The sequence below is a fragment of the Vidua macroura genome, chromosome 6 (assembly GCF_024509145.1).
Source record: "Vidua macroura isolate BioBank_ID:100142 chromosome 6, ASM2450914v1, whole genome shotgun sequence".
Classification (NCBI taxonomy): Eukaryota; Metazoa; Chordata; class Aves; order Passeriformes; family Viduidae; genus Vidua; species Vidua macroura.
The window spans coordinates 40,220,973-40,365,151 of NC_071576.1; the positions used below are offsets into that span (position 1 = coordinate 40,220,973).

At 44.9% G+C, this 144,179-nt stretch overlaps 2 protein-coding genes across 8 annotated transcripts; one reads left to right on the forward strand and one right to left on the reverse strand.

The window, feature by feature from the left end:
* Positions 1–3,563: 3,563 nt before the first annotated feature.
* Positions 3,564–23,174, forward strand: SYT13 (synaptotagmin 13). 2 transcript variants are annotated; one of them, XM_053981048.1, is made up of 6 exons: positions 3,564–4,052; positions 8,651–8,873; positions 10,773–10,913; positions 12,164–12,477; positions 16,397–16,526; positions 17,239–23,174. In XM_053981048.1, the coding sequence occupies exons 1-6, from the start codon at positions 3,870–3,872 to the stop codon at positions 17,541–17,543; spliced, it is 1,296 nt and encodes a 431-aa protein (XP_053837023.1). In that variant the 5' UTR covers positions 3,564–3,869; the 3' UTR covers positions 17,544–23,174. The 2 variants fall into 2 exon arrangements, with proteins under 2 accessions (XP_053837023.1, XP_053837024.1); XM_053981049.1 differs by having other exon boundaries at positions 10,779–10,913.
* Positions 23,175–27,131: 3,957 nt separating this feature from the next.
* PRDM11 (PR/SET domain 11) lies at positions 27,132–76,153 on the reverse strand. 6 transcript variants are annotated; one of them, XM_053981042.1, is made up of 8 exons: positions 76,005–76,153; positions 58,258–58,376; positions 57,772–57,875; positions 56,635–56,897; positions 55,777–55,844; positions 40,982–41,169; positions 37,211–37,861; positions 27,132–36,371 (listed from the first exon to the last, which is right to left on the reverse strand). In XM_053981042.1, the coding sequence occupies exons 2-8, from the start codon at positions 58,371–58,373 to the stop codon at positions 34,207–34,209; spliced, it is 3,555 nt and encodes a 1,184-aa protein (XP_053837017.1). In that variant the 5' UTR covers positions 58,374–58,376; positions 76,005–76,153; the 3' UTR covers positions 27,132–34,206. The 6 variants fall into 6 exon arrangements, with proteins under 6 accessions (XP_053837017.1, XP_053837016.1, XP_053837018.1 ...); XM_053981041.1 differs by having other exon boundaries at positions 75,498–76,153; XM_053981043.1 differs by lacking the exon at positions 37,211–37,861 and having other exon boundaries at positions 75,498–76,153.
* Positions 76,154–144,179: the final 68,026 nt, after the last annotated feature.

A 144,179-nucleotide genomic window follows, 5' to 3' on the forward strand; every position in this document is an offset into this window, starting at 1 on the left:
CAGCCTTATGTGGTCTTCTGTTACTAACTGACTATTTCAGTGCCTAAAGTGGATGATATAAACACCTTGCTAGGATCTGGAAAGTTATTTCAGACCACCATTCTGTTCAAACGGTTCAATTTCTGTAGCACAGAATCACATAACAAGTCAGTCAATACAAGTGAAAACATGAGCTTACACCTTCAGGCTAAATCTGACTGTCACAAGGATTTCCCTGAGGGAAAAAAAAAGCCCGAACAACTTCCCCATTTCCATCTGTTAACTCACACTTCTGCCGGGTGAATGTCTCAGTGAGAAACAGAGTATCTCTGATACCAGCCCCTGATGGAGTGGAGTAGGCTGAGTCAGAGAAAGTAGTGTGCAAACATCTTTCATTCAGGTGTATATCAGCTTTTCCTTCTGGATCCTGGCACTTTAATTTGGTGTCTTCAATTGTCAAAATAAAGGTTGAAAATCCCACCTGCTTATTCAAGTGGTTGGCAATTATATTAAAGGACTTTTTTTTTTTTTTTTTTTTTTTCTGTTACAGCATGAACTACAGCTAGGCAATGCAAAAGCTCTTGTAATTCTCCATGTGATCTGTACTACTAAGTCTTCATTCAGAGTAAGCTTATTTTATACAGCTCTGTTATAACAGAAAGGCCCAAAATGTCAGCAGAAGAGCTCACAGCAGGAACAAAGAATCTATAGACACCAAAGGTTTACTGGTACCTTATATTTTGTCACCACAGAGTACTCCAGTCTGAAAAACCATGTATATGCTTTTGTCATTCTTATACATACCTTACATCAGAATCTAGAGAAAATATGTGGATAGGATGACTGTGAAATATGTTGTCAGGCCTGAACCTGCCCCTAAAATCTGATTGCAGAAACAGGCTTTCATTTTTCTACCTTGTCAAGTCTCTTTCTTATGGCAGATGTGACAGATAAAAAAGTTATGTGATTCTGGACAGTATCAGTGTGAATGGCCAGTAAGAAAGATCATTACCTGACCCTATTTTATCCTTCTACTGCTTTTAAGAAAAAATAAGTGATTTAATTATTGGGAGTTGAAACAAGCAAGTGTAAAAATGACTTTGAAACACATTTCTGTCCCAATTTTTTTAGAACAGAATGTGCTAAAATTAGCAACCATATAGTGGCAGTACATGCCAAAGCTACAGTTAAATTATGTATCTGTACATGCATCAGTACACACACAAAAATCTGAATTCTTTGGCCTGTCACTTGTAGAAGCTCACATATTGATAATATTCAGTGTCTGGGAAGAGCTTCTTTGTTTTCCTAGCAATAGCAGCAAAAGGCTGTTGCCTGGCTGTTACTATTACAAAATGGTATCTGACAATGATTCTGTACCTATTACATTCCACATCAAATACAATTTCTGGCAAGAAAAACTTAATCTTCCTATATAAGCAGGCAGAAAATATCTCAGAGATTATGCTATTAAATTATTGTCTTGCAGAGAAACTTTGGTGTGACGTTACTTCTACAGCATGTTGTAAGCAGTCTTCATATAATTCTCAGAACAGCTTGTGTGAAACACATCAAGATTGTATCTCATGAATGGACTGAATGCCTTCTCCACTCCAAATCTCTCTCACTGTATTCTACTCTTAACAGAACCTTCTTCCTTTTCATGTGGTTTCCAAATCTCTGGGGTCTCTGACCTACCTGTATTAGATTTCATTAGCACTTCTAGGAAGAACCCATCCTGTCGAGGAAATCAAGGCATCTAAAGTGTGTCCATCTTTTTTGTCATCTTTCAGACTCTTGTCACTTCTGCTTCTCTTGAGTGGTTGTAGAAGTCCCTAACAACGTTTCATTCTTCAAACTCTAGATGTGACCTCATGGCACCATGATTACAATGTAACCTGTTCAACTGTAAACTGAATGAAATAGCTGTTAGATAAGTCAGCAAATAGTTGGAACAGAGAAAATACTTGTGGCAGAGAAAATTCACATCAGAAGAGGTAAGCACAAGGATGCTGCCCAAGGCTTTGCAATCTCCTGAGATACAAAAAGCAAGAAGCAAAGGGATTGTTTATTCCGATTTCTCAACCTCCTCTGTGTGATGTTCTTCCCACTGCTGAGCACAGGGAGAGGTGTGCCAGTGGTCCAGCCTGGTGCGCACAACTTTTGTTCCTGTAGATAGAAGACAAAGCTCAAGGTTTTCCTTATGTGGGCTGAGCTGAAAGACCAGTTTCCACAGGCTCAGCAATTTATAAGGGAACTGCCTCTGCTTAAGGAGTCCATTGGGACTTGATTCTTGATGGGGGGTCAGGAGGCTTGGAAGCAAGGGGTGAGACATGTCTGAGAAGCCAGGTAGGGTGAGGTTAAGGGGAATGTGCACTGCAGCCATTAGGATGCTGCAGTGCTACAGAGGAATCTAACAATTAAAGTGAGACTCAGATGTGTGAGGGAAGTTTTGTACCAGGGAGGTGAACATCTCATCAAGGAACAAAGACTGAGTGAGTTGTCATGAATAAGATGTGAAACATCAAAGAAAAAAAAAAGTTAAGAAAAATCTATGCAAAACCTGAGCTACAGAAGGATCAAAACCCCTGAATTTCTAAACAATTCTCTGTACATAGTTAATTTGTTTTCCTGATCCATGGGCATCAACTATATTCCAAAATAGAATGACAAACTTCCAGTAGAATCAGTAGAACTGGGTATTTTTGGAATATTTTGCATTGTGCTGACTATTTTCACTCTGGCTGAGAGATACAATGACTAGAATTATAATCACCTTCTGGCCACTAGATTCTCCTTGTGAAGTACCCAGAAAAGAGTGGTACACGTCATGAGAAACACATCAAATTATGGCATTTATTGTCCTCTTCCCCAAGCTGGGCATTCTGAGAAATAAAGCAAAAATAAATGAGTCAGAGAAAGATAATCACTCCATCACCTCAAGAGAAAACTGGGATGGACATCTAGCTCTTCAAGTCTATTCATGCAGGTTCTTCTGTGCTCAGCAGCCCACTGCCTGACACCAGTGTGGTAAGCACTATGACTAATATCTAGCATATGTTGTTTGCTTCCTCATTTTCTCCAGAGGAAGCAGCATATGCACTAGTGCATCTTGTTTGGTAGGATTTTCTACTCTCTTTTTAAGTAGAGGTGCTGCTCTGCATTTATCCTGCAGAAAGCAGCTACAAAAGGTTCAGACCCTGTGCTTTGAGGGGCAGGTGGTGAGGCATGGGACAGTGCTTAATTCTTGTCTGTGTTTGTTCTGCAGCCTCTGAAGGATGAGAAAGTTTTGCCTGACTTACACAGAGGCTTTACTGTGACCACAGAATTATCGTGCAGTGCTATCATAACACGGCTTCTCAGGCCAGCAGCTTTTGGCACTCACTATCTTTGCCTTAAGAAAAAAAAAAAAATGCAACCTCTTGAGCATATCAGGAAGCCAACCCCGAGAAATATTGCTAGAGAGATGATCAAACACTTGGATGCACTTTCTGTGAGTTAGCTAGCAAGGCCAGCCCCTTCTGCTGACGTCTTTCCTCTCTATCACACATCAGACTTTTCCCAGTGGAGCTGGAGAACAGGCTTCAATGAAAACTGCCTGTTTGCAGCTATATGGAGATTGCAAGCACCACAATTACTATTTCCTCTCCTTGACCTGGAGCAGCAACTTCATCAGCAGGATAGAAAGGTAGTCTTGTTGCCTAGCAAAGGTGGGATGATTTATCTGTGTGTCTAGATTGGTTCCTTTGCTGCAAACAGAATTGCTTTCAGACTTCCAAGGAGAATGAAGCCAGGCTAGAATTCGGAGTGGATGTGGGAGAGCTGCTCTCCCAGGGAGTAGAAAGAGCCACAGGATCTCTCTGCTTTCTGTTCCTGTGCAGCACAGGACAATGGTTTTGTCTGCTCCAGTTATAGCCCTGGGGGCTACCTTAGGGACTGCAACTAGCATCCTTGCCCTCTGCGGCCTCACCTGCTTCTGCAAATGCAAGCAACCTGGGAAAGGACTCTCAGAAAAGGACCAAGAAGATGAGACGGAAAATACTAAACCCAGTGTGCTTCAGCCAGTCCAGCAAGTAAGACACAGTCTCTAATTTACTCTGTGATATTTCTTTAAAGGCAGAGGGTGGGAGTGCAACTTCCCTGTTAGGCTACTCAGCATATGATTTATGCTGCCTGTTTATCTGCTTACGGTGTTCGGGATATAACAACATGCCAGTGGGAGGAGGAGTGAGGGAAAAACAGAGATGAACTGGGTACCACGATTACCGGAGCAGGAGACAGCTGCCACGGAGCTAGAGAGAAAGCTGCTAATGGCAGAAACAGGGGATGAGGACTGGAAATGCTGCTTAGTGTTTAAGATAGATCAAAAGAGAAATAATTTCCTAAGAAGAGAAGACTAGACTGCACCAGGTGGCACGCAGCATTGTGAAGAGGAGCTGGCTCCTGCTGAGATCTCGTATAGCAGCTATTTAATTCTATTCACAATGCCTCATAGCTCCTGCAGGATAGTTCCCTGTCAACAGCTGGTTTCTTGTGAAAACCTTCCCTCCTCCTCCCTCTGCCCTTCTAACTGAGGGGATTAGTTATCTGTGAAGCTAAAACAAGGCATTGAAATCATAATAAAAAGCAAGTGACAATCTAGATTGCAATGACTAGAAAATCTCATCACACTGTGAATTTTTCACTTATTGTAAAAGCAACGTGGAGTACGGATAGTGTCAGGCATCCCTGTGTGCTCTTTCATTTTTGTTAGAATCCAAACAGCCTGCTTTACTCCTGAGCTCAGTGCAATAGGGAGCTAGGGGAATTATAGAATGCTTATAATGTACTTATTAATGGGAATTTCTTCTTCAAAGGGAAGTGTTTGATGATTTCCTTGGTTGAATGTGGTCTTTAGCATGAGCTATAGCACTGGTCAGTCTCTGAAAGTATTACCTGTTGGCTGTTGCTCCTGATATTTTTTTGTGCCTGTGTCCTTTTCACTTTCACCTAGCCATTCAATCAAGTTATGCCATAGTCGCCCATTCCAAAGGCCTGTATAACAGTCTTTGCTTGCCTTTTAATTATTTGAGCTATTTTTTTTTGTATTCTTAAAGAGTGTAGCAGGAGTCCTAATTGAACTCCTCTGTAATGTTTGGAATTAAATATTCAGTCTTTCTCTGTCTTCCACTCGTACCCTCTTAGCAGAAAACCTTGGCATCCTCATGTTCTTGTTGCAGTTTATGCTGAAGAAAGATGACCAAATCTACAAACAGTGTTGTGAGAACTGGCACAGATACAGAGAATGGCATTAGCAGATCTTGTGGCTGCTGGAGGGGGGAGAGGTGTAGGAGCTGGAACCACTGACCATGGATTAATTTCTGCATGGAGTTTAGGACTTCTCAAGAGATAGCTGCTAATTCTGAGCCTCCCTCCATGAGCATGGTGAATAACTCCTAGAACCTGTTTGCATTTTCCTAGGATGAATTTCACCTGCTATTCTGTTTGATAACTTACTCAAGTCCCTTTCAGGCTCCTTTCTTGTCTTTTCTACCTCATACAGGGGGGTTGCTAACACCTGTATATAAGAACATACAATGATGCAGAGATTTTTCCAAGTTTACTGTTAAGGTGAATGAAAAATGTTTAACTTTGACAGCCACATCACTTTGCAAAGCAATTTTTCTAGCTGTTGTCTGCAGCAACACAACCCACAGACAACTTTACCATCAGGCTCCCTCTATGAGCGTTTGATGTCGCAATCTCCAAGCTCAGAAACATCTCAAATCCTCATTTTAACTCCATCCTTGGACTGGGCTTTTTTTCTTTTACACAGCTTTTTGGAAAACATCTTGGGAAAGTGTTCATCCATCCTGGATCTTGTCCATGTGGGTGCTATCCTGTTTGCAGGACTGAAATAAGCACTATGTCTCCATATTGTTCAGTTAAGCCTCCAGTACTCAGCAGCTATTCAGTTATGGTCCTCAAAATATGTCTACATTCATCAGGTTTTGCCATGACTTAATCCAGTATTTGACCAACAGGGGATAAAATTATTCAATCTGCCCTAAATGCATCATTATTACCTGAATGATTGCATTCTTTCAGCATTGTAGACTTTTTAATTTGAAGTATTATTTCCAATGTTATGCTTTATGGTTTTTTTTTTTAAGAAATCTGGACATATTGTAGCAGCCGAGTGAACATTCTGTCACAGAAAGTGCAAAATGTTCTTAGTTTGCATATTCCATATGTTAGCAATTCTTTCCAATTACAATAATTTTCTTGCCAGGAACATGAATTCTCCTATGCTGTCACTGAATCAGAATCAGTCTCTATACCTTCAAGAAATGAATCTCAATTTGAGTTCTGAGCTTGTGAAATTTTATTATCTCTATGTTTATAAATTGTTCTGTCGGAACATTTTTTTCTGACTACATTAGTACACAGTATGTCCTAGTCAGTGTTGGACACATTTAATTATTGAAACCTGTCAGGGCCACTGATTCTGATAAACACAGATGACAAAAGAAAGATGTAGCAAGTCTGCATTTTATTCATTTGGCATGTCTCCCATGACAGTGATGCTTGTATTTGCTATAGACAGAGGCTCCCCATGGACATGACCTGCATTCATGAGGAAGAGAAATTCAAACACAAACATACATCTATAAAACAATGAGAGACTGCTGTAAATTTGCAAAGTCTCAGCAAAACCTGCAGAATGAAGATTTCCTAAACACATCCAGCAATGGCAAGAGTCTGGTGCTTTGAGTAACACTGGGCAGGGATACAGAAGGATCATTTGCAGCCTGCTTGCTCCTCTTAGTTTACTTGCTTTCATGCATTTTTTGCAGAACTCTCTGAACTCTTCTGCTCATGTCTTTATTTAAGACACAACTGCTGAGTTGCAAAGGAAACTTCCATAGGGCACTGCTATGTAACTGGATTAGCACACAGCACTTGGGAAAAGAGCTGGCAGCAACATAATAAACAGAGGCAGATGCAGTTGGAAGAGGGGGTGGGCTAATCCCACTGTGCTTGCATATGTCTCTTGTCTCTAATTCTGCAGAGCAGACAGACAAGAGGAATATTTAGACCCAATGGAGTTCTTGGATGCTGTGTGCTGCTGGATTTCCTGACTATTTTCTTCCTCTTGCGAAGTACCTTGCCAGGTACTTCGCAAGAGGAAGATTGTACTAACAATACCTCAAATTTGTGTGGTGTTTTTCATCCCAAAGGATCTGGAAGTGCTTTGTGTGCTGACAGCACAGAGCAATACAGGCAGAAGACTCCAGTGTGTGGCCAGTGAGTGGTAGGACATCAGCCTGACATAGCAGCTCCGGGAGAGAGGACAGCAGAAGCTGACCACCATTGTGTGAGTGCTGGATGTAGTGCCTCTGCACAGCAAAAGCAACCTGCCTTTTCTAGCTGCTGTCCAGTGATTCCTCACGTGTTCTGCTTGGTTGGTTTGCTTTAATTTTAGAAGGATGGGAAATTGCATTTAAAGTTTGGATGAGTAAGTTCACATTTCCTAGGTATCTTAGGACTGATGAGGCTCACATCTCTATAAGAGGGATCTCACTTACAGCCCCACACCGTGTAATTTACATAATATCTAAACTCAACTGAATGCCAGGTGAGGATGGCACACAATGATGTCTTTCTGTCTCAGCTCACTTCTCTTTCAAAGAGACAAGACAATTAGACAAGCCAAAATGCTATGTTGCACAATAGACTTCCTAAACACTGGTGCACTGGCTGCCTTGAGAAGATGGAGTCACTCACCTAATTAGCTCCGTACCACTGCCAAGTGTATGCAGCCAGGATCTCCACAAGCAGAATATGGCTAGGCTAACATCCAAGACAACCCTCTTTCTTCAGCTCTGTTTCTTGAGAGGTAAGTATGCTTCCTCTGGACATACAAGCTGGGACGAGGAAATCCCAACACAGACAAGAGCTTCATCTACATTCATTATTAATAGGAAACAATAAAACTAATGAAAAACTTTAATTACAGTGATGAACCTTTTCTGTCTTGCCCTCAATCTTGACAAAAATAGCAGGCAGTAGGTTGGAGATAATCCCACTGCACAATAATCAACCAAAATAGCTATTTTACTTTTGGTTTTTGTCTTTCATGTTTTGGAAACATTCATAAAATCTGTTGTAAGGGTTGGGGTCATTTGCTAGTCAGCTTTTGTTCTTCCCCATCAATGAAATCAAATATAAATTAATCAGGAATTATTTAAATTGTAAGAAGGCGGGATCCTTTCTTGGAACATTAGCAGAAGAGAACCGTTCTATTCTAGTAAAATATTTTTTTTGTTTTGAGAGAACAGTAATGACTTTTCTGCCAGCCTTTGCTTGGACTACCTGAGCATCTTGCAGGTTCTTCTGCTCATCCCATGTTCATGATTCAGCAGGGAATTGAAGTTTTAAGATCAAAATCAGACATAAATCCAAATTTCAGTCCTGGTATAATAAAGGGGAAATATGTGTCTGATGGTCAGATGGAGCTCTGGTCCACAGAACCAAGAGGCTGAGATGACCACTGAATCAACTACTCTTGTATGGCTGGCCAGGGGACTATGTACAAATTACGAATGGTATGAACAGCTCATCTAATGTTAAGAGAATTGGAGGAATTAATGTAATTTGTGCAAAGTAATAAAAAAATTTTACTTTTCAGTTCAACATTAAGAAAACTGCAGAGCCAGTCCAGCCTCGAGCACTTCTGAAGTTTCCCAACATTTATGGCCCCAAACCAGAAGTAACTTCACCTGAAATTGTTAACTACACGCAGTACTCTCTGAAGACAACAGAAGAACCAGCTACTGGAAAACATACTGCTTTGGATGAGAATAGGATGAAGATACAAGTCAATGAAGAGCTGTTTGTTCTCCCTCAAAACGGTAGGAGCTTTTGGTCTTCAAACTAACAATTGCTTTAGTGGGTGTGGATCTGTAATACTTCTAAGCATAATGTGATTGTTGTTAGATAAATAAATGTGGAATTTATTGGATGCTTTTCGCTTTCTTATCATGAGCACTCTGAGTTTTCCTTTCAATACCTTTGTTTAGCAGAAGGTAGTCATGGAGCTTATAAGGACATTCTGATAACAAAGCTGTAGCTGTATCTTGTTGCAATTTTTTCTTTTTCTTTTTTTTTACTTAAACGTCTTTTGTTTTGAAGAATCTGTCTCCCTGGTAGCAGACATTTTGTAGAAAAGCATATTTAGTGTAGTTGTGCTGAGAGCAGTAGCCAGAGTGTGTGTGAAATATCTGGCCAAAATTAGGCAGAGTATCTCCTCCAGGTCAAATGCTAGCTGTCCAGCAAGTGCCCTTGTCAGGGACAGTGGGGGCCAAAGCTTCTAATTTTCTCTGCTCCTTTATTGCCACGGTTTGGTGAGATGTTCTTGGCTTATTGTAATGTGCAGTGAAACTGAAGGCTGACACCTCAAAGGTTTTTGCAAAACAGAATTTCTGTTTCCCAGCCAGCCCAAAGGGTAACACTCCAAATCCTGAAACATAAGATTTCTGGAACCTGAGAGAAAATGCAATCTCAGTTATATGTATCTGGCAGCATGTCTGGGTTTCTTCCATACTGATTTTTAACTTCACAGCCATCTTTTAACAGGATATTTACTCTTATGGCTACCACTTTAATGCAACCTTCCTGAAGATTTGCCAGAGAGACAATGCCATCTGCCGTTATTTTTACTGAGTATCCTTTTTAGTTATTTTTAATTTTTTGAGATTATATTTTTGCCCTTCTGGAAAGACAATTGCTACCTTCACCCCTCCAACCTGAGTCTTGTGAGTATGGAAAAAAAAGTGCCATGGGAAGCAGATGCATTGGAGGAAGAGACTGTCTGAACCACATCCTTAGGTGTCAGGGAAAAGATTATAAGGGTGGAAAGGAAGAAAGATGATGGCTGCATTTAGGTTAAAGCTTTATATAAGTGTTGGTGTAAGAGCCTCTCTGCACTGCACAAGCAAGTTTCCTTCCTGCTCTGTCTGATTATATAGCTCAAGTGTTGCTAAAATTAAGCAAGAATTGTTGCATTCTCCTTTTGATGCCACAGTGAACTGGTCTGAACTGTGGTTGAGATTTTTAGGAGGAAGTGTGCTGGTCCCACTATTGTTTTCTGTGTGAATCAGAACTGACCTTGCAGATAACAGCTTTGGATGATAAAAATCTCTGGCTTTTCTTTTAGTCTTGCAACTTGCTTTATTTCAGTATGAAATACATACTCAGCTCCAAAATCATGCATGGAGAAACTGCCTTATGGATTCCAAGTTCTTTTCCTTCAATCTGGTCAGGTAGTATGGAAATGGATGTCTTTTGCATGACAAAGACTTCATTGTTAAAATTAAACCAAAACCCAAAACGTTTAGAGAGGTCTGACCTAGTGCAGAGTTGTACAGCAGTTCAAGAGCGGATTTGCATTCTCCTTGCAGAGAATATAAGATTTAATAATGCCAGTTAAAAGAATATAAAACAATACAACAAGTAATGAGTGTCATTTAGACACCTTGGCCTAGTCATAAGGTAAAAGAGCAAGTGTGGGAACCATCATAGAGCCCAAGGTGGTGGACAGCAGAAGCCTTGTCCAAATGCTGTAGAAAGAGCTGAAAGTGCAAGTAAACAGAACAAAAAGGATGTATGATGATGGATGAAGAAGGAAAATAAATTATAGTCCTGCATAAAAAGTGCAGAAATAGGGAGACATTTAGAAAAGTAAAGTCAAGAGAAAGTGGATTTGTTGTCTTGGGAGGGGGAAGAGCTGCTTGCTAAAGGGGTTATTTCAGTTCCAGGTGTGGTCAAGGACGTGTGTGTCACGGAGCACCTGAAGCCCGAGCGGGCAGCCAGCGGTCGGCAGGCCCCCGAGCTGCACTACTCCCTGGTGTATGAGCCACAGCAGGCCCAGCTGCGCGTGGCCCTCCTCCAAGGTAGGGGCACACGTCCCCGGGCCTGAACGGGACAACACACATGGTGATTACACTTAGAGACAGTTCCCCTCCTATCTTAAGGCCAACAGGTGCCCTCAGGATTACTGGATGTTCCACTGGTGTTGAAGGGAGGGCGTAGCTTTGGAACATTGTTTGCATAGCTTTGTCAGGAATCAGGAAGGGCTCAGGGCTGGAGCATCATCAGTTCCTCTGGGAGAGTAAAATAAGCTGACTGAATAATTCATGCACAGTGTAGATCTCTGTGGAAACCTAATCAAATCCCACCCTCTGAGGCAAGAATTGGAAGGGTGCTGAATGGTAGCCACTGCTAAGGGCCTCCTGCCAGCAGCAAGCCCACAGTTGCCCTTCAGGATGGACACCCACACGGGCTGGCTGCCACCCTGGCACTCCTGTGCAGAGGACATGGCTCTGCTCCTCAGTGCTGCTCCCCTGAGAAGCCAGGTGAGCCCTGTGACCCACAGGTCCTGGCAGTTCAGGAGCAGATGTCCTTGGACTGTCTGCAGCAAGGACAACAGTTTTTCCCTCAAAGAGGAGATACTCAATGACCCCTTGGAGGAGGGTGTGCTCCTCTTGCTGCCGGAGAAGGCAGTGCAGCTCTGTTGCTGCAACTGAAGAGGAGTGTGAAATGTCATTCTCACTCTAGACTTTTCAACATAAAAAGGATATAAAATTAGGGATGAATGTCTCTCTGACACAGGTTTTTTGGGCTGTGGGGTGGCTTCTGATGGATTCATTTACCAGAGGTTGGACCAGCAGAATGCAATAACCCTTAGACATTGGCCTGGAGGGATGGATGTGTGCCAAGGGAAGCTCTATCCCATCTCTGATGTCTGTGACTGACCTTCCTGCTTTTAAAGTCATTGTAAGAAGCTTTTTTTGTGTGCCAAGGTAAAAGTAAATGAGAACTGCCAATCCCTGTTTCATGCTGCCTCGTTTCGTGCTGTTCTGCATCTTTCAACAGAATATGTTTCCTTGAACTCAGCTGTTGCTCTCCCAAACACTGGCAGCATCCTTATGCAGTGGCACAAGGGCAGGGACCTTGTGCAGCCTGAGGAAAACACCACAGCATGGGCTCACAGCTTAATCTGCCCCCAGACAGGCAGGAACAGGGGTTCCTGCCAGGGTCTATAGAGCTGTTTTACTTTATGGCTGTCATGAAACAAGCAATTTAGCCACAGATATTTCAGGGCTGTCTTTTGTGAGAGGTCCTTACCATCCATCTTTTCTAGCTATGCATGGTGGAATGAATGGGGACCAAGATACTGGCTGCCATTGCTACATACTGGGCACACTGGAGAGCAAGTCTGGTATTGCTGAGGCCCAGACAGAGCTGAAGAAGAAGGTACTTCACACCCTTTGGGAGGAGGTGCTGCAATTCCCATTAACAGAGGAGGAGATGCCAGGAGGGACACTGACTCTCACCCTGAGAAACTGTGACAAGTTCTCCAGGCACAGCATTGTGGGGGAACTCAAACTGAACCTTGCTGAAATGGAGGAATCCTTTGGGAAGGCCCAGTGGGAAAGGCTAAAGAGCCCAGAGAAGGTATGGACTCAGTCTGTGTCGGCAGCTCAGAAAACCTAATGATTAAGAGTTTGGACAAGAGAAACCCTTTTCCTAAAGAGCTGCATGAGGGTGGGTAGCTTTATTTGTTTGGAACAGGTTTAGAGAGGTGATGTGTGACTGCAGAGATCACTCAGCACAGCTCTGTGCTTGTCTGTAGCTCGTCATATCAGAAGCTCTTCTGTCTAATGCTCCCAGCTGTTAATGTGTCACAACTCCCTCAACTCCTCCCCAATTACATGACAATCTGACATTAGCATCATAGTAATTCAAATGCTATGTTTAGAAAAAGGTGTGTGAGCTTCTGAGAATTATTGATGCAGGACCAGAGTGGCAAGAGCTCAAATATCAGAGAGGGCCTGCAGGGCCCAGTGGAGGGACTCTGCAAAGCTGGGTGTGGTAGGGCATCCAGTGGCACCCCAGGGAGCCTTAATCTAGGAGTGAAATACATTGTTGGGACTGGAATGATGGACTGAAGGACACTTATACTTACTGGAATCAATCCAGTGCTATTTGTTCTGGGAGATATCAAAATATCATTAATTGCATTGTGCTGGTTTCCTTAAACATCAAAACCTTCCTCTCCTTCCTTATCCACATTTTGCCAGTTGCACAGACAGGAAAACTGGAGGGAAGAATTCCAACAGTTCTTGAAGTGGGTACAGGAGATGCTTCATGTGCACTAATTTCTTGCACATTTCCTCAGGAGCCTTTTCCCTGCCATGAGCTAGGTTGTTCTTCTAGCAGCAGCAATTTACTTAACACGGCAGCAGGATGCTGCTACTGCTGCTGCTTGTTCATCACAACAAGTGGTACCTCTTGTAGTCTGCCATGGTATGGCTGAGCAATGCAAAACAACACCAGCACCCTCACTAAGCACGATGAAACCAATTACTGCCTGTCACCATCACGGGTGAGGGCTCTCCACTGAGCTGGCCACAGATACAGAGTTAGCATTTCTGATTTCCAATAGTGCTAATTTATCTGATAACCACTTGAATACTAACAGGACTGTCCACACTAAAAAAACATCTGTCAGGGACAGAGGCAGTAGAAGCAAATGGGTAGTCTGAATTAGTTTAATAAACTTCAAGTACAAGACTCAGTATTTGTCTAACACCTGTAACCACCCCCCTGCCCCAATACTGAAGCATCTGCTTTTTTAGCAATAGACAAGGAAGAGCCTGTTCACAGTAATGATAAGTTGTTACTCCAGTGCATCTGATGGAGTCCTGATATACAGGCAATTCTGCCTTCATCCAGCTTCACAACCACACACAGAAACAGGAAATTAATTTCTTCTCCAGGCTGACAGCATAAGGTTAACACCAGCAGTACTGCTGAACAGTGCCCTAGTTTGAGCTGAGGATGTGCAGTGAAAGCTGAATTTGCGTCATCTGGGACCTGAGAGAGCCAACCATTGCACAGATAGCTTATGTATACAGATCCTGAATCATTCATTGAGAACCAGAGAGAGAGGGAGTGAAGAAGAGCTGATCAAAAAAGAGGAGCTATTTTTGATAGCATTCATCCAGGAACAAAGTTACTGAGCTTTGTCGAAAGTGTGACATTTCCTTGAAATGCCAGGAAGGGCAGAAATTTCATTCTTACCTTCCCAGTAATTCTCCCACACACAAGGGAAGGAGCCCAGAGTGGAGCTTACAGCTAACCAGGTAATGCAATTAGCATTCAGGAATTCATTGAGTCCAGTGAGCAATGCAAAGCCTAGATGCTGTAGACTGATATCCTTATCTTGTCTTCCTTCCCTCCCACTGCTTTGCTAATGACAGTAATGATAGTGGGTTGATGATAATATGTCCTTGCATAGCAACTTCCCTTTTGTGATTTCGTGGTGCCCTGCACGTAAGTCATTGATGACCCCTTGTTGCTTTTTATTCATATTGCATAGAAAGAAAGACTGAAGCTCTGATGGTTGTATGAATTTGCAGGATTTCAGCACAAAAGGTAGGTTATGGATTTAATAGGAAAAAAGAAACAAAGAAAACAAAGCCCAGAAAGGGAAAGAAAAGTGCCTCTGGTATGGTCTGTTCACGCCAAACTCCAGCAGAGACCAACCATTGCAAATTTTGTTTTCATGTGGATACAGGTTGTCCAAAACCTTGATCAGTGCACCAGGAGCTAGAAAGTCATAAATACAAGATGTGATCCGAGTACAACGTGTGTGTTTGTGTGTGTGTGCACGTCTACAGAGCCCCACCCCCTCCCAATCTCTGCTGCATCTGTCTGTGCCTGGAGCTACAGGAACCAAATTCTAGCCAAGAACTATAGAATGGGACCTGCTGAGATGTAGTGGGGGTAAATAAACAAAAGCAGTTTATGACATGCCTAAACTCTGGGTTTGTATTGAGGTGGTGTTTGATTTTGTCCCCAGGAGTACAATTCTTTTGTAGAGGGCATACAGGCATTTGAAAATGCCTCTTTTTATGTATGGGCTTTTCTAAGGTCCACTTCAATTTAAGACAGGATTCATATAAGTGAAATGCATACAAGCCCTTCATTGCTACCTGAGTGAGTGCATGAAAAAAAAATTTACTTGAGCTGACTTGGGATTGAATTTCAGGCTTCCTTGCTAATGGCCTTCCACCTGATTTGTGCAGGACAAATTCGTCATTCAAACCAGACAGTGATGACAGCCATGTTTTCTGGAGAGTCAATCAGCTCATGGAGAGCATACAGGGGCCTGTCCTTGCCTGTTTCGAGAAACTGGTTGAAAACTTAATTTGAAATATTTATGGCTCACTTAGTAGCGACACTGCAGAGCACAAAAATAGCCTGGAGAAGGGCTGTCTATCCTCGAGGATGTAGAACATGCTAAGGAGCCCAGAATGAGTCTGTTGAATTGGCATTGGGACTCTTCTGGGTCATTAACCTCACACTAAACCAGATTTCTGTCACAAGCTCCCACTCACTGAGAGAATAACTACTCCCCTTTTGTTTCTTGCCAAGGGCTGTCAGCTCTGCACACAATGGTGTGGGATTTCTCTCCTTCCCTGCTGGCATTACTCTCTTACAGGAGAGCAGTGGTGGTGTGACTGTGTGCCTAGGCTTTCCCCACAAGGGCTGCTTGTCCAGGGCAAATGGAAGTAAGGGGAAAGGGAAAGGGAAAGGGAAAGGGAAAGGGAAAGGGAAAGGGAAAGGGAAAGGGAAAGGGAAAGGGAAAGGGAAAGGGAAAGGGAAAGGGAAAGGGAAAGGGAAAGGGAAAGGGAAAGGGAAAGGGAGAGTCTCCCACAGGGGAAGCCGGGAGAGCTGCTCACAGTCCTGACGGAAGGCAGGTGGGAAGGACGAGTAATGTACTGTGCCCAGCTCGTGGAGGATTTCAGCTTGGCTAGGTTTTTTCTCATACCAAATAGGTTGTCAGGGAAAGTGTAGTCCAGCTCCAGGTTAGACTCAGCACCTCTGCTTTCCCAGGGAGCCCTAAACTCCTTCTGGGCAATGCAAGCTGGAGGCTGAGTCCAGTCAGAGCCCTCTGAGAAACGGAGCACCTGAAACCAAAAGTGAATTATGAAAAGCAGTAAAGGGGGTAGTGGACATAAATACAGGGCAGTTAGGTGGTCTCTCAAAATAGGAATTTCTGACTATTTGCATTGTATGTCAGCCCCAAATCTTCTTCTGACTAAATATTGCACTAAAAGTTGATGTCAGAAGCAGTTACTTTCCAGTGCCATAAGGATTCAGTATCTCACATTATGGGAGCCTTATGAGCCTCGGGCATCTTTGCCAGGTTTGTTCTCATCCAGCGTAACTGGAAAGATCTCCTGTACAAAGACAGAGAGACAACTTGGTTGGTCCGTGACCACCCATCAGTCTTCTACTGTTGTTTTCCTAATGTTTTGGCCAAGATCATATACCAAATTAACCCTTTCTGTATCTCCATTTCCAGGAGCCATCCACGGGCCATGGGGAGGTTCTGCTCTCTATTAGCTACCTGCCAGCAGCTAATCGCCTGCTGGTGGTGATTATTAAGGCTAAAAACCTCCATTCCAAGCAGCTGAAAGATCTACTTGGAAGTGGTGAGTGTTATAGCAAGGAAACAGATACTGTTGTTTCTACTATTACATAAATCTAGAAAGAAAGTGGGAAGGGTGAAGTTTTGGCAGGAAAAAAAAAGTCTGGCTTAGAAAGCCAAAGAGATCTGAATAATTTCTAAAAAGTGAAAACCAAATGCCACCTGACCAATATTTCTACTGTGGTTTCTCAGTTTGCTGTCACCAGTGTAAATTCTTTTGCATTTTTCGGTGCAGATTCAGGCAACACAATATAAAAAATATTAAGATATTAGAGAGTGTCCAAAGGAGGGCCATAATGATGGTGAAGGGCCTGGAGCAGAAGCCTTATGAAGAGTGGCTGAGGTCACCTGCTCTGTTCAGCCTGGAGATGAGGGAGGGGAGCCCCTCTTTGTGGTCTTCAACATCCTCACAAGGGGAAACAAAAGGGCAGGCACTGATCTCTTCTCTCTCGTGGACAGGGACAGGACCTGAGGACACAGCGTGAAGCTGAGTCAAAGGAGACTTAGGTTGGTCACAGCACCAGTCTGACGGATTTCAAAAAGCATTTGGACAATGCTCTTGGGCACATTGCATGAGTTTTGGGGTGTCCTGTGCATGGCCAGGAGTTGGACTATATGATCCTGATGGGACCCTTCCAACTTAGCCTATTCTAGTCTAGTCTAGTCTATTTGTTGCATGTTCATTAATATGGTGTCTCTTTCCCCTCCCTATACAGATGTTTCTGTCAAGGTAACACTGAGGCATCAGTCACTGAAGCTGAAGAAGAAGCAGACCAAACGTGCAAAACACAAGATCAACCCTGTGTGGAATGAGATGATCATGTTCGAGGTGCCTCATGAGCTCCTGCGTGCCTCCAGCGTGGAGCTGGAAATGCTGAGCCAGGATGGAGCTGGCCAGAGCCATATCCTCGGCAAGTGCAGTCTGGGCTTACATGTCACAGGCACAGAGAGGAACCACTGGGAAGAAATGCTGAGGAACCCCAGGAAACAGATAGCCATGTGGCACCAGCTCCATATATAGGCTCATCAGGATTACTGACAACAAGATTCCCACCAGGCCTCAGAGCCTGGGTGAATAAGCTGGATTTCATCTTCCACCTTCACCTCCATGAAATTGCTCAGCACAGCACTCCTATTACACCACCCTTCTCTGCTCTTCCTGCCCATTCTAGCCTAGTAAACTGTCTGGAAAATGTGTTTAAAGGACAGTCTCTCACCTCATCAAGTGGTTCTCTCAAACAAGGGATTGGCTGCCTGCATGGTTTGAATTAATTTTATTTGCCTGCCCAATGTCTCTTCTGAGAGGTCGCTGTTTCTGTAGAGGAGCAGAGGGGAGCAAAGAAGAGCAAAGTTATCATGGAAATGTAAGCCCTTCACTGGCATCTAGTGCTGTCACCCAAGTCCCTTGGGCAAGTGCTGGCTCCATAATCACAAACACACAGCTGTTTTACCAATCACTGCTTTTCATAATACTCCACAAGACTGAGAAATGAAGATCAGAGAACTGTCATGGCAGGCACAAAGAATCAGTATGAAAAAGAGAGTGAAGCCAAAGTGCAGTAAATGGATACCTAGAAAAATATACAGAATGAAGGGAGAAAACAGAGGAAAAAGAAAGAGAGAGACAGTCAACACCCTCATCCTGCGTAGCCTTTGAGCAAACACTGCCAAGCAAGAAGCCAAATACCTTCCTTTAGTTTCCTGGAGAGTTTGATACCTTGTATTTAAGATTCATGAAAACTGCTGAAAATATGAATGTTTCAGGACCCTTTAGCAGAATACCTGTACCGTTTATCTTCTTATGGTGTCATCCAGGAAGATCCTAAATATGGACAAAAAGTTGTTTTTGATGTTACCTCCTCAAACTTGGGACCAGATCTTTCTGTTTACTGCCATCTTTTCTGTTTGTGTTTTTCCCAAGTTTCAAATATCCTAATTGTATTCCAGACAACATCTAAAATTAGGCAAAAGAAGTGGGATAATTCTATACCTTAGCAGCTGACAGATGGTTTTGGTTTGACAGTTAACTATTGCACTCAAATCCTCATACCTGCATTACTCAAAGACAACCCTTATTAGCTGCCATGTATTTCATCACTTCCAGACAGAAGGAATTCACCAACCAGACAGACTCTCCAGGGCTTGTTTTTTGTGTGCACTTTCAAGATTTGATGTGGCTTAAATGTTACTTTTGACTGTCCTTTTTTTTGTGTTTCTAGATGGAGTGAAAGTCTGGCATTGGCAGTGATAATGTCATGACCCTATAAGCACACTGCTTGTTCTACTACATTTTTTGAAGTAGTAGACACAACTTTAAGGGACTTCCACGGAGACAAGGCATCCAAAAATCTGGAAACAGAACCATATAACTTGTAGCCTTGAAAATCTCAGAGAGCTTCATATTTGCATGGTCAGATTGCTCCTTGTTTAAATCAAAATATTAAGCTGAGCTTTAACTAGTATCCATCCCATTCTGATGGTGCAGTCAAATAAGTCTAGCAGCTTGTCAAGTGAAGGCTGCCATCCTGTTGGCAAAGAGAAAATAACAGAACCAGTGTTTGAAAACTGCCTGAAGCACCAGGCACAACGGGTTATGAACTGGGAAATGAAGTTCAGCTGGAAGTCAGTAACTAGTGGTGACTGGGGCTGATTGTGAGACTGACAGAGTTTAGCACCTTCATGAATGACCTAGACAATGGTGCAGAGCATGGCCTCGGTAGGTTTGTGGATGATGCAAAACTTGGAATAGTGATTGATACACAAGGCAGTTATGCTGACATTCAGAGGGATGCTGAGAGAAATGCTGGAGAAATGCTGGGCTAACAGGAACCTCCTGAAATTCAACAAGGAGAAGTGGCACCTGAGAAAGAACAACCCCTTGCAGTGCAGGGGTGAAGGCTGACGATCTGTAAAGGAGCTTTCCAGAAAAGGACCTGGGTGTCCTGGTGGACATCAAGTTGAACATGAGCCAGCAGTGTGCTCTTGCAGCAGAGAAGGACAACAGTGCCTTGTGCTGTGTTAAGCAATGCCAGCAGGTCAAAGGAGGGTGATCCTTCCTTTCAACTCAGCACCAGTGAGGGCACTTCTGGAATGCTGTGTCCATTGCTGGACTTCCCAGTGCAAGAAAGATATGGGGTTTCTGGAAAGAGTGCAGCAAATGGCCATGAAGATGTTTAAAGGACTGGTGCATCTTCTGTGAGAGGAAAGTCTGAGAGAGCTGGAACTGTTTAGATCAATGTGTACAGATATCTGACCTGGGAGAGGACAAAAGCAGATGGAGAGAGACTCTTTTCACTGGTGTCCAGTGACAGGACAAGAGTCAAGGTCACAAGTTGCAATGTAGGTAATTCCATTTGAACACATGAAAAATACCAAGAATAAACCCCCTTTTTTTACTGTGAGTATAATCAAATACTGGAACAAATTGGCAGAAGAGGTTGTTGGGTGTCCCCATGCTTGGAGACAGTGAAAATTTGATGAGATACAGCATGAACAACCTGCTCTAGTTTATCCCACTTTGAGCAAGGGTGAGTTTGGACAATATGATCTCCAGAGGCCCTTTATATCCTCAGCAATGTTATGATTCTGTGAAGAAACTGACAAGGTTGATTCACACTGAAAACTGTTATCTTTACTCTACTATTTCTTTTGTGGGTGGTGTAGCCAGGAATTACAGGATCATTTTGAAGAGAGCAATAAATTCATCTTTGAGCAACCAGAAAGACAGAAAAGCTAAGTATGCCCACGAATCTTACACCCAATATTTTAATCTCTGATATTAATCTATTGGCTAGAGGGCATGTAAACCAAAAGAAAATCAGCTTCTTGTTTTGCTCTATGCGGTTTTATTTACTAACAAGAAGCGGTAGGATACTGTGAGTAAACTGGACACAGGGGTCTAGTTGATAGTGAATACTTAATGCTTACTGTGATCCTGATTTGCCTGTAGATGTACCTATAGGTATGGAATAATAATTTCCATATAAGTGCAGAAATTATTGGAATGTTTGCCTAATTCACATATATGTTCCAGGCAGCACTGTGAATTTTTGGGGGATAATGATAAGAAGGATAACTTCACATTATGATGCTATTTGGCTGGCAATGGAAAGCCTGAAGGGCCAAATATTTGCCTTGCTGCCAACTTCTCTAATTCTGCATCCTGCTTGTTTCAGGGAGTCTTTTATAACATCTTGATGACTGATTGTAAACAGCACTATCTGCCTGTGCCCTGGTGATTCTGGCACACCGGTAATAGCTATCAATCAGTCCAATGACATTTAAAAGCATAGATCCTCAGAATCTGACTTAGCTCTGGCAAAACAATGTCCTCTTTTACAGCAGACAAATACGTGTATACACACTATTTAACCACAAATCTGTCTTGGGAGCAAAGTGGTGCCATCAGTGTTAATGAACGGCATTGTTTCCTCCTTTGCTGCAATGGGATTTAATGGGAAAGAGAGAAAGAGTGAAAACGCATACATCTTCCCCGGATGGATTATTTTTGTTGTCTGGCATTTTAGCCTGCAAAGAATGTTCCTCACCATCAGCACAGCCTGAACAAAGGCTGCCAGGTGTTCCTGGGAGGAGGCGGCCGCTTGCCGGGGCTGACAGTGGGCACGTAAGGGGGATGAGGAATGCTGCGTACGTGTGGTACCCGAGGGGCAGGGGCGCCCAGCCCGGCCTTTTGAACTCTGTTAACAGGAGCTGTGTGTCATCCATCGCATTCCAGCGTCTGCCCAGGCCCTGCCCTCATCCCTCCGAACAGCCTGTGCAGCAGTACCTGGGTGTTCCTGAGCCTCAGCACCCCAAGGGCCGAGGTGCTGAACTGTCCCAGCAGACAAAGGGCTGGGAATGGTTGTGGTAGGTGACAAAGTCATGAAGATAAATCTGAAGTATTTGGAAATGTCATTGTCTCAAGCAGCTTCGGCAACTTGAGCTGTCAAAGTGCAGTAAGGACAGAGCCAGACAGAACCTCGGTTTTCAGCTCCTGAAGCTGAAAATGCAGGAACATCAGCAAGCACCACTGTGTATTAAATTAAAGGATGCTGCTTATAAATTGCATCATAAGAGAAGAAGCAAAAAAGCCCAGTTATGGCAATTAATGTTCCTAAGATAAATGTGTGACCAAAAGCAGCCACAAGAGTCCCCAGTGGCTAGTTAGTGGCTGGACTGATTATTTTGCCTGCTGTAAGCATTAATATGAAGAAGCTGGAAGCCAAGAGACTGGATGGAATAAGGAAGGAGAAAAAAAAAAAAAAGAGAAAAAAAAAAAAAAAAAAAAAAAAAAAAAAAAAAAAAAAAAAAAAAAAAAAAAAAAAGATGGTGTCAGGCAGTCTACCTGGTCAGAATGAACGATCCTTTTCACTAAAGGCCAGAATTGTGAGTTTAAGGACAGGGATTCACAGTTTGTCATCCAGTGACAAAGCACAAACAACCAGATAACTGTAAAAAAGCCTGAGAAACAAAGCTCCTGTGTATATTACCCAGCTTTGCCTGGGAAAGGTGGCCTCCTGAGGTGGCCTCTGCTCAGAGGAGGGGGCTGAGAGGGCAGAGGAAATTACTTGTGACTACACTGAGTTCCTTTGTTAAAATATAGATTGTAGCCATCTGTTGTTTTGCCTCAACCTGCCCTCAGAGCTAGATCTTCCTCCCCAAAAATGATCTAGTTTGATTTTAAGCAATTTGTCCTACAGTAGAAGGATTAATAAGCACAAATCATTAATAATAACTAAAATATCTGGGATGTTTTAGACTCATTACTACCCTCAGAACCCTTCCCCAGTTGTAAGGGGAGTGGTTACAGCTGGTGCCCTGTAAGGGCAATATTTTTTCAGGGCAGGGTTTTCCCCTCAATTGTTGTCCCGAATATCCTTGCATGCTAATAAGAAACATGTTTGCTTTGCAAAGAGGTAATACATCAGAAAGTAATGGAAAATTCCCTTCAAGAGGACTGGGAAAATTTTCAGGCTCAACATTTCTCCCAGGTACTGATGGGCTTTCAATACCTTGAACAGCTGTGCCTTGTATTTTGCTAGCATCTGTCTTCAGTATTATCTGGCAGTAGTGTTGAAAACGACTCTTTTTTTTCCCCCCAAAATTAAGTAGGTTGTCATTTGGGCCCTAGAATTACAGCCCAAGGTTTGCCCAAATTTCCCTAATGTCTTAGATGAGTTGACTACAATGAGATTTAATAAGAACTGGAAACTAAAGTGGCTTGGACCATGCTTCTTGAACTCTTTTGAAGGTCAGCTTGAAGTCTGATTGAAGGACAGAGCTTTGACAGCATTTTTATGTGTTTCAGAATTTAACTAGGTATTAAAATGTATTTGGTTAATTTGTTAAAAGATAAGCATGATGAGTAAATAGTAACACTCAACACTTAATAGTATTTCTTCTGTTTTCAATATGCACAAGAAAAGTAGCAAAGTGAAATAGTGAGTTGTGGCCTTCCAGCATGAGGGGGCTTTTCTGCTTACTTGGTCCTTTGGTATCCCAGTGTGTATTGTACAGAGCCAGATATTGTTTGTCAAGACTCTATATTGTTCTCACAATCCAATGCACAAAACCAGAGCATGATGCTCAGCCATTGTGTTTAATATTACAGCACAACATGTAAAATACTGCAAGTAAATAATTCCAAGCTGTACCAGTGCTGTGTCTCCATTGTTTACTCTACAGTAAGTCCCCTCTGCTTGCAGCTCATGTCAGGGGCACAGAGTGCTGGCATGAGTCAACAGAAGATGCTCTGAAGGGTGTCATCAAAGGATGGGTGTACGATGAGAAGAGGAGGAGTCAGCAGTAGAGTCCTGTCCTGGGCAAGCACAAGAAATCTATTGGGTTTTTCAGCAAGGTGGCAGCTAAACAAAGCTCTAAAGGCTTTCCAGTAGCTACAAGGAGTTTAGAAAATGGGATTTGGGAGCCAGTTTCTTCCCAGATACTGGCTCCATCTCTGAAACAAATATAAGAAGTGGATTTAGAGGATTTTTTTTAATTCTTATTTTGGTTTTTGCCAATCTCAGTACTTTCAAGTTGGTGTTGATGATAGTCTGTAAACCATGCATTTGTAAGGAGGAAAACATGCTTGGCTGACCTAATACCATCACCAGAATTAGCTGGTTCCTAACAAGACACACAGATCAAAACCTGCACATAAAAGTAAAAGAAAAGAGATTTTTGGAGCAGGAGTGGGAAGTATTTACCTCACTGACAGTTTGGGGGCACTCTCACCCATCACAGTCAGCGTTAAAGCACAAGGAGAGAAAACAAAGCCTGTCTGCAGAGCCCCAGGCTGTTGCTGGCTTTGCAAAGAGGGGTGCCTGTCAGCTGCACAGCGAGGCAGATGGCACTGAAGAATTCACTGTAGAGATGAAGGGAAAAGCTGTATTTTTGCTGCACAGTGATCTGAACACGGGTGATGCATCTGCCAGGGGCAATCCTTCCCACCTGGGGGATTTGCACAGGGTTACTCAGTAATTCCCAGCTCAGCATATTGAAAAGCAGCAATAATTGCCACAGAACCATTCTTCTCTTAACCTGCTGTTGTCACTTCAGATTTATTAGAAGCCTTTTTTCCCCCTACGGTATTTAAAAACTAAACCGGGATTGTCCTGTAATCCTCTGTCTGCCAAGAGAGAGTAGCACCTAATCCAGCAGCTATATCACATTCATTGCCAGTGCTTGTCCTGAAGGTCTGCAGCCAGTTCCTTCACTTCCCTGAGCCCTTAGTGATCACTTAATGTGAAATAAACCCAGCGAGGACAGGGCTCCAAGATGCACCTGAGAAAACAGGTCACACCTAAAACCAATACACTACCCAGTTCTCCAGACAGCTCTCCTGGACACCACAAAGTGCAGTGGCAGCCTGGAGTGCAGCTCTGCCACTCCTGACACTCTGCTGCACATGGCTCCCCATCCCAGCCGTGGCACCTCTGCAAGACTCTCCCACCCCTGTGTGCCTCCAGAGGTACCACCAGTGTCCCCAGAAACAGGATGTCTGGCAGCCATGCAGACAGCACACTTGTTCTTCTCCTTGATCAAAACAACTTCAAACAGAGGACAAGTCAAAAAGTCTAGCTAGCACATATGCTGTGCTATGGGAGCCTTTGATTATCCAGCAGATATTTTTAGAGCCTTTTGTAAATGAGCTGTGGCTCCATTCGTGTGGTGTACGGCAACAGCTCTGCCAGAAACAGCCTCTGGTCCCCTGTGCCACTGCAGGGTTGGACCTGGCACTGCCCAGATATCTGCATCTGCCCTCTGATTTAAACATCTTGGGGGGCACCTGTTTAAACCCACCCATGTGCTCAGCTGCCTGTGCTTTTCCTTCTGTCTCAGGAGAGTAAGATAGGGAAAACAGACCCCAGGAAGCACTGCAAACCCCCTCTGGTTGTGCCTGCAAGCTCTTGGCATCATTGGCTCCACACCTTCAGCTTCCAGGAAGAACCACGTCCAGTTTTTTTGCTAAATGAAATTTCTAGCACCAGCTGCTAACAACAGTCAACTCCATGGAGAATATCCAGGACACCAGCAGAGCTGGGGAAGTGCGTGGCAGGCTTTAATGCTATGACAACCATTGCCGAGGAATTTTTCTATTTCCTTTTCACTCGTATTGACAGGAGAATCACTGGTCCTAAAAGTGAAGGGCACCTTTAGCCCTAGATCAGATGAATTTTGTGCAAGCTTCCATTCCTGATAAAAGCTCAGATAGTGCACTTTGCTTGAAAGGATCTTGCTTTTAAGTCCTTGATTTGAAGTTACCAGCAAGGAGGCTGATCACTGCCAAAGGTGACTAACAAGAGTCCACACCACAAAATTGCCTGTAGGAAATGAATTACAATGCAGCAATGCATTTCACAAGCAGTTCTGACTCCTTACACATGGTTGAGCTGCTGAAAGTGAAGTGTTGCCCTGCCTTCATGCTGTCAATTGACTAGCAAAGGCAAAAACCCCAGAGATGAGGTTTTCACTGCTGACTGACGGGTGCCCAGGAAACCTAACTGAAGCTAAGCCCTGTCAACCACCACGATTTTGCTGGGTTTGCTTACTGCTCAAAAATAAGCAATTTTAAATCACTAGAGTAAAGCTGCCAGAAAATGACAAACTGTGTATAATATGCGGTCTGCTCAATGAAGTGGACTTTGAGGAAGTCACTGAAACAACCTTTCCTATTAGACCTACTGGATGACTAATTTGGGGCAATTTCCACTTCTCAGCCAAGAAACTGCTACTCACTTCCAGCCCCAGTGGCTATTCTCCATTAAAATTTGGAGGCATTCACTCTGAACCCAAAATTTCTGCACAGCCCTTCACCTGAGGGAATCGATGGGTTTACATACACACTCCCCCTGGGCCAACTGGAAAACTGGGATTCCTTCAGACCAGATCAAAGAGCCAGTCCTGTTGACGCTTCCACCCCTACATACTCAGCAATACTATCAGTATCAACACTCACAGTGTGCAGTGCCACACCCAGGATCCACATGCTCAGCTGCACAGCCTGCTCCTTGTTTTCTGATTCCCTCCACTGCCACATGGACACTTTTATAGCTGAGTGAGCAACTGCTTGTGCTGGAAGGGCTTTGTTTTCTGCCAATGTTTCTCTCTAGCTATAGCTGTCACCCAGGGATGGACCAAACCTTTGCAAGGTTGCCCCTGCTTGCACTGCCATGCAAACCTGAGCCTCAATGAAGGAAGGATGATCCATAGTCCCTGCGGTGCCTTTGCTGAGAGGTGTATCCACAGCAGCAGCCAGAGGCAATGTTTTCAGCTGTTTGGACAGCAAACACAACCCACAGCTCAAGGCTAATCCATGGACACATGTACTTATTTCAGACATTGGCTTTCTTGTCCACAATGATTTAGCAAATTTAAGACCCTCCATGTACAAAGATACTCTTAATACACTGAACTTTTAAAAAAGTTGCACCTTTAGTTAATCAACTGCAAGCCCAGTGTCAAAAAAAAAAAAAATCTAAAGTTAACTCAGGCCTCTCTTTTAAGGATAGAAAAAGCCAAAAAGCCCAGCTTCCCCTGGATTTAGAGTATTTAGAGCTCAGGAAAAGTCTCTCCAACCTTCAAACCAAACGAGGCACATATGTAAAGCTTTGTCAATCCACATTACAAGCCCAGTTCACTACAGCAAAGCTAACAATAATGCCACTGTACCTGATTAGAAAGGGCATGCAGAGTCTCAAGGGCACCCACACTGCATCCCTACCCAAAAATAGCATGTGCTGACCCAGAGCAGCCCTGGGCTGCTGGGAGCTCCTGGTCTGCCTGCTGCAGCCTCGGCACAGCACTGGGATAACTCAGCCTATGGGGAAACGAGGCAGCTCCATCACAGGACATGCTGGACCTGCTTGCCAAGGTGCAACTTCAAGGGGCTGCAGTGGCACTCAGCATATCAGGAGCCAGTTACTCAGGAGGGAGAACTACCAGCACCTCAGGGGGCTGCAACTGAACTTTCTGGATTAATCAGCACTGGATCTGCTCTTTATAGTCCTGGGCTGAGAGAAACAGGAGTGCATCAGCTTAGATGCCCTTCGTCTGGCAAAATGACATTAACCTCCAAGAACAATTTAAAGAATTAGCAACCCAATTTGATAAATTTAAATGTTTTTTTTTTATTAACAATCATTTTACATTACAAGGATAATATGACAAAAGGAAAGTTCTTGTGTACATACTATGATATATCAACATAGCTCTATTCGTATCCAGTGTCCTAGGTCCTTTCACACAGGTACTATAAAGCATAGTCTGTAAAGTAATAACATTTTAATGTCTCCAAAAGAGTGATATTAACATATTAATACATATATAGTAATAGACGTCTAGATATTTTTCTCTCATTTCATATGTGTGTGTGATGGGTGAGTGGGTGGGTGAAATATCGCTTGAAACAGTTCAGCAGGGCTGTGCTTGGATGTGGATATGGAGAGGTTTGAGACAAAACCTCATTTTCTGGAAGTAGAAATGCATTTTTGCTAACTGTCAGGTGAGTCTATGAGGATGCCATGACTGGCAGAAAACTCCGTAGCCCTCCTGTAGCATTACAGCATATGAGACATGGTTCCCCTGCGTAGCCCAGCGAGCTTATTTGACATGAGGTGCAGTGCATGGGAGCCCCTCGCCGGGCGGCAGCACCACCAGCAGGGCGGGTGGGAGGCGAGGCCGCGGGCTGGGCTTACGAGGGTGTCAGTGGCTTCGGAAGGAGGGGGCTGGAGCGAGAAAACTGTCTCTGAGGTTTGTGAGGAACAGGTGCTGAGAGCTCCCCGCCGGTGCTGCGCGGCTGATGGGCTGCGGCAGGGTGGGGAGCCGCCGCCAGGCAGGGGCGGCTGAGGTGGATTACCAGTTGTGTGGAGGAGAGAGGCCTGGGAGAGGGCACTGAGGTGCAACAGGGCTTGGGGGCAGCTTGCACATGCAATACCAGTGTAACGATCCATTTGGATGTCGGAATTACAACTCACCCTCCTCCCGACCAAAGCCAACAAATAAACAGCAAGGAGTGCAGTGGTTGCCAGGCGTGGAGCAGAGCTGCAAAGGCAAACATCCATGCTTTCCCTCCAACCCTTGTGGGGAAGCAGCTCGCTGACTGACCACCTGCTGCCAGAGCAGCCAGAGACACCAATCAGGTTCTCTCAGGCATTAGCCAAAGGCTTCAGGATGCAGCAGGGCTAGTGTCCTATGAGTGGCTGTGTGAAGGGAGGGATGGAGGGATGAGACAGCTGCCCATCCCACAGGCATCAGCAGATACATCAGCAGGGGGAGGACTGATCCACCCCCATCCCAGCATGGAAATGCTGGTCATGGGAAAGCAGGTGTCTTTTTGCACGGGCAGGGTAAGAGGGCTGCACCCTTTGGCGCTTCAGCCTGGCAAGGTCCGAACGCTGTGTGCTGGGGCCCAAAGGCACACGTGAGACACTGACCATGTCTTCCATACAATCACATCACTCCCTTTCCTCCAGAAAGCCTCCCTGGGCCCCTGGCCAGGCAGGCTGCTCCAGGCTGAGGAGCGGCTGTGAGACCTGAGGGAGCGGAGTGGCTCCTGCAGCAGAACAGCGGCCAGCCTGACCAAAGAGAGCTGAGTGTGCCTTCCCAACTGAGATCGTGCACTCTCATCCCTATCGTTCTGACTTCATGGCTCCTTCTCGTTTGCACTGTTCCAGCTCCGTACACTGTCCCTGCCACCTCCAACTGTGTGGCCGTAACCCTTCCTCCACTCAAAACCGCCTTGGCTCTCCTGCTGCCTTTATCCCAGTGCCATGGCTGTGTCGCTGACCGACGCCCACAAGTGCACCCACGCTCTCGCTGGTGCCGTGTGAGCGCTGGCCAGTGCAGTGTCTCCCTGGCAGTGTGCCGGAGACTGCTGAGGAATGCCAGGTGGAACTGCAAAAAGCCACATTTCCACAGCACCAGTGCCTGCAGCTGCCAACCACAACCATGCAGAGAGACAAAAGTGCATATGAGGGTGGATATGTGTCTGTCCAAGTGTGAACACATAGGCTCTCAGCAAGAGGCTTTGTTGGGAGAATGACACCCAAGCAATTTTCCCCTACCAAGACATTCCATTATTAAACAAACCTTATTTATCACTTGGTTAACATGCCAGCAAGGAAGCCCCTTGCCCTAAACACAGCCAAGCCCCTCTCCATAGAGTGCTATACATGTAAATGTAGGCCTCAGTGTATGGCTAAAACCATCCCAAAGTCCAAAGTCTTCAGTGTTACGTGCCTTGTGCTAGAACACAGGGCCAGCCTTACACAAGGGTGGTTGAGTCTATCTCTATATTATATCTTTATATCTATCGAAAACATAGAAATATATAAATATATAGGATTTCATTTATAGATATATAAGCATGTGATTTTAATCTTTTGTACTGTGTGTATATGTACTGGGATGTGCGTATATACAATATATAGACCATATGCATATGTACTGTATACATACACTAGCTTACATGCACACACATCATACGTGTCTCCAAGGGAGACAGGAATTGCATAGGCATTACTGCATTGGATACAATGGCTGGGGGATTAACGTACCATTTCTCTGCTTTTAAGACCTCTTTTAACAGGGCTGAAAGGGGAATCTGCAAAAGCAGAGGCTGTCACTGCTTATTTGCAAGCCAGCTGTCTAGGCACTGGTCAAACAAACAGCAATCCTCATGAGATAAGAAAGGATGGGGACTCCAAAGACCCCGCGGGCCATCTGGTTGAGTTTGTGCTGTGAGAAAGAGATGGACCAAGCCTGAATCATGTCTGAACAGTCATACCAGCAAAAGTGACACCAGTACGGGGGACATGGCTGCAGTTGGCTCAAGACCCAAGGCAGACACCACACAAGGACCCTGCCCACCGTGTCCCCTCACAGCCCCCGTAACTTCCGTGTGCTTTTGCTGGTATGGGAAGAGCTTTGGTTTCTTGTGAGGATTATCCCTGCTGAGGTCAGTCTTGTGGCTGGAGGGCCCGGCCCCCTGTGGACACGGGTGAGCCCTGCAGAAGGACATGTCTAAATGTGCTTCACAGATTTCTGCTTCACAGCAGGGTAAAAGAGGCAAGGAGCCTGAGCAAGAAGTGGGGAAGGGAAACTGGCAACCAAAAATCCCATGGGCTAGAAACAGAAACCCGAGGGTTTGGAGAAGTGTGCATTATTCACAGTCAGATGCCATAGCTAAGATGCAGGGGAAGGAGACAATAAAGAGCTCGTTCAAGAAAAACTGAATCCTCTGTCTTTGCAGCCTAACCAGTTCAAGACACTGTGAGCAACACATTCAAAACAGCTCCTCTCGATCTCTCAGCACAGCAGGAAAGGCATTGTTTAAACCCGATGATGCATGGCAAACTTGGAGCCATGGAGGCCTCCCTCAGCACCCTGCTAAGCCCTCCCCATGCCTGCTGCTGCCTCCTGGCCTCACTGCCACCAGGCTGGGCCCAGACAAACAGAGCACAGAGATGCACCTGCTTCTGGGAAAGGCTTGGGAGCCCTGGGAAGCCAAGGGTGCTTTGCATTGATATTCCTCCCTCCTCCCTATCTTGTCTATGCTGGTAGTCATGTTTCCATCCACAGACTATCCATGAAAGTTAAGAGCTACAGATCTGATAGGCAGGTTAACCTGGAGGGAAAGCTTGCAAAGCACCTGCATTACCCTAGGACAAAGGCCAGGTTTATTTTCTGATGTGCAGGTAACAGGGAATTGTGTTGGAGGAGCTGGAATAGGCTGGGCTGGGCCAGCTGTTCTACCAAGCTCTTGTCTAGCCTCATCACCAATGTAAGGGGTCTCTGACCTTTCCTATCACGAGTATCCACAACATCCAGTGGCAGGGAATCACTGTTTGCAAGCAAGGTTATTTGCTAAAGGAACAAGTGCTCTGCCTGTGTCTCTGGCTGCCAGAGAATATCACCACATGCTGCACATTTCACTGCACCATTAGAAGCAAAAGCTGCCGGTGAAAGGTGTCACTGATGAAAGCAGGATTTGTAAGTGTACCAAAGGGAAGGAGCGACAAATTGGAAAAGTAATTTCTGAAGAGGACTCTGGCAACTCTTACCTCACCATTTCCTCCCTGGTAGCAAGAATTAGGAGGCTTGGATCAAGAGTTGTAAACAGGCCTCTCAGGCTACTCAACACAAGCCCTGGGGGACCATTCCTCTTTCCAAAGGTGTCTGGAGACTGTCCCCAAATATTCCTTCCCTCCAAGTGGGCCAGGCACTTTGATGGGCCTCTGTGCCAAGGAGCTTTTGCTGCTGCAAACAGAAAGGCAGGTGATTTTTCCTCTCCACCCACGGAGAGCTATGGAGTTCTATGGATTCTATATCTATGTTCACCTTGCCCATCTCCAGTCAGAAACGAATGGAGCAACAGTTTTTCTATCTTTTTAATCTTTTTACATCTCCTCAAGTTTTAAAAAGGAAGGGAGCCTGCCACCTCCCTGGCAGGCAACAGCTCCAGAGCTTTGTGGCAGCACCCTGAGCAGAGCCAATTCACTGTGCCTGGAGAGCTATGAGCACCTTGTGTGGAGAGGTCCCTGCTTTATGGTCAGGCAAACAATCACCCAAGGCTGTACAGCTGGCAGGGGGTTTCCAGTTTAATTTTCACTCCTCTGCATGAATGGATCAACTTGATCATATAATTTGTAAGAAAATACAGGAAAACATGAAAACAAAGCCATTTTTCATGCTTCCTAGGTGTGTCATATCGATGCCCTTGTGTTGCAACTGTGTGATGCCCTGACCTAGCATGTGACATTTCCATGAGGACCACAAGGAAGAGCACCCAGCACCTGCACCCCTGGCGGCAGTTTGGCAGCAGGTGGGCGGCCCTGGCGCAGGTGCCCTCTCCTGCCTGAGCCAGCCTCAGGCTGCACGTGCTGTCAGAGGTAAGGCAAGGGTTAAGTGCTACAGAGGGTGCTGACCAGCCCTCACTGGCTGGCCTGACCAGCCCTCACTGCTACATTCACAGGGTCCACTCTGCTCCGCTTGGACCATCTGACTGAAAGGCCCTGTTTTACAGCAAAGGGGCAGTGTCAGGACACAAGTACAGGCCACCACTTGTGCTTTGGGTGGGCTCAGTCCCTCCTCAGTCCCACAGGGAGAGAGGCAAACACTTTCAAAACCCTGACCAACACCAGCCTAGCTGTTCCTGTGTGGTCTGTAAGTTGAACCATAGTGACTTGGCCACACACCTCTGCCAGTGCTGGCTGTGAAGTTCTGCTGAAGGCAAAGGGGTTAGCAGGAGGTGAGTGAAACCTAGGTAGAAGTGTGTGTTTTCCTGGGGAAGACAGTGCGTGAACCCTGGCAGTGAAAGTGACTCAGAGAGAGATCAGTTCCAAACATGCTACATCTCCATTGAAAACAAACAAAAAGTTTAAAAAATAAAATAATATTATATATATATATATATATATATTTATATAAATGAAAAGCTATTAACTAGCAGCAACGGTTCTAGAGATATCTTAGCACCAAGACCAAGGGCAGGGGGGTAACAGGAGAAAGGAAAGGTTCAGTGTTGCTGATACCACCATCATGTTTCCAAACAACACAGCTTGGCACAAAGCTCATCCCTCTGGGAAGCGAGAACATGATGGCTTGGACACCTTTTGGACCACACATCTCACTCCCACGATGGTCTGGTCAGGTTGGTGCTGTCCATGCCACATCAGCAGGGCAAGGCACTAGCATCTGTGGAGTTTTTGCACCTTTTTTGTTTGTGTGGGTTTTTTGGTTGGTTGGGGTTTTTTTGTGGGTTTTTTCCTCTTTTCTAACCTGAAGTGATATTGTGTGGATGGAGCTTGTTTACTTTAAAAGAATAAAACAAAGAAGAGCCCCAAGCCCACAAAACAATCTCTTTGTGATGGAAGGTGCAAGTCCCCCATTCACATTTCAGCTGGACTCTGCATTCCTTCAAGAAAGGAAGAAATATTTTGCAGGAAGAAGCAGAGCATCCCTTCTTCCTGCTGTCATCAGTCTGCTGTGCTGTGGAACATGTTACCTTGGTCACAAGAGAGTAAGTGAACCTTTGTAGGACATCACACATGAATATAATCCAAGATAATCTTGCATTGATAGCTCCTGCCACCAAACCGCAGCAGGTTTTTCTTTCAGTCATTCCAAACAAAACAAAACAAAACAAAACAAAAACCCCACAACAATCTAGGATTATAAAGACATGGTATAAATAATGTAAATTAAAATATAATTTTTTAAGCCTTTGAATCTCTGCCCAGAGGTGGCTCTCGACTCATTGGCTGTCTAGCTTCCACAGCAGCCCTGGTTTTGAATGAATAGTTGTGTATATATATATATATTTATCTCATACAATATAAAAATATAAATGCAAAAATTTCCCCCTGCCTTCTCTATTTTGCTATTTTATAGTCTGCACATGACATCATGTTATAACATATGTATGATAGACTGGTACTACGGTTATCATAAAAGGAGCTGAAAGCCAAGTATTACTCTACAGCCCAAAGGTAGGGAGAACTGAGAAAGAGGCATCACAGTTTAGTGGAGGCATTTGTTTCTAAATCAGAATAAAAACCCAAAATAACGCCCCCAGCCCTTCTCTCCTCTCAGTAATTTTTTGAGTGAAGAAATCTTTCACTCAACTGAAAAGAACTGGGTGGAGCTGGGGGCAACAAAACACACGGGATGCTCTGTCAGAAATCAGAAATCTGATGGTTGCCAACAAAAGGCTCAAATGGCTCAATAACTGGCTGAACAATGGAAAGAGAGGCAGAGATTGAAACCAAGGGGAAAACAAACAAACAAACAAACAAACAATCAACCCCTAAATGAAACAAAACAAAAAACAACCCAGTAAACTGACAACACACATACAAAGGAAACTGCTGAGAGGATGAGGCTGACAAAGACCCGTTGTCTAGCTTATAGGTTGTTAGGTTTGAACATGTAGAGTATGGCCCCAGCACATGCTTCTAAAGAATGAAATGTTGCCACCTACATTGCAGCTGCCATGGTTGGAGACATCAGTAAATGTCTAAACATTGTTTCAATCCTTAAAATTCTGCTTAGCTTCTATCAGACGCACATCGTCTTAAATTTTCAGTGTGGGTTTTTCCTTAATATAGATAATATATATATTTTATATAATATATCAAAGTTTAGAGTATAGATTAAAAAAATTATCTGATCTGAGGCATTCCTTCCTAAATATCAGGGTAAAATTCAGAGCCATGGTCCATGCTCTGCAACATCGGCTTCTGGTCAAGAGATGACATCCTGCTCAGCATTTCGGCCGAGAGCGCGTAACTATTGCCTGACTTCTCCTCGAACCAGCTATCGAGTGCCCTTTTGCAATCGAAGTTGGCAATGGGCGGCCCGTTAACAGCAATTGTCAACAGGTCACTGAGCTGCTCCAGCGTGAGCCTAGAGCGGTTGTTCTTGCGTACTCTCTGCAGGGCGCTGCGCCCCTTCTCACAGCAGGCCGAAGAGGTGGGAAGGACTTTGAGGATCTGAACTATTTTATTTAGGAGGGGAAATCTCTGTTTGTATTTACAAATGTGACTGAGCAAGTCTTTAAAACCATTTTTGGTATAATAATCCACCTTGAGTTCTCGCCACTCCATCAGCAGACTCCCTCGGGTGTCCATCCCCTCTCGGCAAACCTCTCTGGAAAATGATGGGACTGTTTCCAGGTGTTCAAATATTTGTACCATATCCTCCTTCCCATAGCTCATGAGCTCATCAGTGCTTCTGGGCCAAGCTGCGAGGTCAAATACCTGACAGGCCTTCACAAATGTCCGGCTGCGGGAATCAAACCTTTGGGCTAGGATCACCTGGGTCTTCTGGCAGATCTTTTCTCTGATCGACTGGAATTTGGCTTCAGCCACCCGCAGATTTTTCACCGCAATGCCATTAAAGCTTTCACGGAAGTTTTCCTCAAATTCCTGCAAGTACTCCCCAGGGGAGTCTGCTAGCCGGCTGATCTCCTGGATGGCCTCCTCTATTTTATCGTCCACCTGTGACACAAGAAGATACTCCCCTTGGAAGACGTAGGCAAGGCGTGAAAGCACAGCAATCACATCCAGCAGGAAGTAGATGAGTTTAATCGACTGGTAGTCCATCAGGAACTGCAGGAGAGCCAAGGCAATGGCAGACGCATCTGCCCTTTGGGTCTGGCCACTGACATCTTTGAGATGGGCCACAACCTCAAGGTAATCCTTGATGAGAGCATTGAGCACGTTCTGCTCCCCAATGATCCACTTCACTGCTCGAATGTCCCCCAGGAATTCGGTCTCCTCACACAGAGTGGCAGCAGTGACCCTTAACTCACACATGAGTCGGGGAGAATAACGATAGAAACTGAGCAGTTGCTTCAAATTGTTTTCTAGCTCCTCCAGACATGGTAGTTCCTTCCCGCTAATGGCATCCAAAATTTCCAAGTGGGGCCTATGCACCATAAAGGGAAGGCAGAGAAGCCAGGGCAAGGTCTTTCTGATTGTCATGAACAAGTTGGCTCTCAGGCTGGCGGTAATGTTAGCACCATCAACTCCCAAGCCAATAGTTGGCTTCTCATCCTGCAGTCGTATTCCCAGGCTGGAAAAAGCCCGGTCTAATGCTTGAAGGTAACTGTCTGTTGTAGAAAAGCCGAGTTCCTGAAGAGACAGGAATTCAGTTGCTGGAGGCCCATCGCTGCTCGTGTACTGCACATAGACCGCAACTGTATCTGCAAGCAAGTCGTCACTCTGCCCATCCAGAATGATGCTGAGGAAGGGAGACTGCCGGATGCGCTCAACCAGGTCCTCTCGGAGAGCCCGGGCGATATGGTGAATTAAGATCTGGCAGTCTCCTTCATTCATGTACTGATCCACCACCTTGAGTTCACACTTTCTCAGTAGTTCTGCCAGAGGCCGAAAGTCATAGTAGGGCCTGCCCTCCAGGGCCAGGTGGTAGGCTGTGTTGAAGAGCAGGGTCATATTTCGGCACATCTCTTCTGTCTTCTCTGGGTGCATCCTGAGCTTGTAAAGCTGCAGGCACTTCTTGTGGAGGTTGCTCTGGCTGTGAAGCTTTATCGTGTGTATCTTGAACTGCTTAGAGCCAATGATGAAGGCTGAAGTCCGAGAAGATTGCACTGTGTACTGCCTACAGACATGGCACCACATCTCATTCAGTGTCGGGGAGTACCGCAGAAACCAAAACTTTTTAAGCCACTCTTGTTTGAACCGCCGTATCCTCCGACCTGTGGCAGAAGACATCTTAGAAGGCTCATCTGTAGCAGCAATCATGTCATTGGAAACTGATTCATCAGCAGAATCCACCTCTTGGTCATCGTCCTCCATGATGGTGGGAACTGAGATGATGCTTTCTGAAGCTGTAACAAAAAAATAAAGAAAAGGAAAAAAATATGGTATTTACAAAGTTGCTGAGCTAGAGAAGCATCCTACTGGTGTCAGTAAGAGCATTGCCCAAAGAGCTGGCCACAACCTCTCTTCTCCTGCCCACAAAACATTATGGATAGAATTTGAATCATGACTTTGAAGGGAAAAGAAATCAATATTTCTGCATAAGAACTTTGTCTCCAACATGCCACAATGAACAGCAAAAAAGGACAATACATCCTGGCCACTTGAACAATACACTGTGTGACCCAAATATTCCTTTTACTGAATGCTCCTGGCTGCTTGACAGCATGTTCCTGGAGGAAATGAAATGTATCTTCAGAAAGGGACACATGGTTGTGTTAAGGCAGTGGAGGAAACAGAGAGAGATTTCCAACAAGGGATACAGCAGGACGTAATTTCATACACAAAGAGAGAACATTTCAGCATTACCACAGACTCATTCATACTTTCTTGGTAGCATGTGAGGCATTGTGGAAGGTCTTCCGCTGAAAGAGAATGCATCAAAAATACAGCAAACAAACTGTCTGCAATGGAATGTCTTTTTTATTGGCAGTGCATTATCAATTACAATGGCAACAAATAGAGCAAATTGTCATACAGAGTCTTTCCCAAACAGTGTTTTCCACTGTACCCACAGCATCAGCTCCTGGCCCACTCAGTCACAAAACCTGACAAAGAACCTTCCATGGAACCACAGATTCACCTGAATACTCAGAGCAAAATGCTTTAGATGGGTACACAGCACACAGGCATCTCACTACTCTCCTTAGGCAGGGTTTGGAGAATGCTCTAACTCGGCAAGGCTTACCTGTGGGATCTGAGAACTCTTGGAGCTCGGGTACCTGGGGCGGTAACACGGGTGCCTCGGGTAACTTCCCAGATCTCAGCATGTCTAATTCAGCCTGCAGCTCCCGGATTTTTTTCTTCAGCCGGATGCAGTTGGGGCAGAAGGATGTGGTAGGGATTTCATGGGAGTTGCCTTGTGCAGAGGCCAGTGACAGCTCAGTTGGGCTGTCTGCTTTAAGTGACAGGGGCTCTTCTTCCTCATCTTCAAGGATGCTCATCTCTTTGGCTGAGATGAAAGAGGAACTGTGAGGGACCCTCCATTCGCTCTCACTCTGGTTTCTGCTGAGGCTCAGGGAGCTGTGCTGCATGGCACTGCCACACTGCTCAAAGATGTCTTCAGCCTGGTATTTAGATGCTCTTCTGAGGGAAAGTGGTGTACTTGTTGCTAACTGGTTCTCTTCAAACTTGGCAGACTCCAAAGAAGCCTCCAGGACATCTTTGAAGATGAGGTCGATTTTTTTTTTCTTTGTTTGGGGGTGGGATTCCCCCTCATCACAGCTGCGCTTGTAGGGGCTCTTCCCCTGCTTTAAGGTAGTGAACTGGAGTGCTCCCCTTGCATCCTCTTGATTTTCTACATTCTTTTCTGACTTTTCATTCTGTAACATTTTGTCTCCTAGAACGGAAAACGAGGGGTGGGGATTATCACTGGGAACCGAGCAACATCCCTCAATCTAAAACTCAAACAAAAAAGAAAAAGGCAGACTGAATCCCTGCAGGTCTGCATATTATGTTACAAGCCAGGGAACTGACACAACTCAGTGGAAACTGAGGCTTGCAAGAGGAGAAGCCCCGCTAATGGGCATGTCTGTAAAAACAGAGACAGTCCTGGGTAACCACAGCAGAGTAGAACCCACACACTTCAAAGAGAAGAGAAACTACAGGCAGCTTGTTTAACCTAAAGGTATAACCAACCTGCGTTGGAAGAGGACTATGAGGTGAATGACTGATCATGATAGAAACTATACCCAGAGCCTAAACGCTATTTTTTGGCTAGCTGGAAGTCCTGTGCCTGTTTTGACTTGGTAAAAGGTATCAAGCTTACAGCAGTGCAGCGAGAGATTTACACCATTTCATGACAACCCCAGTGTCTGTGCACGCCATGGCACAAAGTTTGCAAGCCCCTTTACTCTTGTTCAGTTTGGAGGCTGCTCCAGAAATGCAAAGGTAAAGGAGTAAAAACAACTTGCACACTTAAAACCTAAGGTACACATTGTCAACTGAGCTACAACAGGTGAATGCCCTCCAAGGATGGGACATCTAGCTTGTCCTGGTGGAGTCTGAGAGCATGACCATTCAGTAATTGAAAAAAAAATATCAAAAGCAACCTCATATAAATTATTAATTGCTTAAAATAAAGGGAATAGCCAGATTTCCTTACCTGGAAATTCAAAAGACGATAGGTTTGGCTCAATTTCCATCACTCTTCTATCTTGTAAATAACTTCAAGCATTGATGGCTTCCCAAACAAGACGCTGCTTTATGCTGATTTTTGGTTTTGTTTGCTTAAAGTGTATTCATGCTTTCATAAGAGTTACGGAGCAAAAGCTACCATTCCCTCTCTAAGGAGAGCAATGCTAAGAATGCAGAAAAGATGCAAGACTTGAAACAGTTAGAGTAAGGCACTGTAAAAAGGGCTGGCCTGAATGGATGGGATTTTGCACTGGGTTTGGATGCTGGCTGGGAAACTCAGCCACTTCTTTAGTGAATCCATAACAACAGATCTCATTTTCATATTGATGAGAATTTCTATAGACAAAGCTTTCACTCTCTCTCTTAGTATTTCCCCTGTTATGGACCATAGCAACTACTGTGAGACGTAGTGAATTAGAGGTAGTGATTTAGGTTCTTCTTTCTTGGTGATTTTTTCCCCCAACCAGACAAGTGCTTCAGCCCTATGGAAAAGCTAGAAATCACAAGACGATCCCTCATATTATTAGTCTCAACTCCAATGATGAGGCAGGTCAGAAACCATTAGCAGAAACAAAACCCAGGAACCATGTTATTTTTCTATGAGTTCGTAAAGTGCGCCACTTCTCTTCATTTGACAGACTCATCTGCAGGGATTTGAAATCTTTTAAATAGAAAGTGACTCAGCAGATTTGTGTGCTGCTTCCTGACCACTTCCCAGTGCCCTCCCAGTTGAAGCTTCAATGTCTCTCTCAAGTCTAGCAATGGCCCAGGTGATGCTCCGTTTTAACAACATCTCCGTGCCCCTTTTGTGAAGGCAGGCTGAGCCCAGCTTGCAGCAGGATGCGCTCACCAAATGTCAGGGGGTTTCTGGAATGGTCTCTGTAGCCACAAGAGTCTCTACCTGAGGGTGCATTAGGTTGTGGCAGGTTCTGGAGAGTCCTGAGGCATATCTTCACCACACCCGTAGCACAGAGCAGGCTGTGAGTTACGGTTTCAGCTCCCACAAACCATGACACCATGACAATCCAGGACTAAAGGCATGTCTGCATGGCAGGGCAATAGCTCATAGCCTTGGTGCGCCTGTAGAGCAGCTGCTCCAAGGGCACAGACTGTCTCTTGCTGTACTTTCAGAAAGCACTAAGCCATCTGGATGACTGATGTGTGCATGTTACCGCAGCAAAATCACTGCAGCTTGTACCTAATCACTCACTGGTGTTCATTAACATAAAAAAGCAAATTCATACCAATGTTAATTCAGAAGTGGGAATTGCCCAAGTACAGCCACCAAGATGTAACACAGCAAGTGCATAACAATCCTAAGGTGATAGAGATAACCAGCCTTTTCAGGACAGCTTTTCTTGTCCATCCCATGACTGAAGAGGAGACACCTTTTACCAAGTCAAGGCAGCAACAGCAGCTGTGTAATAATATACTCAGGAATGTTAATTACAAATTATATTTAGTGTGGCTGCCCCTCTGAGGCCCTGCCATTCTGCATCTAGCCTGGAAAGAAATGCTCCTAATTAACTTCAGGTATCAGCATTGTACAGATGAACAGATGCATTAAGAATTTTTGCTTTCCTCTAAAGCTTCCTATACTGCTGACAATATGTGGGCCCAAAGGACTGCTGGGTTTGTTTCAACATTGCTACTCTTTAGACAAGATAACAATTTTTATCCAAGGAAGAATCAGTCTGACAAGTACAAAGCCTCCTGTACGTTGTATACACATTCTAAGGTTGTGAGACTAAGGAGCTGATGTCGCGCTGATCCCAAATTATCTTTCTGAAGAAAGAGGAGATAAATTAAACGAGGAAAATGGACATACAAACACACCAAGGAAATCTCATTCATATGGACACAAAACCAGCCAGAGCTCCCTCAAACAAACTGCTCAGAGGAGCCATAGAGAGCAGCATGTTCAGAGGAAAAACCTAATGCTGTCTTGTAGGACCATCACCTTGGCAATCTTCGGGCCAGAAAGTCTTGTGACAGGGGTGCTCTGTGATCCCTGGGCATTGCATCAAGCCCTTGCAGCACACACACACACACACAGCATGGCACAACAAAACACATGACGTGATACATCACAGCACAAATCTTTCTTTCATGATCTCCATGACTGTGGATATCTTATTCTTCTTGTACACCCATCCATCTATACCAGGCAGAGCTGGGGGCTGTCACCTGGAGGTGCTCTGCTTCTAGAAATGCAGCTCTCCTCACACAGCCTGTGCAAAACCTACTTCACCCACCACACTTGGCCCAACTGAGGGGCAGCCTGAGGGGATCAGGAGAGAGGATGGAAAGGGAAGGGACTTACCACTTATGAAATTTCTGTTCATGGTTTCCTGGGACATACTGTGCAACCGCTTCATGTAATCCTCACTGTACCAGACCCGCAGCTTCTCCCCAGGGTGGATGTCACGGCAGGCACGGAAGTAAATCCTCTCGCTGTGCTGAAAGGCCATCAAGTTCTGCTCCCTCTCCTCCCGGGAGATGATGACGTATCTGAGGGCAAGGGGACAAGGCAGGTGTGAAGCACAAACTTCTCTCCCGTGGCCCCCTTTGCATCAGAATGACAACCATGAAGAAGCCAGAAATGACCTTCAGAGAGAGACATCAACACAGCCAGGCTGGGAAGCATGGAGTTATAAGCAATGGTGTGCAAACGAGCATGGACACCCGGGGAACACTAAGCCAGTGGGGACGCTTCTTGCTTAAGGAAGGGATGACACAAATGCACATCCAGTCTGAAGGGATGTCTGCCAGCAAGGGTGATAGACTCTCCCAGTCAGAAATATCTTTGACTAGTGATGGAAACAAGGACTTCCGGACTCCCACCATCACTTCACATCCCAGGGCTCCCTCCCTTGTTCTCAGGAGTATCTGGAATATGGCAGGGCTCCTCTGCCTGTCTGTTTCCCGAAAACACTGCCTTCCTTTTTCAGTTGGTAACAGATTTGCTTCCTTCTGTCCTCTCAGGCAAGCAGAACTGAGATTCTAAGGACAGAAATATGGATAACTAATGGCCATGGGAGTATGTGCTGGTTGTCCAAAGACATGCCAGTATTGGAAGGTTTTGCACTTCGGAGTTCAGCAGGGTGTGACAAAAAAAAAACCAATTCAGCTCTGCAAGTGGAAACCCCAACACACCACATTGTGGGGATCTCCTAGCAGTGCTGACAAAAAGATCACTTTCAGAGCATGGAATTTATTTTCCTGATTTAAAACAGCTTCATTTCAGCTTAGCAGAAATGTATTTATTCCTACTCCAAGCAACTGGCCCTCTGTGCAACTTACTAAGACAAAGATCTATCACTAGGGTCACACTATTTGCTCTCATACTCCTCATATTCCTGCTGAAGGACATGAAAAAGGCTTGGTAATACTGGTTCCAGTTGCCATCAGCATGAGCTCACAACACCTACCCAGGAAGGAGGCCCCACCACATCATGTGTAGACCCCAAATCAGATGTGAACAGCTCATAGCTAAAACTTATCTTTGTCTTACGCCATTTGCCTCTGTTGCTCAGCACGCCCTGCTGCAGCAACCTCAGCAAAGGCAAGGAGGCTGCAGGGGAGCATGCAGCTCCTCTGACATCTGCTGCTATTAGTCCTTGTCTAAGTTCCCTAATGTATACACAGGTATTTCTTTGGCTTAAGAAATCTGTCAAATTTTTTTAATATTATACATTCTCTAGCCATGTGAATGCACAGATAAAGACACAAGTCCACCTGCACATGGTCCCACTAACCCACACAAATAAGGTCACAAACTTGGTGAAACCTCTCACAAAATACAGAAAACAGGTCTGCAGTGGCAGTGTCACAGACTGCCTGAGGCTCTGGTTTTAATGTTAAGCAACTGTGCATGTGCCTGCAAGCAGCTGTATTTTTCCTAATGTGTGCTACCCAGGATGCTCTGCCATCTTCAGTAATTATTTAAACAGCAGACTGGTACTGCCAACATTGGCTTTTATTAACCCATATTTACTTCTGATCACATAACAAAGGAACTTTTGAAGTACCAGTTTGTGTATTTGAGAAGGAAGAGAGACCTGGACCAGTGGGGTGGGAAGGAGGTCCTGCAATAGCACACAGCAGCCAGGCTGTTCCTTTTGTGTGTAAGTTATCATTCCTCAAAAGGTGTATCAGGCCTTCAGCCAGCCATGAGATACACAACCCTTGAGACAGACCGATGTGCTGATGCCTTGCAGCACAGGAGATCCTAGAGGATGCTCTCTCCAGTCCAAGCAAAATGTCAGGATGCTTCCTAGCACCACCTAAGGAGAGATCCCGCTCTGCATCCCACCATCCACAGCAGATAAGGCTGCCCCTGTGAAGATTTACTAACCTAAAGTCACTCAGAGATCCTTAATATAACATACATGACCTGTATGTTATATATGCCAGTGGCACTGAGGAATTCATGCAGCGGTGGCAGGATGGTCTAGTGCATTTTCAGCAAACTGTATTTGACAGTGAGATGTAGAAAATACAACTTTGAAAGGGAAGTTAACTATTCCCAGCAGGGCTCACTTTTATTATGAAGTATTTCGTTAAGCATGAGCATGAACTTTTTCTGTTCATTGCTCTCCTTCTGCCTCTACAGCCCTCCCCGTTTCTGCCCGAGTATCCTTCTGCTCTGCTGCCTGCATCCTGTGGTTCTGGCCACCTGCTGGAGCAGCAGGGAGCTGGGAGGAGAGTGCAGGCTGGAGGGCATGAGCTGCAGCACTGCTGCAACACTGTTGCTGCTGGCTGCTCATCCAGCCTCCTGAAGCTACTGGCACAGCCACTCTCATCAGGAGCCCCCAACAGAGAGTTCTGGTATAATCCAGTCACAAACATGTTTCTTCAAGCTGCACTCAGCTAGGAAGTGGTTAACACTCCTAGTGAGGAAGCTTTCCATATGTGATACTTCCCTGAGGTAAGGTAAACGGGATGAGATCATCCACACAAAAGAAACTGTTTTGAACCAGTGCTGCCCAGCCCCAGGCTCCAGTTTCCCCAGAGGCACAAAAGACACAGGTTACAAAGGACTGCCTAAACCCTACATTCCAACTGTTGGTCTGAGACACTTAGCGCCACTGCACACCACAGCTGAAAGGCAGATGCTTTCCAAGGATGGAGAAAATCATTCCACAAAAATGCAGCCAGCTTGGTGAACCAGGGGCACAAACTACCTCCTGAGGAGAGACTGCATGATCAGCCTTCACTGACATACATCCCAAGGCCAAAGTGCTCACATCCTGAGCAATCCAACCCTTCCTTCAAAGGCTGCATAGTATCCAGTCCCCTTCCCAATGCCAGATACTCAATTTGGATTGAAGCAAGCAGGCTACCTTGGTTTGGACACCCAGGACAGGCATGGTTAGGCTGACCCAAGCACTGGACACTGACGGGCAAGGCTCTGCTTGCAGAGCAGGTTTCCCAGGGGAGGATCCTGTGATCCTCAGAAGAGGAGCAGTCATACTGCTCCTTCGGCAGACCCAGACACCCTCAGCTGGACCTGGTTCTGCAGAGAGGCATTGCCACCAGTCACAAATCCATCATTTCATGTCCTGTCTAGTCCTTGGGACAGGCCAGCCTCCAGAACACCACAGTTCCTGACCAGGCTACTCAGGACCAGACATGACACCAATGGAGACCACTTCTGACCCATCTGCAGCTATTGGGACTGGGATCAACCCCACAGCTGTCAGAGGGACAGCTCCTTGCTCTGCAGGACCACCTTTCCCACAGACTTTAGCCAGCAAATAAAAATCATTGTTTCATTTTTACTAAGGCCCAGCCCACTCAGGACACCAAATTCCCAAGTTTTAGGATGGGAAGTGAGCATGCCCAGAAAAAATGTCAAGTTATTTTTCTACAGCTGTGATCATTCCTCCCCAGGAGGCATGCAGAGCCTCCAGTGAGGATCCAGAAGAGACGGAGAGGAGGGAGGAGACCTCTGCAGTTGGAGGGAGGCTCAAGCTTCTCCCCTTTTCCTCTCCACTACTGCCCTGGACTTGCCTCATGGCTCCCTGCTACCCACTCCATAGCCAGTGGCCTTTCCCAAACCAACCCTGGGCACAGAGCCAGGGCAGGAGATCCCATGCAGGAGAGCAGCCACCAGCCCAGGCTGATGCCATGGGATGCCATAACCATAAATCCTGCCTCCATGCTCTGAAGCCAAGTGTCTCCAGGAGACCCACATCTGTGACAGCCTAGTTACCAGTTCAGGCAAAAACTGTAGAGATAAACAAATGACTCAACAGCAGCTGTGTTAAAAGTGTTATATATTTATTGCATTCTTAACAAAAATGCTTTTAAAGAGAGAATTTTTTCAGCATGTACAAGACATGGAGATACTAGAGTTGAGCACAGCAGTTTGCTTTGACACAGACACTTACTTCAACAGCCAGTTAACATGATAGGTGCAGGAAGAAGTATCCTTTGCAAGCCGGTACAGAAAAGCCACTCCATCGAGGGGTCTAAACAGGGCAGGAGATATGTCCCCAGATCTGGGCCAATCTGTAATAGTCCACAGAGGAAACTAGGCGAGACATCAGGCAGTTTATATTCAAAGGTCCTTTCTCCTGACCAGTGCCCAGCCTTTGGGGATTTGCAGTAAGGGCTGTGCATCCCGCACCAGGATGCTCTCTGTAAATAATCTGTGTGGTCAAACTGATGGCAGCAATGACGATAACTCCCTCCAGTGCTTAGCACCTGCAGGAGTCTCCTCCTTTGCAGACCTGAGGGTTCCCAGAAGGGATCCCCCTGGACAACATTAAAGGAGCTAATCTTACCACTATACCCATGGGAAGGCATCAGTAGAGACCAAGTATTATAAAAATATAAAATACTAATATATAGCAGCAGCACTATATTGATTCCGTAAGCCTTTAAAACATATCACCTTTTTTTCAGCTCTCTCTGATTCATAAATTAGATCCACTTCTGTCAGATTTCCCAATCTCCCCTTCATCTGAAGAGAGGCTGTGACTTTTGCAGAATACGAATGTTTCAACAGAAGTAAAAAGACATCTTCAGTGGAAGGTGATCAAGTTCTAACCTGGTCTGACACCAGCATTAAAGGGAATGTCCTCTTCATGAAACCAGTCGGGTCATTCTTCAAGAATGAGGCTTTTTTCCTCACCAGACCACTACTTCCTTGAGCAATCTTTTATTGCACCACCAAAAATAAATTACAATGAACTTTTTAGGAAAGAAGCTAGTGCACTATACTTTCAAAGGAGAGGCCAGACAGGTTAAAGATGACCCCTGAAGACCACACAAAACAAGCCATCCTTCTGCTACACTGCACTACCTATGTTCAATTCCACATAAGTTTCTGTAAGCTTTTTGCCAAGTCTGTAGCCCAGCCATGGCAAGATGATGCACACTCATATTAACTGGAATATGTCCTGAAACCAACCTCCAAACACAGCAGAAGAGCCCGGAGAGAACGGTGTGCTGTGTGGTTAACACATTGACCCTTTTCCCTGCTGAAGCTTATCAAGATAATGGTCTGGGTTTTTCCAGAGATGGGGGCAGCATGCTAAATGCAGAGGTGAAAATTAAGGAGAAAAAAGACATATTATAAGAGCTATCACATATATTATCACCACCTGAAGTGACACTATTAAAGCCCAGTTCCAGATTCAGTGTTGTACATGAGAACTTCACACAGCTTTAGAGCAATTAAAATGTTGTAACATAGTTCTTTCTTGCATCTATATTAGTAAAGAAAGCAGTATAAAACCAACATGTTTAAGATTTCAACCTATGTAGCTGTGAATTTAGATTGTAAACCCTTCATGACAGGAAAACACAGTACAGATCCCACCCTGAATAAAATTAAGTGCAAAGTAACTGTACTGAAGCTGACAGAATTAAAGTTTAAAAAAACCAAACTGGCTTGATGTCAGAAGCAGGCCCTCCATCTTTTCTGGTTTCTGTTCAGTCTCCCACATTTTGAAGAGGTGAGGTGGTTCAAAACTGAAGATTTGACAACATTCAAGAAAATAATACGATACAATTATCTTTAAATGTTGTCATATGATGAAATAATTGTATTTTAACTGCAATTATGAAAGGTAGGGATTTCAGACTGAAGCAAACAAAAGTTGAACTCTTTAACACCAAGTGCATGTGGCAATGCAGGATCCTTGCAAAGGCCTATGCCTTTGCAACCCTTTTCAGCAGTCTAAAACCCCATGGTGCTCAGACCTGTCCTTAGATCATGCCTTCTGCCCTCCCCTGCACAAGCTCTGCTTTTACACTCCTCTCCCCAAAGCTGTGTGTAAGTCACAGTAAGCCACAGACAGCCCACTATTGCTGAATGAAAGATAAAAGCAATGATCAATAAGAGTTTTTATTGTTATATGGCTGTATTTCTGCACATACTGCATATGCTACATATACTAATAGTCAGGAAGACGACAGGAATGCAGTAGTAGGATAAATTTGTGAGTTGATTGCAAAGGGATCTCTGTAGCATGCTGTTTCAGTAAATAATATTTCACAGGCATAGGAAGAGATCCAGATAATGATTTCTATTGCATCTCTTAGTTTATACAGCATTAAAAGCACGGGGAAGCCAGTGAAAACTCTTAATCTCTATGAACCCAAAGATGTCCTACATTCCAAGCTCTACAGTATTTGAGATTCCTCTCTGCCATTGCAGAGGGCCTACAATTCGCTGCCATATTCATACTGCTCTGTTAGCCAGCAGGGGAATGGATGGGTTGGGTCAGCTGTTGACCTTCCCCACAGAAAAGTGACACACATGGAGAAGCCATGAGAACATGCAGCAGCTCAGGAAGGGGCATCCTTCTTTACTTTATATTAAACAGACTAAAAATTATGTTTTCTTTTTCGTGACCTGGTGGCCCGTGCAGGAGTCGTCCGTTTTAGAGAGTTTTGGTTAGATTTTGCACTGGGCTTGGGGGGCTGTTTAGAGCAAGCTGCTTGCAGACAGGACCCTGGCATGACACCAGGATCTTGTACTCTATGGAAAGCCTGGACCCTATCACGTATTTCTGTCAGTGTCTGACACATCTGACCGACCTGGCTGGTGAGGTCAGCCACGCTCTGGCTAACGGCATGCATGCTATCTGCCATGTCCCTATGAATGGCCACCAGCTCCTGGCAGAACTGCCTGAACAGGTCTGTTTGCTGTGCATGGGAATGGAGAAGCTGGCGGTCGAAGCTGGAGAGGGGCGGGCTCCTTGTGCGGGGGTGCGGGGGTCTGCAGGCCGAGGTGGTGCGTGGGGATGGACAGTGCAGGTCCTGCCTTTGGCTGGCAGCTTCCGAGGGCTCTGATGAGGAAGAAGTGCGAAGCAAGGAGGGCCTGGAGAACGGACTGACATCTGCCCCAGCCCTTGGCAGCGAAGCGAAGTGGTGCTCCTGAGAAGTGCCTGGCATCTCTTCATCTTCATCAGCTTAAACAGAAGAGGAAGCATGAATTATTAATGTGAAATCCCTCTCAACACTGGCTTCTGTTTCAGGATATCTCAAAGAACATGGAAAAAGGGGTTTTCCCCTCCCCCCAGTCTGCCAGTTCAGACAAGCCTTAGCTTCTGATGCATAACTCAACATGCAAGTGCTTCAATGTTAGCATCTGTGTGACAAGCTTAGCCATGAGAAACCTGAGAGTGGGTGAACCCAAGCTATTGTGGTATTCTGTACATAGCACTGTTCATTACTAGAATATGAATCCATTTCAGACAGTAGCAATGACTTCTCTTCCCCAAACCCATAGGTAGCTTAGCACAAATATTCTGGAGGGACACAGGCTTCTCATGGAAAAATCCTGTCCCCTGTCATTTCTTATATCCTCTGCACTAAGAAGAGCGTAGATGTTGTATTTGCTGCTCTCAAAGTGTGTCCTGCAAAGCCACTAGGTGGCTGGTCATTACTAAGAAAATGAGGCAATTAGACAAAGCAGCAAAAGGACCCTATGTTAATCAGGAAAATACACTCGATGCAAAATCAAAACTAAAGCAAAATGCCACAGGAAAATTCTCATTAGTCTGATAAATATCTAGTGATGTGCCAGTTCACAGGTACAGGCATGAGAAGAGTAAGAAGAGACAAGGTTTCACCTGGTGCAGCTGCCCACTATTTCCTTGTATAACCTGTATTCTTTTTACCTCTGAAATAGTGCAACTGGCTTCCAAGATAGATGCAAAGAATGACCAAGTCCCAGCTTGTCAGTTCTGGAAGATCTTGTCCTTGCTTTCCCACTAACTTCAGATAGGAGATCAGACCTAGTGTGGTAGGAGAGCACCACCCATGTGGTGTTAGTTGACTCACTTCCCAAGAAGCTATCGCCTCCTTCTCTCCTTTGTATCCCTAAAAGCTCACAAACAAGAAGCTGCACCTCCACAAAAGAAAATTGAGTACAAAACTATGGAAAGAACCTGCACAAAAGCAGCTTGTGCTGCTGGTTTAGCACTAAAAGCTCACAAACAAGAAGCTGCACCTCCACAAAAGAAAACTGAGTACAAAACTATGGAAAAAACCTGCACAAAAGCAGCTTGTGCTGCTGGTTTAGCACTGGAAGGTGTCTTGAGAATTTGTGGTGTTAAGAAGATTAACTTCAAAAGCAGGGCCAGCAGGTTCTTTAAAACCAGTGAAGAAGGAGTCATTATTGTCTACCTTTCACAGCATTCATGCTGATCCTTCAGACCACTACTGAGAAATCATTAGTGGCCCATCCTCAGCAATGAACACCAGTGATAACTGAGACCCCCAAAGCTCTCTTGGAAGTGATCTATCGAAAACAGGCAGATGCCTTTCAGTTTGGTAGCATTGCTGTTTTATCAGGTTGAAGATATCCTAATCCTTTACATGCACTTTTTCCACAGACTGGAGGCATGCATGCTTCAACCACAGATGTTTCCTCACTTGTAGGATTAATTCATACTTATAATCCATTATCTGCTCTCACACAACAGTATGGAAAAGAAGTAGATAAACACAAAGATGACCTTAACTTGCAAACAATCCATCTCAACATTCCACAACCACCAGAGCAGAAACCAACCACAGCAGGACAGGCAACCCAGCTATCTCACACAACACACAATGCTCTTCTGGTGTCAAACTCAGATACGCAAGCACGAGACAAAGAGGTGTTAAGGCAGTGATACTTACAGCTGGTGTACAGGCTGTCAACCACGTCCAGATCCGCTCTCCGGCAGCCGTGCCTCTGGTGTGACGAATGCAGCGCCGACTCGATGGCTCTCTCATGGGCGGTCAGGACGATGGCTGAGGGCTGCCCCCCACTGCCGGGGCTGGAGAGGGACCTCTGCATGAGTGCCAGTTTGTCCTTGGTCCTTCTCTTCATGTCGTCCCATCTGTGTTTAATGTCTTTTACAGACCTGGGGACCTGGCTGACCGATGTGATCTGCCTGGCTATGCCTTCCCAGATCTTGTCCCTGTCAGCATGGCACAGACGCATTGTCTCCCTCCCAAACAGCATGGCTTCATTTCGGGTCACCTCAGTGACCAGAATGTCCAGTTCTTCCTTGGAAAACTTGGGCTTCCTCTTTCGTTCAGCCATGTTCCTTGGGTTGAACATCCCGCAAAGCATAATTGGGTAAAAGGAAATCAGCGCAAAGCAACCCCTTGCATCCAACTACTTGGCCAGTGCAGTACTGGGACAAAGGAGTTTGGTGGGATCCAGCTCCCCTGACCCACAACAACCTCTCACCAGGAAAAGGCAGCTGTTTTGTTTTTAGAAGGCAATTTTCAAGCTTAAGGAAAAAAAAAATACCAAGCAACACTAGTGTGAAGGAGCCTTCTCAGCTTTAAAGTTAAAATCAAATTTTACACATCATCTGATGCCCTGACTTACATATGAGCTTTTCAGTTCAGCCTCACATCACTTGCCATAGTTTGTGCACAGAAAAAAACGTGAGAACTCACAATCAGAGTGGTGAATTAGCTTCTAATGTGACACTGCTAGAAACTTAGAGGAAATTTAAAGGCCTGAAACATAACTTATTGTTCTACCTGGCATAACATGCAATAGCAACTTTTACACCACCCTCTCTGTTACAACTTGCAGGATGTCATGTAAAGGCTAGATCAAATTGGATTTTTTTAGGGTAGGTAGGTTTTGACTAGACTGGTGGGTAATTTCTGTAACTTGCTTTCCCTAAGGGAAAAAATCTCTCTTTTCAGCATTGGGGTAGTCTACATCCAGCATTTGTCTGCTTCACAGCAAGCTCTTGTTTCACCCAGAAATGGCTGCCATTTCCCATTGTTTGCAAAAGGAATGAGGCCACCCACTTGATTTTCCTGGCTAGGCTTTCCGTCACTGCCACCAACGTGAGCCTGCACCCAGTTTCTGGTGCTTCGAATGAACAACTTGTAGCCTCAGCCTACTGAGAAAAAGAGGCAGCCATCCTGAGAACAAGCTATTTTGTCCAAAGGGGGTGTATGTTAATTTCTCCAGTCACAGTCGAAGAAAACTATAAAAATAAATAAAACATTAGTCCTACCTATGTTTTGTTATTGGGAAAAAAAAAAAAAAAGAAGGCAGTAGATCTATTCAATTATGAAGGAGAAAACAGACTGTCTGAACCTACAGACAGGTGCTGACCCATGTCATTCTAGTTCCTTCCTAGTGCTGTTAACACTGCTGTTTAATCAATCTCACTGACATTGCTGCCTGCCATCAGGCCAAGTGTCAGTTTGGTTGAAGCTGGAAAACCAGTAGGAGAAGCTGCTCAAATCCGGGCCACATCAGGGAGAGCTGGGACGTTAAGTGCACAGATCATTTAATGGGAATAAATATAAATAGATGCTTGAGATACTGTCTTGGTGGAGCTTCGTTTATAGAGAGAAAGGAGTGTTTAGAGAAGATGGTAACGAAATGATGGAGAGCCAGCAAAGCACCTGTTACCCTGAATCTCAAAAAACCCCAACAAAAAAAACTCACCAAACTTAAAAGGAAAAAGGAGTTCTCCCAGCTGAACATGAGAAGAAGAGAAAGGCTACACAAAACATTGAGCAAGGGAATATTTACAGTTTGACTTTTATTGCATTCAGCAAAACTGGGCTTGGTGTATCTCCTCATCAGGTCGCATGACTGTACAGTTATCATCAATGCCTCTATGAGGTGGCAACAAACCTCCACTGACAAGCTGCTCTGGTGAAAAAGAGTAACAGTATTCTGCAAAGTGCTCTGGGTAGGGGTGGGCTTGCAGAACAGAACAGCACTCTCTGGAGACACAGGGTCACAAAACCTGGTGCCCCCTCTTCTCTGTCCAACACACAGCTGCTGTCACCAGCAAAGCTACACCGATGGGGAATTAGAGCCCTGTTTGCTCTTCTCAGACAGGATATCCCATCAAGTGCATTTAGGACAGCTTATGGTAGGCCTGGATATTCAGATTTTAGTGTTTACACTCATGCTCCAGCACGACTTGGGTCAAAACAATCGAACTTACATATTCCAATAGCAAACTTGCCACACATCGAGTAATGAGCTCTGGCCAGTTTTAATCACAAATTCAATTAACCTTAGGTTCCTAAGAGGCACATCAACCTCCTCCTTATAAAAATGCAGACAGTGTTACTATCAGAGGGCTCCTTTTCTCCTCTAGTACGCCGTATGTCCCTAGAGGCAGCCACTGATATCTACAAGTACTTTTCTGGTGATGCCATGAGGGTTTCAGCAAGCTCCAGAGCAGCCCCAGCTGTGAGGTGATGAATTCACACCTCAGCCCAGGTTACTCTGAAAGTGCAAGACACACTGAATAGTAGGCACTTAATGATTACCCCACAAAGATATCAATCAACTCCACTTTTCTTGGCCTCTAAGAAACAAGCATGTAATTTTTCCCAGGGTTTTGTGAGGATCACAGCCCCACAGTAATTGAGTATCCCTTCTCTCTGCACATATTTGACTCCGTAATAGATAAGAACATTTGCGCCACTTGCTGCAAGGTAGCAGAAATCAGTTTATGATGTTCAACAAAATGACATTCATAGGCTGGTGGCTTTTACTCACCCTGAACATAAGGGCAGCCACAGTAACCCTGACTGTTTTTTAAATGCTTATTTTTAAAAGGTCCTGTAAAGTTGAAACAGCAGCTCCATCATACTTAAAAGATCTACTAGTCAAAGTTGGTCGTGCTTTAAGCAGGCTATTGGAACACCTGAACAGAGCTCCCTTCCAAGCTCCATTATTGTATGAAAAATCAAATCAAGATGCCTTCATTATAAGGAGATACAGGAAGATTTACAGGACAATCTGGCTCCCCATAATCTCTGTCACTATGTTTGGAGAGGAAAGGGGGCAGAAAGGAAGGCAAAGGAGAAAGCAGTGAGAAAGTCTTGCTTCAGCCTTTTTACATTGGCTAAGGCAAAGGATGAATTTATACTGTGCCAAAAGCCTAAGAATTCAGGAACTCACATGTGAAGGGTTACAGACTATAAATGCTCAAAATATCCTGGAAACGCCAAACATGAGGCACTACACTTCAACAGTTCAGTTAGACACCATCAGTTTCTATCCTACATCTGGTTCTGGGCAAAGTGACACATATACAGAAGGATGGACTTTCCTGGACTTTCGGAATTACTTTTGGTTTTTTGTCAGATCCATTATTTTTAGAGGACACCAACAACTGAGTAAGAGAATTTTCTCAGAAGCTACCAGGAAAATGGATGGTCCTCTGCAACCCTTCAGAAGCCCCAAGAACTGCCATCAGCAGCAATTTATGGTTTGTGTCCAAGAAAGCATTAATTTTGCTTGCTGCAATCCATTGTAAACAGCCACCAGAAAAATAAAAACAGAGGAAGATGTTTGCATATTTTGAAGTCACGAGTTTCATGAAGTATTGCAAACAGTAGGGCTTTACTCTGGACAGAGATGAAGGATGTGTTAGCCGTGTGCCAGCAGCCAGCTTAGGAGAACATGCTCCCAGCATCAGGAATTTGTCTTGACTAACTAACTGATGAGGGAAAGGGCAAGAGGATGTTACCATTGCCATGCCATCTGCTGCACTTGTTACTCCTTCCTCCCTGTCATCCACTGCCTTGGATAAACAGGCACTTGAAATTAAACCAGCAAGTGCTGCAGTGTACATATTGTCCTCAGGCAACATGAAAATGGACTCAGGTGTGGTATTCAAACAACAGAAACAATAGCCAGATCTACAAGAAGAGAGAGGAGTCAGCCCAAGCTGCCCTCCCCATGCCATAGCCACCTACCCAGAAGGTGAGTAGATCTGCTTTGCAAAGCACTCCATCTGTGAGTGATAGCAAAGAGCACCATCTGAAAAACAAAAAGAGCGCTGTCTACAGCGTCCTGGAAGTCAAGCGTGGTTTCCGTGTGTGATCTCAGTGTCAGGTGATGTTCTAGCACAGAATATTGAGCATACCTTAGTCTAAAAGGTGCTAACAAACAAAATCAAGGCTTTTTGAGGACTCCTATTGCCACTTTGAACTGTCAGTCAGACTCTACATAATACTACTGGTTATAAGCACTTTTCAAGAGTAAAATCAGAAAGGTCAGTAAGACTGGTATAGCCTGCAGAGACCCTTTGATACACCCTTCCCATGAGGGGGTCACAAACATCCCCTTTCCACAAAGCCATAACCTCCATGGCTTTCAAGGCTGTACACAATGGCCCAGACCACACTCATACTGAGACTGAACCATGACAAATGCAAGTTTAGGCAAGAATATTCTGCTCTTTGGTGTTAACACCACGAGTAATGCCTATTTAAATCCAGATATCAAACTTATGTTCACAGCAGTAGGAAGAAGAGCTCATCATAGAATTTTTGCTTTCCAAGACTGTGTTTTGCCCTCCTTCACTGTCATGCGGATCACAAAGATCAAGATCTATGCAGATTTTTGAACTTTGCATTCTTTACTTCTAGATATATGTCTGCCTACCTATCTCTTCACTGTATCACTGCTTCTTTTTGAAGTGATGACTCCAGCCTCACTTGAATACCTCACTGACTCACCTCACTGAATACAGCCCCGGTCTAGTATTTTATCTCATCCAGCAGTGAAACAACTATAACAGCTGGAATCCTTACAGAAAAATGAAATCCTTTGCTGAACTTTATGAACATAAATGTCAGAACAGCTGCTATCCATGTGAAGACTGAAATGGCCAAAAGTGGTTCAACCAGATACGACCGGTTAGGTCAATCTTGCATTTACCTGTACTTCATGCTTTTTATTCTCATAACGAGGGATAACTGAAAATCCTAGACATCCAGGCCAACAAACCAGGTAATCCCACTGCTGCCTTACTCTTGTAGGAGATGCCTTCTTGATAATAACCATTTCCAAAGCTCCCTACAGAAGCAGCACTGGTCTGACAGGCCTCACCGTGCAGCAATGCCCCGTTCTGGTGACTCGCCACATGTACGAGGCCTCAGTGACCGACATTTTGCAGATATATGCCAACACTTGAAACACTGCCCCACGGTCACACATGGTCCCTCCCTGCTGCAGTTGCCGGAGCAGAGCCAGCCGCGCTGCCGGCTGCTCTGCCGAGGCGCGGGGCCAGCAGAGGGAGCGCAAGCACACGCGTCAGCTCTGCCTTCAGTCGCCCAGCTCGCCCTTCTCCTCGCACAGGACAGCTGACACTGCCAGACGAGAGCCAGCACGGACAGCTGGCTCAAATGCAGCCCAGAAAGAAAGCAAAAAAAAGCACCTCTTTTAGTGTCTGTCAAATCAGTAGGGAAAAAAAAAAAAAAAAGCCCAAACAGAATCAAATTTACCTCGGGGGGTAATGCAAAGCATTTTGCAAATATTTGAACATAACATAAAAAAATGAGCAAAAAAATGGAGCGAGACCTGTCAGTGCTTGTAAGAGTGGATCAACAGGATCATCTTTAACATTTATTCTCATTCCAGAAAATAGCAATCCTCCACATACACATCCTTGTCTTTTTTTAGACCCTTTCTTTGAATCTGACATCAAAGATACTCATTACAATAAATACTGAAAGAGTACAACCATACCATTTGCAAAATGGTAGTAACATTTTGGTTTGGTTTTGCAACACACGAAACAGTAAGGAGTATTTGATGGCCTCTCTCTGGAAGACAGAGTCCCAAAAGGGAAAGCAGAAGAGAACTGGACTCACCTCATCCAGTTTGCTTTGGTTTCATCTGTCCCATCAATGGATTTGTAGTGGTTGTTCTTATCAACGATCTGTGGAACAAGAGAATGGATGCAGCACGTCAACCAGCTGGTCCAGGCAGGAGAAAGTCTATGAATCTCAAATCACTGCTTCAGTTCTAGCCTTGAGTCATGGTGTGAAACTCTATGCTGTGAATCTCAGCTCTCCTGGTACTACAGGCTGCTGACCTGAAGTGTGTAGAGGCTACTCTGAACTGACTGAGAGCCATTTTTCTATGTACAAATATCTAACTATGGATGTAGCTGACAAAATCATTAACAATCCTGGGATAAAAAATATTAACTTCCCTTTTGGGACACGGCTGAGACACATTTATTTTACAGACAGAAAAGTGTGAGGAGCATTTCATATCAGCAGCTCTCAAATTTTTCCCAATAACTCAAGTCCCACATTGCAATTCTCATCATTAACATGTGTTGATCCAGTAATCTCTATCTCATATGCTAACCAAGTCGTGTAGTATGAGGAGAAAGAAGTTTTGGTGCTAGAATCTGCATGTAGATCAGTCCCTGATGGACTGGATCTTTTTTCTGGCTTCTTGGCCACTTCCTCTGGTCAGGCAGGATGGGAAGGAATGCTAGAAGTCCATGAGAGAACTCTGCAATCTCTAGATCATCTATCTATCCCCTTAAGCTGCTAATATTTACAGCAGGTTGATGCTGATGTAGTACCCATGTGGCCAGCAGAAGACCTTCAGAGAAGGGGGAAGATGGCTAAGGTTTGGCTCCACAAGCCCATGACTCCCCCAGCTCTGAACTGCATGGCTGAGGTGTCACTTAGATGGGGAAACTTGTCACTCACCAGCCACGAGAAGAATCCTGCAGACCTGTCCTGGCTAGAGATCTGCCCCTCATACGGCCCAAAGATGTGACCTTTGGGGATCACCTCGTTCATACAGCGCACGTCGTTCTCCCCACTGGGCTCTTTAACCACCTCCATTCCAGGCGGGATGGTCAGTGCTGCCCGGTCCGGAATGCCAACAGGCACTGGGGTGTCAGACACAAACACTGGGGGGCCATGGTTTGGACACTCATCCACAAAGTACTCCTGGCAGGACTCACAGACTGCAGATGTGAAGGAAACAGGGGTTAGCTAGGGCAGACGTGATGCACAGGCTCACGCAGCACACCGGATACACAGCACTCAGTCCTAGCTGAGCCCCCTCCTCAGACTGCAGCCTACACACACACAGATGCTTCACTGGCTGCTCCCCTGTTCTGCCACGCCTGTCAACACGGGCTCTGCCCCAACCCACACCTCCCCTACCAACACCTGCACCTGCCTGAGCCCTGGTGCCCTGCGTGCATTTGCCACTGATGGCTGAAGATGCATGGAAAGGCCCCATCACTGCCTGCAGAGACAGAGGCTGAGGGCTCCCTGCACATCCCTGGTTAGCAGTAAGTCCTCCAGCCAAAAGGTTTGATTCCCCACACATCAGAGGGGAGCTAAAACAAGCATCCCTGAAAACAAATACCCTCATCATATGGCCTTCATTCTGTGCCTGGGAGAGAGACAGCATCCCGGGCACCTGTCCTTTCCAGACAGAAACGTAGGTCTACCAGTTGATAATTCGAAGGTATGCCAGCATAAATGGCACCAGTTTTCTTTCCAGAATATGAGGGAAAGAGTTGTCATCTGCCCAATGCTCCCTTTGTAGTTTCTGAATTGAAGTAGTTGGGTTTTCTACACTCTCAGGGTTTTCCAAGGTACAATTTCATATTTCCAGCTTGCTTTCCTCCTACCTCCCTACTTCTGCCTAGCTCCTTCATGGACAAGTTGCTTTCGTGCAACAATTTATCTACCAACCATGCCAGTGTTTTCAGTGAGAATGCAAATTTATCCCTAGCTTTTTTTTCCCCTGCTTCCTGACCTGAACTGACAGGGGCAAAGTCTACACAAGCAGCAGTGATGCTCTTCCCTCACTCACAAGACACTTACACCAGAAATCCACTTGCTGAAAGCTCTTGGTCATGATTACATCCCGTTTCCCTTTCAGTTTCTTGGGTTCCATTTCCATGGACTGTGGGTCAGGCCTTCCAGAGCTGAGGAGGGAACAACAGAAGAATGATGTTAGCAATGGTCCTATGCTGGGACTGCACACAGAGAGAAGCTGAAGCAATGGGGCCTAACCAACTCCTTCAGTCCCACAACTCTAGCAGAGAATTAACTAAACTGCCACCCAACCTGCCAAAAGCTGGTATATCAGATCCTTAAGGCTAAAGCCCACAACAGAAAATGGCTTCAGCTAGAATAGGTGCACATAAGTAGGCAACCACTCCTATCAAACATCCCAAGGCAGACCCCACAAGGAAGAGCTCTAATAACTTCAAACAGCTCAAGTATATTCCTCAAAACCACCTTTAAGCTGGGAGGTAGGTGGAGAGAAGGGGTTAGAGTACATCAGACCAAAGCTCGGCCACATACCAAGGCTGTCCATACTCCTGGTCCAGGTGTGGAGAGCAGGCCTCTGTTTTTATCGTCACCATCTCCCCTAAGGAAGCCTGGGTCTGGATCAAACAGTCCTTCAAGTTCTCACTCATGTTCTGAAAAAGAATGAAGGAAGGGAGTAGAGATATGAGTAGCCAAGAAATGACAACCTTGCTCCCCCAGGAACCACAGCCTTCTTCCCCAGGCCAGGATGCAGCCAGCAGATCAGGCATCAAGAGTTGCCATCACACACCAGAGCACCCACAGGTGCACATGGAAACCTCTTCCTGCACTGGGGAGGAAAGAGCAGTTCAGCTGCAGTTCAGGTGAAGAGTGTGAGACATCACAGAACAACCTGAGGCATGGAGAATCTGAAGTATGCTTCACAGAGCCTATTAAAAACATACATGGGATTTCCAACTGCACATGGAATTTAAGAGTGATGGGTGTGCTATGTTATGGGAACATGGAGCACCACTACCTCAGAGCAAGTCTCTGGGGGCAGAAGGACAAGAAAGAGGAATGCAGATTGGAGCACTGAACCAGGATCTGCCTACAAACCTTACATATGCCAGTCTCCATCGGGGAACAGAATACAGGGTACACACCCCTGCAGATAGAGCTTTCTATGTGCTCTAGACACCTCTGAGGAACAGGTAAGTGCCTACAGCACCCTTTGGGACTCCACCAAGATTACACAAATCATACTTGTGATGTTCCTTTACAGCAGCCAGAGCTGAGCCACCACCACCTTTCTGGCACACAAGGCTTGCTGTAGTGAAAACACCTCTCCCTCTGCTTAACACAAGAGCCAGGAGGCACTTCACAGAATCATCAATCACTTAATGATGTTTAAGGACAGCAAGCTCCAAAACAATAACACTTCCCTCCCCCTCCCATTATGGGGTGGTGCTGAAGAGAAAATATAGATATGTCAAATGATAATAATTTGGAATGGATTTAATTTAGATTTTTGAAAGGACTACTAAACATAAAAGCATTTGAGTGTGAGAAAAGGAATAGAGTGCTGCTCATCTCTTCATTTGCATTTATTTTAAGACTTCCTCTAAGGCACACAAACTGTCTGCTCTCAGGTACCACCCCAGATCAGACAGATTTCACAGCTGCTACCCCCAAATCCCCTGTGATGGCCCCTTCCATGCCCAATGACATGCTCTGTTATGCTGCATACTTGCAGTGCTGACAGAGGGGCCTCCACAGCTCATCAGACCACTTCTATCAGGGAAACTTGGCTCGGGGTATTTCTAAATTCATGTTCACAAACCCCTGAAGACAGGAATTTTCTTATTCCACACATGCTTGTATGGGACTGAATACCATGGAAGTCTGGTCTGCATTTCTGCCCTATTTACTGCAAGAAGAATGCCATTCCCAACCTCTCTGGCTCTACTTCCTCTACTGGCCAGGGAACAAATAATTCGTTTTTCCAATCAAACTTCTCACATGCCAATGTGCAGCCTGAAAGACATTTATCAAACCTTTATCAAGGAGTGTTACTTAATACTCATACAGTGGTCTGAAAGCAAAGCCCCAGCGTAAGTACAACTAGACACATGCAAAACACATGTACTTTTAAGCCTGTACAGGATGTCCAAAACAAGACACATTTTCTTTCAGAATTACCACAGCCATTCAGAAGGAAAGCGATAGTAAGGCCAAAGAAGGGCTCATTATTTTGGCAGGCTGAGTCCCTTGTCTGCACTCTCTGGAGCAAGAGGAAAGCTCTGCAGTCCTGTACCCATACACCAGCCAGTGCTGCAATCAGGGCCTACCTAGCCTTCTCAGAGAAGAAGTCTTTTCTGCAAAGTCTGCAGTAAAGCAGCTGAAGAGGGAGAAAGCTTGGGGAGCGGGAAAATGTTAAAAGACAAGAAGATATAGGTGCTGCCCCAGAGCTGGTTAGCTGTGGGGCCTGCACTGTCACAGGAAAGGTGGATGCAGATGCTCTCAGTCAGAACAACCATCTGTGTTGGAAGCCTGGCAGACAGGACACCTGAAGTTACAACACCATATCCACCAATCATTTAGTAGGAAGAGATGTGTGCCTTTGTTTCAGAAGATAAAATGACTTTTCCTTTCCCACTCTTGCCCCATGGAGTCTTACAGAGTGAGAGAAACCCTGTGATGACACAGTCTGACCTCCTGCCAAAGAAGGTCACTGTGCTTCCTTCAGCTCTGGTTAAACTACTGCATAGCTCCAAATAAAGGGGAAGAAAGAAGAAGAAATAAACACTGTGTTTACTTTACACATGAAGCTCTGTGTTTTATTTTACTGTATAGCACATTATGCAGCCCGCCCCTCTCCTGGTCCTCCCTGAACTCCCTCCTACTTATCAGCAACATTCCTTGCAGCACACTGGCAGGAGCAGCACCTTGCACAGAGATAATGCCCTCCCTGCCCCTGCTCAGGACTGCCGTGTCTGGGGTTCTGTTTCCAGTGAACCACCGTGCTGCTGTAAGAGCCCTTGCTCCTGCTGCAGCTCCCAGGCCACCACGCATCCTGCCAGCCCTCCCACCTGCTCTGAGAGTAGGTGACTGCTTTAAAGGCATCGCACAACTGCTTCTTGTCCCACCCAGCACACAGCTGGCCCAAGTTCACCACTAACTCTCCTCTTTTCACTACCTGCAACTTGCCCAGATTTTATGTTGCCCACAAACACAATCCAAATTAACTTTGTGCTTTTTTTTCCCAAGACACCAACAATCTTAGAATCAAGAGAATCATTTAGGCTGCAAATGACCTTTAAGATCATCGTGTCCAATGTAAATCTAGCTCTGCCAAGTCCACCACTAAATCATAGAATCATTTAGGCTGAAAATGACCTTTAAAATCATCAAGTCCAACCATAAACTTAGCATCGCCAAGTCCACCACTAAACCATATCCCTAAGTGCCATAGCTACATGTCTTTTAAATAACTCCCAGGGTTGGGGACTCAACTACTTCCCTGGGCAATTTGTTCTAATGCTTGATAGCTCTTCTGTAATTTCCAATCTAAACTTACCCTGGTGCAACCTGAAGGCATTTCCTCTCACCCTATCACTTGTTAATAGGGAGAAGAGACTGATTTCTACCTCTTGATTAGAACTGAGCCAAAAACAAAAAAATTCCCAACTGAGACTACTACACTACCAGCAATGGGGCTCCTTTCGTTGTCACACTGTAACCCTTTATTTAGTCAGGTTTCTTTTTATGTATTGAATCACATAATAGCTTGGGTTGGAAGGGACCTTAAAGATCATCTAGTTCCAATCCCACTGCAGAGACAACTTCCACTAGACCAAGCTGCTAAAAGTGCCATCCAGTTTGGCCTTGAACATTTCCAGGGATGGGGCAGCCACAGATTCTCTGTGTTCCAGTGCCACACCACCCTCACAGTAAAGAAATTTTTTCTAATATCTAATCTCATCTACCCTCTTTCAGTTTAAAGCCATTTCCCCTTGTCCTACTGCTACAGGCCCAGCCAAAAGTCTGTCCTCAGCTTTCTCAAAAGCTCCCTTGAAGTACTGAAAGGCAGCAATCAGGTCCCCCTGGAGTCTTCTCCAGGCTGAACAATCCCAAGTCTCTCAGCCTGTCTTTGCAGGAGAGGTGCTCTAGCCCTCTGATCATCTTCACGGCCCTCCCTCCTCTGGACTCACTCCAACAGTGTGTGTGTGACACACTGAATCATCCCACCTATTTATTCCCATGACTTGTTGCACAATTTCAGTGCATTAAACATGCTAGACTTACCAACAGTTTTTATAGCAACACCAGAAAATCATACTACGTTAGAAAAGAATGATCTAAAAAAACCTGTACAGACTGACTATTACAATTAATAACCCCTTAATTCATGATCAATCTGATCCATATCAGCTGTTACATTATTTTACTGGAAGCGAACATCCGAGTGCGGGTAGCCTAGTTTAATTTGCCCAGTTAAACTTGAAATTGGCCTACTCACTTATGAGTAATAGACAAACTTTTTTTAAATCTAACTCATTATACATGTTTTTTTTTTAAATTATTTTTAAATTAGCATTTATGGCTCAGAGAGCACTGCTCAGCCAGGCCTTTTAAAGTCCCTGGATGCAAGTAAGCCAGAATAGCAAACTTTAAAATGTACTGCAAATAGCAGCTATGGTAGCTGCTATTTGCTAATTTCCCAAGCTATTGCTACATTATACTGCTGCTGTAACTAGTACCACCTTCTAGCTTTTGTTCCAGGAAAAAAAACATATGAAACCTCTCCAGTACCAGACTTCAGCCGATGACCATGCTTTTAGGACTCTTTTAGCTTCTGATGTATTCAAAGAGGTGTTTAATTTTTTGTAATTTCACTGCTCATTAATTCCTCTTTCTTGCCATTTCTCCTCCCCCTTTGGCTTTCTACAGCTACAAGAGTTTAGTTCACATTCTGTCGTTTTCACTCCCTTCACTTCATTGTTTTGGGGTTTTCTTGGCAGTTTTTATAATTGTGTTTGTTCTAGCACCTAAATATGAAGAGCCTCTAAAGATTTCAGATGATGTGGAGAAGCAGCATGTAAGCATAAGCACAGCAGGCTCCTTGGTTATTGCTGAGAGAATTTCCAGGGTGTACTTGGCCTCACCTGTACATGTCCCTGTGCCTACGAGAACATTAGCCCTCCCAGTATTCAGTGGGCACACACCTACTGCAACGTCCTAGCAGCATGTCAGCAAGGCCAATCCCTGGTGAGAGGGATGCTGTGATGACCCAGGTGCTGTCTGCACACAAAATCAAGTGCTTTGGGCAGCAAAGGCAGTTGTGCACAGAGGTCCTTGGCAAACCCAGGACACCAGCATGACTGCTACAAATCCCAAGAAGCATCCCTGGATCATCCCTGGGTTCACAGGCAGTGCCACATAACCCCTCCTCTTTTCTTTACAAAGCAGGCAAGGTCTTGTCACATTTCTGCATGACACACAATTTAAGATATCCAGTGGCTCTGCCATATTGCTCAAAATCAGGGAAGTAGAAAACACAAGAACATCTGAGCTATTAATCTCCAATGCAAGGGAAAAACCTCCAAATGGGATTAAGCATGAACGAACCTGTGAATTCCTGTCCTCAATTATGCTGCCTTTATCACTGCCACTTTCGTAATTATTAGTTAACAGTCACAGGCTCTTATTTGCATGGATCAGCCTCCAAAACAGAGCTTTAATTTTACATTTTACTGGCAGGTTTCCCAGACTGGGACATTCCTTCATGTGAAACAGCCATATAGGAATCCATCCCCTCCTCAGCACACAGCTCCTTCACTCAGCTTCTCACTGCTGACCTTCTGGAGGTCATTCCCTCTTCTTTTAAGGCAGATCTTGCATAGCTTTTGCCACATTTTGAAGTGCAGGCTCATGGTGAAAGATGGACATGACTTCATATGCTTTTTCTACAGTTGCATACTATTACCAGAAATAGTACTGACAAGCTGAGAAGAGGGAATAAAGCACAGCATTCAAGGCTCTGAGCTGCCCCCCATACAGCTGTGGAAGACCCAGGCTGACCGTTCTCCCGGAGGTGAATGCCCTTACCAAGGTCCTTGGCCATGCCAACCACTTCAGGTCACTTTCTGAAGTACCAGCTGGCTATGCAGCTCAAGCTTACAGCCAGCGCAAACTCGGAAAGATCAAAGATCCCGCAAAGTAAGAGGGAGAACCAGCTTGCTCTGAGGATGAACACTGTCCACAGACAGATATAAGCCAATGCTCCACTGGGAAAATTGGTTTTGCCTAGATGGTTGCCACAGCATTTTCTCCACAAAAGTACAATATTTTTGTGGGTGAGTCTGTCCTCCACCTGGGGGTGCAGCGGAACAGTGTCCCGGCACAGCAAAGGCTGGTGGCACTAGGGCAAGTCCCTGTGACCTGCCTCCCAGCCTGCTGCAAGGCCAGGGCTCTTCTCTGATGGCCACAGAGCAAGGTTGAATGAAGCCAGCACACCTGTTAACACGCTGAAGTAGTCACAAATTCACACTTAATTAGTGAAAATTATAGGTCACACATGATGTAGGATTTGAGCAGTCATGGGCTGTGGTGAGGACTTGTTTAACTCATTGTCAATTACCCCACTACACTCAGGAGCCATAAATTCACCAGAAGTATGAAATATTTTGTTTGAGTTTCAAATTCTGAAAACACTGAAGAAGGTCAGGACTACAAGTAAGATACCTGGAAATACCACCAGTTTTTCTGCAGTTTTCTGAAGAAGCTTGGAGAGTAAGCTTCAAAATAAGAAAACTTAAACCTGTTTTACAGCAGGGAGAGCTGAGAGTTTCCAGTGGTTTTAACTTGCCCAAGACCAGCAACTGACATGACGGGATGGGGTGCCACAGCACCAAATTCCCACGGCCATCCTCACTGCAGATAAGTTGGGAACAGGGAAATTTTCGTTTGCCAACCTGGAACTCCTCCTGTTCAAACTCCTCCTGTTCCTCCTGGAACACTCAAACGGATGTGAGATGAGTTCACACTGTCACTCTTACATGATTCATTGGCAAAACATGTTATCAAAACCCTCCATGGTCTGCTTCAGACACGTTTCAGAGGGGGAAGAAGACAGAAAACCTCTGAAATAACCCCTGAACCAGTCTTAAGTTTGTTTTATGATGGTTTCTAGTGAAGATGAAACACACTGATAACTTTACAAGATTTGTCACAAAATTCTGTGTTGTGGTCTCAGAGCATTTGCCCTTTCTTGATCTCAGAGAGAGTAGGAAAAGCATCCATGTGCTGGTCCATGCACTGTCATGGATCAGCATAGCCTATGTAAAGCAGGTATTACTCAATGCAACTTTTCCATGTTAAGTGTTGAGTAAGGACTCAAACAAGCAGGATGCTGACAATGTAAAGCTCCTATGCAGCCTAAAAGCCTCTGAAACAGTGAAACATGCCACAGAACCAAGGCAAGTACTGCAGCTGAAAGAATACATAAGTGACTTGCATTTTTAAAATACATGGTAACTTCTCGTTTTTCCTGCTCCCTGCATTGATCTCACAGATTCACAGTTTTAGGGTAGAAATGAGAATTCAGACAATCTGACTAACACCCCTTATGTCCCACTCCTTTCCTTTTAGCCTACAAAAAGGACAAAACCTCTGAGACAAGCAAGAGGAAGAGAAGCCAATATTTCATGAGTTTATCTCAGTTGTTAATCCCCACCACAGACAAGTCATATGTGATTTGTTTTAGTTCTGGGCATCAGGCAACGGTTCTTTCAAAGGGCCCTGGAACCAGATGGGAAAGGCTGAAATATCCAGTATGCTGGGACACTGCTTTGAGCAACTGGAAAGAATTGCTTCCCAGGTTAATGGCTGTAATAAACCTCACCATCTTTGGTCAGAAACACCAGTTGCACTTCTTTGCCTCTGGCTTCAACATAAATATATACCTACATTTATAAAGTTAAAACAAACAGACACAAAGCCCCAGTACTAAAACTAGATGTTATTTTACCATTTTTCTCCCTAAGGGCAGAATAAGAGTAGAATTAAGTGGCAGCTGTAAGCCTTCTTCCTTAAGGCACTACCAAAAGGTGTATGGATAGCAATAGTGATAAGCACTGAATAAAACCACATACATAGCAGAGCCCTGGATATGTACCCATGCAGTATCTTCTTAGCTTTCCAACAACTTGTATCATTCTTCTGTGTAACTCTTCCAATTTTCTCTGTATTACTTCAAGATGCTGGCATTAGAAAGCCACACTGATATAAGACTGATTCTGCAGTAAATATAAGGTTTACAGATGTAAAACTACCTCCTCACCCTGATTCATTACCATCCTGCTTGTGTCCAAAATCATGGCTGTCTCTTCCTGCTAGGACCTGGCACAGAAAGCTCCCCAGGGCCACCTGCCCATTCTGACCCCCATGTTCTCACATGGGACTGCTCAGGACACAGCCTCCCTTCACAGATCACGTTCAAGACAAGCCTTTCCAGGTTCATAAATCTCCACTTGTCTGTGTGAAAATTATTCGGTTTCAATAATCTCATTTACCAAACAAACTGCATTACACTGTCCTGTCCCTATCAACAGCTACAATTCACCAAACATGCTTCATCTACACAGTTTGCCACTGATGAGTCACGTCTTCTGCATCATTAAGTACGTGTCAGGAAGAACTGGCTTCTCCCTTCCCCTTATCCGACAAGAAGGGTCATCAAGTCTACTTCTTTGAAAACACAGCCTCCACATATCATGTTGCAGAGACTCTTCTGTAAAATGATCAAGCTCTAGCTTAAAATAGCTGGATTATTTGCTCCCCTCATCTAAGGTGGCAATGCCAAAACCGTGATCTTTTGATGTTGAGAAGATATTTTCTATGTTCATCTTAAAGTCAATTCTCAAACAGTTGATTTATTAGTGTGCTAGTACTGTCCTTAACCTTAAGAGTATCCTTCATCCTCCTTACTGTTTATACTGCCACTTCAGCTTATTTATTGGATGCTGGTTCTCTATCAATCACTGCCTTCACTTCCTAAGCCACATATATTTTATTGATATTCTCCGGCACTGGATATTAACTGGATCCTCACACGCTGAGTTAGCTGCATTTTATATGTAATTGCATATCACATCTAGAGATGTCTCTTTAAACCAACAGTAAACTTCTCCAAGAACAAAATCAGACCTTTTTAAGAAGTACAAAACACTTTCCATGACACCAATTTTCAGGCATGGATAATTTTATATTTACCTAGGATTGGTGTCATGCTCCCCAGCTTTTATTTTCCTGGGCCATCCACTTGGCAATTTTCAAAACTATCCCAACACAATCATTCATTCAGTCTCCTGCATTTGCTGCAATATACCAAGACTGAATAAAAGTGAACATGAGCAAGCTAGAGACCTCCTCTCACTCATCTAGTGCTCACTATATTTCAAAGGAATGTGCTTTTTTCCTTAGCACAGCTGCCAGCAAAACTGCTCAACGACAGGGCCCCATGCTACACAATTCCCATGTGAGTCCCTGGATCCTGACTTGTAGCACTCAACTTCTGAATAATGAACTTATCCTTCCTTTGCTGCTGGCCCAGCTGTCAGCCCCAATAGCACTCAAGGGTACACAGTTCAACAAAGGGGAGCAGAGATGTGAATTTATTGCCCAAATGACTTTTTACTCTCATTCATGGACAGACAAAAAAGCTGGAGAGAGGAAGTGTTTGGTAGGCACATGAGGCTGGGCCACTGTTACACTCCTGCTCTTCTGCTGTGTTAAGAGAGGGAAAAGACACTGGAATGTCTTTAATGCTTTATAAAGCATGTGCAGGAAATTCAAGATGCCCTGGTCAGGTCCTGCCAGCATCACTGTGCACCTGGGACCCTGCCACATAGCACTGAGCATCTGCCTGCCATCCCATTGCCCACAGTGAGGTCGCATGTACCCAGAACACCCTCGCACCTGTGCAGGCTGGTCAGCCTAAAAATTTTTTAGATGAGCAACACTAGTGATTCATGTATTTCAACAATGATGGAGGTAAAAAGGGAAAGGGAAGGTGTGGGGGTGGGAAGGAAGCAAACCCCAGACATTGGTTTCTAAATAGCAGATGTGGCTATTCTGGCTAGCAAACTTCCACTTTAATTTCTAACCCACAGATATGGGAAATGATTCATGAAAAATCAACAGGATAAAATTAGCTGGAAGGCAGAGGGATAATTCATGCAACCCAACCGTCATGGGCTGAAGTGCCAGCACTACCTGGCATTCAGCCTCCGGTGCCCTTCAGTCACTGGCACCTGGCCAGCAATCAGCTCTACATACATTTCCTTAGTGTCAAAATTAGCTCCTCTGAAAGCACATCCATCTTCTAAAAAGACGGCCTTCCACTCAACACTCTTCCAGAAGTTCCAGCTTTTCCTTTCTTTAAAAAAGAAAGATTACCTGCGGCATGCTGTCTTTTTCTTCCATTGGTGAATGTTTAGCTGTGTCAGAAGACCAAATGGATGGACAGGCTTGCACACACGTCTGTGAGCCATGGCCAAGCTATGCACTAAAATCAAACTGCTCCAACAACTCAGAAAATTCAGTGCATTTTGCCAGAGCTCCTTTTTCCTGCACAAAACCAACAACCCACTCAACAGCAACAGCCAAGTGCTGGTTTGCCTTTACATACACCAGTGATTCTGTCAGGAATCACAAAACACGATTTCACTCTCAATACAGTCACATGACAGAAAGTGTCTTGAGCAGACTATCACTTACAAATCGTAACTCAAAGCTCTTTATCCCAAAGGCCGATGAAAAACTTCCACTCTTACAAGAGACCTCCGGACTTCCAGGAGGCACCTGGTTATTGAACAATGCTCCCTCCCACCACCCAACTCAAAAGCTTCAGGAATCAAATGTATAATTGTAAAGCCTCTGGAGCACCAATACTTCTAGGCAGGCAGTTTCAGGTGCAGGGGAATCCCCATTCCGTTGGGACCTATGAGTACAGATGCAAAACAAAGCTAAAATCCTGCTTTGGCACCATTTATCTAGTTGGTGCCTGTTTCTGTGGAAGGATGTTACAGGGCAGTTCCTATATGGTTGTTACAGTAGTTTCACTCTAGTTGGACTTCAGGACATGACAGGCAGCTCCTTTCTTTTTACTTGTTCAGCAGAAAGGGAAAGAGTATGTGGAAGATAATGTGAAGGTAGGAGCAGATCTTCCTTTCACTTGTTCCCAAAATTCTGACAAACTAGCTCAGTCCTTTAAAAGCACTAACAAACACAGCAGGCCAAATGAGAACACATCAACTGTTCCATAAAATGCAGAGGAAGCAAAAGCAAGAGCAGTATTTATTTCTCCTCATTTGTACCCTCTTGCAGGCCATTAGGAAGATAAGATCTCACAGCACAACAGACATTATTCAGAGCTGGTAAATCTGTCTACAGGTTAGGGACTCATGTTACATGGCTTGGATGAGTAGTGGCTGAGCATGGGTCACACCGACCCCCTTTTCCTTGTGACAGGCAGCAGTCCAGATACTCCCAGTGTCAGATCTGCCAAGAAACCAGATATCCGTGTGCTGAATTCACCACCACCACAATTTGATCTGCACATTCTCTTCCATACAGAGAGAGGGGTGTTCAGACCCTGTATATCCTAACACAGCTAACTAGAAAAAAATTTCCAGCAGGGGCCAAGCATTTCTGGTCTGTATGTGCAACCTTAAGTGCATCTTCTACATAAAGGTACTGGGTTGCACAGAAATACCTGGTCCTTTACACTATGGATATTTTTAAAACACTGATTAGCGGAAGCACAGAAAGAGCCCAAGAACTCATTCAATTCCAGTCCAAAAAGCAGAGGGAGCATGTCAGAATAATGTCATGTGTGCAAGTCACTAAGGGACTACACTCACCAACTATCCTAGAAGAATTCAAAAGCAACATCTCAACACCTGATAAGTAATGAGACCTGGTGAAAAAAAACACCCAGCCAATCACCAGTTAACTCCATTACAGCTAGAGAGAACACATTAGCATCTGTCTCAGCACATCTAGGAGACACAATAGTGGATCTGCTGTTCTGGAGCTACCACCTTTGCAACAGCAATGCAGCATTAGCTGGTGGGACTTTGCACTGAGGGTCAGGCACCTCTACACCCACATAGCAGCCAGCCCTTCCCCACCTGAGGTAGAATTTTCAAGGAAAAAAGCAACTTACAATACCATGTATAATAATGTTGTCTTTACAATCACAAAGGGAAAAGAAAATTAGTAATTTAAAAACTTCTAGTCTTCTAGCTGATTGAACTAATTTGATCCCAGAAAAGATAATCGGCAAGCCTAGGTGTGAAACATGACAACTATAGAACATATTTTATTGCTCATAAAAGTATGCTTCTGTGTCATCAGTATGGATTTTTCCCTCAGTCAGTTTCCAAGAGTTTTCATTAATTTCCCCAGAACTGATAAAAGGACTGGATTCTGCAAACTGTGGCATATTTAGCATTCCTATTAGCATTTCCAAGCAAGGAGTCTCCAAGTCAAAAGAAAGAGCAGACCACATGAAGTACTCCAGCAGCATTAGAAGAAATTTAAAAACCCAAACAACAGCAAATCACCTTGATATACATAGACATGAGGAAGTCAAGGTTTGTACAAATGAAAGGTGTAAAGAGGAACATACTAGGTCAAACTTAGGACATCTTCCAAGGAAGATGCTGTGAACACTTAATTTAGAGTCTACAGCTGAAGGTCCACACAACTCCACCTAGCATATTATGATGCAGTTTATATGATACATTTTCAAAATAGAGCTTCATTGTACTAAAAAAGGAAAGCACTAGAAAATATTTAATATTGATTATCAGCCTGCAAATGACTGATGGCCCTGACCAATACAAGCCCCAGTTAGAAGCCTTCAACACTCTGAAACACTCTGAAAGGGTGTTAGTGGAGGACCACTGGAGCTGTGCTCCCCAGACGCCCTGATCCATAGTCAGGAGCCTGGAGCCAGTGCCGTGCAGCCCACAGAGATGACCTGGCTTGGGGACCAGCACAGGATGCTCAGTGCCTCAGCTCCCACTGCGCAAGGCAGGAGCACTGCTGGCTCTCAGGGAAGCTAATTACAGCAACCCTAGAGCTGCTTCATGAGTTAATCCCCCAAATCACCTCCCATGAACTTTTGCCACTCTGTCCTTATACATCTCCCCACTACCCACAGCCAGGTTTCCATAGGCAGAAGCCAGCCCCAGCTGACAGCAGCACAGGCAGCAAGGCAAGCGCTGGGAGTGGCAGTCCCAGTAGGGCTTGATGCCAAGACTTTAGAACAGCAACCCCTCCTCTGGGACAAGTCACTACAGGCAAAGGAAAAGCCTTGCTGAAAAGCCAAAGCCTGAGGAAGGGAGAAGAAAGGGGGCAGAGAAAGGAAGCCATTTATCAGAGCATGCTCAAATTGGACAACTTGGCTTATGACAGATCCTTCTCACAGGCCCCTTACTGACAGCTCACCATGAGTGAGGGACTGCGTTGAAACAGCTCTGCAGTACGCATTACTGATTGACTGCTAGAGGCTGCCAGTTTCTGCAGCTTAAACCTTAAATTATATCTATAATGCTTTTACCTTCTAACTGCAGAGGAACTGTTCTGAGCCCGAGTACTGCCTTCCAGCCTTGCAGAGAGAAATGCCCTTTCAGTAACAGCTCTGAAGGATACAATTATCATGCCCCCACAAATGGAGCCATGACCAAGAAACACAACAGCAAAGCTTTAAGTGTCAATATTTTTTTGAATTGACTGTCTCTGCAGAAACATATGCTCTTGCACTTATGTGAAAAGCTCGGGATGGAAGTTGGAAAAATGCTTGTGCTAGTACCACCTTCAATTCTAGCTGAACTTCAAAGCCTAGGTGTAGTGGACAGTGACCAAACATCTAAAAACCCACATGGAAAACATCATTCTAGTTGCCAAGTCAAAATTTTCTCCTTCATCTCTGCTTTTTGGCTCTCAATTCTCCCAGTCTTTTCTATCAGCATTGTCTCTCATGGTGTGCATTAAAAAGAAAAACTTCTCCAGCATGGCATGCTTGTGTGGCCCTCCTCCTGGATGGACCAGGTTTCTTGTCCATCCACCTTGGCTGCCACTGCCTTTCAAAAATGCCACAGGATTGCTCTGTTTTCCATTGCTTTTGGCCTCTTGTACCTGCAAAATTATTCCCTTTCCTTTTCCCTCATCTTCTTTCCAAAGATGCCATACAGGACTGCATGAACCTCTCACCTTGTCCTCTGCCTTTCTTAGGGCGGTAGGACTTGCTATTGGAATCCACTTGCACAAACAAGTTTAACTAGGAGGAATTCCTGAAAAGCCACATTTTACTATGTAGCTTTACAAGGAACATTTCTCTAGAGGCTTTATTTAAAAACACCTTTGGTAGCATAGAAGAGGTCACAGGGAGAACAGAAAACCCTGTGAAATTAAAGCCTTCTTTACTCCACTAATGCAGAGGCATCAGTGCAACAGGAGGCACTAAAACTGCCTGCAGCTGCACAAGAGCTGTGGTCTAAGAAACTTCACCCACTACAAGAAAGCCTCAGGCAGGAGCGCAATACAGTCAGTTACAATGAGAAACGCCACAGCATGACAAGGGCTGAAACGTGAAGCAGCAAAGCCAGCATCCCACAGCAGGGCTGCCCAGTTGCCGGCCAGCAGGAATTCTGCCACTTGCTCAATGCCAGCGGATATTGCACGTGCTGACTCCCTTCACTGGCTATGCTGCTGCCTCAAGCAGCTCTCAGCCCCAGGGTCTGGAGGGTCTGTGCTCAGGGGAGAGAACAGATCAGGCAACACAGCACTGACGCAAGAAGATACATCAAGCAAACCCGGATGTGTATCCAGCTGACTCCAGATTTCTTAAAATGCCAGAAAGCTGCAATGCAAACTGAAGAATAAAAGCGATATTTGCTTGTTTTGGCTTTACTTAGGAAAACCACAGGTCTCAGGTATACATATTCCAGAGGAGTCATCAGAAGTTCCCACGTGGACTCACTCCACTGGAAACAAGTCACTACTTCTCACTGGTCCAGTCTTCACATCAAGTTTTAGCAGCTTATTTCTTTGTTCTGAAGGTCCCCAAGTTAACCTATAGCATTACTACTTGGCTATCAAACAAAAAAACAAACCCAAACCATTTTGTCTTTGGGACTACATTTAGTTTCTCTGTGCAAATTTTCACATCCATGTAACACCACCAGATTGGCAGTAATGATTTTAAATATGCTACCCCAAAATGTCACAAATATTAGGCAGCATTTTAAGAGCTCTGGAAATGGTTTAGTAGCACCAAGGGACAGGCCCTGCTAACAGCAATTTTAAGAATAAAGAGTTAGGTAGAAGCATATACGTATCTTGCATAAATGGACATGGGGAAAAAAATACTTAAAACCCCACAACTCCACTTGGGAATTAACCAGCATGAGAAAGAAGTTATGAAAAGAAAAAAATAATATTAAAAAAAAAAAAAAAACCACAGAAGGATAAAGTGTACGTGGCACTCTCTACAAAAAGACCTCTCTTGCCTAGGCTTGTTGTATTTCTCATTGATATACACACTTTGATTCCTGACTCAGAGTGGCAACTTCCACTCCCCACAATGCCTGTAGCTCCCTGATCGTAAAGCCAGTCTGCTGCAGTGCAGGAGCCCTCCTGCTTCAGGCTCCTCATGCACTGTTCACAACCTTTACACTGCTCCTACCAATTTCAAGCAGTTCCATCACTTTCCAGCAAGGAATACGATCAACAAGCTGCCCCCATCCCATCCCAGTAAGATGGACCTTCCATCAGTTCATAAAATATCAGGTTTCAAAGAAGTCCTTGCTTTTGCCCTCATTATTTAAAATCAGGTCCTATCCTCACAATACTCCCCTTTAGTTGTTAAAAAAGCGCAAGCAATTGCTATCAGTGAGCAATAAGGCTGATATTGAGAATCCCCCACAAACTGTGCCAGAAAGCACCATGCTTCATGCATGGTCCCCAAAGATGCTAGAGGAACAACAGGCCAGTATCCCAAAACCAGAGAGCTCTGCACCAAAGACCACACTGAGTCAGGAGCCTCAGGAACTCCTTCATGCTCCACAAACAGCTGGAAGGAGCAGCAGCCTTTGACATGACTCCTGGGCACGGGAGAAAAACAACTCGCCCTGGTCCTGCTACTGCATGCCGTAGTGAGATCGGTCAATTCAGCATTCAGCCAAGATCCAAACTTCAGCATCTCCCATGGCTACCTCAAATCCTCCCTGGTGAGTGGCTCCAGCAGCCAACCCCTCCTTTGCTAACACAGTCCTTGGCCACGCCAACATTTAACTCTTTGCAGGCTGCATGTATTTCAAGAGCTCCCTGGCACTCAGCCCTGTGCTAAACTATTCCTTCTAGAGCAGGAGCACCTTTGGTCCAAAAGCACCCCTTGCAAGAAGCAAACATCCATCATCTCACTACTTTTGTTTCTGACTGCAGCTTGCACTTCAAAAGCAAAAGTGGTTTATACACAATTCATTAGAAAGTCAGGAGACTCATTTCTCTTTCCACTTTCACTGCTTGTAATCTTGGTCATTAGACAAACGGAAATTTAGAGGATGTGAAGCCCAACCCAGGCAGTGAGCTTGTGTTCTGCCAGTCTCACAGGGAGTTAAACCTTGCCGGCAGGACCGGATCCAAGAGACTGCTGGATATTTCGGGCTGGGGCTCCTTTGCTGATCAACAAACCGCTGCACACACCTGCAGTGCTGGAAAACAATCCTATCTTACAGTTAGGCTGGTATTTTTTTAAGCTGATTCTGCCAGTTCTCCTCCCACTTATGAGAGGCTTTAATCACAGGAAAAAAAGGAAGAAAACAGTGAGCCAACAGTTTTGCCCACAGGCCAGTTCGTTTTGTTTTTATTTTTTTAGAGATCTGAAAAGGGGACTCTGGAGGTATCTTCCATTTCTCTCTGAAATGGAAGCGATATAGCACCATTTGCAAAGAAACTTGAGAAATTCTGTAAGTTAAAAAAAAAAAAAAAAAAAAAAACAAACCCACAGAGGGAAGAAGGCCCAAGAAGATGCATTTGGAGTTTTTCTGCGAGAGTTAAGAGAGCATCCCGGCTGAGCGGCGCAAGGCAGCTCTGCCCTGGGTCTGTGCACGGGGCGCGAGCGATGCCGCAGACGGGGTGCCCGTGTCCCCGGAGGGGTGCCCGTGTCCCGCACGGGGGTGCCCGTGTCCCCTTGGGGCGCCCGTGTCTCGCATGGGGGCAGGGTGCCCTTGTCCCGCACGGGGGTGCCCGTGTCCCCGGGGGGGTGCCCGTGTCCCGCATGGGGGTGCCCGTGTCCCCGGGGGGGTGCCCGTGTCCCGCGGCCGCCGCCCGGGAGTGCCCCGCGCCGCCCCGCCCCGCGTTCCAATGTGGCGCGCGCCCGCCCGCCCCCGCCGCCCATTGGCCGCCGGCCGCGTCAGTCGCCGGCCCCGCTGGCGGCCGCGGGCGGGGCGGGGGGCGCGCGGGCGCAGCCGCGGCGCGGGCGGGAGCGGCGCGGCGGGAGCGGCGGGGACGGGCCGGGCCCCGCGCAGCCCGCCCCGAGGGGGGGAAAGCGACAAGGGGGGGGAAGCGGGGGAGATAGCTGTGCCCGCGGGTCTCCGCCGCCGCCCCACCCGCTGCGGGCACCCTTCGGCCGGACCTCCCCCCCGGGCTGGGACGGGTTTCCCCCCCGCGCTCCGCAGCCATTTTCGTGGCCACCTTGGCTACCAGCGAGGCTGACTCACCTCGGCACTGCGGGCGCGGGGAGCCCGCCTCGGCGTCGGGGGGCCCGCTCCGCCCGGGAGGGGCGGGGGGAGCCCGGCTGGCTGCGCCCTCCCACCCCGCCGGCCCCCCTGGCTAGTCCCAGGCGAGGACGGGTCCCGGGGCCGGGCCGGGCTCGGCGGAGGCGGCAGCGGCGGCTCCCTCCCTCCCGGCCGTGACCACCATCTTATTAGCACAGGAAATGACATGGAGAACGGAAGAGAGGGGCGTTCGGGGGCCGAGCCCGGGGACCCCCCGAACCGGGGGGAGGCGCCGCCGGCCCGCCCGGTCCGGCCCGGCCCGGCCCGGCCCGCCGAGGCTCTCCCCCGCGGCATTCCCGCTTTCCTTCCAAATATCCGCGGTGGGAAGAGAGGAGGGGAAAAAATAATTAAAAACAAACCCCAAAAGCCGCATACAGCTAGGGGGGGGGAAAAAAACACCAAAAAACAAACGCAGAAGCCGAGCAAGCCCAAACCGCCCACCGTTCCCACCTCCTGCTCCGGAGCTTGCGAGTTCCGCGCGGAGCCGCCGGCGATCAGCGCCCGCGGCCGGCCGGGGGCTCGGGGCGGCTCTGGAGGACAAAACCCGCCCGGACGGCCCGCGGGCACCGCGCGGGGGGAGCCGCCGACCGAGGGGTCCGTCCCGGCCGAGCCGCCGGGCTCCCCCCCGGGCGCTGCCGCGGCCACCACCTGCCGCCGCCCGGCAGCCGCCGCGGCGCCCCGCGGAGCCGGACCCGGCCGCCCGCCCGCGCCCTCGGGGCCGCCCGCCTCCGGGCCACGGCGGCCAGACGTGACCCCCGCCCGCGGCCGTGCCCCGGGGCTCCCCCGCCGGCCAGGGCCAGAGGCGGAGTTGCCCCGGGCCGGGCGCCTGTTCCCCCGGCAGCACCCCGCTCCTCTGCCCGGCCGTCGGGAGCCTCATGCTCTTAGCGGGAAAAAGTGAATGAGAAGACGCGCTGTTTCCCCGGCGCTTGGAGCTCGATCATATTTCAGATTACCCCCCCAGAAAGTAACCCACCCATCAGCAACAGTAACAACAAACCCTACCCTCGAGCTCTGCGCAGAAATTGCGGGCAACATGAGAGATGACAAAAAGTAGGCACAATTTAATAAACAGAGGAAGCATGTCTCACCAATAAAACAAATTCTAAATAAAAACCATCTGCAAGCATGAAATTTGAAACAATGCAAACTCTTCAGCTGCTTTGCCAAAAGAGGCACAACGGGGGGTAAAGAGAGGAATGGATAAATAGCCATAATTTTCCAGTTCCTTCAGTTTTGACAATGGACTTGTATGCAAACAGGGCTGTGGTGACAATGTGCCGGATTGGATTCTTGGAACTACTTCCCATTTTCTGTAGCCCTGAGAAACACCATTTTCTGCTGTCCTGAGGAATAAATTCTCTCTTGATACTCTCCACTCTGAAGTGCCTACTATACAAAGTTGGTATAAAGAAGAGAAAAATTGAGTGAGGACAAAAAGTAAAAAAGTATATAGCCCAAGCGAAATAGAGGCCTGCTCCTGCCATCCTTGAGCTGCTTCTACTGCTCTCACTGAGCATTGTGGTGTGGCAGAACTTCAGGGTTAGGTCTTGATGTATCACTTAACTTAAATTGCCTAGCAGAACAACAAGGAAGGTAATCAACTCAGCTTCAAAATGAGCTCTTTTTGTAAAACCAGCCAGTGTGGCACAGATGATTATTCTGAAGTTCAAATGAGTATCAGTCCTCAGATCTCCAACAGAAGTTTGCTTTTTGTTCCCCATTTCTAACCTCTGGGGAGAGGATTCCTTCTCAGAGGAAAAGCGTGCGGTGTCATTTTACCCCTTCCAGTAATTGCAGATAGATGGACTTTGAGGCACTTGCACTTGCCTTGGAAAGACCATAAGCTGTCAGCACCTTCAGACTCCTCGGAAATATTAGAGATCCTAATAGAGCTGCCCTAGTTTGCAGTTTCTCTCTGTGTGCTGAAATGTGTGAGAACACTCAACTGGCAGTAAGTGCAACAATGGGTTTGTAAATATGATTGATGAATGAACCAAGAGGAAAAATAATAACTAAAAAAGCAATAAAAATCAAATGAGTAATACAAATGCACACTGAATGCCAGGCTAAATTGGAGTAATAGTTTAGTTGTAGCTACTGTAGTCAAAGGCTACAAGGGGAGGCTCAAAGGGAGACATAAAGCTTTTATTTGTAAAGAAAATTAAATATGTAAATGCAATATAAATAACAGCTATTACGTCTTCCTGTAAACACAGGCGTGCTAATTTATTGAGAGGGAGTTGCCTTGTTTTAATGTGTGCCAGTCGCCTTGATATGTTTAATAGTCAGGTGTGTTGGGTTTGTGTGGCAAGGTGTGGGTAGTGAGGAGGCTACAGGGGTGTCTTCTGTGAGAGGCTGCCAGAAACTTCTCCTATGTCTGACAGAGCCAACTCCAGCCAGATCCAAGCTGGACTTGGTGCTGGCCAAGGCCAAGCCCACCAGCCACTGTGATAACACATTTAAAAAGGGAAGGAAAAGCTGCAACAGCAATTGCAGCCAGAGAGGGGAGTGAGAGTATATGAGAGAAACAGCTCTCCAGACACCGTGGTCAATTGAAAAAGGAGGGGAGGAGGTGCTCCAAGTGCCAGAGCAGAGATTCCAGGCAGCCTGTGAAGAACACCATGGTGAGACAAGGTGTGTCCTTTCAGCCCATGGTGGTCCATGGTGTAGCAGATACCTACTTTTGCCCTCTGAAGGACCCCACACCAAAGTGGGTGGATGCTCAAATCAGGCTGTGACCCTTTGGGAAGCTCACACTGGAAATCGGCTCCTGGCAAGAGCTGTGGAGAGAAGAACCCACACTGGAGCAGGTATGCTGGCAGGACTTGAGACCCTGCAGGAGACCTGCACAAGAGCAGTTTGTGAAGAACTGAAGCCTGTGGGAGGGACCCCACAGTGGAGCAGGGGAAGAATGTGAGGCGTACTCCCCCTAAGAAGGAAGGAGCAGAAGAAAAAAATGTGTGATGAACTGACTGCAGCCCCATTCCCTGTAAATTTCAGCCCAGAAGAAGGGAGGGGTGGGGGAAGGGGTTTTAATATTTAGTTTTTATTTCCCATTATCCTTCTCTGGTTTGATTGGTAATAAGCTAATTTTCCCAAGCTGGGTCAGTTTTGCCCATGATGGTAATTGGTGAGTCATCTTTCCTTGTCTTATTTCAAGCCATGAGCTTTTAGTCATTGTATTTTCTTTCCACTGTGTGGTTGAGGAGGTGAGTGATAGACTGCTCTGGTGGACACCTGGTGTCCAGCCAAGATCAACCCATCCCATCAGGAGATAAGATCCCCATAAAGAAGATTTTGTATATTTTCTATATAGAAACAAATTATGGAAGAAAGATGGTGCAAATTTGTACTCTCTCTGCAAAAACGTTACCTTTGGGGCTTGAAAAGGCTTCCCTTCTTCAACAAGCTGCCTACTCACTTATTAAGAAGATGTAGAATTAATTATTTTTTTAATAAGTACATTCAGACCCCACTCCACCACCCACAGCAATTCTCCTCTGTCTGACAGGCTCTCAGAATAAAACTTTACAAATGGCAACATCAGTTCAGAATGACTGTCTGATTAGGTGTTGACAGAATGACTGTCTAATTAAGTGTTGACTTTCTAGTATACTGTCAAATCTGTTCCTCTATGAAATGCTAGATATTCTGCAGAGGCAAAAAGTTTCTTCTACTGACACTGAACTTTTAGCAAATGGTATAAAAAATAATGCTTGCAAAAGTGGGTAAAACTGAATCAAGCTTCAGTTAAATGGTCTTCAGAGCTCTGGTGCTGGGAGCTGGCAGGTACATCTGTCAGCTGCAAATTCTGATCCCTGCATCAGAAAAGTCTGGATTTATTTTGTGGAATGAGTTTACCTAAAAACACCCAGTGTCTCAGGCACAACACTGCAAAGAGTGTGGAAGTCAGGACCTGTGCTTGGAGGTGGGGTGGTGGGGGATGCCTGGCTGTCTTTAACAGGGTGCCTAAGGAAAGGTAGGAAAGCATTCGGGGTCTTCTGCAAGCTGTAGCACACAGCAGCCTTGACATTACTGAGTATTCTCTCATTCAAGATTGTCAACATCATATGTAACCACATCAATATCAAGAGGCAGTTGCTTCCCAAGCTCTGAGAAGCTAGTTGCTTGGGCCAAACTTCATCTTCCTCCAGGAAAGGTTGCTCAGTTGCCAGTAGAAAGGAAAATTCTACTGCTATTGCCCATGCCACATTTCTCTGGCACACAGAAAAGATTCAAATTTGTGGATCACAGTGCTGATGCTCTCAGTCAGTGTGTCACTACCTGATAAACATCTTTTAGCATTAAAAATTCTGTTAATAAGCAACACCAAAATCAGGGACATTTCCACATTCATAGGTTATTGGATAGTGAAGCAGAACACAAACTTTTCCCTTTGAAAATCTGAAAATGGCACACAAAAGAAAAGGAAATTACATGACTGAGAAGGAAACTCGGCCAGAAGCCCATAGTTACAAATTACTGTAGCAGGGTGGGACAGGCTCTGAATGAGGTGCAAGGGAAGAGCTCTCTGAAGAGCACATAACTGTGCCGAGCTGCAGCTTGTGTTTTTATTTCTGCTGTACAATAGAAGCGGTGATGACCTTCACCCAGTAGTGCTGGGTATTTTTCCTCATCATGCTATATGAGTCTTCCACTGTTATTGGTAGAAGAATATGAATCCTTTAGCAATGCAGTGCTCTCCTTGAAGTTATGAGTTTCACTGGATTGAGCCTAATGAACAATTCTCCAAGGAGGCTGATGAATAGTGCTGAGTTCAACTGGTAAGCAAGAAACTTCTGGGTGCAACCTTCTACCCTTTAATCTCTTCTCCAGGCTTGGCAGTTGTGTCACTTTCTGAAGGGCTGAGCTGGCCCATGCTGTGGCCACAAGCAGCTCTGGTACTAACAAGAGAGCAAGAAAAGGCACTGTTAGGGACAGTGGGGAGGGAGGGATGATCCTGTCTGGGGTTTAGAATAGTGTATGGAGCCCTTCCTGAGAATGCTGTAGAGCTGTACAGGCAATTGAGGGTATGGTCTGATGGTAGAGAGATGCCATGATGCTGCAGGTAGCTAGAGCCACTGCAGCAGTCACAGTCCTTTGGGCTGCCCTCTCTGAGCTGCATGCCTAACCCAGCAACTGCCAACATCAGCAAAAGGAGGTGGTGGTGGGACCATGCTGTCAGGGGAGAGGAGGAAAGCCAGGCCTTTCCCTTGGCAGCAATGAGCCAGGGAACCAGCTTTAGCACCTGTATCTCCAAGGCAGTGGTGTCTTTAGGATTTCCTGTTCTGTGGTCAGTGGGTGCTGCCATGGCCACCCAGTCCTAGCTGTACTGACAAGGCTGTTCATAGGCCATGAGCTGAAGAAGAAAGGTGAACTGGGTTAAAAATAATCCAAAAAAAAAAAAAAAAAAAAAAAAAAAAAAAAAAAAAAAAAAGCTGCTTAGTTATCATAGTATTGGTCCATGCATGTAGATAGCCTTTTACCCAGATTGGTGCCCATGCCTTGGGCTGCAGGGATGGCAGCAGGAATGAGCAGTCAAACTGTAGCCAGAAACACAGAAATTAAATCACTTGCCCAAGACCAGTCCTGAAATCTTTTGGACTAAAGGAGGCACATACAAAGCCTTTCTCAAACACTAGGGTCTGAGAATTTGCACTGGTATGTTTTTAATGAATAACCAGAACTGCTTTTCCATATGAAATGGTCTCTCTGTAGTTGGCCCAAAGACTGGAAAGCGAGGAATGTCTCTGCTCACAAGCACTTCAAAACTCAGTGGTTTGTTTCTAGGCACCCGTCACATGTTTTGGCAGTCCATAGGAATGTGCACTTCTATATATCACAAGCAGCTACCCTGGCTTGAGCCAAATAACTTTTGCTTAACTATAAAGTTGTCTTTAAGAAAGACACTGAGTTCTGATCTTCAGAAATCAAGAGATAAAGAATTTATCTTTCCCTTTGTCCTTTCCACATTATAAACATGGGCTTGGAGTCTCTGTATGAATTTGGCAGCATCCACCTTCTAGCCACAGGTCCTTTTTATGCTTTTCTTTATGCTTAGATACATTCTTGATATTTTCTTTCTGGGAAGATATTATCTATGCTGTTATCTAGTCAACTCAAAATATTTCCTTCAGAAAACTAACTTCCTTCTGAGTTAGTTAATGAATTTTTCTCTTTAAATCTCTCAACAAAAGAGATTGGATATTTTTATCAGTCCTTATATTGTTTTCCTGCTTCTCCTGTGAGCCCCACTCAGTTTTTCAACATCCATTTTAAAACACGGTTGTCTGAACTGCCCCTGGCAATATAGGATTCAAACCAAAAATACACATATGTATTTATACACAAGTATTTTTACATCTCTTCTTTCAGGATCACCACAGTATGTCATTGTGTCAGGACACTACAGGTTCCCCATGAAACTGTCCTTTTACCCTTTCCAGAGCTGCTGTAACCCAGAGGGTGTTCCATCACTCCTTGGGAATGGCCTGTGCTCGCAGTGCCATACATGGTACTGCCTGCAAAATCCTTTTCTGGGAATGGGCCCATGTTTCTGACATCAAGCACTCTCAGATCAGATAGCATAACACCTTCTCTTCTCTTGTTTGCTAGTCTTGATGTCACCTGTGAATTTTATCATCAGTAGTTTTATATTTAACTTTCTGGTATAATACTGCATAGGTTAGATGTAAATACTTCTTAGAAAGCCCATTCATTACCACGTGTTTATCTATTTTAGTACCTGGAGGCAGAGTTCCTGAGCAGGGGACATTATTTGGGAGAGGCTGTTGTCACTTCAGCCCAAGTCTTGCAGTTGATTCTGACTCTACATTGACTCTCTACCCACTCTTCTTACCAGGAAGTTGTAGTACTCCCTGCTGCTCTTGGGAAGGCTTGGGGAAGGCTCTCATGATGCTTGCTGCATTACAAGAGGATGGCCCTTGTCAGGCAGCTCTTCCAGTTCAACTTTAGGACAACCATATGGAATGCCTCCTGCACACATCATTTATTACTATTTCGTTTTATTGGAATGGCAGGAGTGTTGCTCTTCCAGAAACACTAACATGGTATGTTACAGACAATCTGTGCAAGAGTTCCCCACTAGCTGATGTTATCCTTAGCAGGCTATTTTATAAAATAAGTCAACACAAATGCTCAGCCAGAGCAGAGAGCTCCAAAGCACATAGTTCCAGCAGATTTTCGCAGGCAGAGCCTCTGCCATTCACTGCTGCACTGGCATATTATGTTACGAGCTCTACATCATGAGAACATGATCTATAAATCTCAGGATTCTCTCTTCATAGAGACATGTTGATCAAATTTAACTATGAATCAAAATTTTAATTAAAGTAACTGAATTAATCTACATTAAAGAAATACTTCCATGTGGTTTTGAAGTCTTAGAGGGGAAAAAATTAAAGATTTTTATACTAAGGAACTTGTTGCTTGTTCTATTGCCGTCCAAACCATTTCATGTTGTTTTAATGCATCAGAGTCTAAAAATTATTATGACTGAGAGCTAATAATAAACAAAAAGTAAAATGACTATCCAGACCTTTTATTCTCCTGTAAGGAGAATAAAACTGGATATAATTGTAGACTTTTGATTTTTTTTTTTCTTAATCTCAGCTGTTGAAAATAGCGTCATTGAAGATAATCAAATTGCTTTGTAAAAAGAGCATTCACTTAGAGGCCAACATACTGCACTTAACAATAGCATTGAAGAATGTAAGGGGGAAAAAGCCTTAAATTATGCATCAAAAGCAGAATCTGAAGAAAAACGGTGGTAGGGAACTACAGTGTTGCCTACTCTCATGACATTTAGTATTTTCTTTAAATATTCTTTAAATTTTCTTTAAATTTCTTTTACATGGTTTTCTCAGCTTTCATTTTAAAAATAGTGCTTTCTTATCCTCTGGCTAAGAGGCTGCAGAAAGCCTGGGCTTCTGGACAAAATATTTAAAGATACCTAAGACAGAAGTAAATATACCTAAGATAGAAGTAAATAATATTTAAAGATACCTAAGATAGAAGTAAATAAAAGCAATTTATTATTGCTTTGAATGTCATGATTGTAAAGCTAATTCTGGCTGTTTAGTGTCTGGCTACCTTTTTTTGTTTTGTTACTGTTCCTGAATTCTGTAGTCTGCCAGGTCTCTTGCCTAATCACACTGTGTTTAAGTCATGAACCACTTTTTTTTTTTTGTGTGTTCTGCATTTGATTAGCACTTGGGTAATCTTACAGTCTCTATATCTTCCATTAATACAAAGGACTAATGCAAGTGACAACAACAACTATGATGCAGGGTAGTTTCAAAGCAGACAAATTACATTATCAAAAGCATGAACACCAAAAGTGTTCAAGGTGAAGAAAAACATCAAAAAAAGGCCCACTGAGCTGAAAACAATGTTTTCATGGGCACAACTTGCATTAGTAAGAGATTTCAAAACTAGGGTTTTTGTCTTTTTTTTTTTTTTTTTTTTTTTTTTTTTTTTTTTTGTTAATGAGAAATTATTATTTTCTCATTTCCTTTGACTTTTCCTTTTTATGATGAAAGCTTCATCTTTTAGGCAGAGGTAAAATATCATGTGTTTGCCTGTGGAAACTTTAGTTTCCCCCAAATGTTGTATGCTATTTTCCTTTAGTAACGTTGTTAATGAAGCTTAAGCTTATTGAAGGAAAGGCCGTTTGCTTAATACAAAGTGTCAAAAGTGTTTCTGAGAACAATTTCAATAATATATATATACAAACTGAAAAGGAAAACAGTAAAAGTTCTGGATTTTTATTTTCTACTCTCTGAAGAATAAAACAGATCCAACACTTAAAAACATTTTACCGGAATGGATTTTCCTATCTTGATCAGTTGTAAGAACACTTGAGGCAAAGGAATGCCTTAAAACATTGGATAGATTCCACGGATTTTCCTGCTAAGAATGTTTTTATTTTAAACTTTCACTAACAGTTTCCTCCAGACTTGTCGGAATATCATTTGTGTCATGATCTCTTCCAGTAGGAAGAAAAAATAAGTTGAAGGATGTTTTTCTCCCTCAATTTCCTTTGTGAACGAGTTAGTGTATTGTGCATATTCCCTTTGCTCGGGTGGCTTTTATGGGCACCTTCGCCTGTTTGTGCGTGGCTTTAAAGGCGAACTGAGAGAATGCCCAAGCCGCCCCGCAAACCCTCGCAGGTTTGAAGTCTCTATTGGCACCAGATCAGGTTTTCCCGCTGCCCGGTGGGAAGGACTTGGAGCAGCCTCGTCGCGCCGTGTGGCGGCGGAGGAGCCGCTTTGGGCTGGCTCCGCCTGGGCCGCTCTCCCGCAGGGCAGCCCCGGGGCGGGCTCCAGCTCCGCCGCAGCTCGCCTCGGCTCTCCGGGTCCTTGCCCGTGGCAGGCGGTGCCTGTTCCCCAGCCCACCCTGCTTTTCCCGGGGAGGGATGGATGTTGTGCCACCCGGCGGCCGCTCCCCGCCCTCGGCCGGGCGGCCCCGCGCTGTGCGGTGACACCGCGACCCGGCCGCCTTCAGGCTTTCGGAGCGGACAGCGGCAGGAGGGACGCTCCTCACCTCATCGCCACCTCCGAATGCCTGGGGGGCAAGGAGATAGACTGCTCCGAAGGGCCCGCAGTGACAGAGGAATGGCGGATGACTTTAAACTAAAAATAGAGTCGCTTTAGATTAGTTCTTAAGAAGAAATTCTTCATTGTGAGATAGATGAGACGCTGCAGCAGGTTGCTCACACAAGCTGTGGATGCCCCATCCCTGGAAGTGTTCAAGGGCAGGTTAGATATAGCTCTAAGCAACCTGGTCTAGGAGAAAGTGTCCCACCCATGGTCGTGGGATTGGAATTAGATGATCTTTAAGGTCTCTTCCAACCCAAGCCATTTTATGATTCTATGTTTCTATGAAAATCAGCAATTCATTTATACACGACCTAGATTAAAACCAATTTCGTTTTGGGCTGCTGCAGAAATTTAAATGCCAATTCCCTCCAGGCCACTCAGTTGCCATCACTACCAAGGAACAAAGCGTAAACGAGATAATGAAGTGTTAGAAGTTGAGTCCACTCACTTTATGGTCCATTAGGAACACATTAAATGTTTGCCAAATAATTAAACCCCCCCACTATTTTAAACAAAACCGATTTTCTTCAGGTTTCCTGACACTGATCTTTCTTCAGCTTTCATGAAGACTATGCAGGCAGAACAGAAGCATAAGAGAAGGAATGTTACAAGTCTTTCCATGGAACTCCTTCTTCATCTGAAGAACAGCAAGTAAATTGTAGTATTCCCCTCAAAAAAGAGAGCATTGTTTCTTTTACCTTTGATGAATCAGTAAGTGCAAATTGATTTCTGAATAAAGCTGTGTCTCCAAATGTGGAATTTTCCATATTTTTCATATCAAAGTTCATTTTAAAGAAAGATAGCTCCCTGACGATCAAAACCAAGCCAGAGCTACATGGAATTGTTGGGAGGGTATTTTGGGACTGGAATAGCCTGTATCAGAGAGAGATACAGGAGTGGAGTGAATGAGTGGGGAAAGCAAAGCACTGACAGGAAGCTGTGGGGTGTGGAAATACCCATACCACATCTCACAGTAATGTTGAATGCTGTGAAACCCCTGTCCACCCAGCACTGCCAATCTTTCAAACAACCTCAAAGTCTTCTGGATGGCAGTCTCAGAGCTCTAACTGCCCACATGGGCATACAGCTGTTGTTAATACAGCATTAACCTTTTCTACATAACTGAAGCAATCCAAAATCACTTCTCTTTTTAAGTTCAGAGTATCATAGAATCATACAAAGATCATCTGGCAAAAGCATGACCTAGACAAGACAGCCCAGCATCCTCCCAAAATTTTAAGTTGTTTAATACTGGGGAATCCGACACTTCCCTGGGGAGATAATTCCAGTGGCTGATTGTTTTCATTGTTAAAAGTTTGTCCTCTTGTTTCAGATCTCAGTCAGAACTTCCTCAGGAGTTACTTGTACCCATTACCCCTCATTTTACGATGTGACTCCTCATAAAAAGGCAGTCTCCATCTCTTCTGTACTCACCCTTTAAATATTGGAATGTTGTGATGAACTCTCCTCTAAGCCTTATATTCTCAAGGCTGAACGAACCAAATTCTCTCAGCCTTTCCTCACATGGCAGGCTTCCCAGTCATTTGATCATCCTCATGGCCCTTCTCTGGAACCTCTCCAGCCTCTCCACATCTTTTTTACCTAGTGGGGACCAAAACTGAACCCAGTTTTTCAGGTGTGGCCTGGCAAGCACTGAATAGAGTGGGATGATTTCTTTATCTCTGCTTGTGATGCCCTTGTTGATGCAGCCCAGCATCCTGCTGGTTTCTGTGTTACATCATCACACTGTTCACCCATACTGAGCTTGTTGTCCACCAGGACCCAGGTCCCTTCCCACAGACTCCAGACTCAGTCTGTGCTTGCCCTTCAGGATTATCTTTTCCCAGGTGCAAGACCTTACACTTGTCTTTGTTCCATTTGATTTGTTCTCCACTCTTCTTCTGCTTTTAATTAGTTCTATGCAAGAGCTGCCCAGAAGGTTTGGGTTTCTCCACAATGCAGTCACAGCACTACAGATGGTGCCAAGTGGAGGCTCCTGAGCCGTTCTGAAGCTGGCTAACTCGAGCAATGGAAACAGCCCGTGGCAATGCTGATCCCAGAGTGGACCACTACATGGCTATCAAGACTAACACTAGCTAATTATTTTGAAGTTATTTCCAGTACCTTTGTACTACAATATAGTCACTTCTATGCCATCTTCCTCTATGCCATATGAAAATCTGTTATGATTTCTTACATACCACAGCCTCTGAAGTGGTCATTCTGGCTTTAAAAACAGGAGAATATGCACTGTATTACATCAAACAAATGGTGCCAGTATATGCAAGGCCTGTGCTATTTTGCACATGATTTATTTGTTAAATTTATTTGTTAACTTTTTACTAATGGAAATGAGTTTTAGAAAACCTCTTTATCCATGGGAATGCAGATTCATTATGTATTTGGCTTTTATTCTCCACTTTATCCGTTTCAATCGTTGTTGTCCAGAGCTCTGTTATGGCACTGTTTCTCCAGCAAGGGGCATGGAAGATCTTTAGCTGAAGCCTGAAGCTACTTCACTGAGGCTTGCTAAATTCTTGGCAAAACTATTTCTTCAAGTCCAGAGATGGCATGTTTCTGTGCATCTCTGAGCCACCTAGAAGGACTGAACCAAATGAACGCTCAAGGTCTGCTGGCAGGCTGCTCTCTGATGCTATCCCCATGCGATAGTTTACCCCAGTTTGGGTCAAAGAACATCAGATCTGGAATAGGTGTGAAAATAAAGTATTCCTCTTTCACGACTGTTGATGCATTTACAGGCTTCCTCAGTACTTGTGGGGATACAATATGTTCCATTTTGTGAGTGTGTATCTGAAAGCACAGTTTCACAGACAGTGGAACTGAAAGATGGCATCTTTCCTCTCATGTTCTGAGCAGCAAACTGTCCCTTGTAGCCTCAAAGCAGCCTCAGTCCTTCTCAGGGTGATGTCAGTGAATACAGCAAAAGCCCTGAATGTTCCTGCTCTGATCAACATGTCATAGGAGGTTTGTTTCAGTTTTTCCTTTCTTTATGTCCTTCCAGTGCTCCAGTGACACACATGTGCTGGAAAAAATCATCATCAAATCCAAGGATGCAGGCATGCTTGTATTACTTGCTTGCTGGAGGCACCATCAGCAACGGATTTTATTGTGTATAGTTCAAACCTGGATGCTGGTGGCAGTGGTGATAGGTGACAAGGGGACTGTGAAAGGGTGAAGCATGTCTCTGCTGAGCAGTTAGAAGCACCAGGATGTGTGGCAGCGAAGGTACAGCCTCAACCCATGTAGTGAGTTGCTGGTGCGGTGTTGCTGAGTGAAGGCTGACCCAGAACCTGATGAGTAAGGCAGAGCCAGGCTGTTAAACTTCTGCATTTCTATTCCAGCTGTGGTATCCAAAACACATGTGTAAACATGTAAATGAATTCTGGTCCATGCTACCCTGTAGGTCTGTGCAGTGGAAAGCAGAAGGATTGAGCCAATGGCAGAGCTGACATGTCTGTGGTTGTGATTGGTGTTATCACTTCATGGTTACCAGAGTAAATCTCACCAGCCCTTTTCCAGTATGGGGAGAAATTTTCTGTTATGATGCTTTTTCATCAATACTATTCAAACTTGGATGGAGAAGCTGAAGTAAAGGGATTTAGAAGCTGCCCTTTGCAAGATGCAGAAATCCTCTCTGAATTCTTACTGCTCTTCCCCATGTGGTGAGATAGCTCAGACCAGCTGTCTGCTTTTCTGTAGCCCCAAAAAGGGGGAGTTGCTGTCCAACTGCTGAGAGAGGGGTGGGCAAACAATATTGCTGGCAACAATAAGAAGTGCTGGAACTGACTGAGCTTTGGGATCAGACCGATTGTCACAGCTAAGTGGGACACATTTCTCATGCTACTGGTGCCTCTGAAATGGAGGGATATATGTTGTTTACTGAGATTCATGTGTTGGGCACTGGCACTGCCTTAGGTTCAGCAACAACTTGCATTTAATGTTTCTGTCAAAAGCTGACAAAGCTTTTTCCCTAGGCCCATGTTTATCTCTCCACTTGGAGAAGCTGATGTAATAGGTAGATAAGTCATTCCTCTTAGGATAGAGCAGGAAAACTACATTCAAAGGGAAAAAACTGTATTTGGAGCTTGACAAGAGCAAGTATCAAAAGAAATAGTAAGTGTACACATTCATGAAAAAGAGCAATGCATCTTCTTTTGCAGTCACACACACACACACACACATACACACATGATTTGCTTGCACCATTCCCAATGTTTAGGAGATTTAAGGTTTTCTCTTTTCTGTGCAAATGTATTAGCATACCTCTATATGCAGCCATTCCATTAGCCATTCCTGTTATCATGGAAAATGAGGAGAGGACTATCTTCTTTTTCATGTCTGAGTCCACAACTCTGCCTTTTCTGTGGTATATGCTACCTCAGAAACTTTGAGCAAGAAGAGGAGGTGGTCAGTGGAGTAGAGGTAGGCAAGCAGTGGAGTAGAGGTAGGCAAGGGTTAATCTCACCCTGTCTGGAGCTGCAGGCTAGGCAGTGAAATTGAGGGTGATGGGTTTAGCTCCATTTATCTTTGGTTTAATCTCTTGACACAGGTCCAGACATTCCACTTTATGAGGGAATCTGTAAGGTGATTACCTTTACCTGTGATAAAGGTAACTGGAAGAAGAAAAGGATCATAGGGAAGTATAAGGACCCCTGAGTGGCTTGAGAGACTGCCAGTCTCAATAACCAGAGGAAGTCTTAATAATGAAGGAAGATGAGAAACCGAATTTCTGGCAGATCCCAGAGGTGCTTGTGCACAAGCTGCTCTCCCAGCAGAGACTGTGCACATTGACATGGGCCACTTAGGCTTTGCTCGGTAATAGAAACCCAAAATCCTAAGTTGCCACTATGCCCATATCCTTCCAAGTACACAGACTGCTTCTTCTGCTGGCTCATATCATACAATGCTTAAAAGAATCTGCCTTCTTCAAATTTACTTCAGCAACATTTTGAAACAGGGAGAACCTTTTGAAGAGCTGCTCAGGCAGAAGAAAAAATCCATCTTTTCAGCGGCCCACATTTTCCAGTAATTGCAGGTCTGGCCATCATCTTGCACAAACACATGCAGGATGACCCAGCAAGGGCACCTTCTTGGCAGGATCATTCCTGTATATCAAAGCCTGTGCCTTTCCACCGATCATAGCAGTGCTCTGGCAGCCCATCACTCTGTCTGTTCAGGCTCTCACCATGATGTTCACAAATACTGTTTTCCAGACGACAGTCTTTTCTTTGCCAATATAACCAGAATTTATGTGTGCAAATCTTCATTATTTACCAGCCTTCCAGGCAGTGAGAGCTGAGAAGTTTGCAGACACTAAGTTCCTTTCTGGATTGCTGCTGGAATATGGGAGAGCAGCAGGTCAGGGATGCACCTCCCTTGAAACATGTTGAGAAAGTGGCTATCATATTGGCCATTTCTGGTTGGTGAAAAGGCTTTGAGGTCTATTAGTTAGTTGGGTTGCAATTCAAGAAATGATGGGGTATAATTTAGCCATTTTAGTGATGGGCACTATCCCAGGACAAAAGCACATTTGTGATTCTCCCTCCTCCAAATGTGTCCAGACACAAAGTACCCTGCTCTGTGCAATAACAACCCAGCCTCACATGCCTCTGCCTTTGCCTTGTACCCCTCTCCCCAGCAGTGGGCTAGTGGCCATAGGGCTGAACTGGAGACAGCTTTCCTCTGCCTCTCTCTCTCCTCCTCCATCTCCCTCTCTTCTTTGTGTCCCATTTATAATTTAAAAGTGCTAATGGAATGATGCCTCCCTTACAGTTTGCAGACAAATCTCAGTTTTCCCAAATTTTATTAAAAATTGACATTAACTGCCTAGAGACATCTTCAGAGAGTTTTAAAAAAACTTTTGAATACTGTTTAGGTGTCCTGATTTAAAAATATCTATCTCAAGTATATTCAATAATTTTTGTTGTTAGTGTAGAACAGAGTAGAATAATGCATTAATCTCATGGGATACTAATATGGCACCTGGGTTTTGTTTTTTTTTTTTCAGAATACAGAAGATAAATATATACTGGATATAGCTGGGGGCTTTTGCACAGTAGTATTAGATATATAATTATCTTCATCTAATAAAGGATCTATAATGATTTTAGGATTTCTTTTGTTCTTAGAACAAGCTGCTGGTGCATACCATAGGAGAGCAGAAATGCTTCCTGGAGAGCTGGGGCCAGGGTGAGGAATAAATAACGTTAACACTCCTGGTCACCATGGTCATTGAGCCTGTGATGCTTACTGCACATGCTGCTCCTCGTGGCCCTCAGCAGCAGGCAGGCACTGCTTTTACTGCTCTCTTTGCAGGTGGAGAAGTGAGTCACAGACAGATAAAGTGATGTGGCCAAAACCACAGAGGAAATCTGAAGCAAATTTTTTTCCTATTAAACTGAGTCCCCAGCCTTGGGCTGCATAAACATCCTCCCTAATGTCTGAGCAGATGTCCGTACATGTGGGCACCTGCCACTGCCCATCCTCCAAGGCAGCCAGAAATGCACAACTACATCACAAGCCTCATGTTCCAGCAACTAAATAAAATTTTCTTTTCACTCCAATGGCAAGAGGATCTGTGCTTTTTCCTCCTGTCAGTACTAGGCCTAGAGAATACAATAAAGTCCTGGGTGGCTGGTTTTGTTGTAAGGCAAAAATGTGGGATGATTATTACCTAGGGAAGAGATGAGGAGGTCTAAAGAAGGTGCCTGAATTATTCAGCTTTCTCTAACAAAAAGCGAGTCATTCTGTTCTGTTTCACAGTCATCTACTGGAAATATTCTGGGATTAAAATGGACACAAATTTTTGTCTTTACAGTCCCCTGTAAAGGGAAGCTTGGATACGCTGTGAGAAGGAGCTTTCTAATACATGACACAAAAGAGCTTTTTCTATGCCCTGGAATGGTTTCTGTCTGCAGGCATATGGAAGACCATGGTCTGCTCCTGTAGGACTCTTGGAAGAAAGCAAAGGTAAACTCTGCCAAGGAAGTGCCTAAATTCTCTGTGTAACTCTCCACCCTAGCAACTGAAGATACTTAAGGGCCACAGATCAGGACTGGTGGAAAAGTGCAAAACACAGTGTGGAAAACATTGAAAAATGGCCCATTCTTTGAGGGTTTAAAGAACTGTAAGGAGGAGCCAGTCTGCAGAGTGATACCATTTCCTTCTCAGGAATGGAGGGGAAGGTTATCTTTGATCCGATCCACTTTCATGATCAGTAAAGGGATTTAGAAGCACTTTCACCCAGCTCCTACCGAGTGAAATTCTTACAGAAGGTAGAAGAAAGGGAAGACATCTATTGCTGACATTGGTCTGGAGACTAATAGAGGGGGATGAGGCTCTAGAAGGAAGCAACTCGTAAAAATTCCTGCAGCAGTATCAGCAATGCACTTTACTTCCTCCTGAGCAGTTTTCAACCTGAAGAGGATCAGAGTTGTTTGCTGAGCTGGGCTGAGCCACATGAGCATCCCTGCCTCAGTCAGGTGGTGGGAGTGACTTCAGTGGTCTGCTCACCAGCGGGGAAAGCATGCCAGAACAAAGCCTCGCTGTCCCAGAGGGAAAGCAGTGCACTGGCACTGTTTCATCCTCTGTAGCTGGAGCACATCACAGAGGCTGGCTAACAATACTCGAAAGAGGTTCAGAGCAGAGCATGAGTTAGATCTCGTCTGGCTGATAAGAAAAGTGAAATTAAAATGTGGTTTCTTGATCTGGAATTCTCATCAGACAATCAATTCTTATGGGAAATATAATAAGTCCTTTGATGACTCATTATTCCAGAATAATATCACCAAAATATCTTTTTGGTGATATTCGAAGTGGTCCAAGGGATTTATCCACACAGATACCATTAAACCTTCTGCATAAAACACAATTGCAATTCCCAAGGTGCTTTGAAATTTTCAGGCCTTGTTTCATCCAAAAAATGAAAAATCCCTGTTGGGCAGCCCGCAGTGAGTAGGTGCTGTGGGAGGAGCCCTGCTAGCAGTGGCTTATCCCTCTTGCTGTGCTTGGGGGCAACTCATCAAAGAGTCCGTCTCCCTCTGCTGTGCCAGTGAGTCACATCCAGCTCTGTGCCCAGTAGCATCTGACAGCAAAGCCAGCGGTGGAAAGGTGTGACAGGTGACAGCCTGGCTGTCAGTGTCCCCTGCCTGGTCCTGCAGGGCTGACAGGATGGAAGGGAAGATGCTGTGCCCTCAGACAGGTGATGGACCCTGTCTGCAGTGGTGGGTGTGTGCCCACAGTCGGTGCCCTCTCTGCATCTCTGCTGCCTCTGGGGGCTCTGTCTCCTTGTTTTCTTCTCTGCCTTCCAGGCAAGAATATGCCATCTCTTCTTGCTGCTGTTATTCTCTGACCACATCTGCATCACTGCATCCTTAGGAGCTTCTTGACTCTAGAAGCTGCAATGTTCTTTTAAGTCATTTTCACAGAGGTAATTAAGAGGCAGTGCCCCATGAGGAGAAACACACACCTACCTCAAACTGCAGGGAGGCTCTGGACTCCTGCCCAAAGCAGCAGCTGCCTGTGGGTGCTGTGAGCATTAGGTGGTGAGAAAGGAGTGATGTGTCTGCAGGATCCCATGGTACTGAGCAGATCACACAAAGAAGCCTCTGCTCCACAAAGCATTTCTTTGCCAGCTATCCCTCTTACAGACATATGAGGTGAGATGAAGAGCAGCCAAGTCACAATGCTTGTGTAAGCTATGTCTGAGCACCAGTGTAGCATCCATCAGCTTATGGGGCAGTAGGGGAGGAGGGAGAACATCCAGCTGAATTGAATGGGAATCTCCATCTGGGAATGACAGCATTAAAACAAGGGAATACAGGGAAGCTTTAGGGAGGAACATATGGGTGCTGGATGTGTGGTTGTGAGACAGTATCACAGGGATAAAGTGGGAAGCCAGACTTCAAGCATAACTGAAACAGTGTCAGAAAAAATGAGCTGGAAGAGAGAATCTCCCTCCGTCTTTTCTGAGGAAAATGGCCCAGAAGGAGCCTCCTAGGGCTGTTTCATTTTCACCCTCTGACAAAAGGAGCTTCTATGCCAATGCAATAGATTTCCTCTGGGGAATACAGATGGAGGTTTTCCTATTCCCAGTCAACATATAAAACATAATGGATCTAAACATAATATATATAATGGACTCTAAACCTCAGGGGTCCTACTCTGCCCTACTATCAGGAGCTGAATGCAGAGGAGGGCCCCACACAGCCTAGGACTTTGAGAAAAAACATGTGTTCCAACTCACATTCACAATCCCATTGGCCTTGAGTACATGTAGGGGACTGCTCTCCAATGTCTTTATGTTCCTTGCCTCCCAGTGCAGTTTAGAGGGAGGGAGTTTGTGAGATACAGTCTCTGCTCTGCCTTGAATTTCTTTTTTGAAGTCAATCGGTTTTCCCATAAGATCAGAGGTGAAGGCAATCACATCTTACCATGTGGTGATTTCAGGCACAGATGTATATGTATTTAGCATCAGGCAGATAACCAAAATAAATCAAGCCCTGACAGCCTTGTGATTATATATTCATCTAAGAGCTCTTAAAGCCACCACAAGAAGCTTTTTTGTGTCTAACAACACCTACCTGCACGAGGCTCCATTTTGTTTGTGTGGTCTTGCATCCACTCCAGCATTTTCAGTGTCTGTACAATGTTTCCCTGGGGAAAAGGAAGTGGACATATGAGGAAGTGGCAGATGGAGGCTGGGGCAAGTGTCCTTCTTACAGGTTGCCATTTGTCCTCCCTTGGCAAGTGCCAGCACCTCTGGGCAGAGACAATAAAACTCACCTTCGTAAATGTTGTGTGGCAATGATGGTGCTGTGGGGCTGCTCCTCTTCACTGCTGCAGAAGGTCACTGCAAGAGGCTCTCCTCACTGCTGGGGCTGCAGAAGGTCACTGTGAGAGCCTCTCCTCACTCCCCCTCACCTCACTGAGTGTGGTGTAAGGGGTTGCAATGGGAACTGGGACAAGAGACAAAACTGGGCCATGGCTGTTGTGAGAACACAAGTGGGCTACAGGAGAGGTCGCTGAAATGTGAAGACTCTTCCTGCAATTTGACCTACTTTTGGTGTCTTTAGGGGCAGCTGATGCTCTTTTTGCCTCTTATTAAAAAGGTTGCTATGGGAAATCCTGTAGCTTCTCCTTAAAGGCAAAGCTGCAGAAGCAAAGCTGGGAGCCAATGCCATGAGGGAGGAAATCCCATTCTGCTCCAGGGTGCACCTCCCCCTGCCCCTGGCAAGGCCCAGTTTCCCATGGGCTGCTGATGTTCCCCAGAGGCACACCACCCCTCTCCTTGGCTCCCCCTCCCTGTAGCTGAATCCTGAAAATCCCTGTCTACCAAGAATGACCCTTGATGTGCAGCAAACTGATCTCCCTTGCCCTACCATGTCTGCTTTCCTGCGTGGTTATACAGCACATGGACCACGGCATGCAGACATGGACCACAGCTCCTCTGCCCGCTGGCCTCTGCCCTGCCTCTTTGCACATGGAGACATGTACTTTTAAATGTACTTTTTAAATGCCATGAAAGAAATTTATTTTCATCCAGAAACTTTCTAGATTTAGTCTGCAGAAGGTGCATCCAACCTAGTGCATTTGATGTGGTGAGAAAAACTCCAAACCGGTTTTCCACCCCAAACCCTACTGAAAGAAACATGGACCCTTCAGAATAAAAATCAACAAACCAACAACTAAAACACTGCACCAAAAGCCCCAAAGCCCAAGCCACTCTATCTTTGAGCATAATGTGGTGAAAATGTTCAGAAACTCTGGGAATATATCTAGCAGGAGTTACTTCTTGCCTGGAAGATGATACCACAGGCATGAGATTCAATATTTATCTTCTGTTTTTAGTTTAAACATTTCAAGCACACAATTAGTGAGAGGAAAAAAAAAAGTCTATTGACCAATTGCATATCTGCAGTCACAAACAGCAGTGTGTGGAAGAAAAACTATATGAAGAGAAATTATGGGCTGAAAATTATTCAGCCAAACACTTATATATAGTGCTGTTAGTCTTAGAAATGAGAATAGGTCTGAACTGGAGCTCCATTCCAGCATTCACATGTTTTATCCATCTGCCTTTGGGTTACAGCATAGAAGCACAGACCTGCATCAGACATTAGGGGGCTTGTCTGCTCAGAGGGATGACAACCAGGTGTTTATCTGTTTGCAGTTTATTACAGGCCACGTGCTCTGCGACTGGGTAGGAGCTGGCTCCCTCACATTGGTTGCTGCATTCTGGATTCAATGGGGATTTCTGGGCAGAGGGAGGTATCACACTGACCAAGAGAGAAACTGAGTTTGCAGATGTGAAAAAGGTATGGACATAGAGGGGTGGGGAGGAGGTGGGTGGGAGAGGAAGGAGCTTCATCAGAGAGGCAGAGATTTTGCTACAGAGGCAGATATGAGGAGTCTGCTGAGATGAGCAGGGAGAAGGTGAAGCACTCAGACCTGGAGGAAGTCAGCTTTTCTTGAAAACTGTAGGGAGATGGTACAGCGTTTACTGCTACTTGATGCTACTTTAATTTTTACAAAACCTCTTTTCTCTTTGCATTTCTCTTTCCAGTTCCTGTCAGCATTGGTTACTTGTGCCTCCAGCCCTGCAGTGTTTGGACCAATGCAGTGGGAGAAGGTTTGTGGAAAGGATTCAAAGTGTCCTTTCTGAGAAGACTCATCAAAGGTGATGCCTGAGCTGCCAGGTTGCTGGCTGGCTGGCAGCTGCTCCCTCCACTGTCCCCTCCTGTAGGAATATGTGGCTTCCTATTTCTTCTAACATGGAGACACATTGAGCTTATTGATGAAGTAGTTGGTGGGGCTTGGGGTCAGTGAACATTGCAGGACATTGCAGGGAGAGGAGAGAGAGGAGCTGGCTCTGTCAGCAGCACAGTGAAAGAGAGAGAGACTTTCTTGTCTTCTCTCTTCTGAGCTGCAAGAACACCCAAATACAAAAGCAAAGGATTCTGGATAGAAACCTCATATTTATTTCCTCAGTATGGGAACCCTCATGAGGAAGAAAATAACTTTATCCCAGGAGCTGCTAGAAAGAGCCCTTGGGGCAGTATTTATGCAGCAGCAATATCTAGACCTTCACAGGAAGGGAAATATAGTGCACTCAAATAAAAGTCTATGCTCTAAATTGTTCCCTTCTGAACAAAAAAAAAAAAAAAAAAAAAAAAAAAAAAGGAGTATATGTGATGCTGAGCTGAAATGCCAGATGATGTTTCAGAAATTATTTGGAGGAGAGAGTTGAGGGTTATTTACATTGATGTCTGCAACCTCACAATTCCCAGAAGGCCAACAGCCTGCAGCTGGGTTGTCTGCCTCAAAAATAAAACAAGTTACACTCAGGCAGACACGCAAGGTTTCCTTACTCTTCCTGCATTTGTGGGCAACACTAAGCAGTACAAGAATACAACTTTCTCATATCCCAGGAAATGTCTGTGGATCTCAAGGGTCTAAATTGTCAAGCGTTAATATGTTCCATCTGAACATCCCACCTGAGTGCTTGGCAGGTCTTATTTTATTTTATTTTGTGTTGTGTGCTTGGAACAGTCCCTGAAGCCCTGTCTCAGAAGCAGCCATTTCTTCTGTTCAGTGTGCAGGTGGCACAGCAGAGGCTCTTTCTGCAGGAGCATTGAGCTCACGGAGGTGTCCACACAGTGCATGTTCCCAATCCCACCTGAGCTCTTTCTCTGTGGCTGTTTTCTGCAGCACAGAGCAGGGTTGTTTTCCCAGCCCCAGTCTTGTCTCCCTGCCTTGGCTGTAGGACATGCAGCAGCCTGCTGCAGATGATGTGAGGGGCAGCACAAAAGGGAAGGTTATGGACTGCTGCTGGTTTGGGTTATCGAGTAACTGGAAGCACAGTGCAGGTAGAATATGCTGGGAAGACACAAGACTGTCACTGATTGGCACAGATGCATCCTCCAAACCTTGGCAACTGAACAGGCTTGTAGGTGAACAGTCATGATGGAAGGGGATCTTCTACAGCATTTCCAAATTAGTAAATCACTGCAGTGAAAGATTTTCTTTGACTGGCAGAATCTCTGTAGCTTTGGTGTTTTTTGTTCTAAATTCAGTCTCTTCCATCCTTAGCTTAAAAAAAAAAAAAATGGATTTGCAGGAAATGAAGCTAATATTTCATTTTATCTGTCAGCTTGTTCTACAAAGCAGTGTGTGAGAAGAGTAAATGTGACTGGACCCTGACCTGCCTCACAAAAAGCCGGACACTCTCCCTGAACAAACATGCACTTTTTGACATGTTTATTTGGGGAAGAACATATACAAAGCCAGATGAGCCCAGGCAAAAGAACTCATTCATGAAGAAGGAAAATAGCTGATATTCCCATTTCACCAGGGCTTTTGAATAAATAAATAGAGAAATTAATAATTAATAGACTTAAACTGGAACTCCTTACTCTAGGCAAAATTCCCCTTCAATGAGCTCTTTGCTCAAGCACAATGTAGGTCAGAAATTCGTGATCTGACGTGAGGAAGATTTTAAAAAATAATTGTGGGTTGATTTTCTCCCCTCCCAAAAGAAGCATTAACTGAAAGAGCCACATGGAAAGTAGAAGTCTGTATTGTCCAATGCTGGGGAAAGGAGGAAGCTAAAGTATGGTCTGTGTCTTTCTTACACATGTCTTTGGTTCAATAGGCAGCAATAAAGGTATCCAGGGGAGGGCATCACAAGGCCTCCTGAGCCCTACTTTTTATAGGGCAGGGAGACAATATGTAGGAAAGCTTCCTGAATGGGGAAACCACAATATAGCTGGACTAATCCCACACACAAACACAGTCTACAAATTATCCACAGATATTTCTGTGCTCACTGCCTGAAATGATGGCTAACAGCTTCAGACTAACAATTGGGCGGACCTGGAGCATTCTTGTGAGAAATCAAAGCTACATCACATGAATGTCATGATTCAGTAGATGTTGAGGGCCCCTTGCTCATTGCTACCTCCTTCTTATGTGTTTTTCTTCAATTTTTACTCTGGAGAGGGGACACTATAGTCTTTGGAGAAAAAAAAATGCAAAACTGAGTCAGTAAAGGAGTTTGAATCATCAGTACTTGGATTTTTACTGGGTTTTTTGAGTTTTGGGTTTTTTCCCCCTGTTGTTAATTTCTCCTAGTTCTGGATTTTCCTCTACTTGTCAGCTAAATTGCCATCCAAGCAACCTCTTATGGCTGTATTTCATTATTGGGTTTTGCTAATGTCTGCGTGATTCTTCTACCCAAATTCTCCAAATCCACACTTTGTCTCCATGCTGTCCTGCACTGCTGTCTGCTCCCTGTTTTGTTTCCCCAGGACTTCTGATGCTTCTGTTTATCCCACGTGGGCTGTCTGTCCTTGCTTGTCTGCTTCTTGCAGGTTTCCAGCTCTCTTGAGATATGTACACAACTGCTTTCCTGAGCTAAGCCAGGAGCCTTCATCTCCCTACATATGCCCCTGCCAAATCACATTTCTTCTGTTTGGAAAAATTGCAAGTGAACGAAAAGACCAAACAACACACTGATGACAAAGCTTCACTTTAGTCAATAGAGATGAAAGGAGACTCAAAGCAACTTCTTGTAGAATCAGGCAGGTAAATGGCAACAAAAGAAATTCAGTGCTATTATTTTCTTTATAAAACTCATTGCAGGAAGGCATTTCAAGTATCTGTATGCTGTAAAGGTTTCCACATTAGCTCTGTCAGATAAGAGTGATAACAATATATCATGGCAGAGAGAGTTCAGAGAGACCTTTTTGACCTTGGTCAGCAAAGATAACTCTTGTAGACTATGAAAGGAATGGAATGGAACATGTCCTGAAACATTTCTCGGACATACATACTGAAAAGTTGACGTATATGTGTAAAAAATGACCCAGAAATTGCCCCAGGGAAGTCTCAGTTTGTTTTCTTTGAAGAAGGCTGTAAAACTGCTTTCATTTCATAATGTATGGGGCATGAAGTAGCTCTCTGAACTTCATAAACTCCATTAGAGAAGTCAAGTGGGCTAACATTTTATAGAAGGCACCTTCTCCATCTGTTATTGGCAAGGAGTGAGCTTCATCAGTGTTTTCTCACCAGTCATGGCTGGGCAGAGCTGATGGCCAGGATGAGCAGCGAGACAGAACTGAGTTCTCTGAGCAGGGAGACAGAACTGAGTCCTCTGAACAGGCAGACCTGGCAGGTTTGGAGGGCTGGTCCAGCTCCATTGTGGGAGTGACAGACAAGGTCCCTCAGACCAAGACAGCGAGTGGCAAATAACAGCACAAGGGGAGAATATGCACTGGCGATATCTTTTTCTCCAGCAGAGTGACTCATTCAGCCACGGCTGGCAGCTGGGGCTCATTAGTTGCTTTACCTATCAAGGAGGCAGAGAGATCTGTGATTTGCTGAGGAAATATTAATTGCATAAAAAGATAATTACAGAAAGGCAATTCACTTCATGAAATTACTGTTTTGAGAAGGTGGCAGCTCTAGTGCTGGAGCAAGTGGATAATGCAGGAAGCGGCGGGTGTTACAGTACATTGAGCAATTAAACACACGCTCCTGGCTGAGCTGCATTCACAAACTCAGCAGCCTGTGAATCGCTCGCCCCAAGCACGCTCGAGATGTCACCTCCATGACAGATTCACTGCCACACAAACACAGCCTCCGACACTGGCCTGCATCAGTGGGCAATCCAGCTTTCCAGCAGAGTCAGGGCTCTCCAGGGCACCTCTGGGGACCTGCTGCTTTGAGATGGGCTTGGCCCCAGGCTGGGCCATCCCCCTCTGCCCTCAGCTGCAGAGGCACAACCAGTGTCTGGTGGTGCAGCAGCTGCAGGGGCAGGGGTGCTCACGTGTCCTGGGTGTCCTCTGGACAGGTGTCCCCTCTCTTGCCATGGCTGTTTGCAGGCAAACGCCACTGCTGGGATGAGCACTGCCAAGTGCCCCGTTGGGATGTGGCTGACCAGAAGGTTGGGATGGTCTCTCGGGGGAGTGTGGCTCAGTGTCTGCAGATGGGCTCCCACCCTGGCAGGAGGGCTTGGGCCCCGTGGCTGATGCGATGCTCTGGTGACCATGGGGAGAGGGCAACCAACACTGACAGCAGTGCAGCCAGGGTTTCTGCCTGCTTTCTGAGCCCTATGCACAATCTTCAGAGAAAGAAACAAAGCAATTTTACCCACTGAGGCCTTGAAGAGAGCAGCAATGCTCTCATGTGCAGTGAGACTGCTCATGGCAGTAACAACCCTATTCCAGAGGCCGTTGTACAGGACTCAGGAGTGACAAAGGGGCAGAATTACGGGGAACTGAAGTGAATTCAGGGTGGCACAGCTGCAAAATCCCAAATCCTATTGTATTGCTTCAGCCTTTGTGTCATATATGATACACTTGGGTTTCATTAGTAAAAATATTCTCCTTGTGCATGGAAGACAGGCTGCAAAGCTGTGGAGGAGCTGATACAGATGAGAATGTCCCAGCAGAACAATTGGTGCTATTTATAAAAAATGCACTCTTTGCAGTGTATAATTAGAAGCTTTGCCTTCCCCACACAAATTTGAGATAACGGCTCTGAAAGAAAGCAAAGGAAATCCAAACAGAACAATTTCTGTCCTGAAACTCACTTGTTAAAAACTCCTTCAGCTTTCCCCCACATTCTCATCTGGATATCTCATCTCTCCACGTCCTAGTTAAATGACTAGTGGTTTGGGGATGTGGAAGCACCACAGAATGTTTTGCAGCCAGGAAGGTAGCTCAGGCAGGTAGAAGTAAAACCTATGGGTTTGTTACACCCTCATATTCAAAGATCACTTTTGAAAGCCCCACCAGTTGATGACAGAGCTGCCTGGAACAGAAGAAGCTGCTATGGCTGGAGATCTAGACTTCCAAGTTGGAGCAAAATATATTTTCAAAATTTATTGTGAAAAGGCAAAGCCCAGTTGTTCCATTTTCTTTAACACAGAAATAGCTTTAATTGATAATTACATTTTAAAATTTAAAAATACTGTGTCTCTATAATGTTAGCACATATCATAGTATGGATTAAAAACATGACATTCATTCTTAACAAACTCTCAGAGGTTTTCTATAAGTGCACACAGTTAAAGTGAATTACTAGCTAAAACCTTTTGAAAAGACAGCAAGGTAGTTCATGAAAATCAGCACATAGTGAGATCAGAAAGTTACTCAAGAAACCCTTCTCGATCTGCATTTTTCTTAGAAGTGATACAAAGTATTCCCACAAGAGATCTCAGCTTTCATGAGGCAGCATCTTCTGATGCTGTGCTGTCAGCACTGCTTGTCCATCCACCGCTCAGCAGCAAGCCCAGCAAGTGCTGCCAGCCTTGCTGCAAGGGAAGAACCTCCTCAGCAGCTGTCTGGCAATTTGGGAGATGCCTTGGCCCAGGACCGAGGGAGGGAGGGAAGCCAAGGACCTGGTCAGCGAGCTCTCCCACCAGCACTGTGGCCTGGGCTGATGATGGCAGGGGGGGGACAGCCATCCTGATGTGTAGAAGCAGATTTTAATGAAATCCTGTCATATGGCAGAACTCTTGGAGTCCAAACACCAACTACTTCTCCATCTAGGCAGACAGCATTCCATCAAAGTATGTGAGATCTCAAGTGCAGGCGTGGGGATTGCTGAGTACATTTGCTTGCCATATGAGCTCTCTCTTTACAAATTATAAATTGATGATAATTAAATTATTTTCATATATATATACACCATTGTTTTAAGTGATATAAAACTTTGCTTTAAAAGCAGTAAAGGGAATACTCACAGTCCCCCTGCAGAGCAGCTCTTTTTCACTCCTGTTTTGCAGAGAAATAAAATGAGGTGCTGTGGATCAGCATAAGTATCTGGTTTGGAGATCAGACAGATAGCTAGATGCAGAGCTAGAAATAGAAACCAGGAAACTTTTTTTTCACTCTGTGCTCAGTAGCATCATCCATTCTCCTCCTATGGGAAAGGGAAACAATTAAATTATCATGGGAGTGCTGGGAATATTTGGAAGGTTGGAGGGAAAACATTTCCTTCCCCACATGTAGCTCCATGTTGGCTTCCCTTCTCTGCCAACCACAGCGAGCAGTAGCAGACCCTCAAGTCTTGTGTCCTAAGGAAATGTGTCATTTGCATTTCTGGCACTTACTGGGTGCCATGAGCTCCTCACAACTACAAGGCTACCCTCATTGAGCCTTCCAAGCATCCTTTGGGTGGGAGATGGAAGATCTGGTTGCTCACCAGCTGGGGACAGTGTATTGAGCTGAGCAGTGGCACTCTCTCTCACAACAGCTTTCTCTGAAATCACAACATACACCATTATTTGGAGACATGTTCACTCCTGACCCCTCAGCTACAGCCTCATAGCAGATATGGTTACCACAGGATTCTTGAAAACTCTCCTAATTATTACATTCTTTTTCTTTAAATCAGTCTTACCTAGTTACTTGACATATGGTTCAGAATATGTGATTTTCTGTGCTCTGCACTTTGTTGCTCCTCAAAGTTCGTTCCTTCCACCTCTGTTTGCTGAGCTTACAAGAACTTGCTTAGGATTGAGTGATAAATGTTTTAAAAGTGCTTCCAGCAGCACGGACTGAAATTTGGCAGGCTAAATCCCGTTCAGGATAGATACAGGCTGAAATGGCAGGACAGTCTGGATTTGGATCAGTTTTATCCAGAAGGCACCATCACTGCAGCCTTCTCCTGCCTAGGACATAGCAAGAAACCCGCTAGCAGAACGATGAGGACAATGCAGCCTCTGCATCTGCCTCTGCAGCTCCGCTGCTCCTGCAGCCTGAGACCTTTATTTTCAGTGTGCTCATTTGACCAGAAGGAGGAAACTGTGGATAGGACTGGGGAATCACCTATAACCTCCAGTATGACTTAACTTGTTTGATTTAGCATGGATAATTCCTTAGGCATCTGGTGATCAATGGGACCTGCTTGCAGCTGGGCCCCTTAATGCTGTTCACTTTTCAAAGAGATGCAGTAATGGAGTAGAACAGGCAGTAATGAAACTCTGAAGGACCCCAAAGCAGAGCTTCTTTTTCTCTTCCTTTAATTGCAGGGCTAATGTTCCACATAAATATCTAGCAGCTGGTTATTTGTGTATGTCACTTTGAAAGCCTGGCTAAAGAACAAGAGAGAGTACAGCTGGGAGTCAAAAAAAGCTTTCAGAGGAGATAAGGCACTTTGCCACCAGCACTTCATGGGAGGAGCATTCAGACAGCAACATGATTTTAAAAGATTAAGTGCAGAGAGTATTAAGTTCATACAGAATTTAAATATTTATTAAACATATGTACCAGAGGCAGCCACAAAGCACCAGGTTTAAGAGAGGACTCCCGAGAGAAAAGGTAAATACAGGTGGTATATAATACTCTCTGGTTCCATAAGGAGAAATTAGCCAGACATTGCTAAATTAAAAAAAAAAAAAAAAAAAAAAAAAAAAAAAGCATAAATCTCTGAAATTAGCTGAGCAGTAATTGTGTAATGTCAAAAAAGACAAAGCACAGGGTTCTTTCCTCTATTCTCTTTATTATTTATAATTAACTTTTTGCTCAAACCTTTAGCCTAACTGCTCCGGGTACAGAGCCACCGTCTGGGAAGCTACCGGAGGCTGACATTTTAAAGGCAGAAGGGATCTGAGCTAGCCCCTGAAAAGCAGGGTCTCTGCCTCTGTAGACAGTTCCTCTGATTTCTCATGCAAATATATGGATAAATATCCAATTATCTGTATCTGACAGACAGGCATGTCTGTATGAATAGAGACATGCAGCTGTGTGCTCATCTCAGACTCGGTGTTTAAACACTGCCTCTTGCCTCAAGGAAGTTGGCATTCAAGAGGAGAGATGTGTTAACTCCCAGACATTAGCTGAAAAGCCATGGAAGTTCACGTGGGCCACCTCCGACAGAGCTGGTTTTGATGGACAGAAGTGAGTAGAAGATCAGCTAATGGTCCAACAGCACAGCATTCGGAGGAGCAGAGGGCACGCAGGGCACATATGACACAGCAAGTTCGTCTGCTGAGCTGCTGGGAACCCGTGCAAATGGAGGCTGTGTGGCTCAGCAGTGAAAATAAGAAAGAAAAGCAAAAATAGTCACAAATAAAGACATGGAAGTAAATACTTGCAAAAGAAGAAAGTCTTGGTTAAACTCAGAAAGCAGGTTTTTGAAAGGGATCAGGCACTGCAGATGAGAAGCTCTGCAGCGACATCAGTCAGAGGAGTTCAGCCTTAATGTGAGACCGGTTTTTTATGCTCTTAAGAAATAACACTAAATTTTGAAATCCAGATGATCTAATTAAGTATGTTCCTGTCATCTTACCTTAGCCAAAGTAATGTGAAGAATATGTCTGCTGGTACTTGCAAGCAAGCTGGATCTTCTGACATTTTTCTCACGGAAAGTCTTTCTCTCACCTCCAATATTTGTCCATTACCTACATTCCACTTAGCTTAACTAAAGCAAGGATGGCGTAAGATGCCTGTTACAGTTACTCATTTCTGGTAAACCACTACTCATATTCATATCACGTTCTATTTCTAGTGATTATAAACAATTTATAATACAGGGCTGCTTGACTATTTATAGACCTAATAAAAGAGTTAAAATTATCAAAGGGGCCAACACTTGAGAGACAGGACATGATAAATTGCCAGCACCAGTGCCAGGGCAAAGAAAAATCTGTGAGAAGATAGCTTGAAGAGGTGATATTGGGTGGAAGGAGTTTCCCAACAGCCATTTCCAAACAGGGGTTTTGCTATCCAGATGTGAGCCCCTGGCACAGCTGTTCCTTGGTGCCACAGGACTTCCTTTCTCACTCTCCAGAGAGCTGGCTCTGAGGCTTGCTCTGCAGTGCAGGTGCTGCTGCCCTTGATCACTGTGCAGGACTTCACTTTCAGGATGACTGTGTTCAGCCCTTTCCTGTCAAATCTATATCCTTTAAGTTATCTTCAAAATGGAGAAATGCTTAGGCATTTCCTAACCCCCTGGTGTCATAAACTCAGAAAGCTGAATGGACTTATAGCAGCCTAAGCTAATTTACAAGATCCATTTACTGGCAGGATTTAATTTTAAAGGTTTTCCCCTCCCTGTTTTTAAATGCTTGCCAAATGGTCCTGCAAACATATTGACATGGACGCTCTCAACACGGGCAGTCTCTAACTGTGCAATTAATGACTCTCAATTATTTGCACTGTGGGAATGTGGGAGTGCTATTGTTTTTCTTCCCAGGCAAGCATGATGTCCACATCACTCAACACCCCCTTCCAAGGTTTTTGGAAGAGCTGTGAGAATGTGCCCTGCACAAATAGCTGCATGACATTTTTATCTAGACCAGATTTACTTCATGTGTTTTCTTCAAATATTTGTGGGAAATAGATAAATGCATCAGGAATGTATAGTAGGGAAATAACTCTTTTTAGAGGAAAGCAGTGTCACAGACATACTGCAGCTCTTTCTGCTCCAATGTGCCCCTCTTACCTCTGCAGCTCATCTCTGGGTTTTAAATGGTTTTGGACAAGTCCCCAGAATTCAGGTACTTTTTTCAATGAAAAATGAGGTGGACACTACTCACACATCTCACAGAAGATCTGTTTTGCTTCAGTCTTGGATTTTTCTGTGACTGTGTGTGCCCTGCCAAGCATTTTCATTTTGCTTCCTCACTAGACCAGGTCACTCTGACAGTCATTACCAGGGCTAGAAATGCTGGGACCTCTCACCTTCCCATGTTCTTTCCTATGAAGGGAGATGGAAAGGTGGAAGCCTCCACAAGATCACCACAAGGAAATGGGCACAGCATTGTCCCACTCCCTTTTCCACTGACAGGGAAAGACATTCAGGTTGCTTGAGCAGAGGTCTTTCATGCAGAAGTTCAATGGAAAAATGGATTTATTTGTTCAACATTTTAAGATATAAAGTTGAAAAGCCTAAAACTCAGAACTCATTTTGCCTGGTGAGCACGAATGTACCCAAGAAGTAGCAATACCTGCATCTCCACCACACTTTTGCCCATGTTGGTATGAATTCCACATTTCTGGAAAAAGACCTGCCTAAAGGCCTTTTAATCTCTGATCTTTGTTTTGAATGACCTTCTGGACTAGTTTTGACCCAAGGGATGTTATAAACTGGGAAGTCCTCCTCCTGATGGAGGAAATGAAGGAACAGTTTTTGCCAAGCAATACCAAAGTGACTGCACTGAACAACCCAGAGACTTCTCTGGGAAACCAGAAACCTGTGGGTGAAAACTATTGATGCTTGACTTTTTATTTTTTGTCATAGTTAGCTTTCCAAATGTCAGTGCCTCTCAGTTTGCCAGCAGTAGCACCACTGTGCTAGAAACTAAACTAGGATACAGATTTATACAGCAAAAGCTCAGAGTGGAAAACAAAGACCCTTCAAACTGCATCATGATTTTAGCCAACATCAGGAACAGCCAGGAAGTTTTCACAGTCAGAATTCATCTGACACATTTTTTGGATTCATCCAAAGTCCAACTTGAATTTGAGTTTTGCTTTCCAAAAGAGTGTTGTGTTCAACAATGTGCCTGTTTGAGTAACCTCTGTAGACAGGATGTGAGAAGCTCACAGGTAAATGTTACAGAAAGCTCAAAGCCCTCTTTGCACAGCTATTAGCAGAGATTTATTGACCCAACACCATCTGTATTGCTTAAGATGCCAGTTCTGGTAAAAAGTGCTAGACTGACAAAGGTGGGGACTTGAGGTTTGTTTACTCACTGAACCAAGAGAAAAGAAAACAGCAGCAGGGAATGCTTCCTTCCCAGCACTCCCTGCCAACTTTATTCTGATTACCTAACTTTTGTACCAAAGCAGGTTTTCAGAGTTCCAACCAGCAGCTCCTGCTGCTGAGCACTATAGAAATAGACAACTTCTTCCATTCCAGCAAGCAGGACCAGGATAGTAAAGCACTCTTCACTCCCATGAGATTTCCAAGAAAATGACAGCTACATTCTGTGGATTTTCACTGTCCTGACCAAGACCAGGAAACTCATTTTATGCAGGGAACAGTGTGAACACCTTATCACTCACCATCTGCTTAGGCTGCCATCAAAATCCTGGTTTAGGAGGACTCTGACCTAAAGCTGTGATATGTTTCTGAGTAGTACATATGCTTTAGCCAAAAGAAGAGGAACAGCAGAAGGAAAACTAAGACAAGGGGATGGTTAGTAGAAACAGTGCATAACTGACATCTGTTTGCCACAGGGGCAGCAGAACAAGACAGACCTGTGAAAATTGCCTTCAATGGTCAGGGTTGAAGCTGAAGAACCTGACAATATCTCGATTTGGGGGCCAACTCCAGTCAAAGGAGATGGCATCCCCTTTTGGAGTCCATTCTGTTTAGCACCCAGAGACAAGTGCAGCCCTCCAGCACAGATCACTCTAATTGCATCCTATTTACAGAGTAATTGCCCTATAAACAGACAGACACATACAGCATAAGATCATTTGGATCTGTAATTAGCAGTTAGCAACATTCATTACTCCCTGCTCTCCTTATCCCTAATGAATGGCCTGTGCAAACAGCAGGCTTGGTACTGGGACAAATTTAAGTGTGACATGGGCAAGGGTAGTGCCAGAGATCAGTACCATTTGTCACAAAGTAAGGAAATGGAGGAGTATCAATGTCTAGCATGAGCAATGAGAAGATTCCCCAAAGCTTGGGGGTAAGGGTCAGAGAAGTAGTGCATGACCAAAGGATTCAGAGGACTCAGACTCTGCTTTTGACCTGGAAATGTGGTTTCAGGAAAATAATTGAGTGTCTTTATGCATCAATTTCAGCACCTACCAGAAAGGGCTGGCCTCCTTATTTCTTTGAAATTGAGCTGGGAGATAGAAGAAAATTTTTATGCTCCTCATATGATATATATATCCTCATATATTAGAGTCCAGAAAATGCTCTGAAAATTTAGTGGATGCAAAAAAATTAGAGATAGATGACTGAAAGGTGTTAGCACCTGATGAGAGAGGCACTGGCTGAAGGGGCTCAGGAACATCCGCAAAGTTAAAAATTTTAGGATCAGACAAAACCAGATGTGTCTGAGGTGTTGGCAGCAGACCATAGGTAAACAGAAACATCCTCGCCACCTCAAGCTTGTGAAACAAAGCAATTTGTTTGGGAAACTATATTCTTTGTAGCAAAGAAGCCCTTCTGGGCCTGACAGATGGAGAAAATGGAATTTTCTGTCTCTAGAAGCTACAGTTCTGGGAAACAGAGTTGGACCTGAGTGAATCAAAACTGTCTGTGAGCCTTTCCAGCAGATCTGTCATTTGCTAAACAGTGATGATAATGGTGAAAAAATATCCACGTTCTAAAAAAATTTACTGCAAAGGGAAACCACCCAGCTGGGCTTCCACTCTCTGTGTGAATTCAGGCTGTGGTATTATCTGGGAGGATGCCTTCTTGCTGGCAAATGTTAGCCCGTACCTGCTGGAAAAGGAAAAAAGCAAAACGTTTTTTCTGGCCCAGCTGTCCTGTGGAGGTGTATCCTTCCAGGAGTGACTCAGCAGCTTAGCTTGGAATTGTTCTTTTGCAGCCCTCCATTTTTTGCTTGCATTCCAAGGAATGCAGGTCATTTACTTTGTCCTCCCTAGGCTGATCCTCGAGGTATTTGATCTCTTCCCTCCCAAAGGACCATATTCCCCTCTGGACTGCCCCATGCCATCAGGGGCAGAGCTGGTGCAGCAGGACTGTCCAGGGTATCCATGCTGCTGCTTCCAAGCACTCAGCCTTGGTACTCCTGCACCAAGAGGGTGCCTTATGCAGGAGGCAGACCAACCTCACATGCACCATTACTTTTGAGGAATTAAATATCTAGGAATGAAGCAGGAATTTCTGTTCTCTCTTGTTTGATTAAAGTTAGAAAATGCCATCTCAGTGAGGCTGGCCTCCTTTCCCACATGCAGCCTCTGGCAGCTAAGGCTTCTCCTCTTTTGTACTCAGTAGCTTTGTGCCCTTCCTACTGTGTGCCCTGATCTGAGAGAACTTGTTTAATGAAATCTCCTGTCTAATGGCAAAGTTCCCTGACATTGGGACTTGCTAGGCCCCAGGAAATTTAAGAAAAAGCAGAGGAATTTTTCCACCCACGCAGAGCAGAGTGTGAGCCATGGGTGGGTGGTTGTGCAGCAGCCTTGGCTTTGGTGGCTTTGGAAGGCAGTAATGCGTCTCCCTGGAGAAGGGCAACTCTGACCTGCCCAGGGGGACCCATCCTCCCACTCCCTTTCAGGAGACATTAATGGAGGCTTCTTCTGGTTCATCTCCTTTCTGGCATGTGCTTGTCTTTTTGGACCCCTCTTCCCATGAGGTTGCCTGCATTTTTCAATGCTGTGCAGAGAAGGTTTCATTCAGATATCAGCCTCGCCCTCCCATCACACTGCTCTTCTTCACATTTCTGCTCTCCTAAACCAGGAGAGCCCCATGGCCTCTGCTGCAGCCCTGGCTCACCCCAGCAGGCTGCCCAGCCCCATGGAGCACAGCATCACAGCAGGCCAGGCTCCCTGGTGCAGTCCTGGCAACCCAGCAGCTGCTGCCAGCTCTCCCTGTGCCAGGAGCCCTGCACAGGGAGGCATGAGCCAGGCACAAGCCTGTCGACCTGGAGCAATGCAATGCTGGCCCTGCTTCAGCTGGAGAGCTCAGCAGGGCCTGGCTCTGGATAATCACAGCAACCTAGGCACAGCCTCCAGGCTCAGCAAATGCTGTGTTTAATGTGAATAAAATAATTACAGGAATGGCACTCACTGTAGTTAGAAAAAAAGACCGCCTGCACCTTCAGTGTGTGTTACCACTAAGGAGCACTGTTTTCTTTAGTTTCTTAATTTAAATTTTCTTTATATTCTGCTTCCTGCCCTGGAGCATTTGAGAGCCTTTGAGAACTAGTAATGGGAGGAGAGAAGAGGGGAAGAACTTGATACAAATTCTGTGCTGGGCTTCAGGAGCATTCTGGGGCCAGATCCTTCTCCTCACCCCACCAGCAGCCAAACTTCTGCTTGGACCTAGAGGGAACATGTAGAAGGGGTTTATTGCATGGCTGCCTAAAGGGCAAAATCTTTTTGGCAGCAGGAGGAAGTGAAGCAGCTCATTCTTATGCAACAGAAGGGCCTTACCATTCAAGTCAAAGAGAGAGACCTAAGATGACATTTTTAAGTCCCTTGTCAAAGACAGCAGTTGCAGTAAGCAAGACTCTTCTTTAAATTGCCAGTAGATACTGAACTGCCTCATGATGAACAGTTTTTGGCAGCCTGTGATCACAGAGGATGGGTCATCTGGACACATCTGTGAGTTGCAGATGGGGCAAGTGTTTTGCTGAACTTCAGGAGACCTTAGGATCTTGGCTGCGTGCACAGGAGCAACAATTTCAGGGGCTTTTGCAAAACAGCACCCACAATAACAAGCATTTTTTCTTGCTCTTTCCAGAGCTGCACAACTCTTCCAGTGTATTAAGAACAAGGCTACCTGTAAATCCTAACAACATCTATCAGGAAGGATGATGCAATAGAGCATGGAATAAGTATATGTGGGAGTAAAGGAGGGGCATGAGGAGATCATCTACATAATTTTTAAATCCAGGCACATCAGATGTGCTGAAGCAGCTCCTTACATCCAGGGAGATGCAACAGCTGAGCAGGTGATTAATGAGGCCTCAGCTTGGCTGTGCTGAACATTCTGCCAAGGCGTGGGAAGCGACACAAATCAGCGAGCTGGGGTGGAGTTGCAAGGAGGCAACTTTAAAAATTGGTACCATATGTCAGCTTGCTGCTTGCTCCGCCTGGGCAATTCCTCCCTGTCTGGGTTGCTCCGAGCATGGACAAGGGGATTGCAACCATTCATTTTGAAAGCTGCTTTGAGAAAAAAAAAAAAAAAAGATAGTTAAAATTATTGCTTGATTTTAAAAAAGATAATAAATTTCACAGCAGCTCATAACAGTACCATCAGCAAACACATTAATCCTCATGTTCCTTGGAGAGGAGCAATGGCAAAGATCAGTGAGCCAGGTAAGTGGAAAGAAAGATGAAAGAAATTAACATAAGATGACATTGACCTTGAGGAAAGTAGAGGAAGAAATGCACCATGGCAAGTTATAGTGCATAAGAAGGAGGACAGGGAGTGTGCTGAGTGAAGCAGCACAACGGGCCTTGGGAGAGCCATAGCAACAGAAACAGATTGAGGTGATAAAGCAAGAAATGCTTTATCACAGGGAGATAGAAATGCTTCACAGGGAGAGGTTTCTCAAGGCAGAGAGATGACTGAACAGGACTGAACCAAGACCAGCCAAAGAAAACCTCTTTGGAATCAGCTGTCACTTGCTTCAGTAAATAGAACAGTGGAGGTCAAAGCAGTCTCTTACCTTGGTTCAAATGAACCCTGACATGTCTGGTTTTCTTGGAGCTGGAGCAGTTCTTAGGTCCAGCAAAAGTTAAGGCAGCATTAACAATCACAGTGCTTGACTCTAGCCCTAATGTCCAGTGGAGTGCACGTTGTGCGACAAGATGTGGGGAACTGCATGCCTGTGCCATTTTATTGTGCCATTTCTTAGGCAAGTAATCTTATTGGACTGTGGCAGAAAATATATTAAAAAGAATAATTAATTTTGTCAGATGACTTTGAAACAGGCTGTTATTGATTTTGAAATAGACACTGTTTTCTGCCCTGTATTTATAGAGTCTGAGCTTTTAAACCCAGGAGGCACAGGGCAATTTAGCCTGACCACCTATTTTAGCAAGCTGGCCAGACTTTCTTACCAGCAATTGCGTTTTAGCTGGGTAACATCTGTTTAAGATCCACCGCCTCTGATTGCTTTCTTTTTCCCAGTCCTCAGTCCATTGCAAGAACTGTTCCAACATACAGGTGCAGATTAGAGTCTGTTCAAGCTGTCAGGTGACAGGAAACTTTTTCTAAATATGCTCAGGATTGCAGTAACAAAGTGCTCAGCAAACTATATTGTCATTGCAAGGTGTTCTGCTAAGATTGCTTCAATACATTGTTAATGATGCCATCCTTGTGGTCTTGGTCAGGCATCATTATGGGAGGAGACTGGATGCCACGCTGGTAACGGCACAGGTGCCTTCCACTTTCTGCTCGGAAGCTTTCTACAGAGTTTCTGTTCCCACCTCCATGTCCAAAGAGGATAAGGCATTTTGGTCTTGCAGGAGGCCTGTAAGAACTATATCACTGAAGTTTCTGAAAGGCTGATCCGTGGTGGGGATAAGCCCATCCATCCATCCATCCATCCATCCATCCATCCACCCGAAATTTAGAGAGACGGGGTGAAATCCTGTTCCCCTTGGAAAAGGGAGGCAAAACTGCTCCCTGATTTCAGTGGCACTTGTGAGATGTGCAACCTTTAGTTTCAGTCAGTGGTAAATCCGCCTCTTCCGTGAGGACTGATGGGACGATCGATATAACCAGTGTAGGTTTTGAGGACCAGAATATGTGCTGTTGGTAAACTGTAAAGGATAGGGTGAGAGTGGGCTTTAATTGAATTTGCCAGCAGACTTCACCACATGTTTTGTAAAAAAAGATATTACTAAAGCTGTTAATCTGCCGTGACAGCAATCTTTTTTCACTCTGTGCGCTGACTGCTCACAATCACTAATCACTAGCATTTGCTTTTCTTCAGCTCTTTCCTTTAATGAGCAATTAGACTGTACAATGGTGGACCCATGGTGGCTATAATTTTCAGGTGTATACATATGCTATACTGTTCAATTATTACAAAAGCTGCATTACCTGAGTTAAATTATTAAGAAATATTTCCTGGTGTTGAAGTGGCAGCTGTTCTGGGATGAGGGGAATCCTCCAGGCTCATAAAAAGCATATGAAAATGCAGCATAGGTCCTCATTGGAGAAATATCTTTGGTTATCTCTACTCAGCTTCTTAGATAGCTCTCAAGCTTGAAACATAATCTTAAGCCTACATGTGCCAGAGTGGGGAGGGGAAAAAAGCCTCAAAACTTGAATTCAGAGCTTGGACCCTGAGCTTTGGGAAGTGGTGGCACAGTAGTCCCCCAAGTGCTGGCTGCCCACATGATGGCACATCAATATAAAAGGAGTCAGGTTTGTGTCTGATCTTGCTTTGTCCAAATTAAAGTCATCTAGACAAACAACCACATCTATTTTGCATTTCACAGAGTCAACCTAGATAGGATGGCCCTCTTCTTCCTCTTGCTGCCCCAATTTTTCTGCACTTGCAACCAATACATCTAGTGAATGAAACTGCTTGCAAGTATGGCAGTTCCACTCAGAACTAATTCAGATTCTGCAGATATGTTGTAGAATAATTTTGTGGAACTTTTTTTCTTCTGTGTGCTTTTAGCTTCATGCTTATACACATTTATTTGATCTCTTTTACTTTTAAAATATATCAGAAAGACTAGGAGACATTAATGATGAGATAGATGGCAGGTCTAAATTGCATTATCAACACTGCCTTGTCATCTACCATCTGGGTAAAATAACATGTAATAGAAATGGAGGTTTAAGTCAAAAAATCTGTTCAAAGGATTCAAGATTTTCCTCTCCAGCTTTACAGACAAAGCTGTATGACAACAACTACCGAGAGCAGTTTATTTTCTCTCTTCAGAAACTGAGTTCATTGGATGCTCTGCAGGCAGTATGCCTGAATATAGAATTCTGGGAAAATGACCCTCAGGGGTCCCTTTCTGTTCCCAAATCAACTTCTCAGCTCAAATGCTGAAATAGGCTACAGGATGCAATATGAATACGTTGAATATATTGTGCCCAACTTCAGAATTTGAAGGTCTCAGAAGTTTCTGTTAGTGAGGAAGAAGTTGTCCTATGCTAGAGGCACAAAGCATCATCTCCTCCTCTGTTCTGCCCAAATGCTTGTAGACACAGTTCAAGAACCTTCATGATCCTGAGATCCTCGTTTGTGCATCCACTGTCTTTGCCTGTGACAGCACTTAAAATGAGGCACGAGGGCTGCCACTGCTAACCCCATTGCAGCGAGTGCTGATCTCTTGGGAATTTCCTCCCTCAGACCTTATATTTAGCTATAAATAGAGAACAATGAAAAATGTAATTTGCAGGGCATTTTCTTGGTTGCTTAGCTGGATGCCTTCTGTCTGAACAGATGAAGACCACCCAGAGCATGGTATTTTAAGCAACTTTTGTTTACTTCTTCATTGTGCTGGAGGCCTGACTTGTGCTAGACATACTGCAGTGGTGGGTACTGACAGTATCCAGCAGCTAAATTTTTCCATAAATTCTTGGGAGATGGGCTGAGCTGGCTATAGGTGCAATTGAGGCAGGTTTGCCCTGAATACTTGGCAGCACCCCACTTTTCTTTTGCTTAATTTGTAATAGTGTTCATTAGTTCTCTGCTGAGAGAAGAAGCTGATCTGAATGTAGGAAGGGTCACAGGAAATTTTAAACAACCATAAATCTGCTGGTGGAACTGGTTGTAGGCAGAGGTCTCTCTGTGGCTGCCAAACACAGAGCCCCTCTGGCAGTGGGACACACAGAGCCCCTGCTTCTGAGTCAGCTCCACCAGCTCCGGGGGTGGGCAGCGAGGGAGGAAACCAAACAAAGCAGATCCGCCCCGTACACACCTTGAGATGTCCCCAGTGGACTGGGACATCCTCTTCTGTACCCACCTGAGATACCAGCTTGGTGGTGGTATTGAAATGCCAGTCTCCTGAATTTGATGCTCCTGAGTCCTACGGGAGGAAGCAGTAGGCTGGATCCTCAACGCAGGGCTTCCGTATAGAGCACAGGAGCTGCGTTTTGGAGATGAATGCACAACTTTTGTTGTGTCATTTCAGGAGAGTGATAAGTAGTCCAGCACTGGAGCAGGCTGGCTTGTTGAAATTGTTGTGAAATCTCTATCGCTGGAAATATTCATAGCTTGGCAGAACAAAGGACAAGTAAGCCCGCATAAGTTTGCCCTGCTTTGGATGAGATGATCCTCAGGACTACATTTCCTCCCAAATTATCCTCTGGCACTCTGATGTCATGTCAGGGTGACATGGCTTTTCAAACAACTGTGAATGCTCCCAACACAGGCTGGGCAAAATGTTAGAACACAGGCATCTAAATGTACATTCCTAAACTTCAGGTTAATAAAAGTCATCAGAAGTGCCAAATCCACTGACGTAGATGGGCTCTTAAAACAAAAAACATTGCTACTTTTCACAGCTCACCTTAGCCTTTTTTTTTGTTCTTTTGTGTTTTTCTTGCAACTTAATAGTGAAGAAATCTGATTTATTCACTAGAGCTGACCAGAAAGAAAGGATTTTTACAAATGATCCAATGCGGAGCTGTTTAAAGATTAAAACAAAAATGAAAACAAAAAACCAAAACCATAAAACCACTTGCTTCCCCAATCTCACCACCAATAGCCAGGACTTGTAAATTCTACAGAAGCATCCAGACAACCCAGTTCTTAAAGCATTTATCTTAGGTATGGGCAAGCCAGAGTTAAGATCTTTACTCTTTCTGGTTCATTATGTGGTCAATGTTTTTAATTATATTTGTTTTGGCTTAAGATAGAGTGAGCGCAACCTGAGAGCTGCTAGGGGATCAGGGACTGAAGGACAGCTAGAGGAAAAAGCCAGCTTTGTTCTCTAGCTTTCATCCAAAATCATGCTGGCTTGAATTCTGTACCAGGCACAGTTGGAATGAAATGACAGATCCGAGCCCATAAACCCGAGAACTGAAGAAAACTCAGTCACGCTGGTAATGCATTCATCTCCCTGAGACAGGAACACAGGCTGACCAACAAAATTCCATTAAATGTGTGAGAGGCGGAGTCAAAACAACACAAAAGTGCAAGCCTTCAGCGGGAATTAATTGTTTTAAAGCATTTTTCAATATTTTCAAAAAACATCCAGCATTTTCCTGTGGGTCAGATTTTACCTGCTCTTTTTCTGCTCTGCTGCAGTTTGCACAGATGCACAGTCCTGTTTTCTGCTCCCATCTCTGCTGGGGAGGTGCAGCAGAGACTGGGGCTGCCACTCTTATGACAGGTGACACACACAGCAGGTCCTGTTGCAATCCTCCTGTGGATTTAAGCATAGATTGGGTGACCTTACTCTTGGAGTGTCTCTTGGGAACCTGATAGAGGTGTTGTAAATGGAGCAAAAAAACCACCATCCATTCTTTTCAACTTAAGGAAATCATTTTGGTACAGCCTGGAACAAAACTCTGGGAGAACATCACTTGAGAGCTTGCACAAGTACCTTTCCTGTCACAGTGCTGAATTCCTCAAAAACAATGCAGTCATGAATAGAAACATATTAACCATTAAATGTTTAGTGAAACCAAAAGAGAAAATTGGCAGGGAAAGAAATGTTCTTTTTAAATTTCTAAAAGAGCACTACAGGCAAGAGGGAGCAAACAGCAATATCACAGCCTAATAACAATGCTGCTTGAGGACTCCTTTAAAGTAATAAATATATTTCCCCATTTTGGCATCTCTGGGTTCACATACAGATGTAATTTCATACTCAGAGTGTGGCTGTGACTATGCATCTGAAATGCCTGGGGACTCTCCAGATGGGGAGATGTGGATAGAGGGGCGGTCTCTGTTAGAAGGGGTTTAATATGAATTGTCTCTCAAAGATGAGAGAAAACCAGAAAATCTGGCATTCTCCCAGCCCCCTCCCTGTTGTCTGCCTCCCCCAAAGATGACTGCACAGCAAGTTCTATCCAAGAGTGTGCAAGAGTCCAAGAGTCACTGAGCAGGGCAGAGCATCAGCATCTGGCTGTGCCTCCTGGATCACACCACTGGGTATGGGGCTTTTCCTGTCCCCCCCCCCCCCCCCACCCCCGTGCGAGGGCCAGCAGCCTCTGGGACAGCCACAGGGAATCTGCTGGCAATGCCACAGTGGCGCAGCATGACAGTCCATCTGCCAAGGGCCTCTCACATCTCTCTTGTGGATCTGTAACAAAATTATTCTTTCCTCTGCACTGCCGGGTGAGGGAGACAGTGGGGAGGGGTGGCAAAATTCGGGTATGATTATCTTGTCTTCCCATGCTTTTTGCCTTTTAGTAAATAAACCTAATAAGATGCTGGGCAGCAATTCAATCTGTCATGCTTCACACATCAGAATAATTCAGCCAGAAATAGAAAGTGTTCAACCCCCATTAGAGGCAGTGCCCTAAAGAACAGGCTGATTTCTCTGGTTTTTGGCTTGTAATTTATTTCACATCAATTATGCACTGCCAACAAAAGTAGCTTCATGCCAAGCTGTGATCTGCTCTTCTTTTAAAGACATCCTAACCATTTTACTTCTTTTCAGACTGCTTGTTGGCAGATCCCTATTGACAGCAAAATCTTAACTATGTGAAGAAGTCACACGTGGCACTTCATTTCCAGAGCCACAAGGTAATTCCCTCTGTGGCATGAGGTCCTGAGTCAGCTCTCCCCAAAGTCTTTTCTTCTCATTAAGAGGAATACAAATTTTGCCTGGCCTTGTTCTGATTGTCTCTGAGCAGGAACAATATGCTGGGAGAAAAATGTTACCATCCTGATGGCCACGAGATGGACCACACATACCCTGACACTCACCCCTTGGCAGATCAGGGATCCAGTCCTTGCAGCTTAGGATCACCAAAAAGTGGTGGCAGAGAGAGGTGCAGGGCTGCTGACACCACGGTCCAAACCACCCTGCTGGGAGCCAGGTCTCATGTTCTCTACACGCCTGCGTGCTCCATCGCTGGCTGGGAAGCTCCTCAGGGAGAGAGATCCTCTTGGCATTGTAGGGCTGTTCTACCCCTCTGCCTCTCTCACTGCATTGTTATAGTAATGGGTCTGCTGCAAATGAGAAATTATACTCTTTTTTTTTATTATTGCTAAATTAATTATTTGGACCAACTTCCATATGGCTTTGCTTCTCATATTGCCACTAGCACAAAAAGTGGAAACATTTTCTGCCTAAATTGCATCTTGTGGAAAAGGCACAGATCAGATCTGCAATAGAAAGGCAAGGCAGCCATCACCCACATTTAGGCAGCATTGCTGAGCTAATGTTTCTGTAAAGCAGAGGTGAAGCACTTGAATGAACCAGCCCTGCTGTTCAGCTCACTGCCCAATGTGATGCTCTCTTGCCTTCCCTAGCTCTCATTGCACAGTGTTTTCCAAGTTTGCATGAATCAGACCTGGAATTCACAGCCGGTGCCAGGAATTGCTTATTCCATGCCATTCAAAGTTTTGCTGAATTGGGCATTTTTTTTGAGAATTCTTTTGAGTCTGTTTTTTCAATCATTTGCAAACACACAAGGGGAGCTAAAAAGGTTTTGTTTCTTTGGTCCCATGTTCCCATCATCTGTGCTGTTTTGAGAGCTTGTTGCAGGCACATGCGGAGATCTTTGTTCCAGGGAGCCATTGGTAGCTGCTATCTCGGGAATCAAGAGAGAGGCAGGCAATAGCCTTCTGCCAGGGAGAAGCTTGAGGTTTTTTATATTCTTCCTGCATGATGCTGGAGCCCAAAGGGAAAGGCACATCACCAAGAGGTGCAGGTAAAAGCCATGCCTGCCCAAGACATCCAGGGCTCTGATCCTAAAGGGGATCAAAGTGGGAATGCTAGTGAATTCAGCCATCGAGCTGGCTATCATTTCCATCATTAGCAAGGACAGGCAAGAGATCAGTCATTCTCAGTGGCTGGCTCTGCCCCGGGGTGGGCATTGCAAAGTCAATCCCTGGTGGCATCACAGTGCCAGAAGTGTGAATGCATTTGCCAAAGTGGATCCAGAGGGCCTGGCTTGCTGCATTCCAATGTCTCTGCTCTCTGAAACAGGGGAGTCAGGCTGGGGAGAGGGGGCCTTGCCTCTCTGGTTGCCCTCAGGAGGGAATACAAAAGCTCCCAAGTACCTGGTGTTTCCCACGGGAAAGCAGAGCCTGCAGGTACCTGCTGCTCTGGAGGAGAGGGTGGCTGGAGCAGGAGCCTGCATGCCAAGAGGCACTGAGATTGCTCTGCTTTTGAAGGGTGTTATTTAATTACTTTGGTGCATAATGACATTACCTGTGTGTTTCCTTTGCTAATACATTTTTGCTGGCTGTAGGAGACAAAGTGATTCTTAATCACAGTGCTGTGATGGTTCAGGTATCAATATCTCACTGTGTTGGTTATGAACTATGGCAGTATTGCCTTTACATGTTTTTTAATGCCATTTCACCTGCAGGAGGTTGTAAATATTTCTGCTTTCTAACTTCCTAGCTAATACTGTTTCTGCGGAACATTTCTGGGAGTTTTGCAAACAAGGCCAGCTTATAAAATCCATTATGAGCTCTTTGAATAGCCAGGGTGAGCCGTGACTGAGCCCTGAGCCCTCTCCCTGGTGAAACCAGACTGTGAGGTGCAGGACTGGGATGCAGAGCCAGCCAAGGTGGCTGTAAGTCACCCAGGGCTTCTCATACCCGCATACAAGTGCCACTGTGGAGGAGTGGTGCACCTGCATGCACACTAGTTCTCCAATCTCCTGTCTCCCCTAGACAGGTACATAAATATACATCTATAAATACTCCTTTGCTTCCAAGCAATTATTTTCAGAAAAAATCACCAAATCTTCTGGGTTTACAGGAAACCAGTTAGATCAAAACAATTTCCTCTGGTTTATTAAAGCTGTTGTTACACTTCCGCTGAGACACTATGAGGTTTGCTTATTTTCTTTAGAGCCCTGGCCTAAAAGTCCTGCCAGAAGCTCAGTGTGCAAACAAGGTAACAATGCTGAAGTGCTCTTCCCAGCAGGTTGAGTAATGTTTCCATGTCCAGTTCTCATAGAGAAGCTCTTTGCCACCTCTAAATATACTCACAGCCAGGGTTATGTTCTTCTTACCCTGTCTTTTTTGTTCTGCTTGCTGGAAAAAATGAGGAAACTTGGGTGTTCTGTAATAGAAGAAATGTTATGTTGTACAACCCCTACTGAAAGCTTTTCACGATGGGATAGAGAAAAAGCCAGGTTCCAGCAGGCTGGGCTTTACTGGCACAGCCAAGGGGTCTGTGGCTCATTTCTGTCTCCAGAAGACCTTTCTGAGTGACTGGAAGGAGCTTTATTGAGGCAGCCAGCACCCCAAAACACATTCTTGTTCACAATTTCTTTAATAATGGCTGATTTGATCTATTATAGAATGAACTATTTATTTAATCAATGTAAAACTAACAGACATAAGACTTCAAATAGGCTAATACTACACAGGAGTAAGGACAAAAGGAGACTACTAGTAGGTATATACAGCATTGCATTAAAGGTACCTATTAATGTTACAGCTAGAAAAGAAGTAAAATAATTTAGGATTCAATGTATCTTACCATCCAATTGTTGGTGGGGCACACATGGAGATCCTTTCCCTCAATCCCCAGGGAAGTAACCATGGATTTGTGTTCAAACTCCAGGGAAAAGTCTCCCACAATTTCAGGGTGTGTGTGTAGAAGGCTTCTGCCTCTGTGATAACTTGTGTGTCTTTTATAGTTTGTGAAACAGTGTCTCTTCGCCAAGAATATTTCTTTTATCTCTTCCCACTCAGCTCTCCAGACTAAGATGCTGATTCTTAGCTGAGGCCTGAGCCCTTTTGGCACCAGAGATGAGCCCTTGCTGGGCCTTTGAGCCCAGGTTATCTCTTTATGCACCAGCTGTCTGTGGTAGAGGGGGTAGATGTCCTGCCACATGTGGGAACCAGGACACCATGCAACACTACCTAATGCTGTACTCACCTCCAAACTAGAGAAAAGCACTGGTCCCTCACAATTTATATCTTCTATTTAAAGACGGGCTAAGGATATTACTGGATCAGGACTCTGTCTTACTGGATCTTAAAAAGGTCTTACTGGATCTACAGATTTCTTACTGGATTCATCTCTGGCTCAATGACCAGGGACAAAAGCACCACCTTAACCATCAGAGTGTGTTTCCAAGAGTGGGAAGGCAGTGATTTCTCATGCAGATGGAAATCAGCCTTGCCTTGAAGCACAAATGATGGCCTTATCTCATAATTATTTCCTAGTGAGTATCATTTCACATGCAAATCCTATCCATGCAAAAATTTAATCCGTTTAAAAATTCTGAATAAGTGACAGGGTCTATAATTTCCTGCTGTGGTGGCACTGCACAGTGTCATCAGGCAGTGTGGTGGTTCCAGCACCCACTGGTCTCATCTGCCAGCACACTGCAGGAAGCATTGCCAGGAGCTTTGGGTACAGCCAAAGCTGCCAGGGTACTGGGCAAGCAGCTCTCTGCAGGCATTTGCAATCTATGGGGCGTTTATAAAACAAGATTTTCTCCAAACAAGCCCATTCAGGAGGCAAAATGCAGCTGTGTAAATATAACCCAGGCGCTTGGGGAACTGAAAAGAGTCCCTGATATGTATCAGAGAAAGGCTAATGTGGGTCAGGCTGATAGGTGCCAGCTGCCAGCCCCTGCTAGCCTTGGCTTAGTACAGAACCCTCTGCAGATATTCTGTGTGCCATCCTTGTCTAGGCTGGGCCTTCCCAGAGGAAAACTATATCCTTCATTAATTGTTGTCCCCATCCCTCTCTGGGATATTCCTGAAGAATTATTTGGGATGTTTTGGGAAGACCTACTTTTTCTCATTCATTGCTTATATCATCACCCTCTTCCTTGTGTCACTGTAAAGCAGAAAAGTAGAAAAAAAGAAATTTAGGTAGGAATACTACTGGTCTTCAGAAGCTTCTAGCTGAGAGGCCCAAGCTGAGAGCAGCCTGTGGGCCAAAGCCCATGTTCCAGCTGGGGATGTCCTGGTCGTCTGCTGAGGATGTTGTGGAAAGAGAAGTGAAGAAAGGCACTCTTCAAGGAGCTGTTTGCAGCTTTCTGTCCACTATCAAGGAGATGAATCCAAAAGTTTCAAAAAACTTTAAATAGGTTTCATATTTAGACAACCCAGTGCCCCAAACCTGTCTTCCAAAATCAGAATTTTAATGTGTTGAGTACCACCTGTCTCTAGATATTCATGTTTTGTTTGCTGATGCTCACGTTGGTACAATGTCAAATATATATGTATATGTGTGTACATATATGACTCTGTCATGTATATGTATTCAATAGATACAGCTCACAACTGCACTCTGAGCTCACTGAGAAAGGTGTGAAAAGGCAAATACCTGAGGAGAACTGCTTTCTCTGCCTGGAATGGGAGCCTGCCCCGAGCTGGCAGCCTTCAACTGTGATCTGTCAGTATCGAATTCTTCACCAGCTTGCTTTCACACAATTAAAGCACAAGTGGTGCTAGTTTTGATATTGGAAAAAAAAAAAAAAAGTTCTCATCTCTGTCTCCCAGGAGACTCCTCTAAATGAAGCAACCCGTCCTGCAAAGGCTTCCCCAGTGACAAACAGAGCATGCCTAATGCTGAATCGAAACTAAAATATACAGATTGACAAGAAAGAGTTCCTTGGGCTGGGGACAGGAATACAAAAAGACAGAAAGCAAAGCACAGAGACCAGGCAAGGAAGGAGGAGAGCCAGGAGGCAAGTTAATTTAAAAGACATGAGCTGCTCCAGGCTGGATGTCTTCTTGCGCAGCACCATGACTGCTGGAGCTAATGCTGGATTATAAAACAAGCTCTTGTGCTGGCTGCTGCTGAGGAAACCTTCACTTAAAACAGGAGCTGGGAGAAGAGAACAGTTTGCTGGAGCTGGAATCCAAATCTGTGAGATATCTGTAACCAGGGAAAAAGCTAAAAGGTTTTCCAAATGGCAGGAAATGGCAAAGTAGACCCACATATTGGGAAACCTTGGGTCTGCTGCCAGCTTTGGCCCTTGTAGATTTGTTGACTTATGCAAAGTTAAAGCATGACTGAGCTCTACTCACTGCAATGTTATTGCCTGGCTTTATGCTAAAGAGCAGCAGTTAACAGGGCAAAGTACAAAGTTTTGTTTTTGTGTAAAGATGGTTCATTCAAATTTAGCTCAGAATAAATAAAAGCAATAAATGACTGTCTCTGAATCCCATCTGTTAACCCAGACAGAGAGAGTTGGGTGGCCAGCAATCCAACTCTTAATGGCCCTGCTTGCAAAGCAGGGGCACATCCTGCCCTGTCAAACCAGAACAGGCATTTCCATCTGGGTTTGTGAGAGAAGGCAGGACATATCCTCTGCTTTGAGATGTTTCTTTCAAGGCAGGAAGTGAGTAGATTTAAGAACTGCAGAAAAAGTTATCTTCCCTACTGGTATTAAACTAATGCTTCAAATAAATCTACTCTTTCTGAAGGCCATTGCTGGGCTGTCTTTTCTCTCCCTGTCCCTGTTGCCTGAATCTGAACAGCATCCACATCCTATGAACCTCCACATGTGGTCTAAAGGACAGTCCCTCCTGGTTATGTAGGGAGCAGGGAAAAATCTGAAAACTAGAAATAAAATTGATAATTCTCCCATTTCCTGGCCACACTAGTATAAATTCTGTATTCTCCTCTATTCATCCCAAAAGAACTAACATGACTCAGAGGATGCAGATTAAAGAGATTCACAACTGCATGGCAGGCACTGGTGGAAGTTATATTATGCTGAGGTTAAAACATGTGAAAGAAACTTAAATTTGCCATTTTCTTCCTTGTTGCAGTTCTTCAGGAAGACAGATAATTTTACATAGACAAAAGAGAGGAAGACAGCCTGGGAAAAGCAGCTGTTATCTTTGCACATATGTATGAAGCATGCATTTAAACCCCAGAGATTTTCTACAGGAGCAGCCAGCCCAGAGGTCCTGTGAGGCCAACCGTGATTGCAAAATTGATCATCCTCAGTACTGGAAACTGGCCACTTTACAATCTAGAGATGCTTTATGATGACCTTGCAGTGGGATTTATGCCTCAGAAAATGGTCTCACTGATTAGTGGGAGAGCTGCCTGCAGGCCCCTGGGGATCTCTGGTCTTGCATCAGAGCACTGAGCAGTGGGAGAGGAGCATTAGCCCCCTTTCAGCCCATTGCTCCCAGCAGAAAGGAAATATGATCGCTTGCCAATCCCCGAATCACCCTTAGCAATAGGCAAGCATTAAACTGAAAAAGAAAATAAATGACATTGCCCTCACTGCAATGCAAGTCCTAATGAAACAGTTACTCTGTTTAGAGATAGACTCTGGTCTATCTACCTGGTCTACACTGTGGCAAGGCACTTCTGCTCCTCAGTTTTGTAGCTAGTTACTCCAACTCAAAAAGCTTCAGAGTAAAATATCTTACTCCAGTAGCTTCCCAAAGCTGAGACCTATTCCTGTGCCAAGCTTGCTCAAGTTCCTGATAAATGAACTACTTAATCCTCTGCTCTGCTCATGGTGCTCTGCCTATCACAGTTCTGCAATTTTCAGGTAAAAATAATGCCTGTCCCAGGTCCCAGCAAATCCTATCTGCTCATGGGCTGCAAATAACCCATGAAACCTGCTTCTTCTGAGCAAACAGATGGGTAGCATCAAATTTAGTATCTCTAAATGGATGGGAGCTTCTGTTCCCTACTTCTTATAATTTACTAGTTTACTTTGGAAACAAACATATATGAGGAGACAATGGATATCCCTATGCCTGATAGAGACAAGGTGACATGGGTTTGGGGCTGTTAGGTATAGAAAGTTCCTAAAAATATTTTGACAGAGTTATCTGGCATAACTCTAAAATATATGGTCAAGGTGTGGAGATGCTGCACATAGATACACCTACGCCAGTTTGAGATTATAATTTAACTGAAATTATATAATTAGGCCCAAATAACAGCAGTGCTGTGCTCACTCTAATTTCCTATCAGCCAGCAAAATCCAACTAAGAAGGTGGATAAATCTCTGCAGGATTATCTTGTGTTGATCTTCATGCTGGACAGACCCTGTAAATGTCAATTTATGGGATCTGAGGTCTATGTAACATGATATTCGGTGCAAGCTGTGTGAGGTAGGAATCCAACACCTCAAACAACTCTGGAAAAGACATGCTCAGTAGAGGCTGAAGTATAGGCACCTGTACACAACTCTTTGTCATTTAGCCATGATTGTTTCATTTAATGATATGATGTGATTTGACTGTTTGCAGTTTATATAATTACAGTACTCATTGTATCTCCATTGTTCAAAGAGCTTTCTAATGGGAGAGATTATTCATGTGAACAACACAATTTGTTCTTCTGTCACAGACCTTAATAATAAAAAAAAAAAAGCTAAAGATACAGTGGCTGGTGGATCTTAAAGAACTTTTCAGTGTTGCTTGCTGTAGCAGAAGTCATAAGGGGCACACTGAGATTCACCATTTCAGTACATCCAACACTGCAGCATACGATGCAGTAGAGCAGGAGCAGGCTGCACTGGTGTAGAGGGGAAGTAACTCAGGTGATGAATGACTGTATTGGCAACCTGCTTGTGAAACAGGTGAGAAAGGGCAAAAATATGTGCAGCCAGCTCTAGGTAGCACAATTTAGCTGCAAATCCTTGGTATGTAGCATCTCTGCCTAATTGTATAATGTTGTCAGTGGCAAATTGTTTCTCTAAACCATCTCAGAAGGGAGCATCTGCCCACAAGAGTAAGATATTTGTTTATATAGTTACATGTCCTAGCCATTGCCAGACTGGATAAGGACATCAGTTAATCAAAACCTCTCTAGTCTGCTCTAATGCACCAATTTTATGTCCTGCCACATTAAATTGTCAACTGTGTTTCCCATATCTAATATCTTTGGAGACAATTAGTTTCACTCACCATAAAATGTCACGTTAATTACAAACAGAATGAAATGTAATATGCATTTACTTCATCCACTTTGCACATCAGGCAGTGGGTTGCACTGGGCACAGTTCAGAAGTTTGCTTTAGAAAAGCATCTCTGATACTGCAGAACTATGAAAATTGGAAAAGCTTGTTGGAACATGGTTGGACTTTGATGCTCAACAGGGCAGACAGCAGATCTTATCATCTTTATTTCACTTTTTCTGAGTCTAAAACTGACTCTGGGAAGTGCTATGTGACAAGTTCTTGCCAGCTTTCTGGCAGTCTGTGCTTCAAACTAAGCTGGGAGTACCAAAACAGCAGACTCTAGAATGGCAGTCAGTACACTTTGTCCTCTGTGCCTGCAAGGTCACCTTCAACTTTTTCCAGGGTTTCAGAGACTGACTCATTCATATTCATAGCCTCACTTGGGAAATTTAGCCCACAGGAACCCTGCAGCCACAATTCATGGCCTGTAAACCTGGTGCATCACACATCCTGCTCTGACATACATTCATTCACTCCCAGATCACATCCCAGGATCAGAGTTTGAACATGTCCAACTTGCCATGCTAGAAACAAATGCATTTGCCAACATTTCCCTTTCTGCGGGAAACTTTTCATTTAGAAAAAACCCTCACATTTTTGTTCATGACTTCATACACATGGTGGGAGGCAATCTGCTGCTGTTCCACGTACCTCCACCCCACAGGCTGACACACAGGCAGTGTTGTCAGTCTGTGATGAAAGATGAGCAAGCTGATAATTTACTTGCCTGACACCCTATGGCCACAGAAGAAACTTGTCACTTGTCCAGGTGAAATCTGAGCATCCAGAAGCAGAAGAGGTAAGGAGGAGAAGGACAGATCAAGCTGTCTGATTCAGACTGTCTTTGAGAGTCACAGAGTACCTCTGGTTCCCAATTATCAACATGACATCAAGCCATAATGTAGGAGAACCCCCTGTTTTAGTAACAGGTGGCATCTTGAAACGAAACTACTAACCAGGCTGGTGAAGACACGTTATGTCATGGTGTAGTCACTGCACATGACCTCACCGTGCACAAAATGTGTACAAGGTTCTTGAATTTTCATGGTAAATCCTATCTGGTTTTGGTTCCTCCCCTGAGGCTCCTGAGCAATTCCTTGGTGAACAGCATGTCAACTCTACAGTTTGCTTGAGAGTGTCCTACTGTGAATAGTTGCCTCTTTGCTCTTGTGATTATCAGGCCTCTTCCAGTAACCCACAGAAGACATGGATCAAACAATCCACAGCAGGTGTTTAACAGTACAGGAGAAAAATTCTCTCCAGTAATGCTGTACTGATGTGTCAGAGCACAGGCTGAGAGAGCAGGAGGAGAGAGACATCACTAAGTGCACTGTGCTTTTACTATCTTTGTGTCCAAGGGTCCATGTGCCTACTGACTCACCTGCTTATTTTCTTCCTTCAGCTTCTTTTGGACTCTCACCTGCTGCAAGACATTGGCAGGAGACAGAGCTGCCCAGGAAGTCTCTGATACATCGACAGAGCCTGCCACACTTCCTCTCCTCCACCCTTTCCTTCCCGGGCTGCCTTTTACGTGCTGCCTGCCAGCCTGTAGCACATGTGGCCCTTTACTGAAAAGAAGCACAGAAGTATTTTGAACTTAAACTGAGTTGACAGCATCAGTGCTTAGACCAGAAAGATTCAGGTGGGGAATGAGGGGGCCAAACAGAGCTTCCCAGAGACTTCTGTGATGTCATGATGAATCACAGCCCCATCCCTTCCCATTGCTCTGGGCACAAACATTTATTCACTGTGCTGACTGCTGAACCGTGAGCATCAAAGGGATTTAATATTTCCAGTCTGGATCCATGTCCAGGATTGCTGCTGCTATTGCCATGACGTCATTTGGGTCTGATTAGACAAGCAATTTTTTAAAACACTGCTGCCTACCTGCACAGGGTTTTCTACCAGTAACAGGGTCTGTTAATGAGGGAACTGGTTAGGAAAGCCTTAAGATCAAAATGATGAAGAGCAAGCTCAGTTTATTGGTAGATGTATCCAAGTCCTGGGCACTAATGTCCCATGATAACTCATGGCCAAATCACCACCCACTTGTCACACTGTTCTTGGAGGAAGAGTTAGGTCAAAGAAATATATTTATCCCTTCAGTCCTCCAGGGCTTTGCTTAAGTCAGAGGCAAGAGACACTGCCTGTGCAGTAGGCAGCATCCATTTCTCCCCAGCTGCAAGCCTACTTTACATTTATCTAAATAAATAAGAGCATAATGAGCTTCTCTCAGAACTCCCAGCACTACTGACTCCTTGGTAAGGCTGTCAGGCACCACTGGAGCAGTACAGCCATCCACAGCATCCTGGAGGAGGGCTCTACTCTTTGGAGAGGTGATGGCCAAACCTGGAAAGTGGCACATGGGCTCCATGCAGGGCCTCCTCGGCATGGAAAGATTGGTGCAGCTGGAAAAGAGGGAAGGTGTCCAGCCCAGCTTGCAGGGGGAATGCTTCCTTCTTGCTTTCCTTTCAAAGCAGCCCCCAGTGATCCCCTGGTGACCCTGTTCACCCTGATGGACTGAAATTGTGCTCTCTGGAGAAGATGCTTTGGGGTGTCCTCTCCAAGGGGCAGCAACTGAGAAAACATCAATACTGGGCCATGCAAGCTCAGTATTTGGAGGAAACCCCATGTCACAGGCTTTTGCTGCTTGCTCTGAAAGGCAGGCACTCCACAGAAGCAGGGAGTGAATGAAGCCTGAGTTTTGGAGGGGTTGGCAGGCAGTGCTAAGGGCCAGGGCTCTCCCAGCTGCACAGTGGGGCAGGGCTCAGGGCTGCCTGGGCCTTGTGCAGCCGTGGGGCAGCAGCTGAACTCACCCCAAATCATGGACAGACACAGAAGGGGTAAGGGCATGGCAGTCTAGCACCCTTGGGGTCTGCTGCCACTTCCACGAGGAGCCCTGTGAGCTGCCCTTCCCAGGGAAGGTGAGTGGCTCTGGGTGGACCAGAGGGGTGTGAACATGGCCAGAGACAGAATGCTTTCTGGTCCCAGATAGGGAAGATGTAGCAGGAAATCCCTTGGGAAAACTGTACCTCTAGCCCAAGATTCTGCATCCACATTTTCCTTCAAATATTTACATTTCCTCATTTTTGCAACCTACAGGCACAGGACTGGTAAAGCAGATTACAACAGGATGAGGCTTTTATTTACACATTATAGAATCACTTTCTGTTTCTAAATGCAGTTGGGTGGCAATCTCCTCTACCCCATAATGGGTTATTTCATAATGCTGAAGTTTAAACAAAATATTTTTCCCTAGAACAGAAAAGAAACTGGGATCTACCAAGTACACAAGAAGAACAAACCTACTGAAAAAAAAAGTATGTAATTTTTCTTCACACGGCTGAGATGTGGTATTGGCCATTGGAAGTGGCATTGTTCAGCATAAAGGAAAAGGCAGGAAAATGTGACAAGTCACACACAAGGAATTGTTAGCTGATGTAGTCAATTTACACTGAAAAAATGTGTAGAGCACAACCTTAAATTTTGCAGTTTCAATTTCTTAAAAAAAAAGAAACAAAACAGCCCACTCTGTTGGGCATGTTGTTTCCTTTCAGTCTGGTTTGTGGTTTGGGGTTTTCTTTCACTGTTTTAAATATTTTCCTTGTAGGTTGGCAGTGGAAAAACCCACTTTGCTCACCCCCTTTCTCACCAGCCAGCTCCTACACAAGCCAGCACAGCCCCCAGTTCTCCCAGCTTGTACCAGGCTGGTTTTGCAGCAGTGACTGCCAGCAAAGGAAGCAGGAAGCCTTTGGATGCAGGACCATCATCCTTAGAGGTGCAGACCATGTCATGCAGGTGCAGGTTTGCAGATCTCCAGGAGTGCCTTTGATGACATGCACAAAGTGGCTGGCACTGGAGTCAGGCTGGAGAAGATCAGCTCTTGTTCTGTGGTGACAAGTAAACTGCTCTCAGTCAGACAGAACTTTGCAGTGGAGGCTTCCAGTCTGTCCCTTAGTTTGTCCATTGCAAAGCAGGCTTGTGAGGCAGATGTGTGTGGGTGATGAAGACCTGGAGGCTGTCTGTAGCTGCCTCAAAGGGGCCCACACTGCAAACTGAGGAGAATGGCAGTGCAGAAGCTCTCACTGCCATGAATCAATTAACAGGACACAGCAGACTCATCCCTTCTGTGATGCTATGGAAGCTGAACAGAGGCCATCATTTTGTTTCTATGGGATCAGCAAAGCATAGCTAGATGCCAGCCCCCAGAGGACACGTGTTTGTGAACAAGGAAGGAAGTAGCTAAACACCATCCTTTAGCCCTTCAGTGAGGGAAAAAGTCCATTGGAGCAGTGACAGTGATGGCAAGGGCAGCCAAGGCTGGGTTGCTCCCCTGCAGAAGCTGCTGGGGAGTGATTCCTTGGCCACAAGCGGCTTCATGCTCCAGAGCAGGGTGAAGTGCCTGGAGGTGCCTGCCTGAATCCTGCTGCCTGTACCCTGAGAAATGCCTTCCCAAGGCAGCCCCAACAGACCAGATTCCTGGTGTTTAGCAGCTTCTTGGAGCACAGCTCAAAAGCACCACAGGGTCCTTCCTATTGGCAGGGATAAAAAAAGCAAAAATAAACCAGCTGGAAGAGATACAGGCAGTCCTGGTGACTGGAGCAAGTGCCCAGGTTTGTTCGGAGCACCCACAGCAACGAGGCAAGACTGGAGCAGGAATGGCAGTGGGGGACAAATAAAGGCTCTGTTGGGGACGAGGGGAGGTCCTTGTGCTCAGGGTGGCCCTGCCCACTATCTAGGGGACTGCCATAGGGGCAGAGCATGGAGCAGCTCTTCCCAGGCAGGCTGCTGCTGCTGTCCACTCTTTAATGCCAAATAATACAGAAAATCTACTGGGTTTATTATCAAAAGCACCTGCTCACTGTCAGCACAAAGTGGAGCATTGAGAGAAGGGATGAGATAGGCAGGGGATATGGAAAAGGCTTCAGTAGCCTTGTTATCTGATCATCTCAGTAATCACCACATCCCTCATTTTCCCTCAGCATGGCTATGGCTCTCCCAGTGACATGACCGTGAAGCTGTTGGAAGGGAGTGAGCTGAGAAACCCTCCCTGAATCTTTGATCCCAAAAATGGGGAAAGCTGGGCTTTGTGCTCTTTAACCCCATGTTAGGAGGCTTAGTTAGGTGTCTGTTGTAGACTCTTTGCAGGATATACGCATCTGGTACGGTTAGAAAAGCAATGCTCTGCTTGCAGGAAATACACTTTTCCTCTCTCTCCACCCCTTTTTTTAATTATCTCATTCCCAGAGTAAGAAATGGCAGGTGGTTTCACACCACATATGGCCAACTCATAATGTGCATATCCACAGAACTAATATCCTGCCATCAGCAATGTGCTTTCTTTGGATCAGATTTGGAAGGTGATATAATCCTGGATGAATTGTTGGAGGGAGACACACAACAGTTTATCTGCCACTTTCCTCCTCTGGTGTCACAGTGGTTACGCTCAGCACTGGGTTCCTGTTTGTGTGGGGTTTGTGCTCAGCATCACTGTGTGCTGAGATTTCTCCCACTTACTGTCAGCTGGCCAACACCTGGTTTCTGTGTGAGAGCCCAGGGCAGGTGAGGAGAGCTGTGCAGTGCTCCTCAAGGGGGAAAAAAATGGTAAAGAGCCTGTATTAGAACTCATCCCTCCACAAGCTGGTGGTAGAAGCAATGGTTAACATTTCTTCAAGTTCCAGTAAAACAGGAGTGCAGTGTAAACACGTGATTGCTAATACAAGAATTGTTAAAATAAACGTATATGTGGGAGATGTTTTAAATAAAGAATATTTGTGGGAGAGAAGGAAAGGGGTAGACAGCTGTGTCATCCTCACAGCCCTCCCAGCACAGCAGTAGGGGAAGGTGACTCTCAGAAAAGCACATGTATGTTGAGATAATCTCCACTGACATCATACCCACCAGTGCACCCTGTGCCTGTTTGGATGACGCTGGGATGTACTGAAGGGGTTTTGGTGGCATCAGGCCACCCCCTAACCCACAGGAAGACAACCAAGTGCATCTTGTGCCACCAGAGCTGACTGACAGCATGGATGAAGCTCTGCTTGTCTCCCCTCTGCGGCACCAGGGTTTGGTGCTGCTCTCCCAAAGCACAGTGCTCTGGTTTTGATGGTTTGTTGGTACATGAGTCAGGGGAGTTTGTTCAGCCTGCATGGTAATTTTTGTTTGACTTGAACAGTCTTGATGGGAGATAAATTTCTTGCTAGCAGGGCTGTCTGTATCTCTGAAACATATGAGCTTTCTCATCACCTCTCTGGGCAGTTCCCAGGGAAGAAGCAGAGAAACAGAGCTAACTTAATTATCTATCAACTAACAGTGAATAAACACATCTCACAGTGAGCAAACAGCATCTCCAGGCCCTTCTGTCTCATTTGCCTACAAATTGTAGAGGAAAGAGAGAAGCCAAATCACTCAGTTTCCTGGTGAGGGCCATCACTCAGTTTCCTGGTCTGGGAAAGATCAAATCTATTTTTATTTGATGTTGCCACAACATTTCTACGTATGTGAAGCAATATTTGTGGTGGCATTTTTGGATTTGCAGAAAATGTTTGGAAATTCCAGGGGTTTGCTTCAATGAAAAATTTTAAAATATTTGAGGGTGTCTCAATGGATCAGAGGCTTTTTTGTTTGTTTGTTTGTTTTGTTTACTTATGGAGAACAAAGAGGCAGGATGTGTGTATGGGCTAAGTAGAGAGCTACTGTAACTCAGCATGGGAAAGGGAGTCTGACACATGTCCACAAAGCCAAACAAATGGAAATGCAGTTTATATAAAACCTGTGTGCAGAAGGTAGCGAACAATCTGGGGAAGGGAGGGGAAGGGAGGGGAAGATCCAGAAGCAGCATAACTGATAATTTGTGTTTAGTGCCATGTAGATTTACAGTACTTTATTAGCCCTAATGAAGGCTCACAGAGGTTCTCTCAAATGACACCTGCAAATGCTGTCCTGCAGAAGAGAAGTCGTCTTCTGCCTGAAATAACCCTATGCCATAAAACTGCACATTTATACAGAACAAACAAAACAGGGAAATGCAACCCCAGCCAGCAGGAAATCCTCAGATGCATGAAGGGAAATAGGCTGTGCTAGTGAGATGATTCCTTTATTATGTCACCCAATTCAAGGCAAAATATAACCCCAAGGTTATTTTACAGGGAAAGGCAAGTAACCTTCTTTTGACAAGCACTGTTGATAAGCACTGTTGGTGAAAACTGCTTGGTTTTCATTTTGACTGTTTCATAAACCATAGAGAAACTTTCATTGATTTCTCCTTTTGAAGACCAGACTGGATGGGGCTCAGGCCGGGCTGCATGGGGCTCTGAGCAACCTGGTCTGTTGAAGGTCTCCCAGCCCATGGCAGGGGGCTTGGAACTAGATGATCTTCAAGGTCCCCTCCCCACCCAAACCATTTTGTGATTCTATGATGATGATTCTATGATTATTTTCCCTATTACAGTTTTGGGCAGGGTACACCTTACCTAGCATGGCTGTCAAGTGCAGTGGGTCACCAGTAGATTGGAAAAGCCCTTGGGGAATTTCCCTCTCCTTCTTTGACTTGTTTTTGGCATCAGGGGCTCTGCCTGCCCTCTGGGAGCATTGCTGTCAGCCAGGGCAGGCAGAGCCCTCCTTCTCTCTACCTCCACTTGCCTCACTCCTGCCCCTAACTACCATGGCACTGGTTGTGGAGGCTGGCTGAAGCCTCAGTGCACAGTGGTTTGACTTTCTCAAACCACTTGATTATGGCAAGGAAGACAGAGGCCTCTTGCTCCTTCTGGCTCTGCAGGTGCATGCTTTCTCTCTAAGCCATCCTGCTCTGGTGCTTCTCCTTTAGCTCTCACTTCACAGGCACGTTAGCCTTTCCTTTAGCCAAACCTAGCTGGTTTGTCTTCTCCAGCTAGTTTCCATTTCAGTGAGTCTTCACACTCTTCTGTTTATTCCTTTTTGCATGTGGAAAACCATTTTTTCAGTGGATCTCACCATCTGTCAGGTATTGCTGACATTGCCTGGATGGCTACACTGACAGCATGGGATGGAAGCATTTTCTGGACAGTAATCCAAGCACTGAAGAACAGTTCTTCAGGCAAAAATGTCCAGGAACACAAAGATCAGAGAAAAGTATTGCAAGTTTATTTTCACACTTTTTCTCTGCAGATTTTACTCATATCCAACTGTCATCCACCTTTTAGCATTGTCAAAAATAATGTAGCCCGGTGTCATCCCTGAAACATGGTTAACTTGTTATTGTCCTGACACCACACTTCCAGGTGGAGGTAATATCTGGTTTTCCTATAAATAACTCAGGATAAACACAGGTCCTTGAACAAGTCTCAGGTGCTCCAGGCAACAATTCTCAAATACTGGCACAGATATTCAAGGGTCACAGGTACTCTCTTCCAATTGCAAGTTAGGAAAACAGACCCAGAGGGACAGATTTGCATCCTTCTGCAGCTGAGCTTCCAGATCAGGTGATGTGTGAACAGCTATTCCCAAATCAGGGAAGACACTGTGTGTTTGAGCTAAACCAGATCCATCTGAGGGGACACTGGCAGGCTGCCATGCATGATGTGCAAGAAAATATTGAGGAAGTTGGGCTGCTGTAGCCTGAGGATGTTTCTCACTGCTGACTGTAGCTAACCCATGTGGCGAGACAGAACCAGCCTCCTCTCTGGGTAGGAACATAAGAAACAAGGAAGACAAATTGCAAAAAGGAAAATTTTGGTTGCATATAAGGAAAAATATCCCTCCTTGTATCATAGAATAGTTTGGACAGGAAAGGCCCCTTAAAGGTCATCTAGTCCAACCCCCCTGCAGTGAGCAGGGACATCTTCAGCTAGATCAGGTTGCTCAGAGTCCCATCCAACCCAGCCTTGAATGTTTCCAAGGATGTGGCACCTCTCAAGGCAACCTGTGACAGTGTTTCACCACCTTCATTGTTAAAAAAAGTTTTCCTTATATCTGACCTAAACTTAGTCTCTTTTAGTTTAAAACCATTACCTCTTGTCCTATCAGTACACACCCTGAAAAAAGTCTGTCCCCATCTTTCTTAAGAGTCCCCTGTGGGTACTGAAAGGCTGCAATAAAGTCTCCCTGGAGCTTTCTCTTCTCCAGGATGAACACCCCAGCTCTCTCAGCCTGTCTTTACAGGAGAGGTGCTCCAGTCCTTGAGTTACCATCACGACCCTACTCTGTCCACCTTCCAACCGTCCTACGTCTTTCCTGTGTCTGGCTGCAGCACTCCAGGTGGGGTCCCATGAGGTTTCACAAGCTCTTTGGCAGCAACACCAGCCACAGAGACATGTATTAATAGACTGGGTCCATTAATAGAGGAAAAAATAACCACAATTTGTGCTCCAGATTCCCTTACTGACCATCTCAAAGGCCTAAAGTATCTTTTGACTGCCCTATAAAAGTGCTCACGCACTGGAAAGAGTGCCCCAGGAGCCTGCAGTATTTCCACCCTTGGAGAGAGTCACAGCTGAGCTGGACACAGCCCTGATGGCCTGATCTAACTGTGAAGACAGCTTGCCTTCAGGGGGGAGGTCAGCTCAGATGACCTTTCAAAGTCCCCAACAACAAAAAGCATCGTGTGACATCCACTAGGGCAAAGAAAGACAATGGAGAGCTTGGACTGGAGTGAGTGATTATGACGGCAAGAACTTCATCTCCTAGTTCTATTCTAACTACTCATTCAGGAACACATTATCAATATTATGGTCTCAGTTCCTCAGCAAAATAATCTCAAAAGCAAAAAAAATTAAAAATAACCCTTGGCACACACACTGGACATCAAGACAGCCTTTCTTGATCTTCACATGGACACCATTCCAGCGACAAAGAAGAAACCTGAAAATGTCCTAAAGAGACAACTGTAATTACCTCCCTTCACTAGGCAGTGATGTGTAGTTTGTAGAAAATCTTTAAATGAAATTTATTTGAAGGTATAAAGAGTGGAGAAGAGGAGAGTTTGTCAAATTTGGTGCTGACCTATGGTGCTAGATGTGTGCTGTGTAAAATGATCCTTTCTCAAATTCTTATTGTGAATCAATCACCAGATGAGACAAAAGTGAAATAGCTCCCTTTTGGATAAATCATGTGCAGCACCTTACCTTCAGGTCACCTCTAAGGGGACAGACAGGAGGAGAGAAAAGGATCTTGTCCAGGATCTTTCTCCAGGAAGCCAAAAGCTCGGTATTGCTTACGAAACATATTTTTGACTTTCTGAGGAAATATTTCCCAGCCAAATGTTTTTCATTTTTTCAGCACAATTAAAGGAAAAGGAAGAGGCAGGCTTGGTTTGATCAAAATAGACAGCAGATCCTGGAGAAGAAGAATGGAAAAGGTTGTCAGCTGGAGCAAAGAGGACAGAACAACTCACTGTGCATGGGCATAGCTGGAAAGGGCCATGGCTCCACAGCCTTTCTGTCTGAGGCTGGAGCCACTTCACCTTTTCATGTGGAAGAGGACAGGTTACAATAACTCTCACAAGAAGGGAAAAATAATTCCTAAGCCCCAGGGATGAAAGAGATCAACACTAAAGTGAAGGCAGTCATTCCCTTTATCAGAATTAACTGTTTCCAGGATTTTATTTTACAACTATACCATCCAACTTCTGTGTGACAGAGGAGGCATTTTATCTCTAATTTAGTATATATTCTTGATTGTAATTTTCTCTGCAGGTATTCAAGATATTCTATGGAAGCATAGGAAACAGGAGGTCTTGAGCTAAACAACTTCCTGTTTAACTGCAGAAAGTAGAAGGGAGATCAAATAATTTGGTGGACATAATGTAGTTAGGCAGTACTGCATCTAGGCACTGAAGTCAAGTGTATGGAGTGATAGCAGAAATCTACACACCCTGAAACAGGGTGACCCTTCTTCAGGCTTCCTGAAGTACAGCTCCTGTGACAGAGAATGTGCTCTTGTGCCCAGAAACACACCAGCTTACACAGGGTTGTTAAAAACCCCCACACCAGCCACAACAAACCACAGCAAAGCTCCCCACTTCATTGGAAAAAGCACCTTTGATCAGAAAGCATCTGCCCGGGGGTGGTGGGAGAAACCCAGCAGAAATTTGTAATTTTTGTTTAAATTTGTCTTTGTTGTTCCTTCTTAACAGTGACAGAAGTGGCATAACTCAGTGTAGGTCTACTTGTCTTATGTAACTAAGGTAAATATGAAAATCCTTCTAATTTGCAGCAACAGGCAGCAAGTTCCCATTTCTGAGTTCTCATTCCTTGTCTCCCTACCCAGTAGGTCTCAGTGGGGCTGGCAGCCTCCAAGCTTGCAGAGACAAGCATGTGGCAACCTGCGTTCACTGTGACAAGGGACATGTAGAAGAAATACCCTCAATGTTCTTAGTATTGCCTTATTAATGAGTGACCCAACATGGCCCTGCTTTGTGCACCGCATTTTTTTAGATCCCTACTGTGTAACATGTGCACACACATGTACAGCTAGGACAGCTTCTTCTGCCAAAGGCCCCATCAGCTAAAAAGTGCTGCTGCTGCCTGTGATAGTCCCCCAGACACTTTCTCACCACGACAAATGTTATAGTCTTTTGCTCTGAGAGCAAATATACCCCAGCTTTTCCAAGAAAGTACAAACCATAGCATCCCAGCACAAAGAAACCATTCAGGCAAAGGGTAGATGTGAGGAGTTCTCTTTATTCAGTACCATTATATGAAATTATTTCTAAATTAAACCTTTTCACTCTGAGTCAAAGAATAAACACAAATATTAGCTGAGTTGGTCTTGATGAGCTTCCTTGTACCTCGGGGTTTGTCATTATTGTGGCTGAAAACAGTGAAAGGGAGAATTCGCCATTCTTCCTCCTGTTCTTCAGAGAAAAAAAAAAAGAAAACAAAAAAACTAAATAAATCAATGAGTAGTTCCCTGCAAGTGGTATGTATCAAAAGCAACAAAGACTGGCTATTAAAGAATGTCCTTTGTTACAACTTGAGTAGAAATGTCACATCACAGAAAATACTTAACCTATTTCATATAGGAGTGAGGAGAGATTTTCTATTTGAGCAAAGGAAAAAAAGAGGCAAGGACTTCAACATATTCTTTTCTGACTTACCAGACTGACTTCATTTTTATGGAGATTAGTATAAATCACAGATACTCCCAGCATCTCCTCACTCCTGCTTTGACATCTCATACATTCCACATTTTCACACCAGCATCTGCTGAAGGCAGGTTTTATTTCCAGTTCCGCACTTCCAACAAAGCTAACTAAAAATGTTTTTTTTGTAATGGTTTGAAAAGCAGAAGGTTAAAAAGCCTCCTGAATTCTTCAACAACAGCCCGGCACCTCCATGGCTGTGCCAGCACACCACCTCCTGCTCACTGTGATGGCAATGGGAGATGGACGCAGCTCCCAAAACAGCCTGCTGCCTCTGGCTTTCCTGATGTCAGCTCTGTGCTGGTGTGAGCCACTTCATGGCACAAGTGAACACCACACTGCAGTCCTGTGCCACGCTGAGGTGAGCACTGGCATGCAAACCCTCTGCCAAGGCAGGGCTGACCTGTGCGGAATTTAAATTCAAGCTACTCCAGTCTTGCTTCACTGGTGGCTGCTCAGCACAGCCCTGCCCAAGCCCCTTCCTGCTAGGAAGGCTGAGGCTGGGAGCACATCTCATGCTGCTCCAAACCATGTCCCAGCACACCTGGAGGAGAAGAGGCAGGGCTGTTGTGTGTTGTAGATGTTCTGCAGGCAGCTGGTGGGTGTGGAGTGCCCTGGGTGGGCACTGGGACACATTCCTGGTGTCTGCTGCTCTCTGCTCTCCCCAGCAGAAACCTGCCCGTGCCATCTCAAACCCTGGTCTTCTCTGTGAAGCACTCTAGAGGGTGGAGGAGTCAGCGCCAGGAAAACACTGCTCTTCCTCCTGCACATGATCCTGCATCTCAGCGTGCCCTTTGCCTTCCATGCAGCAGCAAGCAGGCCTTTGTCAGCCTTGGAAACACGGGGTGCATCCTTCCAGGAACGCCTCCGGGGGAAGATGACCTACCATTCCTGACATTTTTGGAGGAAAAGAGATAAGGGTCTTAGCACTTTTTTTTTTTTTTTTTTTGGAAATCCAAACCCTTTTTTTCAGAGAGGGCCTAGATCTCATGACCCCTGTCTCCAATGACTGTATGCTTGGACTTCCAGCACTGTCCTGTGTCTCTGTGATTCATGACAAATCTGTGGGGCTCAATTCATAAACATGTATTTCTGAGCCTTTAAAGAATTCAGTTACAAATCAGAAGAGCAGTTTCAGCCTTAATTAGGAAATGTCTGTTTTCTGCTGTGATGTAGAGTAATGGAAGAGCAGGATGAACAGTGGTTAGAGGCATGGGGAAACTTTCATAGAAGACAGATTGAAAAGAGAGAACCTGTCTAATTTGCAGAGAAAATAAGTAAGAAGGACATGCTACATAAAATATGAACAGGCTAGAAACAGTAAATCCTTAATGCTTTCTTCTAGAAGAAAAATAAGATGTTCAATGAAGCTGATATTCAGTAAATGCAAAACCCAGGAAAAAAAATTGTAATTTTCACACAGCACACAGTCAGCTTGTGAGACTCAGGATTTAATCCAGAGCTCAGCAGAGCCCAAGGAGGGAATCTGTGTTGTACAGAAGAGGATACTCTCAAGTACTATGGCAAAGATTGAATTTGCAGCTGGAAAACTACAAGAATTTGAGAAGCATAAACTGCTTTGTACCAGGACCTAAGATAATCACTAATACAGACAAAAGGCAGAAGATTCACACAGGGCCATTTATTTCACAATAGCTTGCTGCAGGCTGTATGTGCTGTCCCCTGAAACATTGCTGACAGCCAGAGGCAGCCAGAGCTACACCACCAGGAGCTGCATTCTCTCAGGGCCATAGTCCCCTGTGGACCCCACACATTCATTTCTGGGAATGGTAGCACAGCTGTGGAGCATCATCCCACACACACAGCATGGATTTCAGCAGTTCCCAACATAAACCCATCCCACAAGGCAGGTGACAGATGAGTGGAACGTGCAAAACCAAGAAAGACTTGAATAATACAGGCATGACCTCTGATCCAGCAGTATTAAAATGAAGCATGTTCTAGAATCTCTATGCCATTGCCCAGTTTGACTTCCATAAGAAGGTCACAGACTTTTACTCATTTATGACTGCAGTGAGGGTAATAACTCCTGCTTAAGTAAAAGATAAGTTTTAGAAAAACAACCAGACTTCTTCTGAATAATTGAATTAAAACCCCTTTTCTCCTGTCTGTTCATGGTTAATTTTCCATGTTGTTTCTGTTTCATCTGTATGTATTTCTGTGAGCCAGAATACTCTTTGCTGTAAGTGAACAAAACTCTCATTATTATATCTTGGTGGCAGCAATAAATCTTGCACCTCAGTGAAAACATACACTGCAGTACAGACTCAGTCACAATGTGATGTTATTTCTTGGTACTAATATAGGATTTTATATATTAGAAGCACTGTGGCTAATATTAGCTAATGATAAGGTAATTAAGCCAAATTTAGATGCCAATATAATTTCATTTTCATTTCTGAAAGCTTTTAAGCTTTATACAGACTATGCTGCTCAATTAGCTGTATCTGGTTAAATACTGCAGTCTGCTACTCATTGTCTGAGACAGAAAAAAACAACATTATTAACCACTGATGGTATTTGATACAAATAATAGCTTTAGTGCTTGTCTGTCTTTGTCAGCGATGACAACCAGCAATTCCTTCTCCACGTTAATTTTAACAATGACTTCTAATATGAAGCCCAGACATAGTGATGAAAGTTCTCACTTGCACAGAACCAGGGGAGCCAGGATGGCCTTGTGGGCTTTTTTTCTTGTCTCTTAGGGGCTAGATAGGAGTATTTTGTAGTGCAATCTGATCATCATATTGTGTCTTTTATCAGTTGTGCAACAGGTCCCAGTGAGACAGTGGAAATTTGGCATTTTGGGGGCTGAACTTTCTCAGACAGTCCTCTCCCCCTACAAGAGCTGTCACTACTTAATATTGATAATCTAACATCAGACTTTGACAGGTCAGGTGACCCTACTCTCCTCAACCACTGCTCTACCTTGCAGCATACTTATCTGCACATGGTTTGGCCACCCAGCCCATAAAAATCAATGTAAACTACCTCATCTTTAGTCTTGTCAGCTTTATACCACACTGGGACACCCACTGATTTTATACTTAGCCATGCAGCTGTGGTCACCGGGGTTAACAGCACCAAGAGCAGCGAGATGTCCCACTGAATCCCTGGGGTGTAGAGGTTCTTTCCAACGCTGCAATCACAGGCATAAAGTTGAGCAGGTATAGCTGTGACCTTCTGAATTACTCTGCATTTCACTGCAAGTTCAGCACCTCTTTTCTCCCCCAGCTCCACCCAAAGCTTTTAGGGACCACTGGTGGCTTTGTCGAGCCTCCTGAGGACTCTGCCAGCTCTGAGTGCACCACAGGCTCAGACTGGGAGAGCAGCAGACTGGGATGCGCTGAGGGTGACTCCTCAGCGAAGGGGGACTCCTCCGGTACCTCCTGAATGAGCCACTGTCCACAGGGATGCTTATGCTGTATCTTGCTGCAAAGTTTGATTCTTCCCATTTATGTGAGGTTCATATCACCTCTGGGAAAGATGAAACAGACTTTTTTATGGCAGAGTTTCCATATCCTTTCTCATGCTGAAATTCTCAGTCACTGGGAGGCCGTCAGATTTCTCTGCACTTCAGCTCAGGAGAAAACAGCTATGGGCCCTGAACCATACTGGCACAGTTTTGCAGCTACAGCTTTCAGAATATCCACACCTGCCTCTACGTTACTAGCTTGTCACTTCTGGACTGCAATCCCAAGTGCTGGTGATGTGGAAGTGGGAGAAGGAAGAGCAGGCATTGCATGAGTTGGAGGGAGTGAGCTGGAGATGGCCATCAGCTGTGACGGGTTGCCTGTTCTTACCCAGAGCAATGATCTCACCTTTCCATCTAGCTCAGCCACTCTACCTTTGGAGGCAGGGAAATTGATATTTCTGCTGGTTTTGTCTGCCCAACCAAAGCTTCCTTTCATGCATGAAAATGTGAGATAGGTTTCTGTCCAGCACTTATGGACAGTTGTCCATGACATGTCCCCAGAGAGTCCTTATAACAAACAAAGCCATTCAGGGATGTCTGTCTTTTGAAGGTACTGCATCCAGTTAGCAGAAGCACTTTGGTGATGCCATTCCAGTACAGCACATTTAATTTCTTCTGGTGTTCAGATCAGTTACAGAACAACCCAGATGAGTCTTTCTGTGCCCCTACAGTGTCATTTCTCATGAGGAAATAATCCAAACTCTGAAACATAAAAACCTGCTATGTCACCCAGCACTGGTGAATAGCATGGAGCAGATCCAACACCCTGGTCATGTAACATCCATCAAGGTGACAGAAACCAGGTTTCATGCCCTACACTAATTATTTTTTGCACAGTTGGCCATGTCATCCCTAAGATAATATATTCCTTGTATCTAGTTAGTCTTTTATGTACACACAAGCTCAGTGAAGTCCTTTCAAAAAAATTTGGAATGCATTGTTAATAACAAAAACTCTTATGATCTATGGAACAGGGTGCATGCTTGCATTCCTGCCCAAAATCCAGGAAGAGTATTATTAGCCTTATCTAAATAGAGCTCTTCTTTTTTCTCTGTACTCTTTCTGAAATGCAATCTGCCTCACAAAAAAGGCAGCAATTATCCCCATTTTTTGATTCTTTCTGATTCAGTTCTCTGGTGCTCATGCGCATTCCTATAACACATCTGATGTTGATGGAGGTCTTTGGGTGCAATCACATGGAATTCACTGCTCAGAAACCTGGCAGTGCCTCTGTTAATTTGTTATGCTATAGATGTACACATTGCTCTACCCAGTGTAACCTAATGATAATGAGTTTGCCACATAGGGATGCTTTAATACTGTGATAAACACCTTGATTATGGTGTGACAGAGGTCTCAATCTGCTTTTCAAAACACTTTATTTCATAAATTATCTATTTACTTTCTTGCCACTATGTGAAAAAGGCTATTTGTTTTCCTGCTGTATTACTGAAGAATAATTGCTTTGATGATAAAAGAACTGAGTGTGGGAACCAGGGCACTATTTCCAAAACCAGAACTGAAGGGGTGATCTGAGAACCATAAACCAGCATTTCTGTTGTTCATCCTGTTAGATATAAATGGCACAAAAAGGAGGAACAACCACGGTTTTTGCAGAGGAAAGACTTACCTTGGGAACTGCTAAAATCCATCCTCACCCCTGGAGCTGTTCAAAGCTCATCTGGACCCAGGCA

What these genes read in the sequence shown, in the direction of transcription:
- SYT13 (XM_053981048.1), top strand. Translation starts at nt 3,870, where the DNA reads ATGGTTTTGTCTGCTCCAGTTATAGCCCTGGGGGCTACCTTAGGGACT. An exon ending in GCGCGTGGCCCTCCTCCAAG is followed by an intron (nt 10,914 to 12,163) that starts GTAGGGGCACAC and finishes CATCTTTTCTAG; the next exon opens with CTATGCATGGTGGAATGAAT. An exon ending in GGCTAAAGAGCCCAGAGAAG is followed by an intron (nt 12,478 to 16,396) that starts GTATGGACTCAG and finishes CTCCATTTCCAG; the next exon opens with GAGCCATCCACGGGCCATGG.
- PRDM11 (XM_053981041.1), bottom strand. Translation starts at nt 75,848, where the DNA reads ATGCCGCGGGGGAGAGCCTCGGCGGGCCGGGCCGGGCCGGGCCGGACC. An exon ending in TCAGCAAGTGGATTTCTGGT is followed by an intron (nt 56,898 to 57,771) that starts GTAAGTGTCTTG and finishes TCACATCTGCAG; the next exon opens with TCTGTGAGTCCTGCCAGGAG. An exon ending in CAGGATTCTTCTCGTGGCTG is followed by an intron (nt 55,845 to 56,634) that starts GTGAGTGACAAG and finishes CTTGTTCCACAG; the next exon opens with ATCGTTGATAAGAACAACCA.